Here is a 135286-nt window from a genome sequence, read left to right on the forward strand (position 1 = left end):
GCACACCCTTGCCCCCACACCCCACGTTGACTCCTCGCATCGGGCTTTGACTCCTGAGATGTGCTACGTGGAACTGCATCCCAGTGAGTAAGACCGGATAGCCATGTACTGCCCGCCCCCCCCAGGTCAGCCAGACTCCGTCTCCAGGGGCCCTGCGGCTGTGCCCCTAGTGCCTGGAGGGAGTCCCGTCCGCCCATCTGGGGGAGCCAAGCTGGCCGGGAGGCCTGCTGCCTCTTGCTCTGGTCACCCCCCTCTCTGGGCTCCATCTTCGTCACATCAGAGTGGAGTCCAGTCCTGTCTGGGGGCAGACAGACACGTGACCCAGGCTTCAGACCGTGTGGTGGGCTACATAAACCCCTCCCGGTGGGGCCGGAGGGGTCCCTGCCCTAAACCCTAGAACCTGTACGCACAGCACCTACCATGGCAGAAGGGGCTTTGCTGCCGGGATTCAGTTAAGGATCTGGAGATGGAGGGTTAACCAGGTTGCCCAGGTGGGCCCAGGGTCCTCGTTAGGGTCCTTCTATGGGGAGCAGTGAGGCGGGGGAGCCGGAGGAGGGGCGGACAGGCAGACTGGCTGGCTTTGAAGGTGAACAGGCTGACTTGCCAAGGACTGCAGTGGCCTCTCACAGCAGGAAGAGGCTGGGACGGTAATTCCTGGAGCCTTGAGAGCCAGCCCTGTCCACACCCACACTTAACCCAGGGGGAGCCATGTTGGACTAACGGCTTCTAGATCTGTGACATAATCAGTGTGTGCGGTTTCAAGCCCGTGAACCTGTGGACCTTTGTCACAGGACTACTATATCCTCCCAGGGCGGTGGTGGTCAGCTGGAATGACTGTCCCCAGAGGACAGACACCTGCCAACCCATGGAGACATCTGGAACTGTCCCGAGTAGGGGGACAGGGTGCTGCTGGTGTTCTGGGGGTTGGGCCTCAGCCTGTGTGTTGCTGAGGTGGGGGGCTCCTGCCTCGAAGGGACCACCCACGGGGCGGTCAGGAGGCCCAAAGGGAGACTTTTCGGAGGCCGCGGCTGAGCTGTGGCCAAGACGAGCAGGAGTCAGGACGGCCAAGTGAGGGTGCGGGAGTGCTGTGCCAAGGCCAGTGGTGGAAGCCAGCTGTGTTCTGGGAACAGAGCGCTCGCAGGAGTCTGGGCTCAAGCAGAGGGCAGCAGGGAGCCACAGGTTTCTGACTAGGGCAGTAACATGATCAGACTTGGACCTGGGGAAGCAGACGGAGGGGACAGGCAGAGGACCAGGGAGGTGGCCTCGGCACTGGTGACGGATTCAAGTCTGTCTGCACAAGGGAATGGAGGGGTCAAGAATGGCACCATAGGGGCGCCTGGGTGGCTCAGTGGGTTGAAGCCTCTGCCTTTGGCTCAGGTCGTGATCTCAGGGTCCTGGGATCAAGCCCCACCTCAAGCTCTCTGCCTGCCTCTCTGCCTACTTGTGATCTCTGTTAAATAAATAAAATCTTAAAAAAAAAAAAAAAAAAAAAAAGAATGGCACCATAGTCTCTGGGCTAGTGGCTGGGCCCATTTGGGCAGAGGCTACACCCCATCAACCAAGCCCCAAAACACCTGGGAGGCTGAGAGCCATCCAGAAAGCAGTGTGAGCTGGTGGGCACCAACGATACAATCAAACAGCGCTTGGGGACAGTGAGTGCTGCCCTGGGGCCAGGCAGGGTGGCACAGGGAGCCATGTGACCTCCAGGTGCCACAGCGGACATGGGAGATCCACCCAGAGCCTGTTCCTGGAGAGCACAGTGACACAGGTCACTCTGGGCTCTGCCTCCCCAAACACTGCCAGCCAGGCCACCTGTCCTCCCCCACACCCCTCCCCACACCTCCCTTGGACACACGCCAGGGGTTCTTCCCAGGGAGCGCCTTGGGCAATGTCTTGGTTTCTGGTCTCTGCTTTCCTAGTTCGTGGGCTTCAGTGAGCTCTGTCCCCCAAACCAAGAAACATAACCCCCAGAACTCTTAGGAACAGAGGATCCCATGCCAACTCAGGGCCCTGTCGCCCAGGCCTGCTCCAGGTCTCAGCCAAGCCCACTTTCTACTATCCGTCTGTCTGGGACACAGGTTTCCTCCCACTGCCATCATGGTGGGATGCCCTCCCGGCTGGGAGTATGCCCAGGACCCGCCCACCTGGCGCTTCAGCCCAGTGGGGAGGAACATTAGGTCACCAGGCAGCTGACCCAGTGTGGGGTGGGAAAGCCTTCCCAGGGGAGCAGGGGGAGCTGGGAGGGCAGGACATGTGAGGGTAGGGGAGCCCCCCCCCCCACTGTAATGACCACGAAGCCTGTGGTCCCAGGAATCCCCAGATGGTGGGGAGGGTGGACTGCGGGTAGAGCAGGCAAGGGAGGGTCAGGATGAGATGACACACGGGCATCAGTGAGCTGAGCCAGATGGAGACTCAGCGGCCACAGGAACTCCTGGCCATGTAGACATGGAAGAGATGAATTGTGCCCACCCCGAGTCCCCACCTCCAGAATAACCCCACTCTGGGCTCAGCCCTCCACGAGCTGAGACCCCCCCCCCCAACCTGGCCTGGCCATCAGTACTTCCCCAACCCATTCCTGGGTCCTGAGCACAGTCTATGGGGCACCAGGGCCAAGTGTCTGCTCCACACTCCCATACCAGATTGGGGACTCAGCAGGCAGGGCCCTGGACAGCGAAGAGTGAACCCATGAACCGAGGAGCTGCTGGGCACCAGAAGCCTGGGAACCCCGCGCTCTGAGCACCAGCCAGGCCACCCAAGTCCCCGGGGCCAGCACACGGGTCGGGGAGCACTTCCAAAGTCCTTTATTGGGCCGGCAAGGCCGGAGCTGCCCTTGGAGTGGGGTCCCAGTCCCAGTCTGGAGTCTCCGGGTCTGTGGCGTACCTGCCCCTGTTCCTGACCAGGGCAGGTGGCCTCTTCTGACAGGCTACTTGGTTCGCTCCTTCAGATATTCCCAGCCCTCCTTGGAGTACTCGCAGGCCTTGGAGGGGGCCACGGACAGAGCTGACATCACCGTAATGATGCCTGTGGAGAGGGAGGGCCCAGCGCCTTCAGCCCCCGGCTTTAGTCCACCGACACCGGCCCCCCGGAAACCCTAGCTCTGCAAGGCCTTTCGAGGCACCCATTCCAGCTCCATCGGTTCCACACAGGGAAACTGAGGCAGAGGTGGGGCAGGGCCTCCTCTTGTCTGAGGTCACACGATGACCCGTCCTGAAAAGAGGATCCCTGAGATCTCTGCCCCTTTTCCTCTTTTAGATCCACGGGAGCTGCGCGGAGCAGCAAGGGGAGCGGCGGGAAGGAATGACCAGGAAGGGGCGGTAGAGGGTCCTAGACTGGGATCGGGGGCCACCCCCCAAGCACCGGGACCAGGGCCTACCTGAATTCCAGGTGTCGCGGATGTGAAAGTTAAACTTTGGAGGGGCTGGGAGCTGGGAAGAGAGGCGAGAAGGGGCAGGTGAAAAGGGGAGGCCCCAGGCAGCAGCCCCAGCCCCTTCCCCAGGCAGGGAAGGGCAGCACAAAGCCCAAGGCGGAGGGCACCAAGCAGGGCTGGAGGGACCAGGGACCAAAAGCCACCCAGGAAATGACACCCTCCTCCCACCAAGCCTCAGCCTCGCTCCCAGCCTCAGGGTACCTGGGGCATCTTCAGACCGGTCTGCTCACACACGTACTGGCTGAACTGGTACATGGCTGGGGGCACTACCTCCTCAGCCTTCTGAAGGACAGCCTGGCTCTTTTCGCTCGGCCCCAGCAGCTCCTGGTCATACACCAGGTAGACGGCACCCCCGGCCACACTGCCCTTGATGAGGAACCTGTGGTCGGGGAAGGACAGCCGCTCAGCAGCCCCTCGGCCAGTCGCGGGGAGGAGTCAGCCTCGAGGGGGCCGCAGCCCTAGCAGTGACACACCTGAGGCCAGGCAGCTCATACGACAGAACGAGCCACCCCCCACCCCCCCCGAGCCCAGAGGCGTGCCTGGCACCTACTCTGCACAGCTCTCAACCCACCCTGCACAAAGAAAGCAGAGCTGCTCGGCCCCATTTAACTGGTAAACTGAGGCCCGGAGAGGAAAAGGGGTCACTCGTGATCCCGCACAGAGCAGGGAACCGTGAAGACCGGAGAGAGCCCTGGCTTTCTGCCTGCCAGCCCCAGCAGGCCCGACTTGCGCGCCACCCTCGAGGGGTTTCCGAGTGGCCCTGGTCGCTTCCTGTGTGTCATACGTCGCTTCCTGATAGGGCGCCTGTGACATGCCCACCTTACAGAGGAGGCAACTGGGGCTCCGAGGGCGCTCGGACACGATCAGGGGGCAAGCGCTCGCTGGGAGGCGGGAAGGACGCGCGACAAGCGATCTCGGGAAGGCCGTCCCCGCCTGAACCTCAGTTTCCCCATCTGCGCGACGCGCGGGACCTGACACCACGGAATTCGGAGATCCAGTTGGGAGCAAACCAGAGCGGGTGCCCACGGGAGGGGACCTGCTCGGGGGCTCGGGGCCCGCCCTGCAACCCGACGCACCTCATCAGCGACCACACTCGGGGAACCATGGTCGCTCGGCTCCGCGCGCAAGGACACTCGGCTCGCCCGCCGCTTCCGGTGACGGCGCCGCAGCGGCCTGTGGGAAGTGTAGTCGCCCCGGTGAGTCGCAAAGGCCTGCGGGAGTCGAAGTCGCCCTACGGCTCAGGGACGCCAGAAGCGGGACCGCAGTCCCACCGCGAGGGGATCGGAAGGATTCCGAGGGGCGTGATCTTCAGCGCCCGTCTGCCGCAAAGCTGCCTGGGAAATGGAGTCAGCACCGGACCGTGGGGCGCCGGACGCCTCGCCTCGCCTCGCCGCCGAGGCTCCTGGGAAATGCAGTCCGGCCTGGCACCGCCCGGGGCGCGTGGGGGAGAAAGAGGAGTCAGGCGTCTAGAGTGAGACCTGAAAGTGACCCAGGAAGATTTCGGAGCCCGGGAGATCCACCCGCGCCCGCGCGGGGCACTGAGGGCCCAGGCCCAGGAAGAAGGTACCGATAACATTGTTGTCATGGCAACGCGGGGTCGGAATTGTGCGAGGGAGGCGGGGACTGAGTCACGTGATCTGACCCGGGGTGGGGCTTTCGTCGAGGGGGCGGGACCGGGAGCAGGACCCATGCCGGGAGGGGGCTAGCCGGGTGGAAGGCCGTTGCCGGGCAACGCCGGGGCACGGAGTTCTCGTAGCTAGGCCCGCCCCCTGAGGAGGTGGGCTCGGTGTCACGTGACCTGGGCCCTACGGGAGGGGGCGCGGTCGGGGGCCCGGCGGAGCTCCGAGGGGTGCGCGCCGGGTTCCCAGGTCCGGATCCAGCCTCGCCGGACTGCGAGAGAACCTGAGGCCCGAGCGGGTGAGTGCGAGATTGGGAGCGCGCAGCACGTCGTACACCCTTTTTGTCCAGAGGGGAAACTAAGGCCTGGCGAGGCCAGGGGACCAGTACGTTATGCGAGGGTCTGGTTCTCCCACGTCCTCCCCGGTCGCCGGCGGCCGCTTCATCCCTCCCTCCATCCCTCCATCTCTCCACCCAGACGGCCAGCCCGCCGTTCATCCGCCCCGCCCCACCTTGTCCTGCGAGGCTGCTGTGGTCAAGGTGGGAAGAGGGTCAGGTTGCGGGGCTCCACGGGCTTCCCCTGCAACGTGGGGAGAGGTGGGATGGCTGCCAGGACTGGGGAAGAGCGAGCAGTTCACCTTTCTGAGAGCGGAGAAAGATTCATAGACGGTAATGGTGGAAGGTGAGATTGGACCGATGAGCCTGGGCCAGACCCGCGAGGCACTGAGGCGAGGAGCTGGGTCTCCGTGGGGGACAGTGGCGAACCCTAACACGGTTTGGAGCAGGAAGGAGAACATCAGATTTCTTTGGAAGATCGCTTTGGCTGCCCGAAAAGCATAGGGTGGAAGGAAGGAAGGAGGGTAGGGGAGGCAGGGGGGAGGCAGCTGGAACTTTGCAATAGGGGGCAAAGGACCGAGACCTAATCTGGAGACCTCAGGACAGCCCAACCCACCATCTCTCGGTTCTGGAAGTCTCCCTCCTCTTTGTCCCACTGAGTTCCGAGGACAGAAACCCCAAGATGTGATGGGCCTGTGCCTTTCTCAGGGAAGATTCATGAACGCCCCCAGCCCCCACCAATGTTAAGCACTTGGCCCATTTTTCTCTTTCACCTTCTCTCTGGAACAAGTAAATCCACTCCCACAGCTGAAGTCACATCTTAATCCCGCTGATACTGCTCCTGTGTCTCCTACCGAGCCCTAAGATTCCTTCTGGGTGTCTCCAGACAGAGCCGTCTTTCTGCACCTCCTGCCCCCTGCCCCTAGCTCTTCCTTCCAATGTTCCTCGTATCACTCCAGGTCTCAGGGTCAGTCTGGTATCTGCCGAGCACCTACAGCATGGCTGGCACCCTTTGGGGCCCCGAGGACCCGACAGTGAACCAAGCAGCTCCAGGTTTCCATTTCCTTCTCACGTCCTGGAGCTGACAGCCAGGGAGGAGAGAGGGATAGTGAACATGTAACAACCCATCAGGATAATTTCGGGTCATGTCAAGACGTTGTAGACCGAGGCCAGGGAGGGACAGGGACCAGGAGTCGCTTTAGAGAAGGAGGCCAGGGAATTTCCCTTGGAGAAGGTCCGTTTGGTGCTGACTTCAAGAAGTGAGAGAGCAACTCATTAGGTTCTATTTGGGAAGAGCATTCCTGGCAGAGGCAACAGCCAATGCAAAGGCCCTGAGGCTGGCTGGAGACTGGCTGGTTCTGAGAAACCGTGAGGAGGCGGAGCTTGGAAAACAGCGGAGTGAGCCGGAAGGGCTGGCCCCCCCCCTGCAAGGCCCTTTTGACTATCAAGGAGCCTGGCTTTTGTCCTCAATGAAACGGGGAGGCAAGATGTGATTTGGCTGCCTGGTGGAGGGAGAAAACCCTGAAGAGGCCCAGGGAAAGCTGTGTGGTGCCCTGGACCAGTTGGTGGCTGCCAGATGGAGGAGAGAGGGCAGGGCCTGGAGCATCTTCATCAAACAAGGGCCTCGCTGGGGGAATGGGGATGGCTGTGGGCCAGGTCCCTGCCCGCAGTCCTCTCTCCCGCTGCAGAACCTACACACCCAGGGTGGGCCATGAAGGTTCTGCTTTTCACCGGGCTGGGGGCCCTGTTCTTCTCCTACTACTGGGATGACAACTTCGACCCTGGTGAGTGCCTGGAGGTGGGGTGGGAGGAATCGGGCCAGCTGTCCGTTGCCGCCTGCCCCCTTCGGGTTGACCACCCCTGCGCCCTGCTAGCTAGCCTCCAGGGAGCCCGAGTGCTGCTGACCGGAGCCAGCGCCGGCGTTGGGGAGGAGCTGGCTTATCACTACGCCCGCCTGGGCTCCCACCTGGTGCTCACGGCCCACACGGAGGCCCTCCTGCAGAAGGTGAGACAGCCCATTTCCAGCTGAGTGGTGGTGGGGAGTGGCTGGAAAATAGGGCCCTTCCTTGCCAAGATCCAGGCCCCCTGGGTGGCCTTAAGGGCGTAGCTTAGTCCCTGAGCCTTAGTTTCCACTTTAGCAAGCCAGAGACCACAAAAGTACCTTCTCACTGGTTACAGCGTTGGGTTGATCCATTAAGACAGTGAGTGTAAAACGGAGTGTTCCTTAAAAATGGGATTATTGATGGTGTCCAAAGTCTGTGCCAACAGCCAGGGTTCTCAAAAGAGGGGTGAGTGGACACTTCTTAGCAGCAGCCCATCGTGGCTCCATGGAGATGTACAGTCCTTGGGGACAAACCTTGCAAAATTCCTAGAAAGCCCAGAACTGTCGAGATTTATATGAAGTTTCCTGAGTGTTAAATGTTGATATTGAGCAAATAAAATGTACCCGATTTGGGCCCCCAGGCTGCCAGTTTGTGACTCCAGTGGCAGCGCTTGGGAACAATGTCGAATGTCACTTGGAGCTCAAGTTCGGGGAGGGGGCTTGAGGGTGGGGCCCCAATGGTCTAGCAGGTGGAGGGGCCCAGCCCAGGTGGACGGCCCACGGGTAGCTCTGCACCCCGCCCCCAGGTGGTGGGGAACTGCCGGAAGCTGGGCGCTCCCAAGGTCTTCTTCATCGCTGCGGACATGGCCTCCCCCGAGGTGCCCGAGCGCGTGGTGCAGTTTGCGCTGGACAAGCTGGGTGAGGGGCGGGCCTGGACTCTGGGACCCGGGCCTAGGCCTTAAAGGCAGGACCCGAAAGCGGTGGGGCGGGGGCAGTCGGTGGGGGGAGGACTATGCAGTCTGGGGCGTGGCTAGGGGGTGGGACCTTATTGCCTCCAGGGAGCGGAACTCTGGACTGGGCCTTATTGCTCGGGATTGGGCCTTATTGGATCAGGGACGAAACCTGGCAAGATCCGGGGAGTAGGGCCTGGTCTCTTTGATAGTAGGCGGGGAGCTAGCCGGGGCGGAACTCACTGGCTCAGTGCTCTGGCCCCCGCTTCTCTAGTTCAAGGTAATTGGGCCAGGGGCGGGGTCTCTTCGGGGCCGGGGCGGGGCCTCAAGGACTAGCTCCTTGCTGATGGGCGTCTCCGGGCCAGGAGGGCTGGACTACCTCGTGCTGAACCACCTCGGCGCCACCCCGGCAGGCACGCGGTCCCGGAGCGTCCAGGCGACCCGCTGGCTCCTGCAGGTGCCCCGCCCCGCCGCGCCCGGCCCCTCACCCCTGCTATCCCCAGGCTGCACCCTCCGCCCCTCCCAATTCCCACCCCAGGTCCGGCCCCTCCTAGGCCCCGCCCACCACCGCCAGGCCCCGCCCCCCCGGGCAGCAGTTTGTCCGCGAGGCCGTGACTCGCAGTCGCCACCGCCTCCAGGTGAACTTCCTGAGTTACGTGCAGCTGACTTCGTTGGCGCTGCCCAGCCTGACGGACAGCAAAGGCTCTCTGGTGGTCGTGTCCTCGCTGCTCGGTGCGGGCCCGTGGGGCGGGGAGTCGGGAGGCCACAGGGCTCGAGGCGGGCGAGGCTGGAGAGGGCAGGAAGGCTGCCTGGAGGAGGGGGAGCTCAGGGGTGCCCTCCCGCGCTCCTAGGCCCTGTGCCCACATCCTTCTCCAGCCCGTACTCGGCGGCCAAGTTCGCGCTGGACGGCTTCTTCGGCTCTCTCCGGCGGGAGCTGGACGTGCAGGACGTGAACGTGGCCATCACCATGTGCGTCCTGGGCCTCCGGGATCGCGCCTCGACCGCCGAGGGAGTCAGGTGAGGCCCCAGGGCCATCCGGGGCGGGAGGGGAGCGGTGGGGGGCCGCCCGCCTGCAGTCTCCACCGCATCCTTCCGTCCGCAGGGGCGTCTCGAGGGCCAAGGCGGCCCCAGGGCCCAAGGCAGCCCTGGCGGTGATCCGCGGTGGCGCCACCCGCGCCCCGGGCGTCTTCTACCCCTGGCGCTTCCACCTGCTCTGTCTGCTGCGGGGATGGCTGCCGCACCCGAGGGCCTGGTTCATCCGCCAGGAGCTCAATGTCTCCGCTGCCGCTGCTGCCTGAGCTCCCGGGGGTGGCCCTCATCCTTCCAGAGGGGAACCCTCCATCCAGCCGCCCCGGAGCGGTGACACAAACCGAGACACCTCTGAGCTGGTGGCCGTGGCTCAAGGCAGAGTCATCAAGACAGAAAAGGACAATCGAGAAAAACTACCAGCCCCTGGAAACAGCCCCAGCTGCGGGTGTGCAAGTGCTAATGGTGGGCCAGGCAGCCAGTCAGCAACTTGGAAAGCGTTACCTCCGTCTTCTGGGCCACCCTCGGTGACACAGTGGCTGCTTCCATTTTGCAGATGAGAAAAATAAGGCTCAGAGAGGTGGCGTGACTTGCCTAGACCCCTGAGAGCTGGGAACCCTGGGAACCCTGGGAACCCTGTCCGCCTCCCACTCGGAACCGGGGCATCTCTGATCTCTTTGCACTCGCTCAGCCTTGGAGCGTCCGCCTACCCTTGCCCCAAGCAGGGGACAGCCTTCAAACGGACCACCTGCCCACGGGGTCTCAGGCAGGGAAGGCGGGAAAGAATGTGTTCTGGGCTGGACCCAGCCTTCTGTTTCATAATAAAACCCTTCTTCCCTTGCTCGGAGGTTGTTCACGGTGCTTTGTTTCTCCAGTTTGCTGGTGGGAGGTGGGTAAAGAGGGACCTCTCCACCCTATTTGCCAGTGGAGAAGTGGAAGCTGAAAGGGGTAGATCTACCCCAGGAGGTCAGGGGTCAAAAGAAAAGGTACAGAGTCAGTGGGCCAAAGGCCTTATTTGCAGTGTAAAGTACGTGGTTTTTGTGCCAATGATGAAAATGTGTATCAGGCACTGAGCCCTTGACATGAGTGGTCTCGTGGCATCTTCACAACCGGAAGTTGGTGCTACCATTGTTTCCATTTTATAGATAAATGTGTTGAGAGAGAAGGAGGAAGGGGCGTCTTGGGGCTCAGTTGGTTAAGTGTCTGCCTTCAGCTCAGGTCGTGATCCCAGGGTCTTTGGATGGAGCCCCACATTGGGCTTCGGCTCACTGGGAATTCTGCTTCTTCTTTTTTTTTTTTTTAAAGATTTTATTTATTTGACAGAGAGAAATCACAAGTAGATGGAGAGGCAGGCAGAGAGAGAGAGGGAAGCGGGCTCCCCGCTGAGCAGAGAGCCCGATGCGGGACTCGATCCCAGGACCCTGAGATCATGACCTGAGCCGAAGGCAGCGGCTTAACCCACTGAGCCACCCAGGTGCCCCGGGAAGTCTGCTTCTCCCTCTGCCTCTGATCCTCCTCGCTACCTGTGCTCTCTCTCTGTCTCAAATTAATAAATAAATAATATCTTTAAAAAAGAGAGGGAGGAAGTCGGTGGCAGGAGGTAGGATTCTGACAACGGGCTTTAAACAAAGTTTGGGCTACTTCTATTTGCACTTCACAGATATTTACATCAATTAGTGAAAAATGGACAGTTCTTCTAAGATGATAAGTTAGTGTGGTTTGCATAAAGAAAAAACAACTTTACAGACGACAACTGTAGGATGAATGCAACATTACAAAATGCTAGCTATTGTGGGCTGTGGAAGGCTCTAGAATTAACAAGAGTTAGAAGGGTTAACCCCAGACTAGCCCCAAATGGGGACCATCATTTGGGGGATGAGTAGGATTAAAAGATAAGGGTGCCTGGGTCAATCAGTGGGTTTAGCCTCTGCCTTAGGCTCCAGTCATGATCTTGGGGTCCTGGGATCAGCCCTAATCAGGCTCTCTGTTCAGCGGGGAGCCTGCTTCCACTCCACCTCCCGCCTGCCTCTCTGCCTACTTGTGATCTGTCTGTCAAATAAATAAACAAAATCATTTAAAAAAAAGGGGGGGGGGTTCTGTTTGTTTCTAGCACACTTCCTGTCCCTACACGACCTAAACTTGTATCAAATGCCATCAGGGGTTACTATACCAAATCACCCTCTTCAGTTCTAACACAGAGTTTGGTGTCATATAGAATGAAGCCAATACCTATTTATGGAAGTTTTATTTTGTGTCAAGTATCATTATATCTTACTCAAACAGTTCGGAATAAGTGCTATTATTGTCCTCATTCTAATAAAGACTTAAAAAAATGTTTATTTATTTAAGAGATAGCACGACCAGGGAGAGGGAGAAGCAGGGTCCCATGAGCAGGGAGCCCCATGCGGGCCTCCATCCCAGGACTCTGGGAGCAAGACCTGAGCCGAAGGCAGATGCTTAACCGACTGAGCCACCCAGGCGGCCCTTATTATTTTCATTCTATACATGAGGAAATCCAAGTACAGGAGCTGAAGTCCTTGGCGCCGGGTCCGCAAGCCCCCGCCGCAGAGGGGATTTCAGCCAGCAAGCGGCAGAAGTAGGACTCGAACACTCAAACCCTCCGCAAACAAAGCGATGGCAACTCCGGCAACTCCTTTGGTACTGAGCGCGCGTGCACAGGGAGACGGCTTGCGCATGCGCTTCGGTGGTGGTGGTGGTAGGGGGAACCGCAGGGCCTCCAGCCTCCAGGGGGCGCCCGCGGGGTCCCTGCCGCTCTGGCCCGCTCGACCCGCGGAAGCTAGAAATCCCAGAGTTCCGCGAGGCCAAAGCCCTTCCGCCGCGGGAGCCATTGGAGAGCTGCAGGTTAGTGGGGCGTCGGGCGACTGGGATCTGCTGCCATCCGGGCTCCGGGGCCCCTTCGCGGCTCCGGGCTACGGCTGGGCGCCGCGAGCGAACCCGGGGGAGTCGGGACGCAGGGTTCCGGGCGGCGGGGGCCGAGCCCGGACTCAGCCCCACGTCCCTCTCCACTTCCGTCCGCAGCCATGGCTCTGCGCTACCCTATGGCCGTGGGCCTCAACAAGGGCCACAAAGTGACCAAGAACGTGAGCAAGCCGAGGCACAGCCGCCGCCGCGGGGTGAGTGCGGGCGCGCGCCGTCGGCGGGCCGCGTTGGCGGGAGGAGGGCACGGCCCCGGCGACGGGGAGAGCGGCGGGGGACGCAGGGCTCGCCCCGGCCGAGGGCGGACACCCCTGGGAATCGCCCACGCGGGGAACGGTCGGCGGGGCGCGCCCGGACGCAGGGGCGAGGCCGGCCGCGGGAGGAGGCGCGGGAGGGCGGGCGCACGGGACCGAGGACCGCGGGCGGCCCCGGCTCTGAGCGCCGCCCGCCCCGCAGCGCCTCACCAAGCACACCAAGTTCGTGCGGGACATGATCCGAGAGGTGTGCGGCTTCGCCCCCTACGAGCGGCGGGCCATGGAGCTGCTCAAGGTGTCCAAGGACAAGCGCGCCCTCAAGTTCATCAAGAAAAGGGTAGGTGCGGGGTCGCGGCCCGGGCCGGGGCTCGGGGTCCCGGGGCCCCGACTCCCCGACTGAGCGCGCTCCCTGCCCCGCAGGTGGGGACGCACATCCGCGCCAAGAGGAAGCGAGAGGAGCTGAGCAACGTCCTCGCCGCCATGAGGAAAGCGGCGGCCAAGAAGGACTGAGCCCCCCGCCCGTCTGTAATAAAGCGTTTTTGGAACTCGGGGTGTCGTGCTGGTGTGCGGAAGGCGGGGGAGTCCTCGCGGCGCACTGGGGAGGGGCAGGCGCCGGAGGGCACAGAACAAGCAGGCGAGCAGTCCTGGGAAGGCGGTTTAATCATAATTAAATAGTTCGTCATCCGTGCGGGGCGCCGTGATTTAGCCGTTGCTGTGGCCCTTCCTCGGGCCTCTGCCGCCTCTCCGGAGGGCTCAGCGGCCCGGGCTCCTGGTCCAGTGCCTGCTTGGCCCAAACGGGCCTGTCCGTGTCAGTGAGCCCAGGCGCCGTCACCGCTCCACGGCCAGGGCCTCCGGCTGCTCCTCAGGGAAGGCGATGGTGAAGATCTCTCGGTAGTGCTCCACGAAGTGCACCTCCAGGCCCTCCGTGATGAAGGCAGCCAGGTCGTAGAAGTCCTTCTTGTTCTCCGCCGGCAGGACGATGCACGTCACACCAGCTCGCTTTGCCTGGGAGGGAGAGCCAGAGGGCGAATGGAAGGGCTGTGCCCCGTGGGCCTCCCCTTCACACAGGCCTCACAGCGGAGAACTCGGAAGCCCAGCACCATCCCTGGCCTCCGTTCCAGCAGCCTGCCCCCGCAGAACCCCCGGGTTTAATCGATGGCAGTAACCAGAGCCGGTTAAGCGTTTTGGCAGCTACAAGTACACAGGATCTGAACACGAAGTGCATTAAAGCGAGGTGCAGCCTGAGCGAGCACCTGTGAGCTCTGGATGCTGGTCTGTGTTCAGCCCACAGGCCACCAGCCCCAATTTCACCCTGCCTGACTACCCCCTGGGGGACAATGGTTCCCACTGGCCACCTGGCACCACCCAGGGACAGCGAATGCAGCCTTATTTCCTTTTCCACTTCGCAAATGGGTAAAGCACGATGTATACAGCCTCTGAAGTCCCCAGACGTGAACTCTGCCTAGTGGGTTGGTCAAGGGACAGATGGGGGCGTCCAGGTTTCAGGAGTTCGGGATCACGGGTTAGATGCAAGGACAGGAGTCCCAGCACAGGACTAACTGGCCAACACAAGGCCTCTCACACTCCCAGCCAGACTCTCCTGCTTTTTCTGCTTCTGCCATCCTTGGTGCTTGGCTGAGGAAGCAGGAAGCCCTGCTAGCTTGAGAGCAGCCAAGATGGGAAATCTTGGAGAGACAAAGGACCGCTGCAGAGCGGAACAGCTGGGCACTCCACTCAACACGGACCCAAACCCTAGTCTGTAAGGGGCTGGTACCCTCCCCACCTGCCTGAGGCCTACACCAACTCTGCAAGGACAGAGTGTCTCCTGGGGGCCCTCTAGTCTAGACCCATCCCGGGGCAGAGGGGGTGAGACTCACCGCAATCGTCTTCTCCTTGATGCCACCCACCGGCAGGATCTTCCCAGTGAGGGACACCTCGCCCGTCATGGCCAGGTTTGGCCGCACAGGCCGGTCCATGGCCAGGGAGAGCAGGGCCGTGACGATGGTGCAGCCGGCGCTCGGGCCATCCTTGGGGGTCGCACCCTGGTGGGGAGATGCGGGTGGGCAGGCTGGATGAGAGGTGGGCACAGCCCGGGGCAGGGGACCAGGGACCAGGCTGCCAGGCGTGTCCTCACCTCAGGCACGTGCAGGTGGATGTGGGAGGTCACCAGGTAATCGTTGCTGGGCTCGTGCTGCATCAGGAAGGCCCTGGCGAAGGTGTAGGCGATGCGAGCGCTCTCCTTCATCACGTCCCCCAGCTGGCCTGTCACCTCCAGGCTTCCATCCTTGTCCCCCTTACCATCCTTGTCGCGGGGCCGCCGAGGGGACGTCTCCACAAACAGCGTGGAGCCTCCTGGGAACCAGCAGGCAGAGGCTGGGAACCCTAGGACCCCTCCCCCAGCCTTCACAGTGGGGTGCCTAGGGAACACCCCAAGTGCTCCTCTGCGCCCTCTCCCTGGCTTGATGCCCGCCTGCCTCTCCACAGTGCAGCACTGCCCCTGGGGCGGCTGCTGCCCTCTGCTTTGTTTTCGTGGGCGCAGCGAGGGTGCAGCCTCCCAGCGCAGAACCCCAGTTCCTTTACGTTCATCCAGATGTGCAGGCAGTGTACCACTCAGAGCCGGCCTGTTCTGCAAACTCCTCCCACGGCATCACCCATCGGCCTGGGGTGGAGTGGGGAAGCCCCCACTGCTGGGTGGCAGCCCTGTCCCCAGGCCAGAGGGACTCCCAAGGCAAATAAGGCTTGTGGGGCACTCCTGCCACCTTGGGGGGCCCATCTTTCCCCTCCCTGATCAGCCCCCGGTCTCCTGGACTCCCTCTACAGAGGGGGCTCAGAGGACTCTGCCGCTCACCCATGGCGGTCCAGGCCAGCCCCATGACCACGCCAGGCGGTGTCACATCGTACATGCGCTCCACGGTGAACACGGGCTTCCCCACGAAGTCCTGCAGGTTCTCCGGTGTCACCTCTACCTGGTCAGCCTCGCCGCTGACGATCTTGTAGGCGGACTTCCGCAACACCTGGAGCAGGCGAGGCAGCAGTGTGAGCGTGCGCCCGTCACTCCGCTTTTTAATTCTTAACATCGGGATAAAGTACATAAAGTGACCAGTTCAACCACTTCCATGTTTACAGATTCACGCTATCAAGTACATTCACATCTGTCTCCAGATGTGAATCTCTATCTCCCCAAATGGAGGGTCCATCCCCATGAAGTACAGACGCCTCCACCCACTGCCCCAGCCCCGGCTCCCACCAGCTCCTCCCTGTCTCTGTGGACAGGCCTCCTCTGGGGATCTCCTGGGAGTGGGGTCCGGCAGGACAGGTCCCTGAGTCGGCCCCCATCCGCCCGCACAGCCTGCAGACCTCCCGCTCCCCCCAGCCGCCCGGCTCACCTTCTCCACCTGCTTCTGCAGGTTGCGCACACCACTCTCCCGGCAGTACTGCTTGATGAGCAGGGTCAGCACATCCGCCGACAACTTGGCCTTGCTCTCATCCAGGCCACACAGGGCACGTGCCTGAGGCACCAGGTACCGCTGGCAGGAGGAGCACGCTGCCATCAGGACCCTCGGGGCCTCACCCCCACTCACCCCCGAAACCTTCCCACAACTCTTGGCTGGCTAGAGGTGATGGAGGTGGCCCCAGCATCTGTCTGCACAAGCTCTCATCCCCAGGCTCGGGGGGCGGGGCACTCGGGGAAGGCTGCCCCAGGAGGGGGCACCAAAGTGGAGACCTGAGGGTAAGGAGCCAGCAGGGCGGGGAGGAAGGGAGGCAGGGAGTCTGGGTAGAGCGCATGGTGGGCGCCAGGCCCTCCTGGGAGCCCAGAGGCCCAGCCTGCCACCTCCAGAAGCTCCCAGGGCTCTGCTCCTGGGCCGTCCTCTGTCCAGGTTCCATTCCTGCCCTCCCTCCAAATGGCACTTAAGACATCACCCCTCCAGGAAGGTCTCCTGGATCCCTGGGCTCACCCTACTCACACTCAGGGTTGCCACCCCGAACAGACAGGAATGGGAAGGTCAAGAGGCTACAAGGTCACTCACAGCCCAGCCCGACTCCTGCCATACAGCAGTCATGGGACAGACAGGCCCGAGCACCAGCTCTGGGGTAGAAGGCAATGGAAACTTGGGAGACACAACCTTACGCGTCAGTACATTTGTCAACTGACATGGGCTGGCCCCGAAGCCTCTGTAAGTCCGTGTTCCTCTTGCCCCTTCAAAGTTTTAAAAGAAGTTCCCTGTCCAGGTCCCCAAGCCTGCCTCCCTCCTTGGCCGGCAGGGGAGGCCCCAGGACCCCTATAACTACCTCAGCCAAGAGCTCCTCTGGCTCCCCTCCCAGAGCAGGGGACAGGAGGCCACTAGCAGGCCCCGAGAGCTGGGGCCCAGCACCTGAGGGCTGAAATGGGCTCAGTAAAAAATGTGCTCGACCCCCTTCCAGCAAGAAAACCCCAAGTCAGAAACACCTTCCTTTGGCTCTAGAGAGAAACCTGGCTCTGCTCTAACATTCTTCTGGGTAGGAAGCCAGCCCCCGGCCAGGGAGACCAGTAAGGTCTAGGAAACGCAGAGACCTGAATTCTGGCTGAGCCTGGGCCTCGGACAAGCGTTCTGCGGCCACAGAACTCGAAGGCCCAGGGCCGGTGGGAAGATGGGCGGCAGGGGTGCCGGCCCTGGGACAGCTGTGCGGCGGGACAGAGAGCAGCACCAACGGGGGAGGGGACTAGGAGGGCCCAGCACACGGCCCCCCACAGTGCGCGGATAGCCCTGCTGTGTTCCTCCAACGTCACCTTCATGGCAGTCCCTCATTCCTGTTCTGGGGCCCAGAGAGTGGGTAGGAGAACTCTGTACAGCGTGGGTCTGCAGGAGAGCGGGGGAGCAGCACAGCTGCTGGTGCCTCCCAGGGCCCCTTGCCGCCTTACCGGGGCCTGCGCCAGTGAGGCGGCCCCTGGAGTGGGGGTCTGAGGGCCGGGGTGGGGTGCGGTAGGGGGGTACTGGTCAGCCTTGGCCCTGACCCCCAGGGAGAGGAGAGGCTAGAGGGCCAGTCTGGCACCAGATCATGATTTACTCAACAATGCACAGGGTCGGAAGCCTCCCTGAATAGCCTGGGCCGCAGAGCTGGAGAAGGTGGGCCCACTGGGCGGCACTGGAAGAGGGGTGCACCCAGGGACACAGAAGCCCACGGCCCTGCTGGGCTTGATGCATGGTCACGGCTGTTCCCTGGCTGTATCCTCTGTATCAAACTGGTGAGGAAGCAGACTGTGGCCCCGAGCTCCGGGAGCTGTTACAGCAAACCGCCAAACCCAAACACGAGGTGTGGGAACCCCCGAGATGCAGTCGGTTGGAGGACAGCCAGCCCTGCAATGCACAACCGGCCCCGAAGCAGGAACAGCCCGGGGGTCTGACGCCAGGCCCGGGCAGGGGCAAATGGGAGCCACCGGACACCCAGCGGGTCGGGGACCTGCCCACACAGGGGTCACACGTGCGCGGCTACACAGCTCACAGCTGGCTGCGCTGCTGCTCTTGGCCATGCTCACGCTACGCCAGTGGACAGACCCTGGCCATCCCAACTCCAAGCAGGACCATTATGGACTGTCCCCTGCAGCTCTGGTTAGGGGCCTTGGCCTCAAATATGCCCGGACCCCCAGCTGCAGTGGGCACCCCCGTCTGTCCAGAGCTGGGGCAAGGGTCCCACCCTCACCTCTGCGATAGCGAGCTTCTCCTGTGCCACATAGCCAGACACATTGATCATCTCCATCCGGTCCCTCAGCGGCTCGGGGATGGTCTCGGTGACGTTGGCTGTGCAGATGAACAGCACCTGGGGAGGCCAGCAGGAAGGTTCTGGAGAACCAGCCCCCCTGCCTCTCCCCACTGGGCCTGGCTCCCCGGCAGGACACACATACCTTGGACAGGTCCACGGGCACATCCAAGTAGTGATCCAGGAAGTTAGCATTCTGCTCGGGGTCCAGCAGCTCAAGCAGCGCTGACGACGGGTCCCCCTGGTAGCCCCGGCCTATCTTGTCCACCTGAAGGGGCAGCGCAAGGTGGGTGCTCTGGGCACTGGTCCCCGCTCCTGACGGGAGGGAGGAGGGTGGGACCCCATTTCACCAGCACCAGGGCCTGGCACTGGGTGAGCCTGCAGCAGGAGGGCTGCCATGGGGTCGTCTGAGGACAAGGACAGAAGCTTATTGTGAAGTGGCCCAGCAGCTGTGCGGCCCCCCCAGGGTCTAGGGGACAACCGAAATGGCGGGGAACATGGGTCCGATCTCGGAGAGACTCCGCCTGGTTGGGACTGCCTGGAGCCCTGGCCCAGGAAGGCCTCAGGGACATCTGACCTCGGGGAAGGGTGCTAGAACAGAAGCCGTGCTGCCGTGTCAGCCCTGAGCCCCACCGCACACCCAGCCCCCAGCCCATACACACCTCGTCTATCAGGATCAAGGGGTTCTCCGTCTTGGTCTTCTTCAGGCACTGGATGACCTTCCCTGGCATAGCACCCACATATGTCCGCCTGGGGGGGCAGAGCACAGCTGGAGCGGTCGGCTCCTCCCCTGCCGGCTCCCAGAGCGCACAGATTCTCGGTGTAGCACTCGGCCTCCATGGAGGGCCGCCCAGAGGTGGCCAATGGGGAGGTGATGCGTGTGGCACCGGCTGATGGCCTCCCTGACGGCCTGTGGCTCTCCAGCAACGGCAATGTTGCCATCTCACCCCAGCTCCGACTTGGGCCGGGTACAGATGCAAAACCAGGTCTCGCTCAAACCTGTCCCCGAAGCCAGCACCTCCTATCTGGACGGTGAAACCCAGCGCACATTGCCCAATGTAACAGAACAAGAGAGGTCAGAAGCAGCCAGATGCTGGCAGCAGAAATGCTCTCCCCACCCAGGTCCTCGCAGGCACAGCATGGCCTCCTAGGCCTTGGGGTCCCTGGGCCCACGGCCCGCACCTGCCTGGCACCTGCCGGGGTGCTTCTTGCCACCTCCTTGCTCTACGGTCCCAGCTCAGGTGCGGGGGTCTGGCACACACAGAGTAAGGCAGACACCAGTCTTGTGCCTGAGAGATAAGGCCCAGCAGGGCAGACAAATGGCACGGGAGATGAAGGAGGAACTCAGAGGTGTGATGAACTTTGTACGTGCTACAAAAGTAAGATGGGACAGGGGACCTGGACTGCCGTCTCAGGGGCATTAAAGCAGGAACAAGAAATGTCTTAGGGAGAGATTCTAAGCAAAACGTGAAGCAGCAAGGTGTGCGGGTACTTGAAAGAAGAGGGTTTTCTGAGTAGCAGGAATAGCCTGTGCAGAGGTCCTAGGGCAGAGCAGGACCGGGCCTGGTGTGCTGAAAGCCCACGTGGCTAGAGCCGAGGGAGTGCAGAGCGGAGAGAGGAAATGACGTGAGCCCCAGGAGAACACGCCATGCCCGCTGCAACGGGAGGGCGCACGCACACAGCCCTGCAGTCTTCAGACCCTGGACGCAGAGTACCAGCCCCTGCTAGACCCGGTGAGGGAGCAAAGAATCAGGAGAGGCGCTGAGCCTCACTGGTGTGCGGCCCCGTTCTCAGTGGGGAGAGCGCCTTGCCCCCGAACTCTGGCCGCAGGGCTGGGGGAGCTGAAACTGGCGGGGACCATCTGCCAAGAACCTGGTAAACAAACGCTCCTGGGGGTCCGCCCTCCTGCTGGTCAAGAGGCCAAGGTTTTGAGCCGACGTTTGCGTGGCCGGACTCCGCCGGGCCTGCAGGCAGCGGTGCCCGGGCTCGTCGGCACTTAGCCCAGCATGAGCGGAGGCCACCGCTGGCCGCTGACACCCCCCCGCACACACAGGAATGGAGCCAGGCCAGGCCTACCTATGCCCTTTGATCTCGGCCACGTCTGTCATGCCCCCGACGCTGAAGCGGAAGTACTCGCGGTTCAGAGCACGGGCGATGGAGCGGGCGATGCTGGTCTTGCCCACGCCAGGCGGACCGTAGAAGCAGAGGATCTTGCCCTGCGTGGAGCCTCGGAGCTGGCTGACGGCGATGAACTCCTGTGGGCAGAGGCCGGCTCCCATGAGACCCGCGCTGCCCTCGCTCAGGAGCCCTGCCTGCTGTGACTTTTGCCACTGTCACGTTGCCTTTCAGACCTCGGGGGGCTGTGGAAGGGACAAGGCATGTCCCAGAGGGGCCGAGGGGACTGCAGTGACCGATTGGGTGATCAGGGCGCCAGACTGAGCTGGTAGCAACCCCTTCCTCCCACATCCTGGACCGTATTGACCCTCTTGCTGCTCCAGCCACAAATTACTGGCCCTGGGCCGGGCCCATCACCTGTTGTCTCAGGCACGACTCTTGTCCCTCCCCTCAGGAATCCGAGGCCCCTAGAGCAGTGTGCTCGGCTCAGGGTGCCCTTGCTGCCTTCTGGTCTGCTCCAATGCCAGTCCTTCCCCCTGAAGCCCTCCACCTTCTCCTTCCTCAGCCTCTGCCAACCCCGCCAGCCCTGCCTCGGCCAAGGCCCTCCTGGACCCTAGACCAGAAATCCCCCAAACCACTCCTCTGGGACTCCACCCCACCATGGGGGAATCCTGGGTCTGGAATCCAGACGATGACACACCCTGCTGCTCAGTGCCCGCCCTGCGTGCTCAGAACAAGAGCCCGAGAGGTGGGACTGTGGCGCCCAGGGGAGGCTTCGAGTAGCCCGTGCCCAAGGACATGCAGGAGGGGTGCAGGCAGGGTGGGGTGGGGGAAGGCCTGGGACCTAGGAGAGGGGCGCGGGAGGCCTCACTGGGACCGGGTGGGATGGAGCTGGGGGCGGGCTGGGACCCAAGGGCGGGGCGCAGGGTCCTCACCAGGATGCGCTTCTTGACGTCCTCCATCCCGTAGTGGTCCTCCTCCAGCACCGCCTGGGCCCGGGCCAAGTCCAGATTCTCGTCACTGTACTTGCCCCACGGGATGGACGTCAGCCAGTCCAGGTAGTTACGAGTGACGCTGCCGGGGGACAGACCAGACCCAGTGAGCGGAGCCCAGCCCGCTGCCTGGTGCTGCTACTGCCAGTCCACGGTGCCGGCGCCCGCTGCCCCTGCCGCTCGGACTGCGCCCGGACACGTCAGCTGGAGGAGCCGGTAATCGGCAAAGGCCTCGCCGTGGGAACCACACGGCTCCCAGGACAGGGGCCTGGACACCGGCAGCACAGGGACTGCTCGGAATCCTGCTCCAGAGGCGGGAGAGGTAAAAATGGGAGATGACCCCTCCCAGGGCACGCGTGGCAGAAGCCCGGCTGGTGGCCAGTCAGCGCTGCCCCGAGAGCGACCCCGGGTTGGGAGCTGCACACCCACAGGGCAAGGCTGAGCACCCAGGAAGATGCAAGGATCCCAGGCTCTCAAGACCACGCAGAGGAGGGGACAGAGGCATAAGGAGGGCCCTGGCTGGAAGCACTGCTCAAAGCCAGACACCCCCGGGGTTCAAAGCCCCATCCCCACCCACCAGCACAGAGACCCTGCTCACTGACTCCACTTCTCTGAGCCGCCTCTGCCCAGCAGGGAAACGAGTGACACAGAGAAGTGTGTCTTTTCGGGGGCGCCGAGAGCGGACCGCCACATGCCAAGTGCTTCCTGGGCTTCTCCAGCGTGACCGGACAGTGGCCAAGGCACCCACCCTCCCTCCCGGCTTCCCGGCCCCTGGCGGTCACCAGCTTCTCTGAGCCTGAGGCGCAAGAGGGGGGCCGTCCTCGAGGGTGGACGGCCCGCGGCCGGGCCGCCCCGGGGGGCTCACTTGAACTCGGAGGAGTGGTTGTCCAGCAGGGCCAGCTTGCTCAGCTCCTCGTCCACCACGTCCATGACGTGCTTGGGGACCACGAGCTCCTTGAGCCGCTCGCGGAACTTCTCCTCGATGGCGTCCTTGTCCTCCTTCTCCAGCCCCAGCTCCTTCTTGATGATCTTCAGCTGCTCCTGCAGGAGGTACTTCCGGTGCGTCTGCTTGATCTTCTCCTCCACCTGCGGCGAGCACAGCCGTCAGCGCGGCCGGGGTGGGGGGACAACACACGGCCATGGACCAGGGGCGCAGCTTCCTCCAGACACAGGAAGCCCGTCTCCAGCTCCCTCCCCCGTGAACTCAGTCTCCCCAAGCTGGAAATAAAGATGCCAAGTTCCAGGTGAGGAGCGGATTCGACCCTCCATCAGGTGGGCCTGATGCTGGTGCAGCCGCCACGGGCGCAGAGCTCCTCCACGTGGACAGGGCGGTGGGTGACGGCTCGGAGGCCGCTGAGCACCAGGCCCACCTACAAGCCCCATTCCTGTCTCCTACCGGAGGTGCGTTAAGGACTGCCTTGTGCTGGGGCACCATGCGGGCTCAGCTGGTAGAGCCTGTGACTCTGACTTTGGGGTTATGAGTCTGAGCCTCACAAAGGGTGGCTGGCAGTTAAGCATCTGCCTTCGCTTTGGGTCATCCTCTCAGGGTCCTGGAATAGAGCCCCGAGCTGGGCCCGAGCAGGGGGCCTGCTTCTCCCTCTCCCTCTCCCTCTCTCCCTCCCCCGGCATGTGCTCTTGCTCTCAAATAAAAGTCTTTTAAAAAAACTAAAAATTAAAGAAGTTGCCTTGGGCTAATAACTCAGTGTTAAAAGTTTTCCACGTAAAGATGTGACTTGAAAGTTTTCTCGAAAATAAAGTGGAAAAAGCAAGTCAGTTCTGAGAAGCAACACGAACGGTAAGCAACCGACCATCCACAAGGACCCTGGACTGGGCCACAATCAGCAAAGCCTCGGGGAAACAGCTTCACCCCTTCCCAGACTGGTTCCCAGTGCCCAGTATCTTCCCAGGACGTGGATGTGAGAGCAGCTCCACCACGACGGAGGGCATCCTGGGGGCTGCAGACCCCGGGCTCAGCGCCGAGACCAGCCTTGGGTTCTCAGAGAGCTTCGCTGCCCTGGACAAGAGTGAGGGACACCTTCTGCCCTCCCCCGGGCTCACCTCGCGCCCCAGGCGCTGCTGCAGCTTGCTCAGCTCAAACTCCTTCTTGAGGAGGGAGAGGGCCTTGTACAGCCGCTTGGGAATCTGCCGAGAAAGGGAAGATGCGAGTGATGGTCAGAAATGGGCATCTCTGTGTGGGGGGAGTGGGCGGGGGAGCAGGCCCCTCCCGACGGACACACACAGGGCAGCTCGACCCAGCCACGTGTCCCCAGGTGCAGACAAGCCCCCTCTGACCCAGTTCTCCTACAGTTAAAGGCCAGCATGTCTGCAAGCTGTGGTCGACAACTTTCGTAGTGCTGTCGCTGGTAATCGCAGAAGACTGGTGGCGAGCCAAATATGCCACCCGATGAACAAAACCCCACCCGGAGCGAACGCCAGCTGTCGCCACAGAGACTGAGGAGCGGGGGTGGCCTGACGGCCTCAGGAGCGCGAGGTGGAATGGCCAAGCCGAGCCTGGACAAGCAGCCAGGCCCAGAGGCCGGCCCGCGCACTCACGTTGGTCTCCTCCAGGACGTCCTGCAGCTCGTGGGACTCGGCTCCGGTCAGTGCGGCGCCCATGTCGCTCAGGTAGATGGGGTTGTCCACCACACGCTGGCCCGCCTGCATCATCTGCAGCACAGACTCTCTGCAGGGACAGAGCGCGCTGCTGCAGCTGGGGCCAGCCCAGCAGCAGCGCTGGCCCGCGTGTCCCTTCCCCGGCAGCGACGGTCAAGGTCTGGGATGCTCACGGAGCACTGGGTGTGGGCCGGTGAGGCCTCCCGTCCTGTCCTAGAGCCATGAGACTCACAATCCCATACCAGACATAACCCCCTCTCCGGCCGTGGAGGGTCCCCCGTGTGAGACTCCCCACCTCCACCTCAGCTGATGACGAAAAGGCTTTCGGGCAAGTCCACACTCTCAAAAAACGTGCACTGCGTAAGGCCTCTCCCTCCACCCTCCCACCGCAGGGCCACCCCCAGTCTTCTCTCGGGACGACACTCTTGAGAAAGCCTCCCATCCACCCAGCTGCAGAAAGACGCAGGCAGACCCCCGCCTGGCCTCAGGGAGGACCGACCGTACACCAGGCCTGGGGAACGGCACCGGAGACCAACCTGTAGAGCGGATTCAAGGCAATGATGTCCCGGATGGTCTTCACAATCTCGGCGGTCAGGGCCTGGCAAACAGGGAGGCGGCCATCGGTGCCCGGGGCCAGCAGGGGCCGTGGCGCAAGGAGCCCCTCCCGCCTGGCCCAGGCCACGGATGGCCTCAGATGCCCAGGAGTGGACCCTGAATCCACCAGCCATGGGGGCTCGGGATCAAGATCATAAAAACGAACACCAGTGCCTAGCTCCCTACACCCTGTCGAACCTGGACCTTAGAACGAGCCACCTGGAGGAAAACGGGGGACACGGGTTTCTTTATTCCTTCATTTCAGCACAAGCCTCACAACCAACACCCGCGTCCTCCACGTCAGCACACCCTGGCTTGAAAATTCTCTGTCTGGGGAGGTCCTTGCAAGTCACCGGGGCTATCAGCCTGTCCCCTGCCAGAACCCTGGGCCCAGGCTCCCCGAGGAGGTGGAGGACCGCCACCCCCCCAACCACACTGTGGACACCAGGAGCATCACCGCCACAGCGAAGACCAGGATGCTCCTGGCAGGACCACGGACAATTGGTGGTGCGACCACCAGCCCCTGGCGATTTCCGGAAGGCGGCTCCCAGCACACCAAACCCCAGCGAGGGCACAAGAAGGATCGGGAAGCGGCTGCCGTGCATTCCTTTACTGCAAGCACCCAGCCTCTAGCTATGGGTTTGTCCCTCAAAGGATGGGACTTTCCAGAAGGAACCTGCAGAGGGCAGCTAGAGGCCCATTGCGCTTGCACGGACGAGAACGAGCATTAAGCCTCTTCAAGTCTCCCTGATTCTTTTCCCCGCGGCATCTATGAATTTCGCTGTCTTTCTCCCCCCGCTATGCGAGTTTCCTCAGAGGAAGGAAGCTCTGAGGCCCAGTCCAGCCGCCGGGGGAGCCACCCAGGTTTAAATAATCTAGAATCAAGACAAAAGCTGACATTTGTCCCTCGGTGATACCAGCCACAGATCGAGCGCCTGACAGCACCGGGGCAGATGGCGCAGAACCAGAGACCGTGTTGGCGAGTTCCGGACAGCATGGCTGCATGGGTGTGAGGCTGCCCCGGGCAGACGCAGCCAAGGCCCTCCCAGCGCCTGGGGCAGATGTCACCTGTGGACCACAGGACTCCTTCCCTCAGCTCAGAAGCCCCCAGAACTCTGTTTGACACGGTGCTGCAGGAGTCAACTGAGGCTGCTGGCCGGCTGTGCAGGGTGCACTCTCCCCCAGGCAGGACAACAATGCCGGGACTTGTGCGGGGGGCGGGGGGCTCTCCATAACCTCTGCCTTTCTTCACCCCGACCCCCTGGAGGCGGGCCCCCTGCTGCTCCCTGCCCCAGAACCGGTGGGAGGACAGCACCCACCACCGTGACAGCAGGCTCCCTAGGCTACGAAGGCGGCAAGCAAGCCTACATCCAGGGTCAAGGCGGCCAGAAGGCTGCTGCTTTCCTGCCAAGAAGCCACCGGTAACGGGCAGTGGGCCCTGCTCCCCTTCGCCAGCGCCCTGGGCTCGAGCGGAAGGAGCCAGTATGGAAGGAAGCCCGGGAGTTCCTGCGCAGCCGACACGGGCTGGGGCCGGACCCAGGTTCCAATCCTTCACTCCTGGCTGCCGGATTCTTCCTAGGACTTGTGGGGCTCGGGGGCACGTTCTGCATTCCACGAGAGCCTGACAGCTGAACGGCCTAGAGCCTCGGGGAGCATGTCCCCTGCTCAGGGGGCCCCGCGGGCGGCAGCAATGACTTACTTTCACTTCCTCGGTGACCTGGAAGTCCTCGTGGACAACGTTCTCCACCTCCACCATGAGCACCTCGCCGAGGGGGCCCGAGGCAGCTTCTGCCGTCACCTCCGCGAGGGGCCCGCCGCTCTGGGACCCCCCGCTCAGCTCCTCCTCCGTCTCCTTCTTGCCCCGCTTCGTCTTCCTGCGGACCTTCTGCTTGTTTTCAGCTTCGGCCTCCTCAGGCTCTACCTCCAGCTGTTTGTGGATGTGAATCCTAAAGATGGAAATGGGGCAGACGTGAAGCTGCTGGGGCTTCCAGTGCTGGCAACGGAGGGGCACGCTGGGCCCAGGGCTGGAGACCAAGCTGCTGTCTCAGAACCCCAAGACTGACAACCCCCCACCCCCGACCGGGCACACGGCTGGCCTCCCGCTGCCCCAGCCACTCTGCGTTCCACACCAACAACCTGCTGTCCCCCACGCACCTCTGAAGTCTGCCCGGCAAGCAGCTCTAGGACTCCACCTGCCCCGCCCTCGGCCTGGAGCTCACCAGACAGCGGCTCCTTCTGTTGTTCGGACCTCAGTTCGAGGGCACCTCCACAGAGAAGCCCTCCCTGTCTGCTCCATGTGAGGTCCAGCCCCCGTCTGCGCCTACTCCTCACCCTGCCCATCTTCACTTCCCCGAAACGCTCCCACCACCGTCAGAATTCAGCAGGCAGGGGCGCCTGGGTGGCTCAGTGGGTTAAAGCCTCTGCCTTCAGCTCAGGTCATGATCCCAGAGTCTGGGATCGAGCCCCACATCAGGCTCTCTGCTCAGCAGGGAGCCACCTCCCTGTACCCCTCTGCCTGCTTCTCTGCCTGCTTGTGATCTCTGTCAAATAAATAAAATCTTAAAAAAAAAAAAAAAAATTCAGCTGGCAGCCCATTTGATGCTCCTAGCCACCTCTCTTGGGGGTGCGGGGTGGGCCCCGGGCCTGTTTCTCCATCCACACCCAAGTACCCAGCAGACACCAGGGTTTAAGTGATGTGAATGCAAACCTGCCACCTCCCCTCTCAGCATTCTCCTGTCCCACAGGGTCACTAATGCCACCTTTTCCAGAGGGCTGGCCTGAGAGCTGGCGGGATGTGGACCCAGTGCCTGGCTGACGCCAGCAAACCACATAGGAACAGCAGGTCTGGCCCCCGGAGCCAGCGGGAACCCTTCCATGAGGCACCTTGCAGGTCAGGACAGCACTTAGCGGCAGACCAAGCTCTTAGTCATTTCGTGGCATCGTCTCCTCCCTCACAAATCCCCCCCAGGAGACAGAGCGGCAGCCTCTATCCTAAAAACATCCTCTAAAATGAGCAGATGAAGACCGGAGCAGGGGTTTCATGAAGTAAGACCACCACCAGAACCCGGGACAGAGCCAGTGCCTGCCACACCCTGTATCCCTGGGTGTGCTGCCTTGTTGACAAGGCGATGTGTCTGGCTGAGTCAAAATCCGCAGTGCTAAGCTGGACATCTAGCACGATCTGCGGCCAGACGCGGACAAGGGCACTTGGAGGAGAAGCACACCAAACTGTGAAGGCTGACACCTTACACGGGACATGAGGCAACCTGCTACTTTGTATTTGTGACGCTCCTGTGAATGACATGCATAAAAGATACAACCTGCCGCTGGCCACCCATACAGCCACTTTAAGAAGAGGGACCCAGAAGTGACCTGTCTCCGCCACCTCCAGCTTTGGTCTAGTCCTGGCAGTGACAAGGCAGGAGAGCTGAGCAAGAAGGATGGCCAGGACAGGAACCTGGGGACACTCAGGGCCTTTCCTCCTGCCTCATCCCAGACTCTCGGGGTCCCTCACCTTCTGTGTCCCATGACGATCATGCGCAGCTTGTCCCCAAGGTCTTGCATCTCGTGGATCTGGACAAACGTCCCCGTGTGGTAGACCTCATCCAGGCTCTCGACCACGTCAGACTCATTGCTAAGGGACAGGGACAGAAAGGTGCATGGTCACAGGCCCCAATTCTCAATGGGGTGTCTTGGGTGAAGAGGAGGAAGAGAAGAGAAACACCCCTGCCAGCCTCCACGGAAACCCGAGGGCAACCTCCTCGCTCCCACAGGTGCTGCAAAGCCCCGTGGGGCACCTACGGGCTAAGCGTGGCCCCTGGCATCCACCGCCACTGCACCCAGGTGAGCAGCTCATGGGCTAAGTTGGCTGTAAAGACAGGCCCGGATGGAAGAGATTTCATTCCACACTTCCCCCTACAGAATTTACCTCCTAACTCAGAAGTGGAACTAATTCCCACCTAGAGTCAAGGTGGGTGTTCCTGGAGCTGCCCTATCTGCTCCCCTAGCTCTGCTCTGAAGCGACCTCACAAGTGGGGTCACCACCAAAGATCCTGGAGGTTAACACCTGCACCCCTCCCCCCTCCCCAACAACTGACCACATGAAACCTAGAGGTGAGCCAAGTCTTCAGCCCAGACTAAAAAGATGGCTCGGCTCTTGGTCTTGTGCTCAGAAGGTTTTGCTTGATTTCTTCCCAGTCAGAGGTCCCGGCTACTCTATGGAGCAAGACCAGTAGTGTACTACACTCCAGGGCAACTTCAACGAAGCAGTGAAGGAAAAGTTACACTTACTTGTCATCCCTCTTTAGAAAGACGCCGGCATACGGCTGGGCAAGACGGACTTTCCTTCTTAGCAGCTCAACCAACTTCTTATTTTTAACCTAGCATGACAACGACCCCAAAGTGAAAAACGCAGGACAGGTTTCCTAGCTGACATTTTGACAAGAGCTCTAGCATTTTCAAGATGATTCTCAAGGCTAGGCTAACCTGACCCAGGACATTAACCAACACAGTCCAGGAAGCCCCAAACCAAACACACACACACACACACACACACACACACACACACGAAGGCGTAGAGAATGCGGTGGGACAGGCTGACAGGGCTGCAGGCCACGGTGGGCCCCACCGCCTTCTAAAGAAAACTCAAAGTAGACCAACAGCCAGAACCAAGAAACTGATTTAACTTCCGATTTTAAGAGCTATTTCAGAGGTGAAGTGTCTTGGCCTGAAAATCTAGACTATTCTGATTTTATCAACACCAGAAAGACAACACTAAATGTGTGTGGTTCAACCGCGGCCCATTCCACAGACTGGTAACTTCCCCCAATTCGTGTAGGAAGTATCTCTCAATCAGATCTACACCCTTTTCATCAAGGATCAAAAGCCCCAGGATGACAACCCATCATCTTGATGCCATTTCAACGGCAGGCAGAGGACTAACATCTTCCAGGCAACATCTGACGGGCAGGAGCACAGACGTCTGTAAGGCCAAGTGATTTCCTTCCAGCAGGCATCAATTCCCACCCCAGACTCTGATTACACTTTAGGGCCCAAAACTTCAGCACCGGAGCTACCTAGAGGACTTGGTAAGACAGGTAGCTGGGCCCCAGCCCTCGGTGTCTTGACAGATGAGGCCTGGGGTGGGCCTGAGAACCTATATTTCACACAAGCTCCCAAGTGATGCTGATGCTGTCGGCCTCCGCACCACGGCCTGAGAACCAGTGTTCTAAACTCATCCCTCAGCCAGGGCTCTTAACTTATGATTCAGGAATTCCTGACCCTACAGATGCATTTTTCCCTGGGGAAAAGGTCCATGACCCACCACAATTTTTTTTTTCAAGATTTTATTTATTTATTTGACAGAAAGAGACCCAGCGAAAGAGGGAACACAAGCAGTGGGGAGTGGGAGAGGGAGAAGCAGGCTTCCCGCTGAGCAGGGAGCCCAATGTGGGGCTCGATCCCAGGATCTTGGGATCATGACCTGAGCTGAAGGCAGACCTTTAACAACTGAGTCCCCCAGGCACCCCAACCCATCACAAATTAAGAGCCATTGATCTACACTGAGAGGCCACTAGTAAGGGGAGAAACTAGAGGGGCAATTTAGCCACAGGCCGTGTCAACCACAGAAGCAAGAGTGAACAGAGCTTTGCTAACAGGTTCAGAAACCTTCACCCAGTGCCATGGAAGTTTCCTTCATTCCTCTCTGATGATAACTGCTGCATCTTAGCATCTGTCTCCTCCCTCTGGCAGGATTTCTTGTTGTCTGACAAGGTAACAACACGCGCCAGTCTCCTGCTTTCCACAGCGATTCAGTCAACCCTCCTAGCTAACTCCAGGTGGGGAGAGAGAATCTCCTGGAGGAATCCTCTCTCTCTGGACAAAACGCAAAAAAGGCATCTGCCACTTTGCAGGACTGAGGGGACTGTAGCTGAACACTCCTGGCCCCAGAGGTCGGCTGGGGTTGAGGACAGAAAAAAGGCTTCAAGGGCAAGCTTCTGAAATGTCAGGAGGGTACCACACAGGAAAGAGCAGCAGCAGCTTCTGATTAAGGTATGGGGCCATACCCCCGACACTGGTGGACTTACCTCCCCAACCAGCTCTAAAAATTGAGGTTTGATTACAATACCCATTGCACCAATGAGAAAATGGAGGCCCAGAACCACAGCTTTCTGAAGGTGAAGGAGCTACTAGTGGTGGAGCCAGGATATGAACCCATAGGTTCTGGGGCCCACAAGTAACCACCACTCAAAACCAAGGAAGGCCCTTGGAAGAGTAGCTCGAACACACACCATCAGCAGGTGGGAGAGGAGGTGGAAGGGGCTCCTCCCGACCCGAGATTTGTTTAGCGGAGTCTAAAGTATGAGGGAGAGGCTGGAGAGTGAATGCGGAGGCTGACTCACTGTACGACCTTGCTCTGTTAACAGATAACTTTTCACCAAGGACTCTAATTTCCACATCGTTAAAAAAAAAAAAAAAAAAAAAAGTGGGGGTGGGGGAAGGGTCAGGGAAGAAAGAAGGCATTCGGGTCCTTCCTACTCTAAAAATTCAAGTTCCTAGCACTCATGTTGCTTTCTATTACATCATCCCAAGTCCATCTCCCCATCCCCTTGGCTCTTAGTCTGAAATGATGTTGCTTAATGTCTCTTCCACCAGAACACAAGTTCCGTAGGCACAGGGACTGCATGTGGCTTGTCTGCTTCCCCAGTGCCTGCTACATAACAAGTAAAAAACACTCTACTGAATGAACAAACCATGGCTGCTCCCCTCTGAGAACATCCTTCCCCCACCTACCTCTTAAGTCTCCCGTACTCTGTTCCTGGCTCTATTATCCCAACCATAGTCACTGCCTTCCAACATGAAATTTACCTACTAATCTGGTTTATTGCCTCTTGTATCCCGCTAGGACGGAAGCTCCAAAGGCAGGAATTATCACTCTTGTTCACTGCCGTAGCCCTAAGTACCGTGCCTGGCCCCTGGTAAGCCGGTAAGAAATGTTTAAGGAAGGAATGAATCCTAATCCCAAAGGGGCTCGAAACCAGACTGCAAACCGCCCCGAGTGAGAGTGTCATGAAACATTTACCAAAACCCGCAGAAAAGTTACTGGACGGCAAAGACTATTCTGGTCCGGTCCTTCCCAGCATCGGAGATTTCTGTGACTAGGGCTCTAACTGGGCAGTCCTAAGTTCACTGGGCTCATCAGGGACCTCAAAGGGAGAGGAATCTGGCTCAAATTCACGAAACTAGTGAGAAGACAAGGACTCGAACTTCAACTTTTAAGAACCTTCTTGCGTGGAAAAAGTTGTGTAACATGAGGGTGCCCAAGGATCCCTCGGTTCCACCTGCCGTCTGGAGAGTAGGGGAAACTGGAGGCCACGGCGGGGGCGCTCATTACCTCGATAATCTTGATGAAACGCGGAAACACCGGGTTGCGGGTGACGGCGATGAGCGGCAGGTGCGGGAATACGTCCGGAATCGTCATAGGAGTCAGTGCCGTTATGATCGGGCCTTCCCCACCCCCCGCACTGCCCCCCGCGCCCGCGGCTCCATCCTCAGCACCGCCCTCGGAGGCATCCTCGCCGCTGGAGAATGAGCCACCGCCGCCGCGGCTGTTCGCCTCCCAAAGTCCCCGCCACTGGCCCGCGGCCACAGGGCCTCGGCCCCACAGAACCCAGGGAGGCAAGGCGTCGCAGGCCCGCCGGCCTCTGGGCAACCACACTCCAGCGGCAGTCGGAACCCGCCCCCCGGCGGCGGCCAACAGTGGCCGCCGCAGCGCCCAACACCGCGCAGCGCCCCACAGCCGCACGTAGCCTGTGCCCGCCGCCATGCCCCGGCCATCCTAGCGACGCACAGGACTTGCGTCATTTCCCCCCGCCCCGTTAGCGCGCACGTGAAGTCCCGCGCGTGCCCAGGGACCCGGGGCGGGAACGGGGCGGGGAAACCCAAAGGGGGGCGTGACCCGGAACGGAAAGCGGCGGGGGTGGGGCTTGAAGGAGCGTGGAGGCGGGGCTCAGCCTCTTCACTGCCTCCGCCTCTTCCGGCCGCCCAGCGGGGAAGCTGCAAGCCGCTTCGGCTCACGTGGGGGGCTGTGGGCACGCCCCAACGCCTCTGAAAAGGGAGACCCTGGTGCTGCAAATGCAGTTGCGAGAACGCGTAGGCAGCCCTGTGCGTACACTTCGCTTAGGCGCGCGGGCGACACGCGCTCCGGCTCTGGAACGCGTCCTGCTTGGTGGACTCGGGTTTCCCGGGAGACACCGTGCGCATGCTCCAACGAGCCTGCCCACAGGCAGCTGTGCGCGCCAGCCTGAGCCCTCCCTGGTGGCGCGTTCGGGAGACGATGAACGCATGCTCAGACTGGGGAGAGCGTGAGCGGCGGTGTGCGCACAGCTCGGCGCTCAAGAAGGGGGGCGTGTTGTGTGTAGCTTAGGCGTTCCCCGGGAGACGAGGTGCGCATGCTCAGACGCCAGCAGGACGCCGCCGCCGGCGGGCCGCTGCGCGCTCAGGTTCAGGCTGCGCATGCGCAGACTGTGAGGCGACACCCAGCGGCGGTTGAGGCGCATTGGTGGCGGTGGTTCTTTGTGCAAGATGCTGGTGTTGATGCTGGTGGCTGCGGCGACCCTGCGACTCTGCTTGCTGGCCAGAGCTCAGCCGCTGTGCCGGTGGGGCTGCCCTCCCCGGGGAGGGGTGCTGCCCGGGGTCGCGGAGGGGGCCGGCGCGTCCCTGAGCGGAGGCTCCCCCACCTCGTTAAGGGTTCCCAGTTTCTTGTTCTAGAAGTTGAACTTGATGTTTCCCGTCCTTTCACCCCAACTCCCTCCAGCCCATCCCCACGCCCCCCCCCCCCATTGCCATTTCAAAGCTTGGGCCCGATTCCCACTCTGGGAGCCACGTCCGCTGCCGCCGCCCTGGCCGTGCGCTCCCCTCCGTCGCCCAGTCCCGCAGTCAGGGGGATCATCGGTAAAAGAATCTGACCCCGTCATTCGCCTGCCCCGATTCTCTGTGGCGCCCGGGAAGAAACCCAAGTTCCTGAATCCCCCGGCAGGATCTGGCCCGGGCGTTCTCAACAGCGGCGCTGCTGACGTTGAGGACGCTTTGGGGTGGGGCCGACCTGTGCGTGTAAGTTGTGGAGCAGGGTCCGTGGCCTCCACCTGCTGGGTGCCATAGTACTTCTATCAAGAATGTCTTTAGGCACTGCCTAGGGAATTTGAGAACCACCAATCTGGTGCCTGCCCTTCCCTAAATCAACGCCCCAGTCACAGCATCCCTTGAACAAGCCAAAGTCTGGCCAGCCTTGGGGACAGGGGAGAGGGTGCTTGGTATCCTCTCTGCCTGGCACACTTTGCTTCCAGATTTCTCCATGTCTGGTTCCTGATCCTGGTTTAGGTCAATCGGATCCTGACTTAAACAGCACATCTCCTTATTTAAAGCACCCCCCCCCGCCCCGCCCGCAATGGCTTTTTCCTAGCAATGGTTAATTTCTGTTATTGTTTTGACAAATTTTTGTCTGATGTTGTCACTAGAATGTGAACTCCATGAGGATGTGGAGTACTTATCTCACTCACTCGTTACCCAGAACATTTTTAGATTTCAGTGTATATTAGATTAGTGGATGCTGTGTGGAGGGTGCCACAGGGATTAGGGAAATGTGAAAGCCCAGTTCCTGCCCTCAGGGAACTCCTGCGTGGAGTAAGCTGTCCTATTCTGCAGGGCCCTGTTTGCCCATGAAATAGTAAACGCGCGCTCCTGGTGCATGACCTAACTTGAGCTTTACAACAGTTCACGGAGCAATGATTCCTTAACTTTACTTTATTGATGTGAAAACAGATCCAGTGAAATTAAAGACTCACCAACCTAAAGGCACATAGCTAGTAAGCAAAAAGCAGTTTTCCAGTACGATTTACCAATGGGATTTGTCCCAGAGTTTGGAAAGATGGGTGATACCCAATTCTCCCATTTCCTCGCACTGGTTCTCCCAAGTGTGGTCCTGGACCAGCAGCATTAGCATCACCTGGGAATTTGTTAGACTTGGACCTACTGAATCAGAGACTCGGAGGTGGGGCCCAGCAGTCTACCCTTTATCAAGCCTCCAGGTGCTTCTGGCACATGTCAAGCTGGACAAACTCGCCAAAAGCTATAAACCATACCAACCTCCTCCAGCTGCCAAGACCATCCATCTCCCCACCCCTGGCCTGGCCACAGCCTTAAAAAAAAAAAAAAAAAAAAAAAAAAAGGAGAGCGAGAAAGAAGACCTTGGGGTTGAAGTAGGAGTTCCTAATCTGAGATCTGCAAATGAGCCTTTATGAGCTCTCGGAAATTAAATCTCCATTGTTGCATGTACATGTGTGTGTACCCTGGTAGGAGTCATGCTGAATATTTGGTAAAAATGACAGATGGTCTCTCTTGTCACTTATCTCTAGTAATCACATAGTGAGGACAGGAAAGGTGTTTCATATCAGACAGCAAATTCAAGGGGTATGTGGCTCCGTACTGCTCGCTCGCTCTCGCTCTCCCTCTGTCCTCTACTTTCAGAACTAACACTCAGTATATCTCGGTGCCCGTGATGTGTTAGGTATAGAGCATTATCTAATTCCTACCATTACACTTGGAAGTAGGGTTTAATCTTTCCCATTTTACTAAAAAAACTTGCAAGTAATCAAATGACATGAAGAAAGCCAGGAGATGGAAGTGGATTTAGAACTCAGATACTCCTTTTCAGTGTTCGTTTGCTACACTGTAACTCTGGAATAATAAGAAACAAACCGTTACATGGCTTGCCTGAGGTCCTGCAAGAACAAACTTTTTTTTTTTTTTTTCACCCCGTGTGTGCCTACAATGCAGGAAGAAATATTTCACCTGTTAAAATATGTTTCCTGTCGACACAGCCTTATTTCAGAAGGTGATGTCTGCATTTCTAAATCATCTCCAAGCGCCTGGTCCCTAACATGTTACCTTTACAATTCCTCACCCTCTGGTATCTCTTCCAAATAACTCATGATCTGTAAATACATAGTAACATGGACAAGGAATGTGATATCAGTAATTATCCTGTTAATCTCTCTTAATTTTTTATTTTGACATAAATACACAGCAAGTGGCAAATAGAGCACAGAGATGTCTCAGATACTGCTCACCCAGCTTCTGTACCCTCCTCCCCGCCCTCCCCTTGACATCTGACGTCACCAGAGTGTACTAGGAAAACAGGAGAATTACATTGCATTCCTATTACGCACTTGCCTCAACTTCACATTTACAGTTTCAATGTTCTATATCAGGAAATTATTTTTCTCAACCGTTCATTATTACTGATATTATTGTGTGACACTCTCTCTCTAGGACCAACTGTATTTTTCATCTCCGAGAACACAGTTGATTAAACATCCTTGCAAGAAAAACGTAGCCCTGTATCTAGGGTAAGTGACCGTTTTAGGTACTGTTAACTTCCTTTTTATTAAAATGTTAGATTTGACCTCATCCATTCATTCATTCAACAAACATTAAGGCAGATGGGTGTTGCTGGTTGCTGGCCTGTAGGGAGTTCATAGTCAGGGTGAGGGTCAGAGGAAGAGAAATGAAGAAACCAGCAAATAAAAGAATTACAGTGTGGTATGGTATCACCTGTCGCATATCTTGGATATAATTAACCATCATGGGGGGGTGCATTCAAAGGAATGGGGATACTCTGCCCAGCGTGCACTTGGGGTCATCAGTGTGCAAGGTTAGGAAACCAGCTGTGTACAGCATACTGAAATGTTTACTCCTCATCCTAAGGGCAGTGGAGGGTTGGGAGCTATACAGTTTGTGTTCAGGAGGATTTCAAGAGCCCAGGCAAAAACAAACAAAAAACAAACAAACAAAAGAAACACAACAAAACAACAATGTGCTAAAGTCTAAACAGAAGGCAAGGCTATAAACAGGAGGAGACACGGCAGGATGTGTCAGTTCTCCTGGGGTGTGGAGATCGGAGGTAAGCAAGCCGTCTAAGATGGCCCTCAAGTTTCTGGTGTAAGGAACAGGGAGGGGGAGAGAGTTGGCCGTGTGGGGTGGCTTGCTGCTTGCGAGGCATTGAGGACACATGAGGCCAAAGCTGGGAACAAAAGGTCTTCTACCTGTCCGTGCTAGTTCTGGCTGTGGGCTGTCACCCAGTGATCTCCTGTTCATCAGCCGGAGGTTCTGGTGAATCTTGATTATACAGAGCATGTGGGAGAAGAGAAAGGGAAATGGGAACCCAGGAGACCCAAGAAGCTAGGGAAGCCAGGCACGAGGGAGGACAGAGGGATGTCACAGAGAAGTCAGGGCACGTGGTGGGGAAGCAGCTGGCAAAGCAGTGGGACAGACAGGAGAAAAAGCAAGAGCAGAGAGGTCCAAGGTTTATGTCACTCTCTCCAGAAGCCAAGACATCCCTGTACCTGGTGCAATGTGGATGAACCCGGAGGACGTTATGCTCAATGACATAAGCCAGACCCAGAAGGACCCGTCCCGCAGGACCCCACTCCCTGGAGGTCCCCAGAGGAGTCCCGTCCACAGAGACAGGAAATGGTGGGAGCCAGGGCTAGGGTAGGGGTGGGGAGTCTGAGTTTCACAGGGACAGAGTCTCCGTGTGGGGAGATGGAAAGTTCTAGAGTCAGAGGGTGGGCGTGGCTGCAGGACAGCGTGAGTGTGCTTCGCGCTGCTGAGCTGGACATTAGAAACAATTATAATGGCATATTTTATGTGTATTTTATCACAATTAAAATAAATTGTGAGACACACATTTTATGTTGTGTGTGCTGTACTGCAGTTCAAAAAATTAAAATTTTTAGTTGATTAAAATTAAAGGCAGTGTAGAAGCCACGCAAACGAAGCACATTTCAAGCACACAGCGGAGCTCGTGGCAAGCGTGTGGGACAGCCCAGGAGCAGAATGGTCCCCTCATCATCTCTGCTTTAGAGCAGGAGTCACAGACAGTGGCCTCCCCGGCCAGATTCAGCCCCGCCACCTGACTGTGTGTGGCTGGCAAGTTAAGAATAGTCTTTATATATTTATATGACTGAAAGGCAGTCAAGAGTAGAACCGTATTTTGTGGCAGTGAAATGACATGGAATTCAAATTTTGATGTCCATAATAAGGTTTTAATTGTCCACAGAAGCATTTGTGCTATAAGAGCAGAGTTCAGCAGTCCAGACAGAGGCTCTGGGGTCCCTAAACTATGGCCTTTCTGTCCCTTTACAGGAAAAGTTTGCCAGACACCCAGCTTAGAGCATAACATGCTTAAACGAAATCCTGATCCCCACAGCACACTGGAGACAGAGAGGGTCTGATTCCAACAGCTTCTGGCAATGAGACGTTCTAATGCTTAATACAGTGATGAAAATGTCACTTTTCTGCCAGGAGCGCTGGTGAGATTGAGGACAAACATGGATGAGGCTAAGTGGGTTTGGACAGTTTGGCAGGATCTGTCAAAATGTTCAACACACATTCTCAGACACAAGGACCCCACTTTTTGGCAGTTAACCTAAAATGTTGCTCGTGCATGTGCTTCCTGAGCCCTTTGTCCCATCTGGAACCTCTCCCTGGAGTATCCTTTCCTTTCCAGTCAGGGGGGAAGAGCATTCCAGGTGGGAGGGACAGCATGAGCAAAGGCCCTGAGGCAGGACCTCGCTTGATTTTTGGAGGAACAGCTCAAGGACAATGAGTGAGGGGAAGGAGTGAGATGTCGACATTAGATCACGTGGGGCTTTGTAAGGTGTGGTGACACCTTTGGATTTCAGTGAAAGCCACCAGAGATTAAGCAGAGGAATGAAACAATCTAACTTCTTTTTTAAATGACTGTTGATTGTTGGGTGACAAACAGGTGGCAGAGAGGTGAGAGGCAGAAGGACACAAGTGAGGGGCTGAGGCTATAGCACAGTGAGAGACCAGAGAGGCAGGATTGGAGGGAGATAGGGTTAGGAGAGTCAGACATGAAATCCAGTGGTTCAGAGGAGGAGTGGGCTTGGGGGAAATCAAGGAAGGCTGCATGGAGGAAGGGGCATCAGGGACTAGTTGAAGCCCAGGTAGGATTTCAGTCCATCAGGGTGACAGTGGGGAAGGTCAATAGTGCTGAGGGCAAGAAGCCCTAGGGTAGGGAGATGGGTAGAGTTCAGATAATGGACCGCCCTGCAGGCCAGTTTAGAAATCTTGGCCATGATCCTTTAGGATATAGGTAGCGAGTCAAGTTTTCTAAGTAGGAGTGTGGCCTGGCTAACGCCAGCAGCCACTGCCTTCGGAGCTAGCTGTTCTCTTTTGCTATAAAATCATGATATGCCTAATTTTTTAAAAGATTTAAAAACATATTTATTCAACAGAGAGAGGGAATACAAACAGGGTGATTGGGAGAGGGAGAAGCAGCCTTACTGCTGAGCAGGTAGGCCAACGCGGGGCTTGATCCCAGAACCCTGGGATCAAGACCTGAGCCCAAGGCAGACGCCCAATGACTGAGCCCCCCAGGTGCCCCAATATATCTAATTTAAACATGTTTCCTATTTCTTTCCCATGTTTACAGACATCCTATTTTGTTGACCACATGCCAGTCTTTTGCCAGACTGTCTTGAGAGTCTCCTACTTTCAAATTTACTGTTTCAAACCTTTTCTTTTTGTTTTTTAAGATTTTATTCATTTATTTGAGGGAGAGAAGCACAGAGCCTCACAACTCTGAGATCCTCACTTAAGTCGAAACCGAAAGTCAGATGTTTAACGGCCTGAGCCACCCAGGTGCACCTCTAATTTACTGTGTTCAAGTTGTGTCTAAAACCAGACCAAATAAAATTAGAAGGAAAGCATATTACTGAGATATTTGAACTTTAGCCTGTGAACAAAATTGTTGATTTTGCATGTGCTGAGTTTGCAGTCACTTCCTTCTAGGTTCTTTCTTTTATTTATTTATTTATTTATTTGACAGAGAGAAATTCTCACAAGTAGATGGAGAGGCAGGCAGAGAGAGAGAGAGAGGGAAGCAGGCTCCCTGCCGAGCAGAGAGCCCGATGCGGGACTCGATCCCAGGACCCTGAGATCATGACCTGAGCCGAAGGGAGCGGCTTAACCCACTGAGCCACCCGGGCGCCCCCCTTCTAGGTTCTTCACTAGGTTTCTAATAGCTAAGGTTCCTGAAAAAGTGAACCATTATATATTTATTTCAACCCCAAACTTGTTTCTTTATATTTTTTTCCCTAGTGACCTAAAGAAGGTCTTGTAGGTAAAAACAGTGTTTGGGCATCAGAGCCTAGTATCCAACAAAGGGGTACCAAATGCATGAATGAATTAGAGTTTGTTTTAAAAAACAAAAAGGTCAAAATAGGTGAAAACCTTATAGTAGTTCAGAAAACTTTTGTTTAGAATACTTAGGAGCACCTGGGTGGCTCAGTTGGTTAAGTATTTGACTCAGTTTTGCCTCAGGTCATATCTTGGGGTCCTGAGATGAAATCCTGTGCTAGGCGTGGAGCCTGCTGGGCATTCTCTCTCTTCCTCTCCCTCTGCCCCTCCTCCCCAACAACACCCCCTTCTCCCCCAGGCTCGCCCGCGCGCGCTCTCTCTCTCTCTCTTAAAAAGCAAAGGGAGGCCTAGGTGTCTCAGCCAGTTAAGTGTCTGCCTTTGGTTCAGGTCGTGATCCCAGGGTCCTGGGATCAAGTCCCACATCCGGCTCCCTACTCAGTGGGGAACCTGCTTCTCCCTCTGCCTGCTGCTCCCCCTGCTTGTACGGGCTCTCTCTACTCTGACAAATAAATAAATAAAATCTTAAAAAAATTTTAAATAAAGAAAAGAAGAGAAAACAAAACAAAACTCAAAACAAAACAAACCTCAGTGACAGATTCTAAAACAGAAACAAAACCCCAGGGCACCTGCCTGGCTCAGTCCATTAAGCATCTGATTCTTGACTTTAGATCAGGTCTCAGCCTCCGTGTCATGTGCTCAAGCCCCCACACTGGGCTCTGTACTGGGCATGGCCCCTACTCAAAAAACAGAGAGAGCAAGAGAAACAAAACCTGAAAGTAAATAAACAAATAAAATAATATTCCTCGGTTTGTGCTTCAGTGTTCCTTTCTCCTCCAATGTTTTATTGGTTTTGATGTCGACTGTGTATTTGCTGAACGTTTTCAGCCCTGTAAAAGAGACAACATAATGGTAAAAGTAACAGAATCGTATCACTCTTATTTACTTTGTATTGGAGTTCCCAGCCAATGCAGTGTGACTATTAAATACATGAAATGTAAAATCCCATTGGAAAGAAAGAGACAGCATTTGCCAAAACCAAGAGTGTCAGCTCCTTGGAGTAATATCTGAGTGCAGCAGGAGGGCCAAATACAACACAGACGTTGAAAACATCAACACCTCTCTTGTAAGCTAGCCATGACGACTCAGAAAATTAGTTACGAAAAACATCATTCCCATTAGCAACAAACACGTTAAAACCTAAGAAATAACTTGCAGTTCCTCTCTGTCTAAAACCATAAGACTCTCCTGGAGGAGGCAGAAGCAAAAGACCTGGATAAGGAGGCAGTATACCATGTTCAAGGATGGCTTTTCACTTCTTAAAACTTTCCTGTCCTGAGGGAACACATTTTTTCTTTCATGCATACACATTCCTGGTCTGAAACCTTTGACTTTAGTGGGGTCAGAGCCATATAAATGACAAAGCTGAAGTTCATCCTGAGTAAGGTAAGCTGTTGCTTAAAGTACTTTTTATATAATTTTATATTTGACATGGTCACACTTCTAAAATATTATTTCAAGAAGTCAAATACCCAGTATAGAAGTTTACTCATGCAGGGGCGCCTGGGTGGCTCAGTGGTTTAAAGCCTCTGCCTTCGGCTCAGATCATGATCCCAGGGTTCCGGGATTGAGCCCCGCATCAGGCTGTCTGCTCAGCAGGGAGCCAGCTTCCTCCTCTCTCTCTGCCTGCCTCTCTGCCTACTTGTGGTCTCTGTCTGTCAAATAAGTAAATAAAATAAAATAAAAGTTTACTCATGCAAAGATAGATAAAACCCAAACCTTGGGGACTCCTGGGTGGCTCAGTGGGTTAAGGGTTAAGTGGTTAAGGGTTAAGTGATCTCAGGGTCCTGGGATCGAGCCCCGTTTAGGGCTCTCTGCTCGGCAGGGAGCCTGCTTTCCTCTCTCTCTGCCTGCCTCTGCCTACTTGTGATTTCTGTCTGTCAAATAAATAAAATCTTAAAAAATAAAAAACCCAAACCTTGTCTTTAAAAAGCAGGGGCGGGAGGGGGTGCACCTGGATGGCTCAGTCAACTGGGCATCTGATTCTTGATTTCGGCTCGGGTTGTGATCTCAGGATTGTGAGGTCGAGGCCCATGTCTGGCTCTGTGCTCAGTGGGGAGTCAGCTTGGGATTCTCTCTCTCCCTCTGCCTCTCCCCATTGCTCACACACACACACTCTCTCTCTCTCTCTCAAATAAAATGTTTTGTTTAAAGATTTTATTTATTTATTTGACAGAGAGAGATCACAAGTAGGCAGAGACGCAGGCAGAGAGAGAGAGAGAGAGGAGGAAGCAAGCTCCCTGCTGAGCAGAGAGCCCGATGTGGATGCGGGGCTCGATCCCGGGACCCTGAGATCATGTCCTGAGCTGAAGGCAGCGGCTTAACCCACTGAGCCACCCACGCGCCCCAATGTGTTTTTTTTTTTAAAGGAATTTTGTTTGAGTAGAACATTTTTAGAGTGTCTGACATTATCCTTTTTCTTTTCTTTGTGAAATTGTCCTAATTTAACCCTTTTCTTGTCTTTCAGAAGACAAGTCTTTTTCACGACAGATAATTTCAGAAGCAGTCTCTTTCCACTTTGCATCCCTGCAGCCCTGAAGGTAGTTGTTTTACTGAACCGTCTGAAGGATTCTCAACATAAGTAACACTCCGGGAGAAGTTACAGTTTGGAAATAGCACACTAGTCTGTTTTTGTTAGTTTGGGGGCTTATATTAAAAAATACCTCTAAAAGATACTGAGAGCAATTTCTAAGCCAGAAGAAGGGTTGATTGTATTCTGCCCTCACGACTAAGATAGGCTTTTTCCTTTTTCTTTCACTGAAGCAGAATTGTTGGAAGTGCTCCTTATGACTGTTTGTGCATGATGAATAGATAGATTATATGCATTAATTTCAGGGCTTCCCTAAATTGTCCTAAACCAAAACAGAAAAAACCTTTACCCTCTCAGTAACTATCTTGAGAAATTCTACCGCTGGCCCCTACACTAAAGAAGGCTTTGCCATCTATTGAAAGACCAGTGTTTCTCTTATAAGCAACACATTTATCGTTTATGTTCATCGTTCATAATTTACACTTTAAGCTTTATCCTCAGAGAAAGTTTTGATAAGGAAGAAGGAGGTATCTGAGGGCACCAAATACCAAATCTGAGCTCTCAGTTTCGGTCCCAGGTGAGCCCAGAATATTCAGTTCCCAACACCGAGAAGCCAAACAACTTGTTGGCACACATATTTCTTAAATGTGCATCTAGACGTCTTAGTTTCCAAACCGTCAGAAAGGATGCACTTCCTGATACCCTGTGTCGTTATTTTCAGGTTGGCACACCAGAATTAACATCAGCACATATCGCTGACTCAGTATTGGTGTTAGTAGTGAATCAAAAAGTCTATATTTATGACTATGAAGCCAATTCCTGGAACACATCTCTAGGTATATGTGTTTTGTATTTTTTCTTATTTTGTTTGCAATCCGCCAACATCCAAGAACAGGTTTATTAATTTTGGAACTAGAAACAAAGCTGCTCCTTGGATGTTCAGCCCCTAGACACTACCTTGTCCTTTAAAATTCAGATGAAAATTGTTCATACGGTGGGAACCTCCTGTTTCTGCTAGGGATTGTAGTTACACACCACAAAAGCCTGCTCTGACGTGATTGGAGTAAATGAGGGACTTCGGCGGGAGTTGTGTTAGGGTGGGGGTCAGGGAGGACCGAGGAGGGCCAAGTGGCTCATACGTGCTCGGTGACAAGGCTGGGCGATGGGAACATTCAGTCCCACCTGCTGCCCATTAGGGACAGGGAACAGGACAGAAGGTAAGCTGTATGAGGACAGAGAAAGGAGAGAACCCTCATGCAGGAGGCCAGGGGAGGAGGTCAGGAAGGAAGAGAAGGGAGATGCCATTCTTTCGGGAGGAGGGATGGTTGGGTACCCGTTGTGATGAGGAAGGGGTCAGTCTGGGGTGCCTGGGTGGCTCGGATGGTTCAGCGTCTGACTTTTGATTTTGGCTCTGGTCACGATGTCAGGGTCAAGAGATCGGGCCCTATGTTGGGTTCCACACTCAAAACGGAGTCTACTTCTCCCTCTCCTTCTGTTCCTCTCCACTCTCCTGCTCTCTCTCTCTCTCTCAAATAAATCTTTAAAAAATTTTAACAAGGAGAGGACAGGCAAGAAGTTAGTTCATGCTTTCTCAACCCCAGCACTGCTGACATTTAAGGCCAGGTCGTTCTGTGGGGGGCCACCCTGGGCACCGTGGGGATGTGGGGCAGCATCTCTGGCCCCATCCATCCCCTGCCAGGAGTGCGCCTCCCCCTGCCATGTCCTGACAGCACAAACGTCCCCAGACATCACCCAGTGTCCCCCCGGGAGTCAAAATCTCCTCAGTTGAGAGCCACAAGGGTTGGTAGATCACCATCTTGCCATGTGTTATTCTTTTGCTTCACTTATATTAGTTTTGGTGAAAGACTGTGGCCCCCACGAGAGGGAACCTTGTCCAGCTAGTGCAGTGCCTGCCAGGTGCTTGCTGAGCCCTGGCTGGAGGGGGGCTGACAGCCCCTGGGAGGGACAGAGAGGCAGAACAGAAGAGCCACACACTGGTTTGGCCCCCGTCTGACTTCTCAATACTGCGCTGGGATTTGGCCCTCAGCAACAAGGTGACCTGGGGATTCTGAGTGAATGATGCGCGGCGGCTGGGCGGGTACAGAATGTATCTAACCCAGATGGAGCTGGGACCCCGGGCCTCCCTCAGGGACTGTAGAAACAAGCCCCAGAAACCTGCTCTGACCAGTCTGGGGGCCACGTGATCAACTGTCACATCCAAATCAAACACCCAGCTGCCTCTGAAACACTAGTCCATCCATTCCTTGCAGAACTTACTGCCTGGAGCCAAACAGCTGCACGGCCCTCCCTGCTTTCCCCACCACCTCCCTGCCTCCAAAATTCACCCCTGGGCTGGCTCTCGCCTTGCCGCCCTGCCAGCCCCCTCTATCCCCTCCTGCATCCCTTCTTTTCTCTCTCACATTTCATGCCTTTCTCATTTTGGAGGGGGGAAAGGAGCATAAAAGCCACATAAAACTGACCATTTCAACCATTTTAAAGTGCACAATTCAGTGGCATTTAGTACATTCCCAACGTTGTGCCACCATCACTGCTATCTAGTTTTGGAACATTCCATCACCCCAAGGAGAAAGACCTTCCCCATCAGCCGTTCCTTCCCAGCCCTCCCAGGCCCCTGGCAACCCCACAGCCACTTTCTGTCTCCATGGACGTGCCTTTTCGGCACGTTTTACACGCGTGGAATCGCAGACTTTGTGGCTTTTTTTGTTTCTGGCTTCTCCGAGTGTTGTGTTTTCGAGCTTCCTTCCCATTTTAGCATGTGTCAGCGGCTTGCTCCTTTTTAAGGCTGAATAATATTCCACTGTGTGGATGAACCACTTTTGTCCATTCATTAGCTGCTGGACACTTGGCTTGTTTCATCCTTTGAGCCATTGTGCGATAGAGCTTCTATGCCTATTCCTGTACAAGTCTGTATGTGGATACAAGTTTCCAGTTCTCTGGAGTAACCTAACCTAGGAGTAGAATTGCTGGGTCATCTGGAAACTCCATGTTTTAAGTATTGAGGGACCATAAGGGCTCCTCATAATGCCAGTCGGTCCAGCCTCTCTTCTCTTCTCTCCATCGCTTTCTTCAACAGCATCCAAAGGGCTGATTCCCCACCCCCTGACCCAGCCTAGTTCCCACATCTACCTTCTGTCTCTGTGGATGGGGCTCATACAAGTAGACTCATGCAGGGTGTGTCCTCGGGTCTGGCTCCTCTCACTGAGCACAATATCCTCAAGGTCCATCCATGCTGCAGGAGGTATCAGTATGTCCTTCCTTTTTAAGGCCAAATAATATTCCACTGTGTGTCTGCATGACATTTTTGCTCATCCATTCATTATCTGTCAACAGACACCTGGGTTGCTTCCATGTTTTAGTGATTGTGAATAATCCCGCCATGAACACAGGCATGCAAATATCTTCTTTAGCCTCTGCTTTAGAATCTTGTGAGTGGTAGGTCTACCCAGAAGTGGGATTGCCAGATTTCTATTTTCAATTTCTTGAGGAGCTGTCATCCTGTCTCCCACACCACATGCACCCATTTACATTCCCACCAACAGTGCACGAGGCTCCTAAGCTCCCCATCCTCACCAACACTTGATTTCTGATTCTTTGATAATAACCATCCCAATACATGGGCGTGCCATCTCACTGGGGTTTTGCGTTGCATTTCCCTGATGATCGGTGATGCCGAGAGCACCTTTCTCTGTCTTGTGGGCCACATGCATATTTTCTTTGGAGCTGAAACTTCTGCTTTTACAATAGAACCAAAGAATGCCTCCCTAAGAGAAGGAGAAAGGAGCTAAGAGAAAGGAGCCCTTCCCGCCATTTTGGCAGGGTCCTAAGAGTGTCTGCAAAACCAGTGGTTCTCACATGTGACAGGTATGTCCCCCTTGGCAATGTTTGGAGATAGTTTTAGTTGTTAAGACTGGGGGAGGGTGCCATTCTGGCATCGAGTCAGCAGAGACAAAGTTGCTGCAGGACAGAGTACCATACACACAGGACAGCCCCACAACCGAGAACCATCTGGCTCCAAATGTCAGTAGTGTCAAGGTTGAGAAACCCTGCTCTATCTACCCTTTTCTCTGAAATTTATGGAGGTCATGGTTTGTTTGTTTGTTTGTTTGTTTGTTTTTTAAAGAGTAGGCTCCACACCCTGAGATCAAGAGTTGGATGCTCCACCAACTGAGCCAGCCAGGCACCCCAGAAGCTCATGTTTTTAAAAATGATCTTGTCCTTTTAGGTATAGAACGCCCTGTTTCACATGTTTCTGGTGACAACTGTTGTTACAGCAGACATCCATTTTGTGTGGTGAGTATATGGTGTGGAGCCTGCCATGGAAATAACTGTGTGCGTCTAATTCTGTGCCATTTATCTATGTGTGAAGTCACAGAAAGATTACACCCTGCGAAATACTAGACTCTTCCACCAGCCCAAAGCTCTCCCTACATGCCTGCCTCACGGTCCCGAACCCCTGGCAAGAACTAACCTGTTCTCCATCTCTATAATCTCATCGTTTCAAGAATATTTTCTACTAGGGCTCCTACAACATTTAACTCTGGGGAATTAGCTTTTGTCCACACTGGAGACTCCACCCACTGCTTGGAGACTCCTCCCACTGCTTGGAGACTCCTCCCACTGCTTGGAGACTACCCCCACTCATTGCGTGTATCTATTCCATTCCCCTTTGTTGTCAAGTAATAGTCCATGGAGTGTATCTGGTTGTTTCCACTTTTTGGTTATTACGAGTAAAGCTGCAATGAACATTCATTTGTGTCTGCACGTAAGTTTTCATCTCTGGGATAAATGCCCAGGAGCATGATCATGGGCATCTATCTCCTTTTTTTAAAAACTGAGATATAATTGAAATACAGCAATGTATACATTTAAGGTGTACAATGGGCTCCGTAGCTCAGGGGTTAGAGCACTGGTCTCGTAAGGTGTACAATGTGTTTACTTGATACATTTATATGTTACAATATGATTGACCACCATAGCATTAACTAATACCGCCATCGCATGATGGTGGTTCTTCCTTTTTGTGGTGAGAACAATTAAGATCTAGTCTCGTAGCAACTTTGAAATGTATAATACAGTGTTGTTCTCTGTAATCACTATGCTGTATATTAGATCTCTCAAACTTATTTATCTACCAGTTGCAAGCTTGTACCCTTAAAGAATATTTCCGCAACAACCCTAACCCTCTATCTCCTTTTGAATGTGTGCTTTCTTCCAGGATATGAGTAATTCAGTTTTTGCTTATTTGTATGGAGATCAGATATCTCAGACCACTGTATATTTCTCAAACACCCGGGGATATAAATTTCAGAAGTTTGCCTATGAAAGACAGGTATGTTCAATGTGGTAAAAAAATGAACAGCAAAATAATAAATATATATTTATGTCCTGCATGGTAGGAGTCATTAGCAATCCCTGGGTGAGCAAGAGCTTTTCTTTTTTGAAGAGTCTGATGGGCTGAAGAGAGTAGGGAAAATTTTAGGTCAAAGGAGCTGCCTAGGGAGAGTAGGAAGTTAGGAAGGGTTTCAAAAGGTGTTAGGGCATTGGAGGGCTTCTGGAATACTCATGTGAACAAAGCTGTGGCCACAGTAAAGTCTGTACTTAACCCCAGGTCCACCCAAAACTCAGTACCATCGGGTACCATCAACATCCCAGTTATACAGAGGACAGAACAGTCCTGGCTCAGTTCCCACCCTCCCCAAAGTATATTCATCCAGAAGCACAGCACATAACCCAACTTGGAAATCGGGTCTTTGCAGATTTAATAATTTAAGCTGAGATCATTCTCGATCGGGGTGGGTCCTCAACCCAATGACTGGTGTCCTTCTAAGAAGAGAGGACGTGGAGAGATGCACACAGAGAAGTTCTTGTGATGCTGCAGGAGACATTGCAGGGCCACACCTGCAAGCCAGGAGTTGCCGAGGACTCTTGGCAACCACCAGAGGCTGGAAGAGAGGGATGGTGAGGTTTCTTCCTCAGAGGAACCAGCGCTGCCAACACCTTGATTTCAGACCTCCGGCTTCCACCAATGTGATGGTACATTTTTGTCGTTTGAAGCCATCAAGCACAGGGCAGCCCCAGGACACAGATACAGGGGTGAATGCATGGAGCAGTGCGGGGCCTTTACCACACAGCCTGGCAGAGCTGGGATCTGAACAGCTCAAGTGGACAGGATCCTTGGTAGCTAAGGGCATGAGGTTGCTTTGTTCTAATGCAGAGAGTGGCTTTGCCCCCAAACATTTGGAAAGTATGTGCAAAGCAAGGCAGGGAGCCTACTCTGCTCTCCAGCTCTGACCGTGTTCTGAATGCGGTTTCTCTGCCCTGCCCAGGAAGCCAAAGGGAGCCTAGAACCTAACTGACCCCATGTTTGCATTCAAAATTAGGCCTTGAAGGACTTAACATCTGTGCTCAGTTGGAATTGATCATCACTAAAAAACTGATGTAGGTAGGTAGATAGACAGATGGTAAGAATCAGCTCACATGCTTAAGGGGGCAGAGAAGCCCCACAGTCTGCCATCTGTGAGCTGGGGAACCAGGAAGCCTGGTAGCATAGCTCAAGTCTGAAGACAAAGGCCTGAGGACCTGGGAACCACTGGTAGAAGTCCCAGCATCCGAAGGCGCACGAACCAGAAACTCTGATGTTCGAGGGCAGAAGATGGACAGGACATGCCAGCTCGAGAAGAGAGATCAAATTCACCTTTCCTCTTTCTCTTTGTTCTATGAGGGCCCCCAACCGATTGGGTGATGCCCGACTACGTAGGTGAGAGTGATCTTTATTGGGTCTACTAAATTAAATGCAAATCTCTTCCAGGATCACCCTCCCAGACACACCCAGAGAGAATGTTTTACCACCTACCTGGGCATACCTTAGCTCAGTCCGGCTGACACATAAAATGAACCAACACAAGTCCACCTCTTGTCAGCCTTTTACGTTTGATGCCTCCTCACTCAAACACCAATTATTAATACAATAGTCCTGCTCTTTGCATGTGTGTGTGTGTGTGTGTGTGTGTGTGTGTGAGAGAGAGAGTGGTGGGGAGGGCGGTTACTGTTCTTTTCAAGGCCAGAAGGCTGACGTTCCTGATTCATCTCCTTGGAGTTCTGCCAGCAGGGAAGGAGTTGGGGCGTCTGGTAGGGAGGTGATGGGCTGGGAAGTCCAGCAACCTGTTCCACCATAATAGACACCACAGATTAGGTGACTTAGACAGCAGACATTTATTTTTCACAGTTCTGGAGGATGGGAAACCCAAGATCAAGATGATGGCTGATTGAGCTCCTGGTGAGGGCTCCCTTCCTGACTCACAGATGGCTATCTCCATACTATGTCCTCACATGAAGAAGAGAGAATGCTTGGTCTATCTCTCTCTCTCTTTTAAAGATTTTATTTATTTATTTATTTATTTGAGAGAGAGAGAGACAGAGAGCATGAGTGGGAGAGGGGCAAAGGGAGAGGGAGAAGCAGAGTCCTCGCTGAGTAGGATCCTGCGATCATGACCTGAACCCAAGGCAGATTCTTAACTGACTGAGCCACCCAGGCGCCCCTTCCAGTAGGGATTCTTGCCCAGGCGCTCTGGTGTCTCTTCTTATAAAGACACTAACCCCATCCTCGGGGCCCACTCTCATGGTCTCATCTAAACCCACTTAGCTCCCAAAGGCCCCACCTCTAAGGACCGTCCCATTGATGATACTAGTTTGAATGTTTGTGTGTCTCCCCCCACAACTGGAGGAGAAACAGTTCAGTTCATGGTGCTGTTTATAATAGAAAACTCCCCACGATAACCTAAGAGGCTTAAATAAAATAGTAGTCTTTCTGTCTCTTACCTGAAAGATTTCTGGAGGCAGTTAGCTGGGCTGTCCCACAGTCCAGAGGATAGGGCCCTTGGTCTTGTGCTCCCACTTGGCTTCTGGATGCTTTGCTGACCATTCAAAATCAGGTATGAGGAACCAAAGCAGGAGTGAAGGATTTAGACAACCATCTAACAGTCTGGGTCCACACCACTTCCTCTAACAACCCCCCCCCTAAAAAAAAAAGCTATCTTCATTCAAGGTTCTATCCTACATGCTACATTTCCATAGAGGGGAAATAGATCATAACAAAAAAAAACTTCACTTCATTTTAGCTTATGAGGTAATCTGGAGTGAAAATCAAATGCATTAATGATTTATTCATGTGTGATTTTTTGTGTGTTTGTTTTATAGGCAGAACTAGTTGGGTCTTTGGGTGGGACCTTCTACTTTCACTCCTTGTCACAAGTTGGGCTGCTTCTCATTGATCAAGGGAAGGTGAGTAACTTTGGACTAGGAAGAAAGACTTAAGGGACCGTTGCCCCCAGCCAGGTTTTTGTTAAGACTGACACACTTGGATTTTCATATCTGAAATACATCTAGCTTTTCATTTACCTGTCCATCCATGTATCCATCTACCTAACCAACCTACCATCCACCCATCCATCCATCCACCCATCCATCCATCCAACCAACCAACCATCCATCTATCCAGCCATCCAACCAACCATCCATCCATCCATCCATCCATCTATCCATCCATCCATCCATCCAACCATCCACCCATCCATCCAACCAACCATCCACCCACCCATCCATCCAACCAACCATTCACCTACCCATCCATCCAACCAACCATCCATCCATCCATCCAACCAACCATCCATCCATCCATCCAATCACCTATCCATGCATCCAACCAACCATCCATCCATCCATCCAACCAACCATCCATCCATCCATCCAACCATCTATCCATGCATCCAACCAACCATCCACCCATCCATTCCAACCATCCATCCACCCACCCATCCATCCATCCAACCAACCATCCACCCATCCATCCAACCAACCATCCATCCATCCATCCACCCAGCACCCACCCACCCTTCTATCGGACCTACTTATCCATCTGTCCATCCATCCCTCCCTCGACCTTCCCTCCATCCATTTACCTACTTATCCATCCATTCACCCACCTACCCGTGCACCTACCTACTCAGCCATTCACCCATCTAGTCACCTACCTATTCCTCCATGCACCTGTCTTCCCACCCTCCTCCCCGTGTCATCCGCTCATTCAGTCCTGCCCTTGGCAGTATTTAAGTAGTGTCTAGAGGGGCTAAGCACTGTGCTGAACACTAAGGATAAGATACAAAGTGTGGTGTACTTTCGCTGACCATGCACAAGACTGTGTTAAATGCTTCACACTGAACTCTTTGTTAATGATTATTTTCATGGGTATCTGGAAGTTCAGTACCTGACACCTGTGACCTCACGGGTATCATTATTTAGAATAAGACTAAGTTAAGTAGAGGAGTTAGTCCATGTAAACTGCATTTGAAGAAAAGCTATTAAGGCAGAAAAAAAAGTACGGTATTGCACCCTGCATAGGTGGGATGTGCTGCTCTGGGGGCTCAGGGGAGCCCGGCTGTCAGGAAGCAGGAAGCTTCGGGAGTTGTGCTGACCTTCCGGGGTGGAAGCCCCCACCCTCTGACCACATGCTGGGTCCCATCCCCCGTCCCAGAGTGTTTCATTAGCATAGTCCCCGCCCAGAGTGCTCTCATTAGCATAGTCTCCGCCCAGAGTGCTCTCATTAGCATCAAGTGCCCAGGCCCTGCTCTGCTCCCGAGTGACCACAGCGTCCAGGGTTACCACCTATGCACGATTTCTCAGGCTGCCCACCCACAATCCCACAGGCCTTGGCTGGCGAGTGTCCACACTGGGAGGGTGGGCAGACCCACTGTGGGCTTTGGCTGGCGTGTCCACACCTGGGACGGGGGCCGGAGCAAATACGCTGCAGGCTCCGGAGGCCCGCTCCCTGCACGTTTGCATTCCTAGCCTAAGGTCCATTGAGGTGCCCTCTAACTACACCCCCTAATTAACTACCCCTCTTTCCCCACCGCAGTGTCCGGGAGGTGGCCTCAATGGGGATCCAGGGCCATCCATCCTGCCCTGGGCGCTGTGTGTCTGGCAGCCCAGAAGGAGAGGACAGGGCTTCTCAGCCTCCCCCTGTGCGCATTGAACGAGGACGAGTTCTGTGTCTGGGGGCCATCCCACGCACTGTGGGGTGTGGAGAAGCCTCCCCCACGCCATCCTGGGAGCACCCCCAGTCCTGACATCCCCTCCTATCCCCCCGGGGACATCGTCCAGTGTCCTCCTGAGGGCAGGGCCGCCCCAAGCTGAGAACACCAGCCCAGATTATAAGGTCTGAAGGAAGTCTCTGCAGCAAAGCCTCAAACTCTTGGACCCCTGCTACCGCTGAGCCCGTGATGTCTTCTACCAAATTCCGCAATCTTTCCTCTCAGGCTCGGTTCAGTTACTCAGAACACCCCCTGAACAGCAGTTTTGGGCTGCCCTTCGACTACAACGGAACCCTGGGCATCCTCATCACCCCAGGCCAGAAAGGCATTCTCATCTTCTGGTTCGAGAAGAGCCTGTTGGTTTCCAGAAACTCAGGTGAGCCAGGCCCAGGCTCTGGGTGTCCTGCTGGCTTTTCTCTCTCCTACCTCCCATAGACGGGGACCCGCCCATTCTGGATGGCAGTCCTGGCTGTGTCCTATCTCTTCCCCCCACCACCCCCGCCCGGTTTCCTGCCCCCTGGAGTTCTTAGGGCCACATGGGCAGGGTCTGGAAGTCATCCACCAGTCACCTAGGGCAGAGCCCAAGTCTTCCCTCCAAGAACCACAAGCCTTGTTTTGGCACCAAGGTCAGTGTCTCTGGGACCTGGCTCAGGGCTGCCCACTTGGACTTGCCCTGGCCAGAGAGAACTTGGAAACAGCTGGCCTAGCAGAGGAATCCCAGCCATGTCCTCCAGCAAGCAGGAGACAGGAAGCAGAAGGCAGCCCCCCTCACCCAGGAGGAAAGGGGTACTGTCGGGGACCCCTGGGCACAGGTGTGTCTGCAAGACCACCCAGTCTGAGCACCAGCCAGGCTTCCTGAACACCATCGACCCCCCCCCTACTCCCCCGCCCTCTCCCACCCCCCTACCCCCGAGCAAGAGAAGGGCTCAGGGCTGGCCTGTCCGTTTGGAGAGTTCGACAAGCTCTCCTTCCTTACATATGTTACCCATACAGTGAAAGGCATTCCATGACATCCACGCCTCCCGCAGTGAGACAGCCTTTCTCGTGAGCTCTGCAGCCAATGTGCCGCGTTCCTGTCCCACGGGGGCACATGGGGTTGGTTTTCTGGAACCCAGGCACCTTCTGCCCCGCGCCCCGGTGCTGTGCTTTCCCCCACCAGGTATCATTTGAGTCCCTCACCAAGGACTGGGCAGGCGGCGGAATCGCTCTGCATTTCAGCAGTTGGGGGGGGGGGGTCCCTTTCCTCGTGACTCCGCTCTGTCGTCTCACAGGTCAGCTCGTCTACCCTGTCCATGTGCGAGAAGGACCGAACACCTTGTATTCATCCATTTCTGAAGCCAACGTCACCATCCACAGCGTTGCTGCCAGTGCGTGCCCTGCCTATGGGTAGTTTTCTAGAAGTGCCTTCTCCCGGGCTTGCTAACCACTGACCCACTAGACCCCGTCCAGACAAAACCAAACCAGACCAACCTAAACCCAAACCCAGACATGATTATCGCATATTCGAGAACGATTGCCGGCATAAACTTCTGTCCTCTTGCACTGTGAGGTAGAATGAGGATGGGGTGTTGGATTCCTGGGGCCGCTGCAGCCAATGCCCTTGCACTAAGGGCCGTAGAACGACAGACGGTCCTGAAATCAAGGGTCAGCAGGGCCACGCTCTGGGCCTAGGCTCCAGGGAAGGATCTGCCCCAGGTCTGTCTCCTTGGCTTATAGATAGCTGCACCCCGCCCCCCACCCCGTGTCTCCACACTGCGTTCCCTTTGTGTGCGGTGTGTCCAAATTCCTCCCCTTTTTACAAGGACACAAGTCCTCCTGGATTCGGACCTACCCCGATGGCCTCGTTTTAACTTAGCACCTCTTTAAAGACCCGATCTCCAAATACAGTCACATTCTGAGGTCCTGGGAGTTAGGACTGCTACACACCTTTTTTGGAAGGGCCCCATTTCAAGCCATCACAAATAGCATCTCAGGATTTCTTTGCTGCTCCATTGTTGTCCCGCTGCTATCCCCAAAGATGAGCTTCGCCTGACTAGTGTTTCTCCTCACACAGCTCCCGAATGCAAACTTAGAGGCAGAGAGTGGGACACGCTGGGGGGGGGGGGGTCACTTGGGGGCTAAGTCAGTGTCTCCCCTGTTTGCTGATCATCCCATAACATCCTACTGTCTGTGTCCCTGCAGCTGTTCACAGTTAACTTAGAGTTCCAGAAATCCGTGATATAAAATGCTCTTATAATTAAACCAGTAGTGCATGGTCCTTTAAAGGATTTTTTTAAAAAGTATATTCCAAGTACAGTTGAAGTCCCTTGGGGCACCTGGGTGGCTTAGTTGCTTAAGCGTCTGACTCTTGATTTCGGCTTGTGTCGTGATCTCAGGGTCATGAGATGGAGCCCTGCTTTGGGCTCCATGCTGAGCGTGGAGCCTGCTTGGGATTCTCTCTCTCCCTCTTTCTCCCTGCCCCCACGCCCGCTCACTCTCTGTCTCTTAAAAAAATTATAATAAACTTCTTCTATTTTTTGTATTTTTGTCCATTGAAACAACCTCATTTCAATTTCGCTCCATCTTGTTGGTCTTTCCTAGATGAAAATGAACTGGCAGTTTTAACCCAGGAGAACAGTTTGTATTACGGCAGCTTGGGAATCCTGTCAAGTTCTCTAATCAAAGTAGGTAAAATCAAAGTAGTGTTGTTACCCGTCAGTGAGGAAATAAATTGTTCTCAAACTTTTTTTTTTTTTTAGAGAGCAAGCAGGTGGTGGGGGCCGGGGGCAGAGAGAGGGGAAGAGAAAAATTTTTAAAAGATTTTATTTATTTATTTGACAGAGAGAGAGAGACAGAGAGGGAACACAAGCAGGGGGAGTGGGAGAGGGAGAAGCAGGCCTCCTGCTGAGCAGGGAGCCCGATGCGGGGCTCAATCCCAGGACCCTGGGATCATGACCTGAGCCGAAGGCAGGTGCCCAGTGACTGAGCCACCCTGGCACCCGGGAAGAGAGAATCTTAAGTAGGTTCCACACTCAAAGTAGAGCCCAAAGCAAGACTTGATCTCACAACCCTGAGATCATGACCTGAGCGGAAATCAAGAGTCAGATGGTTAACCCACTGAGCCAGCCACGCACCTGGCTAGTCTCAAACTTCTGTCCTTTTTCTGAAGGTTAGAAATCACTCTAGTTATTGAAACAATCGTAGTACTTCAATAAAAGTAATAATTTAATTAATATTGAATTAATATTAATATTGAAAAAATTTAACATTAATAGTGATTTTACTGGTTGTGAAAATCACGACAGCAGCTAAAACCTGTTGCGCCCTGGGAATGTGGCAGGTGCTGGTCTGAGCCTTTTCCACTTGCTCCCTCATTTGATCCCAATCATCATTTTTTTTTAAGATTTTATTTGTTTATTTGACAGAGAGCGAGCTCATAAGCAGGCAGAGAGGCAGGCAGAGAAAGAGGGGGAAGCAGGCTCCCCACTGAGCAGAGAGCCCCATGTGGGGCTTGATCCCAGGACCCCAAGATCATGACCTGAGCCGAAGGCAGAGGCTTAACCCACTGAGCCATCCAGGCAACCCCATCATCTTTTTTTTTTTTTTTTTTAAGATTTTATTTATTTATTTGTCAGAGAGAGAGCACAAGCATGGGGAAGGGCAGGCAGAGGAAGAGGCAGGTTTCCCACAGAGTAAGGATCCCGACTCGAGACCAGATCCCAGGATCCCAGGACCATGACCTGAGCCGAAGGCAGAGGCCCAACCAACTGAGACACCCAGGCAACCCAATCCCAACCAGCATCTTAAGAAGTGGAGCCTTAGGGGGACCTGACTGGCTCAGTCGGAGAGCATGTGACTCTTGATCTCAGGATCATTGAGCCCCCAGGGGGAGGGGCTAAAATAAATAAATAAATAAACTTAACAAAAAAAACAAGCCAGAGAGAAAAGAAGTAGAGCCTTATATGGTCTCCATTGGACAGACTGGAAAACAGAGGCACAGAGAGGTAGGAAGTGGTGGCAGGCAGAGGTCATTTCACACTGCCTTAGACGTCATGCCTATCTGTTTCTATTTCATTCTCACAAAACCCCAGGAAGGAGAGCATAGCATCCAACTTCTACAAGGGAGGAAAAACTGAAGTTTTCCTCTTTCCTCAGGCCCCTTAGCTCATCAGCAGCTGAGCCAGAAAAGTCCTTAAGTGTGATGATCCCTACTTTGGTCCTTTGCTGCTTGAGCTGCAAACACTATAGTTCTAGAAGGCTGCCTGACATCGGCATAGGATAGGACAAGGAATATAGGGCCGTCTCCTTGAAGCCTTCACCCTGACCCCAGGGCGTTTTCTGGGTGAGGGTCTGTAGCCTTCGTCCTGACTCTCTAGAGCCATCCAGGACCTGTGCAAAAGTCTAGACTTAGTTCCTGCCCACCCCCTCTGCTGAGGAAAGACAAAGTTCCCGTTATTTATCACCAAGGAATGAATAAAGCTGGAGAGCAGGTATTTCCACAAAGTGTGCCGATGATTTTCTTTCTGTTTGTTTGGTCTGCCTTCTTTAAACCTGAAACGTAAGATAAAATTGGCATCCTCAAAAACGACTTAGAATGACCTGATTCCTGAAATCGCTTTCCTCTTAGTTTGCAGGCCAAAACATCTGCACCCAGGACGCAGCCCTGATGTTCATTGATGTGGGGAGAGTAGAAATACTGACCCCAATCCCCGATTTGATGTTTCCAGCTTTCGATTTCCAGAAGTGTTCTGTGAACATCCAGGCGATTCTCATGGATCCCCAATTCGAAGTCGACGTTTGCAAAGTATGTGATCATTGCTGTTTGGATCAATGTTCTGGGCACTCTTTCTAAAAAAAAAAAAAAATAGCAAACCTCACAGAGCCAGAGCTGGGCATTTGTGGTTGGTAACCACACCGTATAGTTCCGATGGGTGTTGCTGGGGGAAAACAGGGGACGGGACAGGCACTTATTCCTGCATTTCACCTAAACCACTGAATCTGGCAGCCAGCCACCACTGCCCCCAAAGGCTCGTGCCCTCGCCTCATGTGGGTTTCATGCCCCTTGTTTCGGATAGAAACATACATCACGTTAGTAGACACTCTTTGTAACAAGGAAGCCGGCCAACCCTTAACAATGGTTTGGAAGAGGGTAAAGCAAATGATGTGCTTGTGGGGGCCGCTTCCTCCTCCAGCAAAGTTACAGTCAGTGTTCTCCGGAATCTGACCTGGAGAGCTCTGGAGAGGGAGATTCGATTGGGCTCAAGGCTTCCACCTAGCCCTGGGGTCAGCCTTGACCCTCGCTCAAAGCGGGGGGGGGGGGGGGGGGGGGGGATTCTACAACTATGGAAACATGGATGCATCAATTTTGACTCGTCGTTCTGCGAGTAACAGAAAGTCCCAATCGAATGGGAGTTACTCCAAAAGCAACTGTTGCCCGGTGCAGCCAGAAGGTCTGATGGGGGAAGACCTCGGGCGAGGCTTGATTTCGGCACCTCGGGTCAGGCCAGCAAGGAGGCGTCTCCTGTCCATCTGTCCACCTGCCTGCGGGGATGTTCCCTGCTTCACCCTGAAGAATCATCTAGATGCCGCTGGAAGCCCTGGGTTCTCACGCCGCGGCATCGAGCTGGCAGGTGCAGACAGGCAGCCTCGCAGTATCCCCCGGGCAAGAGACAGGGCCTCTCATCCGCGCTCTGCAGATGCCCTGAGAAATCCCCGCCCCCTCGAGTGTCTCCCGCATCTCATTGGCTTAGGGGAGATGACAGGCCCACTTCCGCGCCAATCGCAGGGCTGGAGGTGAGCCCATCAGAGTCCACACCTTCAGATAACAATGACGTCAGTCCACCAGGCCATCTGCCCAAGGATGAGCCAAGGACCGGTCTGCGGAAGGGGATGCGCATACCCTGGGGAGGAGACCAGCCGCGGGACAGAAGTAGCACGGTAGCATCTCGGGGCCCCTCCCGCAGACCCTGGCAATCCCGTGGGTCAGAAGTGCAGGAGAACACCATTTCTTTCACTTTGAATGTTTAAACAATCACACATTGCTTTTTTCCGGTGATGAGCACTTTCAGGGTCTCCTCTCTTGGCACTTCCCCCCGCGCAGTGCAGGGCTGTTACCTGCCGTCGCTGCGCTGGGTGTGACATCTCCCAACCGAACCCTTGTAGCTTTTTGAACAACTTCACCCATTTTGCCCATCTCTGTCCACCACCCCTGGCAACCGCCAATCTTTTCTCAGTATCTATGAGTTTAATTTTTTCGTTTCGTTTTTAAAAGATTTTATTTATTTATTTGACATGGAGAGAGAGATCACAAGAAGGTGGAGAGGCAGGCAGAGGGGGGGGGGAAGCAGGCTCCCCACCAAGTTGAGAGCCCGATGCGGGGCTCCATCCCAGGACCCTGAGATCATGACCTGAGCCAAAGGCAAATGCTTAATGGAAGGAGCCACCTAGGCATCCCCGTTTCACAAATTTTATTTATTTTTTTTAAAAAAGATTTTATTTATTTATTTGACAGAGATCACAAGTAGGCAGAGAGGCAGGCGAGGGGTGTGGGTGGAGCAGGCTCCCCGCCGAGCAGAGTCGAGCAGAGTCCGATATGGGGCTCAATCCGAGGACCAGGACCCTGGGATCGTGACCTGAGCTAAAAGCAGAGGTTTTAACCCACTGAACCACCCAAACGCTCCCATATCACAAATTTTAACCCATTCATCCATTCATGGACATTTAGGTTGATTTCATGTCTTGACACGGAGCTGCAGTAAATATGGGAGGAGATACCTCTTTAAAACAGTCATTTCAGGGGCGCCTGGGTGGCTTAGTGGGTTAAGCCACTCCCTTCGGCTCAGGTCATGATCTCAGGGTCCTGGGATCGAGCCCTGCATCGCATCGAGCCCTGCATCGCATCGGGCTCTCTGCTCCGCAGGGAGCCTGCTTCCCTCTCTCTCTCTCTCTCTCTCTGCCTGCCTCTCTGCCTACTTGTGATCTCTGTCTGTCAAATAAATAAAATCTTAAAACAAAAAACAAAAAACAAAAAAACCCAGTCATTTCATTTCCTATAGAAACACACCCAGAAGCGTGATTGCTGGGCTATAGGGTAGCTCCACTTTTAATTTTTTGAGGCAACCCTGGACTGTTTTCCAGCACCCATTTACATTCCCAAGGAAATGCCATCTCGGGGTCTGCCCTGTCCAGCAACCTCATCCTATCTCTCAATGCTCTGAAATCCACAGAATCAGAAATAAGGTCAGTGCTGTGCTCCCTGGCGCCCAGCTACCTAGGTGTCCTGTGTCTGCCGGGCTGCTCCCCTTCTAAAAGGCTGCAGAAGAGTCACAAAGAGGTTTCAGGCTGTCCATCTCCAAATGGCCTTTGAATCCATGACACTTAGCGATCTGAGAATAAAATGAAAGTATCTGTGCCACACACCGAGGATATCAATTTTTTTTTATATTTTTAAAAAGATTTTATTTATTTATTTGACAGACAGAGATCACACGTAGGCAGAGAGGCAGGCAGAGAGAGAGAGGAGGAAGCAGGTTCCCTGCCGAGCAGAGAGCCCGATGTGGGGCTCGATCCCAGGACCCCGAGATCATGACCCGAGCCGAAGGCAGAGGCTTTAACCCACCGAGCCACCCAGGTGCCCCAGGATATCGATTTATTAAGATACCCTTTTGTGAAACGATGGTGCTGATAGATGGGAGTGGGTTTTTTTTTTTCTTGTTTTCTTTACTTGCCACTGTAAAATATCCATCCCTAGCCGTGGGGATTTCCTTGTGGGCTCTTGAAATCCTGTGTCTGGAAATTGCTGGTCTTAGGCACACATGGAGGAGAAAATGAGAGATTGAGAGCGAGCAGTAGTAGGCTTTTGTGCAAATATTTGGCCCCTTGAACTCTTCTGAGGAAGGCGGCTGTGCTACTAGCAAGAAGTTTTCCCAAATCCCACCAAAAATGACAACAAAATACAAAACAAAAAAACAAAGCACCCAAACAGCAACTACATAGCATAACGAAAACCCATGGATGATGGGTGGCCTGGTGGGCTCAGTTGGAAGAGCGTGTGACTCCTGATCTTGGGGTTGTGAGTTCGAGCCCCACGTTGGGTGTGCAGCCTACTCCAAAACAAAAACCAAAAACAAAAAACAAACACCAAGACTAAAACAAACAGCAAAAAGCTCATGGATGAAAGCTGGGACAGGGGCACCTGGGTGGCTCAGTTGGTTAAGCATCTGCCTTCGGCTCAGGTCATGATCCCAGAGTCCAGGGATTGAGCCCCACATGGGGCTCCCTGCTCAGTGGGCAGCCTGCTTCTCCCTCTCCTTCTGCCTACTACTTTGCCTGCTTATGCTTTCTCTGCGTCAAATAAGTAAATTTAATTTAATTTAAAAAGAGAAAGCTGGGGCAATTAGTTGGATAATTTGAGTCCACAGGGCTATAAATAAGTGACTGAGTCAAGAAAGGAGCAGAGACACACGCCCGCGACAGAAGAACTCTGAGTGATGTGCTTGCATGCACTCCCTCCTAGAGGAGTTTAACCACCACCACCACCACCCCCCGCCTGAGGCTGGACTGGTCTCTGTCATGAGCCCACAGGCAACAGTCTGGAAAGGAGGAGTAGCCCCTTGGTAGTGGAGAAGCCTGGCAAGCACCGTATTAGCCGGGAGATAGGATCCACTTCAACAGTCCCGTAGCAAGGACAGGAAGTCCCAGGTTCTCTTGGCCTTTTCTCCACCCCAGACGGGGAATCAGCCGCTTCTCCAAGAAGCATCTCATTGGCTGGCTGCGTTGCTAGGACAGCAGGAAGCCAATCTTTTCCCTTGAACATGGGGGAAATAAAAGGCAAGATGCGAGCCTTCATCCCATTTTCCCTTCCAACGGTTCCAATGGGCCGGCGAAAAGTCGAAGTGGGAGAGAGTCTGTAAAACTCCCCCGGCAAATGTGTGCAGACGAAATGATAGCATGTGGTCTGGCGGCAACCCCAACATCATAAAGGGTGGCAGCCAGCCCCAGGCGCTGCTGATGGAGGATCAACCACCCACTGAGTCTTGCCAGCGCGATCCAACCCAAACCCAACGGATCCAGCCTCCGATCTGCCAGAAACTCTGAGCACAAAGCAACATGCCTACCTGTGCCAGGAAAATCCGGACCGTGGGAATCTACAGGTCCAGCTTCCTGGGCGCTTCAAAGCTGCATAGAAACAAAAAGAAAGGGACGAGGCGGGGGGCCTGGGGATTGAAGGAGCCTTCGAGAGAACAACGTTTGAAAATGGGCAGGACTAAGTCGCATCACCTAGGGATGCACACGTAGCAAGAAAGCGATGGTGGAAAAAGTCAGGTGTTGGCGGGGGGCACTTCTGCAGAGAGGAGGCCCTGCGGTGAGGTGATGGGGTGGACCTCGAGGGTCTTCAGGGGGCTGCAGGATCTAGCCGGGAAGACACTGGCATGAGTGACAGAGTGGAAAGTTCCATCCCTGGTGGAGACCACAGAGGGCCACCCACCTGCTTGTCCGTTCTGCTTTTGGGAACAGGAGTTTGGTTTAATTCATGGATTTGTTTGGCGTTTCTGCCCAGGTGGAACTTTTGGAAGGAGAATTTGACAGCAAAATGTACACCATTGACATGAACAGCAAATTGGAGCTGACCGCCCTGATGATCCCGCGGCCCGGCAAGTCCCTGATCCCGCTGGTAAGGCCACCTCCCGAGTTTGGTGGGCGCTTCTGAGATGGGGTGCTCCCCAGGGTCCCAGGCTTTCAGAGTCCCCTGGGATCCCAGGGGGAGACCTTGATCAGGATGCTTCTTAGACATGCCCTGTCCTGCTCCTCAATGACCCTCTGCCTGTCTGGCTTCCTCTCCCGGGACCTGTGCGCCTGGTTCTCCACCCTTCTCTGGGGCTGCCGTGAGCTTCCCAAAAGCTCCTCTTCCTCTTAGTCTGGCCGGAGCCTGACTCATGCCTTCCCTCAGGCAGCGGGAGGTGCTCCAGAGACAGTGGGTCTCCCCGGACCTGAAGCCCAAATGGCCAAGCCTAGAACCCCCGGTACAAGTAACAGAGCTGAAAACGGTGGGGGCGGGGTGATTAATGCAAGGTCACGGGACGACGTCCAGCCAGCCGGGAGCAGTGCCTAGCAGGGGACACCAGGCTGGCTCCGGCTCTTATCTCGGGCTCTCCTTCCCAGCTCCTCCTGTGCAGGTCAGGCCTCTGGGTCTCTCCAGGAACCCGGGATGGGTCAGGGATCTGCAGCTCTGAGCTGTCTGCAGAGACACAGCCGTGTCTCTGTGTGGCCACAGCTGGGGAGTAGTTGAAGTGCAGCACATTCGGGAATCAGAGGGGCACCCGCTTTGGCAGAGCAAGCTTGGTTTTTGGTGGGAAGGTGCACGAGGATACGTGTGGACGAGACCCGCTCCCCCCACCAGTGGCACCCCTTTGTGCCTCTAGCCCAGAACATCTGTGTGTGCTTCTCCTCTCCGGCCCCTGCCAGGCAATGGTGAGCAACCCCCACTCCCTGGGCCTGCAGGCCATCATCTATGAGGACGGCTACACTTACGACGGGAACACCAAACACAGGATGGTGAGCTGCGCCCCCGACCCCACCCCAGCCGCAGGTGCACGTGAGGAAGGGCACAGCCTTATGGGCACCCAGCCCACTCCGGCCACCTTAAGGCACTCCTCAGCCTGACCTTCCTCCCTCCTTTCCCTCCTCATACTCAGCACACAGCGGGGTAAGGGGCTGGGGAATTTGGAGAGGACACAGCCGGGCCCCTCCCCGCAGGCAGGCAGCAGTCTCCCAGGACAAGTGAGGTCTTTAAGGTTCACGGGGATAAGCTCAGAGGCCATGGCAGGGAGCCTAATACAGCCCTGGGGAAATGTGGGTGGTTGGGTAAACCAAGGCATCAGGATGGAGGTGACCTGGGGGACCAGGAGAGGCTTAGCCAAATAGGGGTCTGGAGGATCCACAGGGCAAGCCAGGCCTCCTGGTCGCACTACGGGCTTTGTGCTTGATGCCAGAAGCCTGGCGGGGGGCGGGGGGGGGGGGTTGGGAGGTTGCCAGGGGACAAGGGCAGGGCATCAGTCCACCACAACAGAGCCTTTGGACCAGTCCTTGCCACCTTCTAAAGAAGAGGGGAGACAGTCACCCCTCACTACAGGTCCTCCAGACAAAGGCAGCAAGGAAATGCAGGGGCTTGGGGTGTTCATTTCCATGAGCTTCTAGAAGTCTTTCACCAGTGGTACAATTAGAAACAGGGGAGGGCTGGGACGCCTTGGTGGCTCAGTGGGTTAAAGCCTCTGCCTCTGGCTCAGGGTCCTGGGATCGAGCCCCGCATCGGGCTCTCTGCTCAGCGGGGAGCCTGCTTCCCCCACTCTCTCTGCCTGCCGCTCTGCCTACTTGTGATCTCTCTCTGTCAAATAAATAAAATCTTAAAAAAAAAAAAAAAAAGAATCAGGAGAGGGCTGGACGCTCTCCAGGCTCCTCCTCCCAGGGCCCCGTCCTACCTCGACCTCCCCCGATCCCTGACTGTGCGCGGCTCCAGGCTGTCACTCACCCTTTTACCCTTGATTCCACAGAACATTTCCCTGAAGCAGCAGCACCACTGGGGCAGAGCCGACCCCAATTTCACCTCCAGGTATGTGGTCGATCACCTAGACCGGAGTGGGGAAGGGGTGGCCCAGGCTATCTAAGTGGTTCCCTTAACGGGAACTGGGAACCCCGGGGCCAAGATCCAGACTCCCTCCCTCCAAGGACAGTAAGACCAGAATAATTGAAAACAGTTTCTAAGTGGTGGGTTCCTCAAAAAATTAAACCTAAAATTACTATATGATTCAGCAATCCCATTTCTGGGTCTACACCAGGAAGAACGAAAAGCAGGGACTCAAACAGATGCTTGCACACCAGTGTTCACAGTAGCGTGATTTATAGTCCCCAAAACATGGAAGCCAGCCCTGTGTCCGCAGACAGAGGATTGCATCAGCACAATGGCACCATCCACACAACAGGACATCACTGAGCCTTAGAAAGGAGGGACATCCAGACACCTGCCACGATGTGGACAAACCTTGAGGACACTCAAGTTGCCCAGTAAAGCAATCCACTCCTGGAAGGACACGTCTTGCAGGATTCCATTCCCAGGAGGTCCCCAGAGTATGTAGTTGAAAAAGTTTTAATTCTAGATCTAGAATTTTGTACCACTGTATAGTATAATTTAAGTAGAACTTAAATATTCTCACCACTACCCCCAAACAAAGGTAAATATGTGAGGTGATGGGTATGTTGGGGGGGGATCCTTCCACAAAATGCACAGATACCAAATAATTACATTATATACCTTAACGGTCTTACAATTTATTTATCAGTTTTACCTGAGCGAAGTTGAAAAACGTAAATAGAAAGTTAAAAAGAAAAGTATGTGGGCACCTGGGTGGCTCAGTGGGTTAAGCCACTGCCTTTGGCTCAGGTCATGATCTCAGGGTCCTGGGATCGAGTCCCGCATCGGGCTCTCTGCTCAGCAGGGAGCCTGCTTCCTCCTCTCTCTCTCTCTGCCTGCCTCTCTGCCTACTTGTGATCTCTGTCTGTCAAATAAATAAAAAAAAACTTAAAAAAAAAAAGTATGTTGTATGTTATTCGTATAAAATGCATGTTCTTCTCTCCCACACTTATGGTGAATTTGTTTTAAAATCACTCATTTTTTATATGTACTTGGCCATTAGAAATATCCACCAGACCTCCCAGGAGAGATTTTTCAGACCACATGCTCAGACTTTAATCCAACAAAACTAGAACTGAACAGCCAGAGAAGTAAAACCAGTAATAACAACAACAACAAAAACCCTTTTCTTGGAAATTAAGAGACACTTTTCTAGATAATCCTTGAATCTTAGAATCCATGGAACATACCTAAAGTACTCAGAGGAAAATGAGTGCCCTGACACTTTTATTATTAAGGGAGAAGATGGACTAAGAATGCACGAACTAAATATTTAACTTAAAGAACTAGGGGAACCACAAAAAGAAGGGAATTAACAGTGATACAATCTGAAATGTATTCTTTTAAAAAAAAAAAGATTTTATTTATTTATTTGACAGAGAGAGAGATCACAAGTAGGCAGAGAGGCAGGCAGAGAGAGGAGGAAGCAGGCTCCCTGCTGAGCAGAGAGGCTGATGCAGGGCTCAATCCCAGGACCCTGAGACCATGACCTGAGCTGAAGGCAGAGGCTTAACCCACTGAGCCACCCAGGTGCCCCTGAAATGTATTAAATAGAGGCCAAAGAACAGTATCAAGTCACAATGAGACATAAGGCTGGTTCTTCAGAAGACCAGTACACTAGATGAGACCCCATGATCCTGACAAAGGAGGAGGAAGCGAAATGAACATTGGGAATAGAAAATGAAAAGTATGGACACAGAACCCATGAAAAAAATAGTTGGGGGTGGGGGGACTTCCTCAAACTAAAAAGCTCCTTCATAGCGAAGGAAACCATCAACAAAGTGAAAAGGCGACCTGCTGACTGGGAGAAGATACTGAGGCTGATCTCCACAATATGTAAAGAACACACACAACCCAATAGCAACAGCAACAGTCCGATTAAAAAACGGACAGAAGATTTGAATAGACACTTCCCCATCTATATGGCCAATAGTACATGAAAACATGCTCAACGTCACTGATCCTCAGGGAAATATAAATCAAAACTACGAGATACTGCCTTACACTGTTGGAATGGCTAAAATCAACAACACAGCAAACAACAGATATTGGCGAGGATGTGGAGAAAGGGGGAGCCTCTTGCTCCGTTGGTGGGAATGCAAACTGATGCAGCCAGTCCAGAAGACAATAGGGAGTTTTGCCCAAAAGTTAAACATAGACCCACCATACAATCCAGTAATTCCACTTCTGGATATTTATTTGAAGAAAACAAAAAACACTAATTTGAAAAGATCATGCACCCCTATGTTTATAGCAGCATTATTCACAGTAACCAAATTATGGAAGCGACATAAGTATCCATCTATAGAAGAATGGATAAAGAAGATGGAGTGTATGTGTACAATGGCATATCACGCGGCCATCAGAGGAGTGGACTCTTGCCATTTGTGACGACATGGATGGATCTTGAGGGCATTGTGCTGAGTGAAAAAAGGCAGAGAGAGACAAATACCATATGATTTCACTTACACGTGGAATCCCAAAAAACCCAAAACAAATGAACAAACAAACAAAACAAAACCAGACTCCTAGATGCAGAGAAAAGACTGATGGTTACCAGAGGAAAGGGGGATAGAGAGTAGGCAAAACAGGTGAACAGGGTCAAGAGGTACAAACTAGCAGTTATGAAATAAACAAGTCACGGCGCTATAATGTCCATCAGGGGAATATGGTCAATAAGAATGCGCTGACTTTGTATGGCGACAGATGGTAACGAGGATTATTACGGTGATTTTGCAATGTATATAAGCCTCAGATAACTATGTCATAGACCTGGAACAAATATGGTATTGTATTTCACTTACACCTCAGCGAAAAAACAGAACAAGAAAACATGGATGTAGCTCGGGGATAATGAAATTGGAATTCAGATGTTTTCAATAGGTTATCATATGTAAATGAACAAAACTGACTCAAGAAGAGGTAGAAACTCAAGGGAGGGTGGGGCCGCCATATAATAGCAAAGGTTCTCTGTCTCTATCCTGGAACAAATGGCTGAGCAGATGGATGAGTAGATGGATGGATGGACAGATGGACAAATGGAGGGATGGAAGGATGGATAGATGGATGATGGATGGATGATGGGTAGACGGATGGGTGGACAGATGGACAAATGGATGGATGGATGGATGGATGGATGATGGATGGATGATGGATGCATGCATGCATAAATAAATTGATGAGTCAGTGATTATTTTTAACACTGACCCTATGTGTGACATAGGTGTGCAATACCACACAATCCCATTGCCTTGCAGCATAAAGAGACCCACAGGATCTACCATCACTCTGGACATAGCCAACAAGGAAATTTCGTGTGTGGACCTCAAGCCGCTGGTAAAATTTTTGTTCCATATTCTTTGTTGGTAGTATTAAGAATGATGGCAGTGGTAAGGGGTGGGCACGGCACCTGGACCTCCTCTATCTTTCCCTTGAGGGGCTGGCTAAGCCCATGCTCAGATGGAATCTGAAAATGGAGGTAATCCTGTCCCAGTTGCCGGGGTCACTCCCTTTCCCCCTGACAGCATTCCCCAGGGCACCCCCTCATGATTCACCATCCTTGGAGCAGGTGCATGGATAGTCTCTTTCCTTGTTGGACATCCCCAGAACAAGAGTCACCAACTCTGATAACAGCACTCTTTGGTGCTCCAAGAGAACAGAAAACAACATACATCCACACAGAAACCCATGCACAAGTATTCATAGTGACATTTTCATAGTAGTCAAAAGGTGGAAGCAACCCAAATGTCTACCTGTGTGTGAATCAATAAACAGATGGGGGCCCATCCTCACACTGGAATTCAGCCTTAGAAAGGAAGGACATCCTGACACCTGCTACAACATAGACCTCAAGGACACTGGGCTCAGTGAGAGAAGCCAGACCCAGAAGGACACATCCTGCAGGACCCCACTCCCAGAAGGTCCCCAGAGGAGTCCCATCCACACAGAGAAGAGACCATGGGAGCCAGGGTTGGGGCAGGGGGTGGGGAGTCCATCCTTTGTGGGGAAAGAGTCTCCATGTGGGGAGATGGAAAGTTCTGGAGGAGGATGGGTGTACTTGATGCCACTGTGATTTGCCCTTCGAAATGGCTAAGATGGTGAATTTTAGGGGTGCCTAGGTGGCTCAGTTGGCTGAGTGTCTGCTTAAGTCACGGGTCCTGGAATTGAGCTCCTACATCGGGCTCCCTGGTCCGTGGGAAACCTGCTTCTCCCTCTCCCTCTGCCTGTTGTTTTCCCTGATTGTGCTCTCTCTCTCTGTCAAATGGATGGATAAAATCTTAAAAAAATTTAAAAAAGATGGCGAATTTTATGTTATATATATTCTATACCACAATTTTTGTAAAACTGATATAAACCTTGCATTCTGTTCCTTGATAAATCCATGTTTGTTTGTTTGTTTTTTAAAGATTTTATTTATTTATTTGACAGACAGAGATCACAAGTAGGCAGAGAGGCAGGTAGAGAAAGTGGGGGGAAGCAGGCTCCCCACTGAGCAGAGAGCCTGATGCGGGGCTCGATCCCAGGACCCTGAGATCATGGCCTGAGGTGAAGGCAGAGGCTTAACCCACTGAGCTACCCAGACGCCCCAATCCATGTTTGTTTTAATATAAAGGCAATAATATAAAAACTTAATATAAAGTTTGTCTTAATATGCTTTTAGACTCCCTTTTACATCTCTGAGGGTAACACCGTACCCCAGTTTGAGAAGCCCATCTTAGCTTTTTGAGAAGCACAAATACCTTTTTCCTCTTTTCTCCTGTTTGTTTATTGAAGCCCATCCACTCATTCATTAGTTGGTTCATTCATTCATTCATTCATTCTTCTCCCCAGCCTTCTATATGCCAAGTATTATCCTGCATTTATAAATTGGTTTCTGGTTGGAGCTAAGTGGTGGGGGGCACTTAGGCTCTGGGAGGGTCTTAGGGCTTGAAAGCTCCAACAGCCAAGCCTGGCTCCAGTGAGTCCCAGGAGCCTGGGTCACAGTGTCAGGATCTGTGCTCATCATGTCCATTCTCCCCTGGGTGTGAGTGTTTGCTGTGGCTGGGCCATCAGTGGCCCTCACCGATCCAGGTCAGCGTGTCCGCCTCTCTCCTCCACAGACGGCGTTCATTTCAGTGGGTTGTGACCAGGAAAAAAAGATCGTCATTCAGAAGTAAGTGTGTTGAAGTCGGGTGACATGGTCCTATCCACTTTTGTGTATATTTAACATTTCCATAGCAAATAGTCAAATAATGAATACTAATGGTTTAAGTTGGTCTTCTGGCACAGTGGCCTCCCCTCCTTTATCAATTTGGTGATATTTACATTTTTTCCCCTCTTCTCTAATCCTTTGCATGTTCTCTTTCTTTTACGAGTCCCTGAATTCCTCATTTTGATGAAAATTGCTTGGGGTTTTGGGTTTTAATTGGTTGCTGAAATTTTGCAGAACTTTGCCTTCAGTATCCATAGTTACCCCCCAGGGAATGCAGCCATGAGAATCCAATTTTAAAAATAAAAAAAGCCAGAAGATTGGCCAAATTGCCATACTTTTCCCCCCTCAGGCAGTGGTGTGCTGATAAATGTATAACAATTGGTTCTGGGTGGAGGGGGAGGCCCCAAGTCCAAGCACGTGCCAATTCCTGTGATGTGAATATGCCCACCCTGTCGATTTCCAGCTTCTCCTGGCCCACAAAATTCCAGAAGATTTAACACTTGGCTCTCAGGAGCTAGTCGAGGCTGGCTTCAGCTCTCCACTGCTCGAGGGCAATGATAAACTCAGGTGATGATTTTACCACGTTTCCCCCAAATGGAAACATTTTGTTGAATCAATAAATTGTGTAGTTAGGACATGTATACAGGGAATATTTTTTAAACAATATACAAATAGCTTCTGCCATAAACAGAGTAGGAAGATATTTGTCCCATGTGGAACCAACAAAGGCTTGTATCCAGGCTTTATAAAGAATTCCTACAAATTAATCATTTTAAAAAAGACAAAATTTTTAAAAAGGGGCGAAAGTCTTGAACAGGCACTTCTGAAAAAGAAAAAGTAGAAATCCATATGCTTGGTAAAAGCACTGAAAGGGTGGCCAACCTCACTTAATAGGGAAAAGAAAAAGAAAATTTTCTTAGAGGCCAAATTCACTCACCAGCGTGGTGAAATTTACAGAGCATGGCCAGTAGCAAGGGCTGGTCAGCACGGGGAGCCCCAGGTATCCTCCAGAACGCACCAACTTTGTGGGTGGGTAGGTACGTTTTTCAGGTGCTTTAGAAAGCACGTCATTTGACCCCGCAACTCCAGTCATGCACGTGAGCACTGGCCAGGGTTCCAGAATGTTCTGAGCAGTATTATTCCTAATAACTTCTAGCTGGAAGCAAGCCAGCTCGAATCCCTCAACAGGAGGATGGACAAACAGGTACAGTGGTTGGATGAACGGACTGTCCCAGCCACACAAACCGTCAAGGCAGAAGTGCCTGGACGGGGTTGTAGAAACATGGAACAGAAAGCACAACAAAACACACACAACGTGATTCTAGTCTTTAAAACCCCAAATCAGGCAGAAAGAAACCGTGTTGCCTACGGAGGCATGCCCGGATCAATGCTACAAAGAAAATCCAGGAAATGATTGTCTCAAGAGTCAGGACACCCAGCGCCTAGGTCTGGGGCTCGGATAATCATTCTCCCACATGAACTCGGGCTCCTTGGAGACTCTGGGCAGGGAAGATGCAGACTGAGCCTGGAAGTAAGAAAGGACTCAAAAATGAAACCAGCCGGGCTGTACGTGTCCCAGGGAAGAATTCACGATCCTTTCGGTGGTACGTGGGGGTAGGGAACTTCTCACTATCTTCTGTCGCTCACAGCGAAATCTCAGCCTGTCAGAACAACATCCTTGACCCCGTGGGCCTTCAGGACAATTACAGCTACGTCATTGAGCGGTGAGCCCGAGATTTCCGTTCACGCCCTCCTTCCCATGACTGCCCCCTAGCCCCAAAGGCTAATTGGAAATCATTTTTATTTTTTTATATATTTTTAAATTTTATTTATTTATTTGACAGACAGAGATCACAAGTAGGCAAAAAGGCAGGCAGAGAGAGGAAGGGAAGCAGGCTCCCCACTGAGCAGAGAGCCCGACGCGGGGCTCGATCCCAGGACTCTGGGATCACGACCTGAGCCGAAGACAGAGGCTTTAACCCACTGAACCACCCAGGCGCCCTGGAAATCATTTTTAGACTGATATCTGGACTATAGGGAATCTGAGGCGGGAAGCAGACTGGTAGGGGAGGTGCGGGTCTGCCGGAGCCGGCACGATGTGTCAGGACCCGCAGCCCAGGTCCCCCCAGCTATGGGGCCACCCCGCTGCCATCTTGGCAGCCTCCTACGTGCTCCTGGAGCCTGGGCACCGGCTCACCTGAGCAAGCGGGGTGGCCAGACCCCGTCAGCCGAGGCGGGAGGGGGTGAGGGCCAGGGTGACCCTCTGTATGGCATGGCTGGTCCTGAGTGCCATTGAGAGAGCATGGGGCCGACCTTGGCCCTGCCTGGCCCCCGGGCACAGAGAGCCCCCGACCCCCAGCACGGGAAGACACGCGTGTGCTTTACACACCACAGCCCCTCAGACACGAGCCAGGGGTCAGGCCCCTGTCCGCACTCACGGCCGAGGCCTGTCCTGGCGCTGCTGGGCTTGCTGACCAGGAAGCCCGCAGTCAGACCTCGTGGGGGCACTGAGGGGTGCGTGTGGCGGGACCTCAGGAAAGACAGGTAAACGGGACACACGTAGAAAGATAAGAGACCATGAGAGACAGAGAGAGGGACAGAAACAGAGACCGACAGAGAGAGGGAGAGTTTAAGGAGTCAGTTCCCATCAGTGCACAGGTTTGGCAGGTCCACAGTCTGATGGGGGAGGCTGTGGGCATAGGGAACTGTTGACGTTCCAGTCCAACCGCCGTCTGCCGGGCTTTGGGTTTGCCGCCCCGGCCAAGGGGGCCCGAGACGTTAACTGCCGCAGGGTTCCTGGGGTCGTTCGGTCCATGGCTCTGAATGGCCCTCTGCTGCCTCCCCACCTGTCTCTGCCTAGGGATGCCTACGACCCCAACTTCCAGGGGCAGAAGGCCCTTGAGGACCTGGTGGTACAGTACGAGTATGAGAAGCTGGGCTGCCCCAGCCTCGTCTACTGGAACAACCCCTGGAAGCCCGTGGTGGAACTGTAAGACCCCAGGGGGGCCCTCCAATCCGCCCGCTACGTCCCCCAGCGCTCCCTCCTCCCCCCCCCCCCCGGCCTCCCTACTCCTCTCTGTACAGCCTGGACCCCCAGTGCACCCCTAGGCCCCGCCCTTGCTATGCCCTCTCCCTGCAATGTCTTTTTTTTTTTTCTTTTAAGATTTATTTATTTATTAGAGAGAGTGAGAGCAAGCACACGAGTGGGGGGAGGGGCAGAGGAGCGAGAAGCTCCAGGGGACTCCATGCGGGCTTGGTCTCCTGATCTATCCTGACCTGAGTCGAAACCAGGAGTTGGACACCCAAGCGACTGAACCACCCAGGCGCCCCCTCTTCCTGCAATGTCTTACCACCCACTAGGACTTAAATGATGGGCGCTGGTTTTCTCACAGTCCAGGAGGCTGGAGGTCCAAGGTCACAGGGCGGCACGGCTGGGTTCGCCGAGGTTCCCTCCTTGGTGTACAGGCGGCCACCTCTGCCTGTGTCCTCAGGTGGTGGAGGGAGCAAAGACAGCCATGCTTCCCCTCTCCTCCCGAGATTGGGGCCCACCCTTATGACCTTGGTCATACTCAACCACCCCTTTAAACACCCCACATCCAAACACAGTCACATGGGGAGCTAGGGCTGCCACGTGGGAGTCTGGGGGGACACGACTTAGCCCATGGCTCTCACGTCACTCCCCCTTCTGAGGACTCTGCTGCCTTTCCTCATCACAGCCCCTGCACACCCCACCGCGCGTAGCTTCCACACTGTCGTGGGTGGTCGAGCAGCCCGTGGGGCCCCTGGAGCCCCAGCCCGGGGAGACCAGAACCACACTGCCCTGGGAAGGAGCTACCTCATTGCTGCTCCAGCCCAGCGCTGCCCAGTGGAAGTTCTCCATCCTTCCGTGCAGCCCTGTCTGCAGTCAGTACACATGTGGCTCCCGAGCACTCCCAAGTGTGGCCAGGGCACTCCAGGAACTGGCTATTCCATTTTACTTATTGGTAATTGACTTATACAAGGCATGTGCCGGCCTGGGCACAGCTCCGTGCCCCGCAGACCGTCAGACTCAATAGTCTGGTCTGCTGCTGACTTCGCGACAGCAGAAACCGGCTTACCCTTGAAAAGAGGCGGGGTCATTCGGACACCACGTCTCTGCTCCCCGTGGCCCTAATCCCACACACTGGCAAGACTGTGGGGCTGGGCATGCGGGATCGATCCCCAAACTCTGGGCCGCCACGTGGGGGGACACAAGCCCCCATACGGTAAAGATCAAGGAATGCGACCAGCCAGGGGAAGGGCCGGAGCTCCCACCTGCCAGGAGATCCCAGACGGTGTGCCCCAAATGAGTTTCAGAACAACCCCAATCAACAGCCCTAAAGATATCCCTTTGGAATGTTGGCAGATGGCCTCCGAAAAGTGTCAGAGGACAGGCCTGAAGGGGTGTGTGTGTGTGTGTGTGTGTGTTTACTTATGATCTAATCAATCTATTTCTTTACTAGTGGTGGTTTTTGGCTCTAGACTTCAGCTAAGAGGCAGAGAGGCGCAGCGGGAAACGGCCCGCCCTCCCCTGTCCCACCTGCCGCTGCTTCCCTCCGCAAAGTGGCAGCCTGGGGAGGCTTGGGGGGAGGGGAGCACCGCCTTCCCTGCCGCCCCCCCCCCCCCGCCGCCCCCAGCATGGGCTCATCACACCCGGGGGCCGCCGCATCCCCCCTCAGCCCGGCCCTGCGCCTGTGTCCCAGGTGGCGGGAAGGCAAGTTCCAGGAGGTCATCGAGACAGAGTTCGTCCTGCTGGAGGTGCACGGACTGTTCACGTACACCTACTCCCTGACAGCCCAGACGGCGCTCTGCAAGGCCCAGCCGCAGAACTGGACCACCATCATGGAGACCGCGGGCGACAGGCGGCCCTTCGCCTGGGACCGAGAGGTAGCGTCCACTCCTTTTCCAAGACAGGCCCCAGCAGCGGGCTGCGGGCCGGAGGTCAGACCGCGCGGACTGGTCGGCCAGGGGTGCGCGTCTGGCGGCTCGGGGCACGGCGGGGGCGTTGCACGACGGAGAAACGAGCGCACGGTGCTGCGGCAGGAAGAGCTGCCGCGCGGGCCGCCGCGAGCCCGCTGACCCGCGGGTGTGCGCTCCCCAGTCACGGCCAAGGGCGCGGACGCAGGGCGGCGACGCGGCCAACAGGTGGCGCTCGCTCCCCGCGCCCGCAGCCCCGCCCCGCGGGCCGACCTTGGCTCCTTTTTTTTGCGCTTCCTTTCTTAGCCCCGAGCCTCCGAAGCTTTCTGTCCACACTCCTTCTGAGTTGACCACATGTTTTCTTACGGACGATGGGTTTGCTCCCCCGCACACCCCCAGTCTGAAGGGAAATTCACCTCACCTACAACCCCCGTGAAAGCGCGCAGCTCACTGCCACGATCGGTTCCGTGCGCTCGCCAGGCTGTACAGGCCCCACGTCCCTGGTCTTTTTTTTAATAGAGAAAGCCACCCATATGTGGTTCGCGCTTATTGTAATTTTCCGACTGTGCCCATACGGAGTATTGCATTCTTCTCGCGAGTGCCGTCATTCAGAGTAGCGTGCATTTGGGAGATGGTCCCCTTACTTTTTTCCCCATCAGTCCCAGTGATTGACAATTTTGAATGCCTGCATTTTCAGCACGTCTGGATGGACTGCTTGTTATAAGCCACTCAGCAACCGAAACCAGGTGCAGCTAGCTCTGTCAGTATAAATGGAGCTTTAGAGGCTAAGAAACAGTTTCCTTTTTCCATTTCATGTGGTCTTTATATGACCCAGGGTTTTTTTTTTAACTCCTAAAGACCTTTTTTTTTTTTTTTTTTAAAGTAGACTCCATGCTCAGCTTGAAGCCCAATGTGGGGCTTGAACTCACAACCCTGAGATTAAGACCTGAGTTGAAACCAAGAGTTGGATGCTTAACTGACTGAGCCACTTAGGTGCCCCCTGAAGGATTTTTTTAACCCATTGAACCACCCAGGTGCCCCCCCTTTTTTTTAATAAAGTAGGCTCTACACCGCACGTGGGGCTCAAACTCACGACCCTGAGATCAAGAGTTGCATACTGTACTGACTGACCCAGTCAGGTGCCCCAAACCCCTTTTAAAAATTAAGGATTTAAAAATTTTTTCAATTGTGGTAAAATATGCACAACCTAAAATGTACCATTGTTTTGTTTTTTTTTTTTTAAAGATTTTGTTTATTTATTTATTTGACAGACAGAGATCACAAGTAGGCAGAGAGGCAGGCAGAGAGAGAGGAGGAAGCAGGCTCCCTGCTGAGCAGAGAGCCCGATGTGGGGCTTGATCCCAGGACTCTGGGATCATGACCCGAGCCGAAGGCAGAGAGGCTTTAACCCACTGAGCCACCCAGGCGCCCCTAAAATGTACCATTGTAATAATTTTAAGGGGCATGAAGCACACTCCCACTGTCCTGCGACCAACTTTCCATCTCCCCAAAGTGAACTCTGTTCCCACAAAGCATAGACTCCCTACCCCCTGCCCCAGCCCTGGCTCCCCCAGTCTCCTCTCTTTGTGGACAGGACTCCTCTGGGGACCTCCTGGGAGTGGGGTCCTGTGGATGTGACCTGGGTCTGGCTCCTCTCACCGAGCCCATTGTCCTCGGGGTCCCTCTGCATCATGGCAGGTGTCAGAGTCCCTTCCTTTCTAAGGCTGAATAACACTCCACTGGCTGGATGGACACCATTCATTCACCTGTCAGTGGACGTTGGGCATTTTGGTTAATTAATGTTGCTATGAACACAGATATACAAATCTCTCCTTTGAGACCCTGTTTTCAGTTCTCACCCTCAGGACCTCATCTAAACCTAATTACCTCCTAGAGGACCCACCTCCAAATTCCACTGTGGACTAGGGTCTCAACATATGAATCTGGGGAGGCAGGGGACACATTTGGTGCCTAAAAGGGACATCACCAGTAGGGCCTGGGGAGGGACAGGATGATGTAGGAGGAGAGGTGCAGAGTCAAGCGTTGCCTTGTTTCCAGCTTGAAGCTCCTGGGCAGACCCTGGGGCCAGTGACATCGTAGGGATGAAGCGGGAGCAGCAGAGGCAAATACAGAGCTTGGTTGTATTGGGGGAGCTCAGAGGTGACCCAGAGGAGGCCAGAGGCAAAACATACGGACAAGTGAGGTCTGGCATGGGTATGAGAACCGGCCCTGTTGGGGTGCTAACTTAGGGATGTGTCTGCCAAGGAAACCAAGGGAGACCCGGAGGAGGGGTGCCTCGTGGGGCACTGTGTGGTTCCACCACACAGGGAGCTGCTGACAGATGGGAGGGCCTGTTGCTGTTAACAGCCATGAGGCTGAGATCCAAGGGTTGCTAGGTGCTGGGGCACAGGTGAAATCAGGGGTCCACCCTCACCCCATCCCTCGACCTGTGGGGGGAGGTAGGCAAGGCCTGGGTTTGGGGAACATACACCCCAGTGGCCATCCACACCATGGACATTGCTTCTGCATTTGTGTTCTGGTTTTTAATCAGAACTTCCGAACCCGCAGAAAGGCTAGAAGAGCAGTAAGATGGAGAACTGGCCATTACAACCCACGCCCGACTCAGCAGGGTGCTTTCCTGTGGCATGGGTGGGGTGGCCCCCCGCAGGGGGCTTCAGCTGGCAGGTCTGAGAAGGTTCTCTCCTGTGTGGGGCTTCTGTTAGGCAGGAGATAGGCTGTCTGTCTGTGTGCGTTTTCTCTCCCCAGCAGGGTACCCTGGGCTCCCTTACAGCATGGCTTGGGGTTCCAAGAGTGGAAGCTTCCAGACCCCCAAAGTCTGGTGCTTCCAAGCTGTTAAGCCGCTGCCACACCCATGATCTTGGGCTATATCCAGTCTCTCACTTCCATCCACCCGCATGGGTCCCTTGTCCTGGGGAGCTGTCTACAGGCAGGGAAGGGCTGGCTGGGTTATAAGGTACACGCATGCGCAGTCTGGGCCGGCGCCACATGCCTCCCACCACGCATCTCTCTCCACAGCACACCAGCTAGGTGTACCACCCCAGGATGGACTTGTCCATTTCCATGTACCTGACTTCTGCTGCAGGCCAGGCTTCGGGCTTCATGCCTTTTCCTGATTGAGAGCCACTTTCACTTCTTTTCTTTGCTCATTTGTCAAGAGCTCTTTCTAGAGCTGAGAGATTAACCCTCTGTTGCAATGCAACTAACCCTCTGTGCAACTGTCCCATGGTGTATCCGTGATGTCTTCTGGGTTTTTGCTGATGCCATATGAGAGGAGCCCTTCAGTTTTGTTTTGTTTTGTTTTTTAAGATTTTATTTATTTGACAGAGAGAGAGAGAGATCACAAGTAGGCAGAGAGGCAGGCAGAGAGAGAAGGGGAAGCAGGCTCCCTGCCAAACAGAGAGCCTGATGCAGGGCTCGATCCCAGGACCCTGAGATCATGACTTGAGCCGAAGGCAGAGGCTTAACCCACTGAGCCACCCAGGCACCCCAACCCTTCGCTGGGCTCCCCATCACTTTGACTTTTTTGCTTTTTCATTTTCTGTCTTTGCTTTTTATAAGCCCAGCCCCCCCCCCCATCTGGGTCCACCAAAATAGCGCAGAAGGGCAAAGTTACTCTGCTCAGGGAGGCAGCACGATGTACTGGTTAAGGGCAAGCAGCTGGGTTCAAGGGTGTTTCCCCTTCGTACAATATCCTGGGCCCTGGAGACTGGGCTGAGAAGCTGCTGGTACCCCCTGACCACTTCTTGACGCCATGGCTATGCTTGGCAGTAGCGCCAATGAGAAGCCCCAGGACGGTGGCTCTGTGCCCTCTCTACCTTCAGACTTCCCAGGTGCACCAGGGAGTTAGGGCTTCTGTGACAAAAACACCACACACCAGGTAGTTTTGATGCCAGAGATGGATCCTTTCCCAGTTCTGGACGCCAAAGTCTGAGATCAAGGTGTTGCCAGGGTCGGTACCTTCTAAGGGTGAATGAGAATCTGTTCCAGGCTCCCAGCCTCTGGTGTTTTCCCGGTCATGTCCGGCGTTCTTGGGCTTGTAGACACACACCCTGATTTCTGCCTCTGATGTTCTCCGCAGGCATGTCTGGGTCCAAATTTCCCTTTTTTATAAGGACACGAAACTTGTTGGATCAAGGGCCACTTTTTTCTTTTCTTTTTTTTAGATTTTTATTTATTTATTTGACAGACAGAAATCACAAGTAGACAGAAAGGCAGACAGAGACGGAGGAGGAAGCAGGCTCCCTGCTGCGCAGAGAACCTGATGCGGGGCTCGATCCCAGGACCCTGAGATCATGACCGGAGCTGAAGGCAGAGACTTTAACCCACTGAGCCACCCAGGCCCCCCAACAGCCTCATTTTAACTGGATCACCTGAAAAAGACCCCATCTCTGAATTAGGTCACATTCTGAGGCCCTAAGAGTTAGGATTCCAGCATTTCATTGGCGGTGGGCTCGTTGTTGTGTGTGTGTATGTGGAGAACATGTCAGGCCATAACACCAAGAGTACGTGAAATAGAGGCATCTGATTCACACCAGACTCGGGGGTTCAAGGCCTGGATACAGGAGGACAGCCACCCACAGTGTCCCTCCAAGGTCATGCACCACCCGCCCATCAGGCATTTGGCCCTGGACTCGCTCCCATGGGTGCTGGGTGAGCAGTGCTGCAGGTGGGGTGCAGCCTGCAGTGGGGGTACCTCTGTGGGCACGGGCCCGGCCCTCCCCAGCCCCCGGAGCTAGTGGGCATGCCTCTGTCCTTCTCCCCAGAACTATGTGAGCTGCCATGACCCCGACAATGAAGCCCCCTTGAGATGGCCAAACGTCCCGTATCAGATCCTGGGAGGCCCGACGGCAAACAAGGTTATCTTTGACCAGAGGAATGGGATCTACGTCTTCTACATTTCTATCGTGGATCCGTACTACAGGTGAACAGGGGCGAATCACTCCATGCCAGGGACCTTTGGAGGGGATGACTGGCTCTCCTGGGGAGGGTCGCACACTTTTCTCCCTCCCCTGGGCGGGTCCTGGATAAACATCAATGTTCCCAGCACCCAGACTGTCCCTGGGAAGAGTGGCATCCGAAGTTCTAGATGACATTTGTTCACTCCCTAAGTAAGTTCTTACTCAGAGCCCACACTGGGTTCCCGGGGGCGGGGGCAGCCGTGGCGGGCGGCCACGCCCCTCTCAAGCCCCACCTCATGGGTGGAGTGCACGTGCAGACCCTTACATCTCCTCCAGGGATCTCGCAAGCCAATTGCCTTTCCCTTGGTTGCCTGGAATCAGCCACCGTGGGAGAATTTACACCATGGGATTCGGCACACCCTACAAATTCAGCCTTTCCCCTTAGAGCTGGTTGTTGAATATTTACTACCCACGTGTGCGAAGAGGTTTCTAGGTGTGCTGGCCTGGGTTGCCAACATCTCCCACTGTGGGGGTGCGTGCGGGACATCTGTCCTCTCTAGACGGATATGAACTCCACTCCCCAAAGTACCTGGAGAACTTGCCTTGAGACCCCGCGCCTTGATCTAGGGGGGCCAGCTCTGGGATGGCCAACGGGCAGGGGGACGGGGTGGCCTATCGAGAGAGACAGGACGGCCTTTGGTCCCATCCGCTCCTCTGTCCGCACCATGGGTCCAGCGAGTTCTCCTTTACCCCGGGTCCCGTCTCCCGGGGTGCCCTTCCCTCCCGGCCTGCTACGCCCTGGTGCTCACAGCCCACCTCGTGGACACCTGTGGCCCCACCACGCCCGCCCTCTGCTTCCACTCGGGAGCCGGATGGTTAGTTCGCCTCTCTAGACTGAGTGTGGGCATGGAGTCAGGGAGACAGCCGGTCCCCGGAGGAGGAGGGGGCTGCCGGAAACCCCGGGGAGGACAGGACAGTTGCCAGCAGAGGGAGGACAGCAGACTCGGACTGGAGAAGAGCTGAAACGGATGGAAGTGGAACCAGGCGTCCCAGCTCAGCACCCTGGGCCCAGCACTCCTTTCTGTGGGTTTTATTTATTTTTTTTTTTTTAAAGATTTTATTTATTTATCAGAGAGAGAGGGGGGAGAGAGCAAGCACAGGCAGACAGAATGGCAGGCAGAGGCAGAGGGAGAAGCAGGCTCCCTGCCGAGCAAGGAGCCCGATATGGGACTCGATCCCAGGACGCCGGGATCATGACCTGAGCCGAAGGCAGCTGCTTAACCAACTGAGCCACTCAGGCGTCCCCTTTCTGTGGGTTTTAGCACACTCAGTGGGGCGAAGGGCAGGGCCCCACGGGACAGCGCCCCATGGCCTCTCTCCACCCACCCCTTGCAGCTACTGTCACTTGGAGACCACCTTCAGCATCTACGTGCACGGCGCCTTCCCCCTGTCCGTCATCCTGGCGGCGGCCACGATCATCCCGCTCGTGGCCGTCATGCTGCTGTCCGTGTGGCTGGCCTACGCCATCCCCAAACTGCTGCACACGGAGAAGGGCCTCAAGTTCAAGGGCTTCTGGATTTATCTGTGCAGGAGGTGCCGAAAGGCCTGTGCGTGTTTCCGAGGCAGGTGCTAAGTGCACCGGGGGAGCCCCGCGTGGCCTTAAAGCGTTCTATAAAGCGGCTGGTGGCGGTGTTCGTGCCGCGTGTTAGGAGCGTGCTGTGTCCTCCCCACGGCACCTTCCATCGTCCTGTCGCAGCTCCCCTGCCCTGCGGCACCTGTGCTGGGAGCGGGGCAGCCCAGACCCTCGACAGGACGCGGGCGAGGTGAGGGAGCGGAGCATCCCACGGAGAGAGGGGCGGTTCCCTGAAAGGCCTAAGCCGCAGCCCCGTGGCCCGTGGCCCGTTCGAGGAGGCGCGGGCGTGTCTGGAGGAGGCAGCCACTGCCGGGAGTCCGTCTCTGGGGCATAAACCCTCCGTGTATACAAACACGCACGTGTGTGCTCTGCTGTGTCCCCGGAGGAATGTTTGGAAGCGTGATTTCATGTGCACGCACACGTATGGACGCATGCCTATGGCATGGACGCAGGCATGCCCGCATACACGTGTACACGGGTGTGCCTGGGCAAGGCGCACAGGCATAGTGTGCAGGGACGCACATACGGGTGTTTGGTAGCGTGGATACATGTGTGTGCGTGCATCCCTAACGTGTGTACAGTCACACGTGTTTACCCAGGACATGAACACGTGTGTACGCATCTACACATCTACAGATACACAGACCTGCACACACAGCACGTATACACCAACGCGCACGTGTTTATGCACGTGTGTGCACGTATACACAACGTACGCAGCCGTGTGCACTCTCCCTAGCCGTCCGGGGGGGTTCCCTCCCCTCCCGCCACCTCACTCTGACTCCCAGGTGGCACGGACGGCCAGCTCATCCCAAGGGAGAACTCGGGTGGTCCCGTGAGTTTCCTGATTCTTCTGAGGTTCAGTGAGTCTAGTCCACGGTCCGCCTCGTGGCCCAGTCCCGTCTCAGTCCGGTCGTGGGAGCGTGACCTTGACGGGGCAGGGAGCCCACCCTGGCCGGTGAGCAGGACGGCAGCCACTCTCCACGTTAGGCCGACCGCTAACGTTCGCATGGACCTTCGAGGAAACCAAGCCCATTTGCCAACGTCTTTCGCCAGGGCCTTCCCTTCGTCAAGCGCGTTTGGCTTTAATCTCAAAAGTACCCCGATCGTGGCCGCGGGGGTTGGGGAGCTGGGCAGGAAGGGAAGGGCAGCGGGCTCCAGGCTCCCCTAGCCGGGCACAGAACAGGGCCGGGCGGGGCAGGCTGTGCCGAGCGGACGAGGTGAGAGCCCAGCAGGCTCCCGGCGCCGAGCTCCGCAGACAGGAAGTCCCGGGTTCGCTACCGACTGCCACCCCGGGGGCTCTACCCCAGCAGAGTCCGACCACGAAGGCCCCAGGGACCCAGCCCAGGGCCTGGGGCGGGAGGGCCCCTTGGTCCTCTGCAGGGGGGAGAGCAGCAGCTTGGGGTAGGCGTGTGGGGGAGGGTAGGCCTCAACCCCATGCCACTTCCTGGCCCTCCCCGGCAACCCTTTCCCCACCAAACACCTGGGCGAAAGGTCCTTAGCGTGCAGTGCGGACAGTGTCTCCCCACCCTGCAGAAGCCCCCCTTCCCCGTCTCTGCTGGCGGACTCCCAACTGTCTGGGGCGTGGAAAGGAGGGATTCAGGACTCCTCGGGACGGTAGGGCTGCCCGGCTCACCCGGGAGGTGCTGTGGGCCTGCTGGGCCCTCCCGTGTGACCCCGGGCCCGCTGCGCTGCAGGAGGGGACCGTCCTCCACGTCCAGCGTCAGCCTGCTGTCCCCGGGCCCCGATGCCACCAAGCCGACAGTGAGCTGAGCGGTCAAATCCATTTTAATGGGGGGCGGCTCCCAGGTCCTGCCTGGGCCCCGACGGGGCGACGCTGGCCGGGCCCGCAGCCTGCTTGCCCTTGCCCCCCTGCCTGCCCTTTCTGGCGGACGAGGCGCCGGCCTTCCTCTTGCCAGGCAGCTCGGGTCGTGCCGCGGGGGCCGCGGTGTTGGCGACGGGGGGCCCCGGGCGGGGTGGTGGCTCCTCATCCAAGGCCTTGAAGTTGAAGAAGTAGTCCACATTAGACACGGTGTCCAGGATCTCGGGCACACTGTAGTCAAAGGACAGCAGTTCGTCCGGCAGGTGCAGCGAGCGGATGTCGCTGGATGAGTCGTCCCCGCCGCCCCCGCTGTCCGGCAGGGCTGGCCCGGGGGCCTTGCGTGGGGACCCATCAGGCTCAGCGTTGCCCGGCAAGCAGTCGAAGAGCTTCATGGCGTCTTCCAGAAGCACCTTCTCGGGCAGCACGAAGGCCCTGGCTGCCTCGGGGGTCCTGGCCTCGCCTGCCCCCAGGGGGGCGGCCTCCGCCTCCGCCACCTTGGGCTCCCCGGGGCCAGGCGGGTACAGTAGGGCCGGCCCAGTGCCACCACCCGGCTGCTCCTTGGAGGGGGAGGCCAGCGGCTCGCTGGGCCCGTGGAACTGACTGAGGCGGCCCTTGAGGTGGCCATAGGCGCCAGGGGGCAACACGGCCTCGGTGGGGAACGTGATGAGCAGGGGAGGCAGCTTGTTCTCCTTGGGCACAGGGGGTGGGGGCGGGGCCGGGGGTGGCGGCGCGGCTGGCCCCAGGCCTTCCTTGAGCAGGGGCGGGGGCAGTTCCATGTAGGCGGGGGGCCCCCCGTCACCCACAAAGCCCAGAGCCTCTGGCCCAGGCCCCTCGGGGGGGAAGTAGGGCATGAGGTACTGGGGGCCCCCAGGCAGCGGCTGGTAGTGTGGGTATGGCGGGGGCGGTGGGGCCGGCACGGGGGCCTTGAGGTAGTGCTGGGGCTCTAGGAGGTAGGTGCCTGGAGAGGCGGGACCCCCAGCCGGACCCCCAGGGGTTCCCCCACCACCCACTGCCGTCAGCTTGTACAGGGACGACTGGCCGAAGTCGGTGGTGGCCCACTCGATTCGGTAGATGCGGGGGTCAAAGAAGCACCCGCAGGGTGCCATCTGGAAACCTGCAGGCCAGGGAGGGGCACCCTGAGAGGAGCTCTGAGCCCCAGCTGGGGCCAGGAGTACAGGCTAGAGGAGGGGAGGGGCAGAGCCCAAACCCTGGGGGCCCATCTGTGGGACAGGGGATAGGCACCTGGCCTGGGGGGCCATCTGAGGAATGGGGACAGAGATCCCGCTTTGGGGGACCCATCTGGGAGTCAGGGACCTGGGTATTGTTTTGGGGACCTGTCCGGGGAACGGTGGGCATAGGCTTTGCCCCTGAAGGCCTACTTGAGGGACCAGAGACATAGGCCTTACCTTTTGGGGGCCGCCTAGGGCCAGGGGCATGGGCAGGACAGGCCCCGACCCCTCCTGCCCACCCCCAAATCCCCATCAAGGGTTGGGGGGAGGCTGGTACCTGCCGGAGGGCCTGGAAACACCTCTTTCTCCGGGTTTGGGGGCTGATAGAGGTTGGAGGAGCCTGTGGACAAAAGCAGGTGGCTGGGCAGGGTCCTGAGCCCTGGGCCCCATCCCCTTGGGGACCCCGACACCCACCACACCCGACACCCTCCGACTCGTACCCACAGCAGGAAGCGGCTCCGTGCAGGCGGGAGCAGGCTGGCTGCCTGACCCCTCGGTGCCATCCAGGCCCCGGGGGCTGAAGCCTTCTTGGGGAGCTGAAGGCGCATAGAAGGGTTTGGGGTGCTGCATGGGGAGGCAGGGGCGCCAGCCTGGGCAGGCCGGGGGGGCAGCAGGTGGGAGCACAGGCAGCCCACCCGGAGAGCAGGCTCAGTCCTGCCGAGTTCTGTTTGCCTGGTTACTGTGGGCAGCGGGTTCCAGGCTGTGGCCCGCCCACTGGTCGGGATTCCGGGTATCAGGGGGTGGGGGGGGGGCAGGGGGCAGAGGGAGAAACCAAGGCAGTCAGAGACAGGCCTCACAGAAAGCGGGGCAGACCCTGAACTCAGTCTGCCGCCTTCTGCCTTTGCCTCCATGCTCTGGGCAGCTCTAGGGCTCCTTCCTCTAGGCAGCCTGCCCTGATCCACACCTGCGTAGGCCAAGGCCCCTGCCTCGTGAGCGCCTAGCACTTTCTTGGTGGGTAAAGCCGCTCTGGGGAGCCGTGGTGGCCAGCACAGGGCTGGGCCCATGGGGGCGACTGGGAGACTCTTGTCAATGAGAAAGGACAATTACGTGCTGGAGAGAGGGTCGGCCCTGCATGGGGACAAAACCCCAGAGTGGGACAGGGAAGCCTTGGGGTCACAGAAAGGCCTGGGTTTTAAAAGAATAAGATTTATTGTGTTTTCATGCAGCAGGAGGCCCCGCTGGGGCCCCCCTCAGACGCCCCCTCCCCAGCCCGCGGCTACTTGTACGCGTTGGCCTTATGCTTTGGCAGAAAGACGAAGTTGGGCGGCACGGGTCCCAGCAGCATCTCACTGTGGAGAGGGCACAGGGCGGGGTTAGGCCCGCGGCCCAGGGGCCCCCCGGCCTCCCGCAGCCCAGCGCCTCGCTTTCCTGGCACCTGATCCGGATCCAGTCGGCCGCCTTCTGGCTGGCCATGAGCGTCTCCAGGTAGTCGCGGCCCAGGTAGTAGGGTGGCCGCTCGTTGATCCTCTGTGGGAGCCGCTCCAGGAGGCCCACGGGCACGTACCTACAGGTGGGGCGCAGGGGTGAGGCCAGGCCGCCCCCCCCACGGGACCCCCCCAGCCCACGCATGGCCCTGCACCCACCGGCACAGGAAGGACAGCCACTCGAGGAGGAAACGGCGCGTCTTCTCCACGCCCTGCGTGTCCGAGCCCCAGTGCTCCAGGCCGTATCGCGTGAAGTCCTGCAGGATGGTCAGGCGCTCGGACGACGAGATATCCCAGTGCCGCTGTTCCTTGATCTCCGTGAACAGCCACGGCTTCAGCAGGGCACCCCTGGGAGTGGGGTAGGGAGCGCTGGGCTGGAGGGCTCCGGGGCCCTGCCGCTCCGCCAGGCTCAGCCAACCTTCAAAGCCCAAGAGTTCCAACCCCTGAGAGCACAGAGGTCCGCTGCCCACCCCCCGCCCCCCAGCAGAGCCACGCCAGTGACACCGAGCAGGGAAGAGAACCGGCGCTGGCCGGTTCTTCGCAGCGCCCCAGGCACAGAGCGCCCTTACCGAGCGATCATCACCCCTGCGACGCCAGTCTGCATGGCGCGGTTGGCATCCTCGTACGACAAAATGTCCCCGTTTCCTGAGGGACAGAGGCGGGGTCTCAGGGAGCCGGGGGCAGGCGGGAGCTCTGGGGGAGCTTCTGGCAGCCCAGTAATGCCCACGGGGGCAGGGCAGGGTCCCAGGTGGGGGCGGGGGACCCACCGAACAGCGGCATGGGGCTGGCTGCCGTCACACACTGCGCGATGTACCCCCAGTCGGCCAGCTTGGTGTAGCGCTGCTCCCGGGAGCGGCCGTGGAGCTGAAGGAGAAGCCACGCGCGGGGAGGGAGAGCCGGTCCGGGGGGTGGAGGATCAGACACAGAGAGAGAGACCCAGAGACACCAAGAGGGACGGGCTGAGAGAGAGACAGAGAGATGAAGAGACAGACGGAGACAGAGACGGAGGGAGAGCCAGAGAGCAGGAGGAAGGAGCGGGGAGAGAGAGACCGTTAGGAAGGGCCGCCCACCGCGCGCTCCAGTGGGGGCCCCCACGCCCTCCGTGCCCCGAGACCCACCGTGACCAGGGCCGCGCCCCAGTCCCGCAGCTCAGGGAGCAAGCGGTGGGCCAGGTTCACGCGCTCCTGGACGCCGGTGCGGATCTTCACGGTCAGCGGCACGTCCAGCACCTGCGGGGGGCGGCAGCGGTCAGCGGGACCTGGGCCGGCCGGGGCAGGGGAGGGCGGTGGGGCAGAGGGCGTACCTGGTTCATGCCGCGGACGATCTGCTGGAACTTGGCCGTGCGGTTCATGAGGGCACAGCCCCCGCCCTGGGAGAAAGTGGGGGCTGGAGCAAGGGACGGCGGAATGCGAGCCGGGCCTGCCACCCTTCTCTGCCGGCGCCAGCCAAATGGGGGAAACCAGGGCGCAGCAGCGCCCACGGGTCCCCCAGACACTCAGGCAAGAGCCTGGGATGGGGTCCCAGGCTACCATCCCCGCCCACACCATGGAGGTCCAGGGCTGCAGAGCTCCTACCTTCTTGTACACGAGGTCGATGGGGCACCCAACGTTGATGTCCACGAAGTCCACGTCCACGGTGCGGTTGAGCAGCTCGGCGCACTTGGTCATGGTGTCAGGGAAGGCGCCCTCAAGCTGCGGCCGGGGGCGGAGCAGGGAGTGAGGGGCCGGCCCAGGCTGGCCCTGCCCACTGTGGGGATCCGGTCAGGGGCCCTCCCTGTCTCACCGACCCGCAAAGGGGCATCGGGTCAGCCCCTGAGCCCACGGCTGAGGCAAGACGGGTCTGGGAGTGACTGAGTCAGGCCTGCGGTCAGGGAGCTCCAACCCCGAACCCGCCCCAGGACGAGCAGCCAGCCGAGAGCCCTTCTGTCCCTCCCGCCTCCCTCCCCTTGGGGCGGCACCGACCTGCACGCCGAAGACATCCTCACAGGGGTGGCGTCTGAGCAGGGCCCACTCAGACGTCTGGCCCTGCAGCAGGTTGGTGCACACGGCCATCTCCCCGCACGTCACGTCAGCCCCGAAGCGTTTGCAGATCCGCCGGAAGGGCAGGTTCCCGCACTGGGGGCCATGGGCACATGTGAGGGGCAGCAGGCAAGAACCCCGGACGCCGATCGCAGCCCCAAAACCCACCAGATGGGCACACACAGGGCCCTGCCGGGCTGACCTACCGTGGTGAGGGGGGCCAGGTACAGCTTGCCGCTGAGGTCCAGCTGCAGCAAAACAAAACCCAGGGGGGCTCGCCAGGCCTCTGGAGCTCCCTGCTCCCCACCCCGCCCGCAGTCGTCCTCTGGGCCTCCGCACGAGCCAACGGATCCCTGTGCGAAGACCACTCCGTCTTCACCTCTGCTGCCGTCTCTGCCCAACCGTCAAAACCGCAGGCCCGATGCCCCTTCCTCCAGGAACACTTCCCCTCCCTCCCCCTTTCCCTCCCGCCCAGCCCCAACTCTCTGGGGCTGGGGGGGTGCGTCTGGCTCTTTCTGCCCCCACGCTGCCAGCACCCTCAGCCCCCACGCTCCCAGCACCCTCTGCCCCCACGCTCCCAGCACCCTCAGCCCCCACGCTCCCAGCACCCTCTGCCCCCACCCTCCCAGCACCCTCTGCCCCCACGCTCCCAGCACCCTCAGCAGGAAGCCCCGAACACGTACCTTCCTCTTCTCACAAGGCCGCAGCCGGACTATATCCTCATCTGTCAGGGGTCCACAGGTCCGCCCCGAGCCACTGACTGGGGCATCAGCAGCTGGCTCCAGGAGGGCCTTCTGGGTGTCACCGCTGTCCTGTCCAGGGGCACCTTCGGCCCCCGAGACGTTGGGGACCGCGGCCTCTGGGGAGGGGCCTGGCAGGTGGCCCTTGCTCAGCTGGCGGAGGGCCTGCTCCGCGCGCTCAAAGCGGACCTTGCGCTTCCGCAGCTGCTGCTGCAGGGCCTTGTCCAGGCCATTGCGGACCGGCGGGGCCTGGACCCGCTCTTCCCGCACGAGGTTCTGGCCTTCGGGTCCCAGATGGGCCCCGGCAAAGCGGCAGGTCACGCCATAGGGACACCTGCCGAAGGTCTCAAAAAGCACACAGCGGGGGCCCAGGTCTGAAGGCTTGGTCTCCAGGTAGCGGCCCACGTCATGCAGGAAGCGGCAGCGGTCGCCAAAGAAACACTTTGCTGCTGATTCCTGCGTGGGAACCAAGAGGCCACGAGGAAGGATCGGGGCACGCCGGGCCAGCCAGGCAGCCTGGGTGAGAGGCCTTCCCCTGCTGGTGGGTGTCCCAGGGCAAGTCAGGAACCCATCAAGTCTGAGTTTACTCAGGGACGAGATGGGGACAGCAACACTTAACGTCCCAGCTTCCGGAGGATTGAATGGGGAGCCGAGAGGCTCAGACGGAAGGTCGCGAGGACTTTCAAGCAACAACTACACTCACCTGGACCAGGGAGGGGCAGAGCCTATTCTTGTCGTAGTGGGTGGGCTTCATGTGGGGCCGGCCCTTGTTCTGGCCCCGGACTCTCTTCTGAACCTTCGGCTTGTCCCCGCGTTCGGCCGCCTCCCCCGCCTCCCCATCCTCCAGTCGGATGCGCTTGGCCTCAGGTTCGGCCGGGTCGTTGCCACCGGGGTCTCCTGCCTCGACTCCCCGGCTGGGCTTCTCCTGCCCGTTGGCTTCCAGGAATTCGTGGAACTGCTCCTTGGTGGTGAGATACCTGCCAGCAGAGAGGCAGCGGGAAGAGCGCTTGTGGAAGGAACCCCTTCTCCAGCTCAGACGCAAGGGACACTGGGGAAAGGGACCGAGAACACCTGTCTCTGCTTAGGTGCGTCTGCTGACGGGGAGTACACCACCTAGAAGCGGCCAGCTGCCAGTCGGGGCGCGTCTCAAGGCCACAGACAGAGCCTAAATTTTGTCCCTGGGTCTCACTGCCCAGAGAACCCAGCCACACTCAAACAGCAAGAATATCCCCGACCACATTCGGCTTGAGAAAACTACATGTCCCCGCATGCCTTGCAACAGGGCCACATTCCCCAGCATGCCCCACGGCCCTCGCTTCAGACCCAAGTCCCTGCCCGTAGCTGAGACTAGCGGCAGGTGCACGAGCGCCACTCCCGCCACACGCCCGGACTACAGTCCCCAGCATGCACTGGGGGCCCCAGCCTCCAACCCTGCGCGCCCCTACAAGCACCGTGGTGTCCTTCGCACACGTGACAGCCCCCAACGTGCGCTGTCAGCTCCGACCCTGCGGGTGCAGAACCAGCCCAAGCTGAAGAGCCTGCGAGCTTCCCACCTGGGCCGCTGCCTCGCCACCCGGCGTGCACCGCCTGTAGATGCCGGGAAGGCCTCGTGAGGGCCTACCCCGGCCCCGGCGACTCACTGAGATTTAATGGGTGCCACCCCCGGTTCCGGTGTGCCGGCTCCCGAACCGCTGCCGCCGCCACCACTGTCTGCTGGGGTCTCCGCCGCTCCCTCCGCCATCAGCCCCCCTCACGCCGGCTTTGGAAAGCCGCGGGAAGGCCTTCCGGGTCGCGAGAGCGTCTTCCCGTCGGGCTGGGGAAACGCGCATGCCCGGGGCGCTCCGAGTGACGCCATTGTTCGCGAGCCTACGTAAGGGGGCGGAGCCTGGGTGGGGTGGAGCCTCGGTGCCGTTAAGGTTGGTACAGCGAAACGGTCCGTGCCTCTTCTGACCCGCTGCCACCCACAAGAGTATTCGAAGAACCTTAAACTTCACTTTTTGCGGGGCATTATCGACAGTTGAAAGCCTGCGTGCCGGAAGCGGTCCTAGACGCCGGGCAAGCCCCCGCGACGACAGCAGGCGGCACCCTGCCCTTGAGAGCTCGCGGGGGAGCGGACTGGCTCCCAGCGCTGGCCTCGGCTGCCCTCTGTAGGACAGTCCGGGGATAAACGGAGGACCTGTGGCGTCCAGTCTCGGGAGACGTCGTGCCCGGCTGTGCGTGCCCACCTCCAGGGGCCCGAGCTCCCTCCTTCCTCCTAGACTGCCGGTCCCATTGCCCTCTGAGGTTCCACCTGGAGTCTCCCCCACCGTCCCACGGCACCCAGGCCCCTCCGGGAAGGCAGCTGGATAGAAAGGGAAACTGAGGCCCGCAGAGGGCTGTCTGAACATAGCCTCCCCTCTCTGGGCCTCTAAGGGCTCCCTGGGTCTGCCTTGCGATGGCCTGTATTTTCTGTGTGAGGCAATCAAGGAGGGCCTCCTGTAAGCGGGGGAAAGGGGTATGACTGGATTGGCCACTGACAACATTAATACCAATGATGCAATATGAATTGCTTATTATTATAATGGTGTAGTATTAATTGTTTACCAGTAGCTAAACAATTGTTGAGCACCAATTTTGTCTAAGCCCTTTCCATTAACTCACTTATTCTACTCTGAGTTTGTGCAGAGGGAGCAGGCATTCATCCCCAATCCACCTGAATCCATGGATCTCAGAGGTCCCTGGCCCAGGGACTGCCGACCCGCCCTGAGCCAGAGACCAGGGCATCAGCCTCCCCACCTTGCCCCTCTCCCCACAGCCTGTGGGTTCCTGTGTCCTGACCACCTGCCCTTCAGAGTCTCTCTCTAGTCCATCCCTTCTCCCATCACACCCCCTAGCAACTTCTGGGCCTCAATCTTCCATCCTCCCCCCAAAGCCCAGACTCCCAGGCACAAATCTGACCATGGTGTTTCCCCTGCTCCCAATGCTTCCATGTCACCCTACTGCCCCAGCCCTGTACCACGGCCCCCAAGTTCCTACAGTTCCTAGCCCCTGCTGCCTTCCGTTTCATTCCTCATCACCCCCCACACCCTAAACTCAAATACCAAGTTCATTCCAGACATTCCATGAGGCAGTTGTACCTCTCCGCCTTTGCATGTGCTGTTCCCTCTTGCAAGAAGTCTGTTCCCTGCTCCCAATCTCCACTCACCCTCTAGTTCTCTCCTTTTCCTCCTCCTCCTCCTCCTCCTCCTCCTCCTCCTCCTCTTCCTCCCCCACCATCCTTCTCCAGAAACCTCTCTAACTGCCCCGTACTGGGGATACGGTCCTCTTTAGCCTTGGCAGCCATCCAGACATCCCCTGGGAATCCTGGCCCTCACCATGCTGGTGCTACCTGGCCACATGCCATCTTCCCCACTGTACTGAGTTCAGAGAGGGGGGGAATTGGTCCACCTCAGTCACTCTGTGTCCCCAGCACCCAGGACCAGGCCCAGCCCACAGGAGGTGCCCAAGGAATGCTGAGTGCATCTTACCACGGCTGGGAAACTGAGGCCCAGAGGGGCCAGGACCTGCTCTAGGGAGCCCTGCCTTCACTGAGGCTGTGGCAGGGGGATGAGAACGTCCCAGGTGTCACCCTGGAGAACGTGGGGACACTCAGGAAGATGCCCCCCCCCCACCCTGAACCAGGCCTGAGTCGTCCTCTGAATGCCCTATCTTGACTGATTCGGAGAAACAGAAAGGAGGCAGGTGTCCCAGGGAACCCTGTGCCAGTGGGGACACTGAGGCACTCAGATGGGGGGAGGCAGGGCCTGGGGAAGGCGCTGCCTGTACTCACTCTCTCTCTCTCTCTCTCTCTCTCTCTCCCCCTCTGCCTCTGCTTCTTTTGGTCTCTGCCTTCCTCTCTCCCTCTGAGTCTCCCTTCTCTGTCTCCCTGCTCCCTCCCTGTGTCTCTGTCTCCCCTGCCCTCACTGGCCCTCTCAGCCAGGCAGCCAGGCCGGATGGGGAGGCAGCAGCAGGACAGGTGCAGCCCGGGCTCAGTGCCCGTTTCTGCCGGGGCCACCCCGGATTTGTGGCTGCGCCTCCTTTATCTGGGGCTGCAGCTGCCCCTTATCTCCTGGCTTCAGGACACGAGACAGGGATTAGGGCAGCCCAGGCCAAGGACGTGAGACAGCAGGGTTGGGCGGAGGGTGGTAAGAGCCAGGGTGCTGTGGGGGGGGGCGTGCCGCAGCTGGGGCTGCTGCGTGTGTGAGTGTGTGTGTGTTGTAAGTGTCTATGGTTTTTGCACGTGTGATGGTGTATACGCATCTATTGTGCTATGTGACTGGGGAGTGTGTCTGATTCGGGGGGGGGCTGTGAATATAATTGTGTTTCTGAGTGCACGTGTTTATGTGTGTCTGTGTTTGGGGTGTGTGTGTGTGTGTGTGTGTGTGTGGCAGTGTGCACACATCTGTGGCTTTTGTGTGTGGGGGTGTGGCTGGCTGTGCCTGTGTGAGCCCCTGCCCTGCCCCACATGTGCCCACAACCCCCCCCCCCCCCCCCCGCCCAGGCCCTGCCCGGCCGCTTGCCCTGCTGCCCTGACTCCCTTGGGCTGGCCTGATGGCTTTCCCACCTTGCTGACCCAGGGCCCCCAGGGAGAGGGCCCCCGACCTGTGGCCTGTGGCTGCAAATGGCCCTATGGGGACGGCCGCCGGCCCTGCTTTTCCCATCCTCCCTCGCCTGGAACTGGCCAGCTCCTTCCCGCCGCCCACAGGCCTCAAGGGCCCTATGCTGGCCGAGGCCACCAGCTCCTCTTGGCCCCCCGGGCCCTCTCTCTGACCTGGGCTGGGTCTCCCATCGGGGCTGAGGCTTCTTTCTGCTCAGCATCCTCCAGCTTGGGGCCAGGTTGTTAAATTGAGAACTGAAGCCCACTTTAGGGGAGACTCTTGGCTGGCAGTTGGCGTTCCTGAGCTGTCCCAGTGACCCCTGGCAAGCCCTTTCCCTTCTCCACAGGAGAGCGACACTGCTAGTCCCTGAGGGTCTGCACTGGGCACAGAACGGCTGTGGGAGCAATTTCCCCGAGGAGCCAAGAGGCCCAGCCATCTCCGCGACCAGCTCACTGTGGAGTGGAGCAATGTTGAATATGGAGATGCTGGGGGCGGGTGCAGGAGAGGCAGAAGACACAGAGGGCTCCCGGCCACCTCCCCTGCTGCGGTGCTGGTTCCTGGGGGTCCTGAGGTACAGCCCGGGGCCTGCAGAGCCTGGACCAGCTCCTGGTGCTAAGATGGAAACTTCTCCACCGGCCAAGTCCATGTCTTGGCCGCCGGCCGCTGGCCTCCCAGAAGCTCTGCCTGGGCCTCCACTAGTGAACAGAGCACTCCCCTTGGGAGCCATGACTGTGCAGCAAGGGCAGGGGAGCCAGCCTGGGGGGTCAGGGCTGAAGGAGGAGCTATGGCCATGGCTGAATGTTCTGGAATCATCCAGCCCCGGTTTGAGCCTCTTCCCCTACTCCGTGACCTTGGGCCATCCTCTTGACCTCTCTGATCCCCAGGTTTCACAGCTGCCAAGTGAGCACAGAGCACTGCAGGGGCGGGGGCGTTGCCTGGAGCTACCTGGCAGGGGAGCGGGGGGACATCCGAGGAGGCAGCGAGGGAGCGGAACTAATTTCCAGGCAAACACCATGGAGGGCTGACAGGTGACAGGGCCTGGGCTCTGGGTGCACCTGCGCTGTCCCACCCCTACCTTGGCCTTGACCCCAGGGCCAGCAGGCTCAAATCGGCCACAGTGGCCATGTGGCCCACAGACGCCCCCTACTCCACACTGGGCCTCAGTTTCTCTGCGCCTATTTGCACGCTGGGGAGACACAGCCCCGCACAACCCTCGGGCTGCTCTAGAAGCAGGGGAGGCTCAAGGCTCTGTTCCACCCACCCCCGCCCCACAGCAGCCACAGTCTGGGAGAAGGAGGGTTTAAAAATAAAGCATTGTAAATACCCGTGTTTCCTGCAAATAGAACCAGCCCCCGAATCCCCGTGGCCTCCCAGACAGCCGGGCCCAGACAGCTCCTTTGAGGGGGGCGGGGGCCAGAGGGTGGGCGTGTCTGCGTGCGCCCCAGTCCCCAGCTGCTGTGTGAGTCAACCGGTGCGACAGGGTGTCTGTCACCGCCTGTCCAGGGGGTGACAAAGTCTGTGGGTTGGTGACAGCGTCCAGAGGTGACGCAGCAGCATGTGGTGGTGTCGGGACGCCATGGACATGTGTCTCCTGTGACCACGTGGGGCTGTCCCCGAGCGCAACAGGGTTCCCCGGGGGCCTGAGCGTGATGGGGTCTCTGGCCGCGGTGGAGGGTGGTGGTGTCCCACCTCCAGCCTCCCGTGTCGCCTGGCCGCAGCCTCACCCTGGTGCCCTCCCCACCCCAGAGGAAGCCCTGAGGGTTTTTGAGTCGTTGTTGCCCGGGCAACCATTTTACGAGCATCCACATGGTGGGCACATGTGTGTGTCCTGCACCCCACGTGTCTGCACGCCCCCACCCCCACAGCCCCAGCCACGGTGGGGAGGGGGCTACTGGCAGTGTGGGGTGAGTGGGAGGTGGCCAGGGGCCGCTGGTGACAGCTTAATGGTGGCTGGGTGCATGGGGATGGGCTCCTGGCCGGGCCGCCTGTGTGCAGAGGGCTGTACCCCCCAGACTGGCCTCACACGTGTGTGCGTGCTTGTGTGCACGCGTGATCGTGTCTCCGAGGCCCCTGCGCTTGGGTGGCTGTGGGGTGTGTACTGCACCCTTGGGGGCGTGTGCGCCACGAGTGACTGTGTGGAACGTTTGCGTGGGGGTTGTGTGTGTGCACACGGCAGGGGCGGGAGCTGTCTCCGCGTGGCCGTGTGTCCCAGCAGTGGGTGTGGAGCGGGCCGCACGGTGTGTGTATTAACGGCGCAGATTGGCACCAGGAGGCATGGGAGTGCAGGGCAAGCCACCGAGAGTGCGTGAGCGGACATGAGCAACCAAGGGGCTGCTTGGAGGGCCGGTGGGCTCCTGTGTGAATGTGCTCTGTGTGTGTGTGTGTGTGTGTGTGCATCCATGCCTGTCCTTGGCAAGGACGTGGGTCGTTGTGACCGCTCTGTGTGTGTTAGAGATGCTGCTGGACATCCGTGTGCCCCAGTGTGTGTGAGAATAAGGATGGCGCTGGCTGGAGCCTGCCTGGGCCAAAGATTTGGGCATCTGTGTGTGAAAGGCCGCAGGGACCGTACCCTTCTCTTCCGGCCAGGATGTCACTGGGACCATGTGGTGACACCAATGACGGCAGACACTGGTGGCGTGGGCCTCGCTCACCACAAGCCAGGGATGGTCACTCCTATTTACTTACTCAGTCTCTACCACAACCCTATTAGAATCTACGCATAATACCCGTTTACAGATGGGGAAACTGAGGCACATTCAAGAAGGATGGGCCCAAGGCTGCATAGAGCAGACACCTGTCCTTCCCATCCTGGACCAGGACCAGGCAGCTCTGACGCCGCCACTTCTCTGACACCTGCTCATCCTTATGCCCCCAGCCTACCCACAAGCTCACGTCCTGGCGGACTCCTTCCTGGGGGCTGTGCGCAGACCCCGACGTCCCCCCAGCCGCATGAGCCGGAGTACAGGAAGTGAGACTGCCTGAGTGTCTCCTGTCACCGCCTACACTGCGTTGTAGTGCAAGTTGTACAGGCCCCTTGGGGGGGTGTGTGTGTGTGTGTGTGTGTGTACGCGCGTTGAGGGCGTGGAGACGGGACGCTGGTCCTAGGAAGGTCTAATAGCCAGACGTATCCCAGGGCGTCTGGGACCAGAGGAAGGCAGGCGGCCTGTGCGGGAGCGAGGAGGCCCCAGGAAATCAGGCGGCAGTAGAGAGAAACCAGAGCACGGGGCCCCAGGAACGCAGGCGGCGCGCGGGAAAAAGCCGGTCGCGGAGGCCGAGGGCGGGGTTGTAGGGAGGGTGTTTTTCGGTAACTAGGCCGCGGTGGGGCGGGGCCACGGCGGTTCCAGCCCCGCCCACTCCACCCACCCCGCAGTTGGCTGGGGCCGCCAGGGGGCGCTTTAGGAACGCGGAGCCGTCGGGGAGGGGGCCCGGTGGGTTTAGGCGCGCTGGCGGGAGGGGCAACGCGGGGTCTTGGTACCCACAGAGCGCGGTGGAGAGCCGGGGATGGGATCCCCCGCAGGGCTCTGAGGCCAGACTGGGGAGAACTGGCCCTTGGTGATGGGCTCTGTGGGCAGCGGGTATCATCAGTCTCAGGGTATCACTTACGGTCTTAGGAAAAAACTTCGAGTCTCAGTTCTCTAGAATGGCTTTGTCACCGGGGGCTTCTTTAGCTTTCTAAAAAGAGGACCTGGGGCAGGACTAGGAAGACCCCACAATCTTCAGCGGGGTAAGAGGAGACTGTAGCCGTTGTAACCGCCGTCTGGGGTAGTGCTGGAGCTCTTAATTCCCCCGAGGAGAATCTGGGGAGGGGCTTCTCGGGGCCCCAGACTTTTGGAAGATGCGCTGACCGGGTCTCTGGAATAGGAGTGGGAAACAGCTAGTTAGCGGGGCGCTGCTCGGGGCTCCCTTGAGGGGCTTCCTTGGTGAGGGTACTTCTTGGGACTCTGCTTTCCGAAAGGGGACCAGGCAGGACCCAGGAGTCTGGCAGTAAAATCAGATCCTCACCAGAGCGTAGGGCGCTCAAGGCCGCGGATACTGGCGTCGGGGGCGCTGTGCGTCTTATCCCAGAAGGGGGCCCTTGGGGAGGCGGCGTCATGGGGAGCTGGCTTTCCTAAAGGGGCACCGCCGTGGTCTCCGGGGGCCCGGGGAGATTACCTTCTAGAGGGGGCGCTGTGGCCCCTGCACCCCAGCCACCTGCGCTCCTCCGGCCCCCGCCTTGGGCGGGGGCGGCTCCCGTCCCGGGAAACCCGAGCCACCGCCCCTGGCCCCGCCCCCAGCCCCGCCCCCCGCCCGGAGACGGCCAAGCCGTCCGCGGCGGGAGCGGCGGAGGCGGCGGGAGAGCGCGCCGTGGAGCCGCTCCGAAAGCCCGGGCCCCTCGCGCAGCAGCCCCGGAGCCCAGCGCCGCGCGCTCAGGCCGCCCGCGCCGTCCGTGCGCCCCCGCGCTCTGCGCCCTCCGAGCCGCGGGCCGTCCAGGGCGCCCCCAGCCCCAGCCCCAGCCCGGCCGGGTTGGCCGCAGCCCGCGGCTGATCGAGCCCGGGGGGGGCCATGGGCCGGCCCGCGCCGCGTCCCCCCCGCGGCCGCCCCCTCCGGCCCGGGCCCCCCCGAGCGCCGCGGGCCCAGGCGGCCCGGATGGCGGTCGCGGCGGCAGGGGCAGGGGCTGGGGTCGGCGCGGGCGGCAGGCGCGGCCACCACTGACGGGTAGTCGGGCACCCCGAGCAGGTAAGCAAGGGCAGGCTGGGGACCCGTAGGGGATCGGCGCTGGGGGAGGACCAGCTCAGTGGACGGGGATCTGGGGGCTACCAGGGGCTCCGGATAGACCGGTAGCTTCCCTCCCCTAGCCAAGAACCGGCATGTGTATGAAGGTGTGGTCTAGGGGGCGACAGGTCCGCGCATGGCAGGGGGGGGCAGAGGTGGGCAGGGCGATCTTCGGCGCCTCTCCAAGCCAGGATCTGGCCAGGGTCCTTGTCCGACGGGGCGGGCGCGCCTCTGCCTCCTTGGACCCCCCCAAGTGTGCGTCTGAACAGGGTGGAAGCGGGGGCAGCCTGAATCCCCTCCCCAGCCTCCAGGAGGGCGAGACCCAGACACACGCGCTGCCTTGTGGTGTACAAGGGGCTGTGGGGGACATTCGGATCCGCAGACCCCAGCCGGGGGAGCTGCCGTCGCGGCCCAGCTGCGCGCAGAAGTAAACATCTGTCAGTGGCGCGTTCCAGCCGCCGCCGCCTCCGGGGACACGGTGTCCTCCGGTAAGGGCCCGGCTCTCTCGGCTCTGGGAGCCGCCTGTTCAGCCACAAGAGGGCGCGAAACCCTTTTTGGGGGGAGGGTAGTCCCTTAAGGGCGAAGAGTGTATTTGAAGGAGAGGGGGCTGTGCCTCCTGCTTTTTAAAAAAGGCATCTCTTGCTCAGGATAGTCTCGGAATTCTCCCAGAAGGTGCAGCGTGTGGGTTAGGAGTCATTAGGCAGCGGTGGATACAGACGGGGGCAGATTTGGGGTGGGACTGGAGAGAGAAACGGCCACTCCCAGGACTTGGTGGCACCACTACTCCTTCCCCCAAGAAGTAACTGTATATATCATGGTGTCACTGGCTGGGCTCTGGGCTTGTGGTTATCTGCAAGTCTGGGACCCCAACCCAGATCTGGGGAGCATGGCCATGGTCCTGGGAGGGAGGCGTTTGCTGGAGGCCAGACTCCTGACTTTCTTCACTCCTGCCTTCCTGCCCTGCCCTCTCTCTGCTCAATCCTTCTCTGTGTGTTCCATGTCACTCTTTGTCTGTCTTCAAGTGCCCCAGGCTGAGGAAACCCCAGTGGGGCGTGACTGGTCTAGGCGGATGTCAGTGGAGGGAAGACTTCTAGCTTTGCCAGTCCCCCCTACCCATCCCCCCCTCCGCCACCAGCCCCCTTGCCTTGGGGCCCTTTGGACACCCCTCCTCATTCCCTTCATCCAAGGACTCCTGAAGTTCAGGGTTCCAAAGCCACCCCTGGGCCTTGTAGACTACTCCTAGTGGCGAGCTACAAAGAGCTAGTTCTAGCCGTGCAGGAAAGAGCAGCAGCCCCCCAGCGGCAGGGCACCTGGCTGAAATTCCACCATCGGGACTATCCCTCAGATTTCAGACCTCAGTCTTCTGGGAAACAAGCAGAGGATACAGCTTTCAAGAATCTGGGCAGGAGAAGGAACGAGTTTGCAGCCTGGCACAAGGACACAATCGAGAGATTGTTCCCATGAATGTTTGCTGGATGGTGATGGTGTGGCTGACTGTTGGTATCCAGGCTCAAGGGCCTTGTCCTTCAGGGAAGACAGACCCAGGGTGGAGCCCAGAGTGGAGCCCAGAGTGAGGAGCAAAGGGTCTACCTCACGGTAAGATGATCAAGGGAGACTTTCTGGAGGAGGGGCATTGGGGCTGGGGCTGTGAAGGATGAATAGGAGTTTTCTAAGTGGGAAAAGAAAGGGCATTCCAGGTAGCAGGAACTGCACATTCAGAGATCTGGAGGCAGGTAAAAACACAACTGGTTTTGGAGAATCCAGTGTCTGGATGAATATGGGAGGGAGAGACCATTCCGAGAGGTTGGCCCAGGAAAAACCGGGCTGGGGCATTCAGGGCCAGATTTCTAGAAGTTAGGGCTGGAAACACAGAGCAGAGAGGAATGGGTCTTTAATGCATCTGGTATCACTGGGCCCAGAGTTCTTTGCTGAGACTGTAAATTCCAATGCAGCTACATCTTTCCTGGTCCCCAAGGTAGGACAGAGGAGTCTGGACCTCTGGGGCGAGGCCCACATGGGGAGATAGAGGAGGGGCGGGCAGATGGGGTTTTCCCTCTGCTTAGTGAGCACCAGGTAAGCATCGGGCAGGCCCGGCAGGAGGCTGGTTCTCCCCAGTTTGCAGCTGAGAAAACTGAGACTGTGTGAGCCGGAGGGATCTTTCCTTCTTGTCCCATATATTTTCTAAGCATCAAGCTATTGTGTGCCAAGCTCTGTGCTAGGACAAAGTACAGGATAAGATGGGCCTGGTGCCTGACACACCTGGGGGTGGGTGAGGGAGTGGAAGAGAGGTTTCCAAGCCAGCCAGCCAGATCTTTGCATGTGCAGTTCCTGCTACCCGGAATGACTTCTCATTTCCTACTTAGAAACTCCTACTCATCCTTCACGGCCCCATCCTCTCAATCCCCTTTCCCAGGAAATCTCCTCCGACCCTACTACCCTCATGTAGACACTTTGTTCCCCACACGGGGCCCCACCCTGGGTCCAAGTCTGTCTTCCTTGGAGGACAAAGCCCAGGAGCCCTGACCCCAACGGCCACACCATTCACTGACCAACAAATATTTGTGGGAAGTTATTTTCAGGCGAGGTTACTTTCAGGGGAGGTAACAGCTACAAAGGAAGCCTGAGGGGAGAATGGGGCGCTTCAGCAAAGGTGTTCAGGAGAGGAAAGAGCTTCTCCAAATCGAAGGGGAACCAGGCTTCAGGTCGGTCCTGGAAGAAATCAGACAAGGGGCTCGCGTTTGCAGTAGGTAGTCTCACTTCCCAGCTTTGGGGACCGACACCCGAGAGAGCGTGCCTAAAAAGCTCAATGTGTTGAGGACCAAGTGCAGAATTTGTACTTGGGGAGGTAGAAGAGATGACTCGGGTCCCCAGGTTCCCAGGAAACCAATGGTAGGGTTTGAGTCAGGCCCAGGTTCTGTGCCTCTGTTCCCCCTCTGTCCGATGGCCAGCTTTGCGCGGTGTCCTGCTGGCTACTCCCAGAGGACCCAAGTCTCTTGTGCCACCCGCCGGCCCCACACCAGCTGCTTACCCATGCCAGGCTTAATTAGGCTGATCCTGTTATCCACCCCCCCCCCCCAGGGAGCCCCCTCCTGCTCGCCCCAGATGCCTGCGAGGCCCGCCCCAGGCCAGCCTGGCTAGGCAGACCAGCCTGCTACGTACGGTCAAGGTGAGAACTTTACAGGCCAGCCCATGAGGGCTGGGCCAGAAAAGCTGGTGGCCCTGCCCGTCCCCCACACTCCCCAGCCCAGTCTCCCTGAGAACATGCCCCGCGTGGCAGCAGGTTCAGGATGAGAATTCCAGGCACTGGTGGTGGTTGGGGGGGGGGTGGATTGGAGAGCTGACCATGCAGGTCCCATGGCCCTCTGTCTCCCCTACCTCGTCTCCCCGCACTGACCCCAAAATCCATTTGCTCCTGCAACTCCTCCACCTAGAACACTCTCTCCAAATCTTCACTTGGTCTCAGCTGCAAGGCGGCCTCCTCTAAGAAGCCCCCCTGGCTGCTCACCCCCAAAGTCTCCCCCAGTCACTATGACTTCCCTGTGTTCTGTTTTGTTACCCTACTGCCAACATCTAAGCTACCTTATTCATTTCTTCTTCCTTCTCCACCTCCCTGACTGGACGGGAGGCTTGGCGGGGGTGGGGCGCAGGTTAGCCTCGGTTCCCTGCCTGGCCCAGCGCACAGTAGGCGCTCAGTAAGTGTTGATCTGGTGTGTTGGGGGCAGAACTCAGCCTGGCACACGGGGCTTGCTGCCATGTGGACACTTTATTTACTTGCTGGCTCTGCTCTGCTACGGGTTGTCGAGAAAACCTCTTATTTCCATGGATATCAGCCCCCCTTTCTCCCAGATAGCAGGACCTATGGTGCCCACCCGCTACTCGCCACCCCCTCCCCATGGCCCTGGCCACCAGGACCCAGGGACTGTGGAGGCATTTGAGAGAACACGTTTGGAGTGAGACCCAGGTTCAACCTCAGTTTGGCACTTTTTTTCTTTTCTTTTCCTTGCCTTTTCTTTTCTTTATTTTTTTTTTTAAGATTTTATTTGTCTATATTTAGAGAGAGAGAGAGCGAGCGCGCGCGTTCATGGGGACGAGTGGGGAAGGAGGGACAGGAGGAGAGGCAGAGACTCTCGCAGAGTCCCCACTGAGTGCAGAGCCTGAGCCGAAATCAGGAGTCAGATGCTCAACTAGCTGTGTGCGAGGAAACGACATCTTTTCCAGGGACTGTGGGGACCATTAAACCTGTGGAAAGCACTTAGCACAGTACTTGACACTAAGTAAACATAATAGCCTGCGTGGTGGGGGCGTTAATGTTATTATTGTTGCTATTAGAGAGGCCATGCGGTACCATGATTAAGAATGTGGAGGGGGTATTGGGGCTGGGACTCTGAGGGATGAGTAGGAGTTCACCTGACTATCTGTTCCAGTCCCAGCTTGGCCACTTACACTCTATTCTGTTTGATTTTGAGCAAATAATGTCACTTTTTGGACCTGTTTTCCCACCCCCAGAATGGAGATAAAATAGTCCATACTTTGCTGTGAATTATTCTGTGTAAAGTGCTTAGAACAGCACCAGTACGGTGTGCGCTGGTGCTAGTGTGAGCTATTAGTTTTAGTTTTATTTATTTTTTGCTGCTATTATTGTCACAGGGCGATCAGCACAGTCCCACCCCCCCACCCCAGACGTCACTCTGTCTGTGCCTCTCTCGGCTTCCCTCTGGTGAAGACACACCTGGAGCCCCTTCATGGAAGCTCAGGAGCTCAGATTGATTCTCAAATCCATCAAATCAAAAAATCAATCTCAAATCAATCAATCCAAAAAAAAAAAAAAGGCAGGGAGCCAGTGATGGTTCTAGCAAGTGGGCAACAGAGAGCTTCTGGGTGGGGAAAAGGCGAGAGGCTGGGCCCCCACCTCCAGCTAGGCAGGGAAGGTTGGCTGGGGGTGTTTGTAACTGCTTCCCCCCACCCCCATGAGGCCCCTGCAGACGCGGCATCGGAACCAGCTGCGCTAGCCAGATGTTCCTGGTTTACCCCCAGATGTGTGTCGCCGGCTCGAGGCTGCCCTGGCCTCCCCATCTCCACCATGGGGCGGGGCTGGGCCCTGGGGCCTCCCAGGGAGGGGGCACATTTTTGTGAGCTGTGGAATTTGGTTCTTCTTTTGCAGGGACCATTGAGTCTTGCCTCGACGGAGGCCAAGTCCTGCCCCTCCTGCGACCTCAGTTTCCCCACCACGGGAACTTGCAGGGGCCTTTTAGGGGGAAGGAGAGGAGCAGGGAGCCCCCTTGCTGTCAGCCCCGGGGGCGGAGGCCGGGGCCGGCCCGCTGCTGCCACCGGCCAGGCCCGCAGGTCTGCCCTGAATGCAGGAGCTGGCCCTCCCGATGAGAGCAGAGGTGTCCCAGGCAGCTCGCTGTGCGGAGGGGGAAACTGAGGCTCCAGAGAGAGGGAGGGGCTTGCCCTGAGTCATCCAGCAAGGAAGAGGCAGAGCAGGGATCCTAAGGCAGCCATCTAGAGCCGGGTGCCGTGGGGCTCAGACACAAGCCCTTCCTCACGCGCACACCCGCTCACCCGCAGGGGCCCACGCGGCCGACCCTGCAGCGCTTCGGGGCCTGGCTCACTCTGCCCGCGGGCGGTGACAGCGGCCCCACCAGCCGCCGGTCCAGCTCCTCCGTGTCCTCCCTCGAGTTCCCACGGGGCTGGGCAGCACCCTTCAGGGAGATCCCCTCTAGGAAGGCCCAGGAGGTGTCCAGGAGTGTGGTGGCGAAGGAGAAGGTGTATGCGGAAGGAGACCCCACAGGGGCTCAAGTACGGAAGCCAAGGAGCCGCAGCACACCCCTTTTTTTTTTTTTTTTTAAGATTTTATTTATTTATCTGACACAGAGAGAAAGAGAGAGCGAGTGCAGAAGCGGGAGGAGTGGCAGGCAGAGGCAGAGGGAGAAGCAGGCTTCCTGCTGAGCACGGAGCCCGATGTGGGCTCAGTCCCAGGACCCTGGGATCATGCCCTGAGCTGAAGGCAGACGCCTGACCGACTGAGCCCCCCAGGCGCTCAAGCTCATACCTTTGTGAACAGAATTCTTGACGCCTGCCCGTGCCTTAAAAGGACCCAGGCCAGGCTAGCCCTCAAAAGTCCCCCAGTCCAGAAAAGACAGATGTGGGTCCAAACACTATGCCAGTGGGGCTAGGTAAGAGGGAGGGACCCACAGCTGGGGATCCAAGATGGGAAGCCAGGAAGGCTTCCTGGAGGAGGTTCCATAGGAGCTAGGGCTCTGAAGGATGAGTAGGAGTTTACCAGATGGGGAGAGGCCCGGATTCAAGACCTCCCTCAGACTAGAGAGACGAGTGGATGGAAAGAAGTGCCTTCGCCCATCCTTCTTCTCCCTGGGAATGAGCAAGAAACCAGTGCCTCCCTGAGGCCAGGAGCTCTGCAGGAAGGAGGCTGTTGACCTCGAGAACAGGAATGCCTGGCCTGTGTCTCCTGGGAGGCTCCGTGGAAAGGTGGAGCCTTAGGGCGTTGCCTGGGCACCAGGATAATGAGCAGAGTTTCTTGGCACTACCAAGGAAAGGTTCCAGAAACACCCACACACACACACCCTCACCCTGACTGTCTGTTCCTTGGAAGATAGGAAGGGCTCGCCTGGCTGTGTGACTCTGGGTTACTCATCACCCCTCTCTGGGCCGCGTCCCAGCCCTGGGCGCTCTGTGGCCTCCAGCTGGAAGTAAGGTCTTCCCGGATCCGACTTTCTGGAGTTCAGACTGTCAGGGACCCCAAGAAATGGGTGGGCTCCCTTCCCTGGGCAGTGAGGATTCTCCAGGGTCCAGACATTTTCTGAGAGTTGAGAGGACACCAGGGCCAGGCCCTGTCTGAGCAGCGAGGGAGGCCCTGGACCAGTGTGTCCCCATGTCCCCATGCGTATGAGCTTGTGGGCATGAAGTGAGAATGGCAGAGGCAAGCAGGTGGCGGGCCCAGTTCGGTCCTAGGCCAAGCGTGCAAACAATGTGGGACACCCCACGCCTGTAGGTGTGTGTCCCTGAGTGTGCACAGGTTGAGTGCTCAGGGGAGGGCTCGGGGGGCGACATGCCTGCATGGCCAGACCTGCTGTTCTCTGGGCCAATGTGCCAGAGACCATGTGTGTTGTTCTTGAGAGTGTGAAAACGCTTGTGTAGGGGCTCCCAGGTGTGCAAGAGGCCCCTCCCGAGGGGCCGGGAGGGTGAGAGCTCCGGAGGACAAGAGCAGCCGGTCTGTGCTGTGTCCGAGTGCCCAAGTGTGCGCACATGCTAGTGTGTGAACAGGGCTGTGTTCAAGCTGTGTCCGAGTGCCCAAGTGTGCGCACATGCTCGTGTGTGAGCAGGGCTGTATTCAAACACGATAACCTACGAGTGTGGTGGAAACTGCCCAAGTGTGACCATGTGTGAGCGTGAATTACACTAGCAGGTAAAAAAGGCTGCCATAACGCGTGAGTGTGAGCGTTAACATGCCTCAGTGTGAACGCCCAAGCTTCTGAGTGCAGGACACTAGGATGTGAGTGAGGTAGTGATATGGCGTGTGAGAATGGTTGAATGCGCGATCGTGTTCCAATAAGTGAGTGTGATCGTGTTGGAAGATATGAGTATGCATGCCCTCGTTCGTGACTGTGTCTCTGTCTGTCAGTGTAACCTTCCTTGAGGGGGTGAGTGTGAAAACTTCCGGGAGTGGAATAATGTCGGGAGTGTGTGTGACAATGCCCTTGGGCGTGAGTGTGCTCCCGTTCGGATGGACGTGTGAGACACCGGCCATGTGAGTGTGAGGGCACGGCCATGTGTTTCCAACATGAGTGAAAATGCCCGTGTGCACGTGAAAACACCTGCGTGTGTGAGCCCCACCCTGCTGGAAGGAGTTGGTGAGCACAAACGCAGGGAGTGTAAGTGGGCCGGTGTCGGAGTGTGCAAGCAACAGCGTGTCCCAGGGTCTGCGTGCAGGAGCGTCTGGGAGTGCACGGGAGTGAGAGCACCCAGGTGCGTGACCGAGGACAAGAAGGCCGAGTGTGAGTGATTGTGAGCCCCCATGTGTGCTGTGAGCCCACCTACCCGGGACCAGGAGCCTCAGGACCTAGACACACGGATGGTGCACAGCGGGCCCCCTCCCTGAGTCCTCGGCCACACGCGCAGCACCTCCGTGTGTCAGGGCCGCGCCAGACACAAACCAGTTGGGTGACCCCCTTCCTGAAAGGCCCATTGTTAACAGACGCTTATCAGCCGCACCCACCGGGCCCCCTCCACCCTTGGCCCTCTGCTTTCCTGCCCCCCAGCAGAGCTCCGGGGGGTCCGCAGCTCCAAGGACACCGGGGGCTCTGGGGGCCAGGCTGTCTCCGGGCCCATCCAGCCTCTCAGCAACCCCCCCAGGAAGGCCTCCGCAGAAACAGGACCAGAGCCTGGAACCGGGCGGGGCTGTCGTGCCAGCCTAACAGGGAAACGGAGGCACACCACGGCAGGACGTGCGTGAGAGCACGCGGGGTGCTGGGCGTGCAGAGAGGGCTTTATGGCCCCAAAGCATAAAGCAGATGCTCCTTCAGGCCAGGGGGTGGGTTGGGGCACCTGACAACTTCCAGGCTGCCGTCTGCTTGCTGCACCAGCCTGACAATGAGATGTGTCCCCCGTGGCCACCAAGGCCCTGCGAGACCAGCCGCGGGCCCCTCCCCGGCCTCCCCTCCTCCCCCCTCCACCCCCCTCACTCTGTTCCAGCCACAGGGGCCACCACTGTTCCTCCCCCACACCCGATCCACACACCACCGAGCAGGGCAGCCGAGTCCTCAGGGGACTCCACAGGCATCGGGCATCCAGGACCAAGCCCAGCCCCGCAAAGCCCCCAAGTGTGTGTCCCACCCAAGAAGGCAGATTCCAATCCCAGATGCTTTTCTAGCTGTGCCCTTGCCTAAGCCCTACCTGCTGTGTGCCACCTTTCCCCAGCTGTAAGTGGAGCTCACCATGCCTCCTAGGTGGGCTCAGCACCGGCTCTGGTACACAGCAGGTGCTTAATACATGTGCCCTGCTACTGTCTAGCAGCTGTAGGTCCCGCGCCAGCGATTCCGTGGGGGCGGAGGTGCTGGGTTGGGAGGAGGCATGGAGAGGCGGTTCCAGACCCCCTGAGCCCAGCCTGCCCTTTCGGGGTCCAGGCCAGACTGAAATGCAAATCGCACGCAAATGCGGGCTCCGCGCAGGGGCCAGCAGCCTGAGCCGCCCGAGGTGCGCGCGTGGGGGCGCCCGGCACCCCACAGCCCAGCCCAGGCGCTGACCGGCCTCCAGCGCGGCTTTCAGCGCTCCGTGTAAATGTTTACACCGGGCGGGCCGCCAGGCCCCGCGCGGGCCGCCACCAGGCTGCCAGGCCTGGGAATGTAAACGCGGGTTGGGGGCCGCCCAGCGGCGGGGAGAAGCTCTGGCCCGGGTGGGCGGGAATGCGCAGGCCTCCGGAAACACCTACTGTGTGCACTCAGGGCGCCGGGGCTGGACCGGCCCAGCACTGAGTCATCCGTGAAACACGGCGGGAAGGCTGGAGCCACTGGGGGTGCACACCTGCTCCGACCCGGGGCAGGGGGTGGGGGGGCGGGCGCGGGTGAGAGCAGCCAGAGAGGGCTTCCTGGGGGAGTCGCTGTCCAAGCTGAGACTCAGAGGGGGTTGGGAGTGGGGAGGAGGAGAAGAGACTGTGCTGGGTGGGAGGAGGGGCTTGTGCAAAGGCCGCGGGTGGGTGGGTCGAGTGCAGCTTAGGTCCATGGACACCTGTTCCTGGGCAGTAGTTTCATCTGTCTGGAGGGGAAACTCAGGCTCGGAGAGGGGAGGGAGGTACTCTGGAGGACCCCAATGTCAGGAACACATTAGAGCACATTCTGTTCTCCACACCCCCCCAGTCCCACAGTGCCCCCTGCTGGGAGCACCCTCACCTCCTTCCAGTCTCCCCTCCAGGCTCCCTGGGCTCCAGCCTCCTGGCTGCACTGGCCAACTTTGGTTCAGCCTCAGGACCTTTGTACTGGCTCTTCCCGCCTGCATGAGATGCCATTCTCTTGTGCCTGGCGGACTCCTACCTTGGTTGTTCAAGCCTCAGCTTTCGTCAATGCTAAGGAAAACACCGTGGCAGCCCCGAATGGGGGGTGGTTGCCCTGCTACTCCTGGCACAGTGCCCACCGCTTTCCTGGGGAGCATTTTTCACAAGCTGGTTCAGTGGTTCCTTGATGAGTCGTGTCTATGTTATTACTGATCATTAAGCAGAAGTGGCTGGATTTCAGGGGCCCCACCGTGTTCCCGGCGCCCGGCCCAGCTCTCTGTTTCCGTTTGTTGCCTGACTGACAGACAGACAGACGGAGGCCGTGGGGCTGACCATCACGTGCCCGCAGGCCGAGGATGCAGCGCTGGAAGGCGGCAGCCTTGGCCTCGGTGCTCTGCAGCTCGGTGCTCTCCATCTGGATGTGTCGGGACGGCCTGCTCCTCAGCCACCGCCTGGGACCCGCACTGACGCCACTACGCCGCCCACCTCGCACCCTGGACGCCCGGATCGCCCGCCTGGCCCAGTGTAAGGGGGTCCCCGACTTAGGTCAGCTGCCCTGATAGGGAGGCGGCCATAGTGGTGGAACTCTATTTAGGGGCCAAAGAGGCTTAATTTAGATGGGGTGGGGAGGGTGCAAATTGCCCCAAGGTGCTGGCAGGGGTGGTGGTGGAGGGGTTGCTGGGAGGTGGGGGTCTCTGGGCTCAGCTGTCACAAGGAATTAGGTTCTAGTCTTGAGGGGCCAGGGGTCCGGATGGAGATTAGACCGGGGCATCCAACCTCTGATATGGGGGAGCTCCCATGCGCTGCACGGGATGCAGGTACCGGAAGGCCGGACCCGAGACCCCAAGGAACTGCCCAGTGGACAAGGACCAAGGGGAGGGGGAAACCCCGAGAGACGTAGAAATGGGCGGAGAAACAGAAACAGAGATGCTCAGACACAGAGAGACACAGGTTGGGAGAAATGGGCAGGGGAAATGCCTTGGGGTGGCGATACAAAACCACCGCCTTCGAGGGGCGTGGCCTTGGCGCCCGTGATCCCCGCTCCTCCCTGGGGCCCGCCCCCTGCCCCGCCCACCTGACGGAGTTGGGGTGGAAGGGCCTGGGTCCCGACCTCCTGTGAGTGCGCGCGTGTCCACGCGGGCGCCACGCCGGCGGCCGAGGTGTGGGCGCGGTCGCGGCGCGTGCATGGCGCCCGCGGGGTTGCACCGCGTGCGGTTCGTGGGCAAGTCCGTGCCCGCCCTGCCGGCCCACACAATCCTCCTTTCTTGTCCTTACAATGGACAAGGGCGGCCTGAGGCACGGGCTCCACTTCCGCCCTCCGCTTATTCCCGCGGGCAGCAAAGCCCTTCCCAAGACCCTGAGTTCAAGAGACGCGGGTGGGGTCCCCAAACCTAGCGCTTAGAGCCTGAGCCTGCGACACCGACGGTGGGATCTCGGGCACCCACTGGGAAGGCTCTCGGCCCCTAGGCGGGGGTTGCTCACCCGGCAGCCTGTTCCTGGGCGCAGTCCTACTAAGGAAAGAGAGTGGCTGCTGACCCCCCGGTCCGAGTCCCCCTGAGCCCAATGCGCGGGTGTTGGAATTGCAGGCGGGGGGCGGTGGGAGCTCGGGGTGGGGTTTAGGTGGGGCTCGGATGGGGGGGAGCTGTTGCTCGTCTCATCTGGGTGTGTTCAGACCCTGTGCAGGTGGCCAGGCCTGCTGGATGGAGGCAGGGACACATAGGCTAAGAAGCTCTCATTGTTTACATTGTTTATCTGAGATGCAAATTTAACCGGGCATCTGTACTGTATCTGGCAACCTCCTCCTTCCCGCCCCCCACCGCGCCACAATAACTGTGTGGATGTATACCTGAGAGACAGGCACACTACAGGGTGGAAATGTAGGCACCCTAAGTGAGGTAGGCTCCAACCAAACCCCAGAGCAGACGCCACCGGCCACCCCAGTCCTCGCCCAGGGCTTCAAGAACTGGAAACATGCTCAGTTGACCCCCACTTTCCAGAGCCACAGCCTCAGCCAGATCGGAATACTCCGAGCTCCTTGAGCAGACAGGGAAAGTGAGGCACAGAGCAGGGCCATCACCTGCCTGAAGTTTTACAGGGCTGGAACTGGCAGAGCAAGACTCTCAATTAGGGTCTGTCTGCTTCCTGAGATGTCCTGCGGAAACAGACACACCCTCTCCCTAGGGTCTCCCTGAGCCATTTCCTAGGCGATCCAGGGTGCGGCCAGGCAGGGGATAAATTCAGGGTCTCCTCTCCCAACCACAAGCATGCCTGCCACCGGCTCAGAGGCTGGGAGCCCCCGCCTGCCTTTCCACTATCAGTGCCACCTGCCATTGGCATGCCTGCCAGGCTCTCCAGAGGACTGGGGCAGCCCAGCCGCCTGGGAAATAAATTTAGGCTCCGGGGCCCTGGGAATCTGTGACTCTGGGCACCTCCCTGCACCGTGGGAGCGCAGAGAATTGGACCTGGGCCAAACTTGGCCACACGAGGGAGGCCGGAAGAAGCCCGTGCTCGTGTCTCTCTCTCTCTCTGTCACCTGCGAGTGCTGTGGCCTAGGGCCAGTCTCTGCCCTATTGGATGGCCAGTTGTCTCACCTGTAACACGGGGGAAGCCGGGCTATCCCCTTGCTGCCTCCCCACGCGGTCCCCACACCAGGCCTCGGTGTCTGCTGCTGTTGTCGTCTGCACGTCTGAACAGCCCACCCAGCCCGATGTGGTGCTGTTCACGGAGACACTGAGTGCCAGCACGCGACGGAGCGGAGGGGGGTGGGTGCGGGTGTTGGGTGGGGCCCCCACAGAGTGAGCTAGGGACTCATTAACAGCCCAGCGGAAGGGCCGGTGCCCAACACAGGGGCTGGGTCCAGAGAAGACCGTTGGGAGCCATGGGGCCCTGCCTGGGCTTCTGCTCAGGCATCCCGCAGGGCCCCCAGACAGGTACCGTTTTGGTGCCATGTTGAGAAGTGGCCGTGAGCTGAGACTTGGCCTTGGGAGGGTGCGCGAAGGCCCCCGGGGCCCAGAAAGGGGCTGTTTAAGGAGGGGAAGGGCGATGGTCGGAGCTCTCCCCCAGCTCCCCACCGACCCACCCCGCTCTGTGTCTCTCCCCGCAGATCGAGCGCTGCTGCAGGGCGCCCCGGATGCGGTGGAGCTGCGCCAGCTGACGCCCTGGGCCGGCAGATCCCCGCGTCCGCACCGTCGGGCGGGGGCCCGGCGGAGACGCGCGCGCGCGCGATCGGGGGCGCGGCCGTGCGGGCTGCGAGAACTCGAAGTGCGCGTGAGCGAGCTGGGCTTGGGCTACGCGTCGGACGAGACAGTGCTGTTCCGCTACTGCGCAGGCGCCTGCGAGGCGGCCGCGCGCGTGTACGACCTGGGGCTGCGGCGGCTCCGCCAGAGGAGGCGCGTCCGGCGGGAGCGGGTGCGCGCGCAGCCCTGCTGTCGCCCGACGGCCTACGAGGACGAGGTGTCCTTCCTGGACGCGCACAGCCGCTACCACACGGTCCACGAGCTGTCGGCGCGCGAGTGTGCCTGCGTCTGAGCCTACCTCACCGGGCCGGCGGGACGGCGGCCTCCCCCTCTACGCCCGCGCGGCGGCGCCCCCACCCGCCCCGCCTGGCCAGGCCCGCGGCGACGGACTGCGCGTGCGCAGCAGGTGCCTTCCAGGCCTCCGGACTGTCCAGTTACTGCACCGAGATAAAGTGTGGAAATTGGAGCTTGGGTGTGATTCCGCGTTCCGGGCGAGCCCACCTGTCGGAGGGACACCAGCCTACGTGGGGTGGGGCGGGGCACCAGATCCACTGGGCAAAGGGGGACGGGCCGGGTACCACCGTGCCCTTGGCCTACAGAGGGTTCTTTCCCTGCGGTGACACCTGGGAAGGGGTGTGCGTGGGAACAACGTCGACGGGAGCCGTCCATCCCACTTGCCTTTAGGTCCCTGTGTCCCTTCTGACGTGTCCCGCTTCTACCGCCCCCAAAGGTGGGCTTCTGAACGGGAGGAGGGAGCCAAATGGCAGACGAGGAGCCTGAGGTCTAGGTGGACCCAGGCCTCCCTCCCCCCCGAGGGCCTCCTCAGGCCCCGTCTACCCGCACGGAGCCACTATCTCCTTTCACCAGCTAAAAATATATGTGCGCTGCCCATCTCCCTGTGGGGATAGGTCTGGGGCAGGCGCCAGCCCCGTCCAGCCCAAAAGCGGCGCCTGCTAGGGCAGAGCCCCGTCCCCAAGGACCTAGGTCTTGGGCCTATTAAAGCCCTGGCCCGAACTCCTGAGGGGATTTACGATGTGTCCTCGCAGAGGACAGAAAAAGCGGTGTCACCTCGGTGCTTGGCAGGCCCGGGACAGCGTGGAGGATTGGGTTCTCAGACTTTGGGGAGGGGTCTGCAAATCCCAGGGTTGGAGGTAGGGCCCTCTGGGAACCCCACACCCTGGAGACCAGTGGGTATGGACCCTCCGGTCCTGCACCTGGAGTGGGCTTCCAGAGGGCACAAGCCCCTCACACCCGACAGCTTCCTGAGCACATGGGCCCCTCTCTTCCTCCCTCACCCCAACTCCAGGGAGGCTCCCGGGAGCAGAGCCCTGCGCTCCTTCTCTGTTCTCCTAGACTGCCCTCTCCTCTCTTTCCCACACATGTGATATGAGGGCCGCCATCTAAACACCATGACCCAGCCCGGGCCCCCTCCTGAAGCTGGAGGGCCCCGTCAGAAGCTGTCTCGGGAAGGGTCACCCAGCCGAATGGGAATATGCCCTGTTCCCTGCTACTCAGTCCCTGGCTGCCGCTGGAGACACTAGAGGCAGCTACCATGCAGGACTTCCAGGCAGTCCTGAGAGCAGGGCTTGGCCGAGGGGTGGTCTGCTTGGTAGGAAGTTTCAGGGCTGAGACTGTCTGGGGTCTCCACACACCCCCCCACCGAATACCCCCACCCTCCCTTCACCTCCGTCCCCCGTCTTCTGAGGTTTGGGGTGGTGGACCCCTCCTCTGTTTGGGCTGACTCCGCCCAGCTGTCGCAGAGAGGCTGGGGTCCACTGCTTGGGTCAGAAGCCAAGCCTCAGTTTCCCCATCCCAGATGGCCCTGAGCCACAGAGGCGGAAGTTCCTCAGCCCAGTGCACACAGTGGGAAACTGACCTTGGAGCCCAGGTCTGTGGCCCCTGAAGCCTGTCTGCCTGTGTGCTTGTGTGTGTTTGTGTGTGTGTGTGTGTGTGTGTGTTGGGTTCGTGTGTGTGTGCACCCTCTCATGGTCTCTGGTACCTCCTTGTCTTCTGCTCAGTTCCAACATCCCAACGGTGGGGCGCTGGCCCAGCCCCCCAGAGCATTGGAGAGCGACTCAGCTGCCCCCATAGCTGCCTGGGGTTGGGATTGTCTGCAGTCCGCACACACACGCACACACACAAACACACACACATACACACTCAGTGCAGGGTGTGGCTAAGAGATCTGATCACATGTGGAAACATAGCCCAGATGCTTCCAGTCGAAATCGCACAGGAGGAGGGACACCCTCAGTGTCCCCTCTCATGTGCAAGACCATGGGGGGCTCTGGTGTTCAGCCACACCCAGTGGGATCTCTCCCCTGTGGCCTCACTCCAAGCACAGCCCCCTCCCCCGCCCCGCCATGGTCAGCCCTCGTCACAACACTCTCTGGTCTACACGTGCTCAGCACCGCAGTCTTTCCCCTCCCCGTCCTTCACGGGCCAGTCCCTGCCCTTCCTCCTCTTGTCTCACCCCTGCCCTCCATGGGTCCCCAGACAGCCTGGTCCTCACTCCCGCCCACTGTGGGGCTTGACCCTCAGGGTTTTACCACCTCTTGGCATTGGCACCCAGGCCGCTCTTGGTTTGGGGGGCCTTCCTGGGCCTGTGGGCTGTGAACAGCATCCCTGGCCTCTTCCAACTGGATGCTCTCAGCCCACCTCCTGCTGGGCCAAGCACAAGCCTCCTGAGCCTTTGCCGAGTGTGCACCGGGCAGGTGGAGGCGCCCGGGGTGCGAGCCGCTGCTCTCAAATGAGGGAGGAGACAGCGGTTTTCCCGGGAGCAGTCCCATGTGGAGAACGGAGCCAGTGTTCCCCATCTGCGTACCCCGCGGGTGGCTGGCGACAGCAACGATAACCAGTCACCAGTGAGCGGGACCCCAAGGCCTGTTCTCCCTGGGGAGTCTTAGTGGGTGAGGGGTGCAGCAGGTGAGGCCCCCGTTCAGAGGGGCTCCTCGCAATGAGTCCCAGGGAGGCTAGGCTGGTTTCAGATCCCCAGCAGGCGAGGTCCCCAAGAGCTGACGTCCCTGGCAGGTAAGACCCCCCCTGGAGGTGAGGCCCCTGGAGGCAAGGTCCCTTGGAGCGGCTCTTCTGGAGCTGAGGTGCCCGGTAGGTGATGTCCCCGGTCAGGGAGGCCCTAGCAGTCATGCGCCTAGCAGTGAGGTCCCCGGCAGGTGCTTCTGGAGCAGTCCACAGCCCAGGCTGGCCAGCCCACGTGAGCCAGGAGGCTCTGCTGGGCGCCGTCTGGTGGGGGCGTCCAGTTGCTGCCGCCAGCAGTCTTTGCAGAACATCAGGGCCGAGCTGCGGGATACAGGCCACAGGGTCTCCAGCCCGCCGAGGTAGCTGAGGCGGTGCATATGGTCCTTGTCCGGCGCCAGCGGAAACTGAGCCAGTTCCTTGGAGCTCTGGGATGGATGAAAGCGTCAGGAGACAGGAACCGCTTGTGGTCCCTTCTGCTGGGACCCAGCACTACGGGCACGGCCCGGGCCTCCAGGACATTCCTGCACAGCTTCTCTGTGATGCAGGCAGGATGCAGGGGTTTCTCGAAAGCTAGGTAAAACATGTGGAGAGAGTGGGGAGACAGGGGCGGGGCGTGGAGACAACATCACTGGTGAGAAATGTGACAGCCCATGCCTGCGGCCACAGGTGGCTTTCCAAAATGACACTCGTGAGTCCTGGGGTCGGCGCTGTTGTTTGTGGCAGCGGACAGAGGAGCTCACGGAGGCCACGTAACTCAGTGGGAGACAGGGCCGAGCGGGAATCCCAGCCCCAGAGCCAGGCTCACCAGCCAATAGGCAGCGCAGCCTTTGTATCTGGGGAGGGGCCCCAGGGAGCTGGAGTGGGTCCCAAGGACTCTTGGGTTCTGCCTTGACCCCGCCCCTCCCCCTCAGGCTTTCTCAGACTTCCCCAACGCCCTGGAGTTGAGTCTTGAACCCCGGGCTCCATCTGGGAGGGGTACCACGGGCTTGGGTCTGGAAGGCTATGCCAGAGCTCACCGGGACCATACAGCCTGGGAGACAGGGCGTTCCCGTCAAAGCAATAGCCAGTGCAGAGGTGCGGAGGAGAAGGACAGCCTGGCCAGTTTGTGGGGGAGCACAGGAAGCGCCTGGAGATGCCAGTATGAGCTGGACGTATTTACTCAGTGTCCATCCCTTAGTGTTCGAAGAGCAGCCCCTCTGGTCTTGTGCTGGGTGGTCCTCGGTGTCTCGTGGGCTGGCCCATGTCCCTCCATTCCCGGATCCTACCTTTCCCCGCAGACAGTTGCATGGTCCTCCCAGACCCCAGACCCCAAATCCTGGAGCAGAAATCTAGAAATCTCTGCCCACTCTACTCCCTGCCACCCTGATCACTCACTTTAGAGATAAGAATACTGAGGTTCAGGTATACATACATGTCTCTTGCTCAAGTACACCCCCCTCAAGCCTTTATGGTCCAGAACATAAAGTCTCTGTTCTTGACCTAACCCCGAACTCTTCTCCTGCTTTGCAGGTGGAGCTCCCTGTAGAGCAGACACTGTTCTTTCTGCAGTCAGGGAAAGACTCTGTCCCTACACCATCGCAATTCAGTGGCCACTGGCCCCATGAGGCCACGGAGCCCTTGCAGTGTGGCTGTTGGGTCTGAGAAACGGGGTTTTTAATGCTAATTTAAATTTAAAAAACGAATACTCACTTCTGTGAATCAAAACCAACTTCAAAATAGAAAATAGGGTGCCTGGTGGCTCAGTCGGTCGAGCAGGCGTCTCTTGATGTTGGGGTCGTGAGTTCGAGGCCCATGTTCGGTGCAGAGATGACTTAAAAATAAAGCCTTTAAATAAAAAGAAAGATCAAACAAAACCAAAAGCAACCTCAGTCAATTCAATGATTGGAAACCTTCGATGTATATATGGAACGTCCCAGATGTGCAAATCTGCCTCTTCGACTGTCTACCTTATGAAGTCTAAATACAGATCAAGGATCACAGATGAAACCCGGGCGTCCAGACTAGAGGCGCACCCAGTGCAAAAGACTCACCAGATTTCCAGGGTGCACAAAGACACAATGTCAATAACTCAATCATCTTTATATCAATTACTCACGGAGATAATACTAGTTAGAACCTATTGGGTTGAAGACAGCCTTACTAAAAATGATTTCACCTTTTTTTGCATTTCTGAAAATGTGGCTACTGAAAAAAATTAAGGATTTGTGTGACCCTTACATTTCTATCAAAATGTTATGCTACTCTACAATTTCTAAGAAAGGAAAACTGGTGGGAATCTTAATTTAAAATGTACCCACCCTCTCTAGATGCATTGGTCCGAGTATCACTGATGTGCCTACCAGGCTGTTCTGTACAAGATATACATCCGTCAATGTGGGACTAGTCAAAGTAGGGTCTCTCGCTAAAATAAAATACTAGGCAGCTGTGAAGAGTGAATAAAGCCACTTATTCAAGTCCAGAAATACACCACGATTTTATGGTCAGTTAATAATCCACAAAGGAGGCCAGAATCCGTGATGGGGAGAAAGCGGGTCTCTTCTGCATTTGGTGTTGGGGGAAACTAAACAGCTACATGCAAAAGAATGAAACTGGACCACTTTCTTACAGTATGCCCCAAAATAAACTCAAAATGGATGAAAGACCTAAATGTGAGACCTGAAACTATAAAAATCCTAGAAGAAAAGACAAGCAGTAACGTCTCTGACATCAGCCATAGCAACGTATTTCTAGATAGGTCTCCCGAGGCAAGGGAAATAAAAGTAAAAATAAACTATTGGGACTACCTCAAAATAAAAAGCTTCTGGACCACAAAGGAAATGACCAACATAACAAGAAGACGAACTACAGAGTGGGAGAAGATATTTGCTAGAGACACCGCTGATTAGAGGTTCTTATCCAAAATATATAAGGAACAAGCACAAAACAACACCAAAAAATACAAACAAACAAAGACCAACCCATTTGAGGATGGACAGAAGGCATGAACAGACATTTCTTCAAAGAAGAAATCCAGATGTCCAATAGACACATGGAAGGATGCTCGGCGTCCCTCATCGTCATGGAAATGCCAATGAAAACCACAACGAGATGTCACCTGACACCTGTCAGAATGGCTAAAATCAACAACACAAGAAACAAGTGTTGGCGAGGATGCGGAGAAAGGGGAGCCCTCCACGCTGTGGGTGGGAATACAGGCTGGTGCAGCAGCTCAGAAAACATTATGGAGGTGCCTCAAAAAATTAAAAATGGAAGTACCGTATGATTCTTTGATATTTCCCCAAAGAATCCTGAAACACTGATTCAGAAAGATATGTGTACCAGTATGTTTATTGCAGTATTATTTGCAATAGCCAAATGATGGAAGCAGCCCAAGAGTCTATTGATTGATTAATGGGTAAAGAAGATGTGGACTATTATTCAGCCATAAAAAAGAATGAAATCAGGTCATTCCCTACAAGGCGGGTAGATCTAGAGGGTATTAGGCTAAGTAAAATCAGTCAGGCAAAGAGAGACAGATAGCCTATGATTTCACTCACAGGTGGAATTTAGGACACAAAACAAGTAAAAAAAGACAAACAAAGAAACAGACTTTTAACTATAGAGAACACACGTGTTTACCAAAGGGAAGGTGGGTGGGGGGGAAGGGAGATAGGAGATGGGAACCCCGATGCCTGGTGAGAAATGCGGAAACAGAATTATTGAATCACCATATTGTATACCTGAAATTAATATAATGCTGTAGGCTCATGACCTTGGAATTTTTTTAAAAAAATCCATTTATTCAAGTGTAGAACAATGTTAAGGAAAAATGCCCACATCTGAGAGTGTGAGTGTGTGAAATACAGCAATGTGTGAACTCCTCATCTTCGAGGGTCATAAATTGAGTGTGAAGATAAAATGCCCAGGGGTCAGTGTTCCTGTAGGTGAATGCAAGACATCGGTGCGTGTGTGTGCTACGGGGGAGGTATGTGGGTGTGATGTGTCCCCGTGTGTCTGGTGAATCATGTTTCGTTACATGAATGAGATAATGTTGGGAGTGTGTGTGACAATGCCCTCGGGCGTGATTGTGCTCCCGTTCGGATGGACGTGTGAGACACCGGCCATGTGAGTGTGAGGGCACGGCCATGTGTTTCCAACATGAGTGAAAATGCCCGTGTGCACGTGAAAACACCTGCATGTGTGAGCCCCACCCTGCTGGAAAGAGTTGGTGAGCACGAGCGCAGGGAGTGTAAGTGGGCCGGTGTCAGAGTGTGCAAGCGACGGCGTGTCCCAGGGTCTGCGTGCAGGAGCGTCTGGGAGTGCACGGGAGTGAGAGCACCCAGGTGTGTGACCGAGGACAAGAAGGCCGAGTGTGCTGTGAGCCCACCTACCGGGGACCAGGAGCCTCAGGGACCCAGACACACGGATGGTGCACAGCGGGCCCCCTCCCTGAGTCCTCGGCCACACGCGCAGCACCTCCGTGTGTCAGGGCCGCGCCAGACACAAACCAGTTGGGTGACCCCCTTCCTGAAAGGCCCATTGTTAACAGACGCTTATCAGCCGCACCCACCGGGCCCCCTCCACCCTTGGCCCTCTGCTTTCCTGCCCCCCAGCAGAGCTCCGGGGGGTCCGCAGCTCCAAGGACACCGGGGGTTCTGGGGGTCAGGCCGTCTCCCGGCCCATCCAGCCTCTCAGCCCCCCCCCCCCCCCAGGAAGGCCTCCGCAGAAACACAGGACCAGAGCCTGGCACCGGGCGGGGCTGTCGTGCCAGCCTAACAGGGAAACGGAGGCACACCACGGCAGGACGTGCGTGAGAGCACGCGGGGTGCTGGGCGTGCAGAGAGGGCTTTATGGCCCCAAAGCATAAAGCAGATGCTCCTTCAGGCCAAGGGGCGGGTTGGGGCACCTGACAACTTCCAGGCTGCCCTCTGCTTGCTGCACCAGCCTGACAATGAGATGTGCCCCCCGTGGCCACCAAGGCCGTGCGAGACCAGCCGCGGGCCCCTCCCCGGCCTCCCCTCCTCCCCCCTCCACCCCCCTCACTCTGTTCCAGCCACAGGGGCCACCACTGTTCCTCCCACACACCTCCTATGGGGCAGCCTAGTTCTCAGGGGGACTCCACAGGCATCGGGCATCCAGGACCAAGCCCAGCCCCGCAAAGCCCCCATGTGTGTGTCCCACCCAAGAAGGCAGATTCCAATCCCAGATGCTTTTCTAGCTGTGCCCTTGCCTAAGCCCTACCTGCTGTGTGCCACCTTTCCCCAGCTGTAAGTGGAGCTCACCATGCCTCCTAGGTGGGCTCAGCACCGGCTCTGGTACACAGCAGGTGCTTAATACATGTGCCCTGCTACTGTCTAGCAGCTGTAGGTCCCGCGCCAGCGATTCCGTGGGGGCGGAGGTGCTGGGTTGGGAGGAGGCATGGAGAGGCGGTTCCAGCTTGCGGGGTCCAGGCCAGACTGAATTGCAAATCGCACGCAAATGCCGGCTCCGCGCAGGGGCCAGCAGCCTGAGCCGCCCGAGGTGCGCGCGTGGGGGCGCCCGGCACCCCACAGCCCAGCCCAGGCGCTGACCGGCCTCCAGCGCGGCTTTCAGCGCTCCGTGTAAATGTTTACACCGGGCGGGTCGCCAGGCCCCGCGCGGGCCGCCACCAGGCTGCCAGGCCTGGGAATGTAAACGCGGGTTGGGGGCCGCCCAGCGGCGGGGAGAAGCTCTGGCCCGGGTGGGCGGGAATGCGCAGGCCTCCGGAAACACCTACTGTGTGCACTCAGGGCGCCGGGGCTGGACCGGCCCAGCACTGAGTCATCCGTGAAACACGGCGGGAAGGCTGGAGCCACTGGGGGTGCACACCTGCTCCGACCCGGGGCAGGGGGTGGGGGGGCGGGCGCGGGTGAGAGCAGCCAGAGAGGGCTTCCTGGGGGAGTCGCTGTCCAAGCTGAGACTCAGAGGGGGTTGGGAGTGGGGAGGAGGAGAAGAGACTGTGCTGGGTGGGAGGAGGGGCTTGTGCAAAGGCCGCGGGTGGGTGGGTCGAGTGCAGCTTAGGTCCATGGACACCTGTTCCTGGGCAGTAGTTTCATCTGTCTGGAGGGGAAACTCAGGCTCGGAGAGGGGAGGGAGGTACTCTGGAGGACCCCAATGTCAGGAACACATTAGAGCACATTCTGTTCTCCACACCCCCCCAGTCCCACAGTGCCCCCTGCTGGGAGCACCCTCACCTCCTTCCAGTCTCCCCTCCAGGCTCCCTGGGCTCCAGCCTCCTGGCTGCACTGGCCAACTTTGGTTCAGCCTCAGGACCTTTGTACTGGCTCTTCCCGCCTGCATGAGATGCCATTCTCTTGTGCCTGGCGGACTCCTACCTTGGTTGTTCAAGCCTCAGCTTTCGTCAATGCTAAGGAAAACACCGTGGCAGCCCCGAATGGGGGGTGGTTGCCCTGCTACTCCTGGCACAGTGCCCACCGCTTTCCTGGGGAGCATTTTTCACAAGCTGGTTCAGTGGTTCCTTGATGAGTCGTGTCTATGTTATTACTGATCATTAAGCAGAAGTGGCTGGAAATCAGGGGCCCGGATCGCCCGCCTGGCCCAGTGTAAGGGGGTCCCCGACTTAGGTCAGCTGCCCTGATAGGGAGGCGGCCATAGTGGTGGAACTCTATTTAGGGGCTAAAGAGGCTTAATTTAGATGGGGTGAGGAGGGTGCAAATTGCCCCAGGGTCCTGGCAGGGGTGGTGGTGGAGGGGTTGCTGGGAGCTGGGTGTTTCTGGGCTCAGCTGTCACAAGGAATTAGGTTCTGGTCTTGAGGGGCCAGGGGTCCGGATGGAGATTATACCGGGGCATCCAACCTCTTATATGGGGGAGCTCCCATGCGCTGCACGGGATGCAGGTACCGGAAGGCCGGACCCGAGACCCCAAGGAACTGCCCAGTGGACAAGGACCAAGGGTAGGGGGAAATCCCGAGAGACGTAGAAATGGGCGGAGAAACAGAAACAGAGATGCTCAGACACAGAGAGACACAGGTTGGGAGAAATGGGCAGGGGAAATGCCTTGGGGTGGCGATACAAAACCGCCGCCTTCGAGGGGCGTGGCCTTGGCGCCCGTGATCCCCGCTCCTCCCTGGGGCCCGCCCCCTGCCCCGCCCACCTGACGGAGTTGGGGTGGAAGGGCCTGGGTCCCGACCTCCTGTGAGTGCGCGCGTGTCCACGCGGGCGCCACGCCGGCGGCTGAGGTGTGGGCGCGGTCGCGGCGCGTGCATGGCGCCCGCGGGGTTGCACCGCGTGCGGTTCGTGGGCAAGTCCGCGCCCGCCCTGCCGGCCCACACAATCCTCCTTTCTTGTCCTTACAATGGACAAGGGCGGCCTGAGGCACGGGCTCCACTTCCGCCCTCCGCTTATTCCCGCGGGCAGCAAAGCCCTTCCCAAGACCCTGAGTTCCAGAGACGCGGGTGGGGTCCCCAAAACCTAGTGTTTGGAGTCTGAGGCTGCGACACCGACGGTGGGATCTCATGCACCCACCGGGAAGGATCTCGGCCCCTGGGCGGGGGTTGCCCACCAGGCAGCCTGTTCCTGGGCGAAGTCCTACTAAGAGAAGAGAGTGGCCGCTGACACCACTCCCCCGCCCAGTCCCCTGAGCCCAATGCGTGGGTGGTGGAATTGCAGGCTTGGGGCGGTGGGAGCTCGGGGTGGGGCTCGGGTGGGGGGGGGGGCTGTTGCTCATCTCATCTGGGTGTGTTCAGACCCTGTGCAGGTGGCCAGGCCTGCTGGAGGGAGGCAGGGACACATAGGCTAAGAAGCTCTCATTGTTTATCTGAGATGCAAATTTAACCGGGCATCTGTACTGTATCTGGCAACCGCCTCCTTCCCGCCTCCCACCGCGGCCACAATAACTGTGTGGATGTATACCTGAAGGGCGGGCACACTACAGGGTGGAAATGTAGGCACCCTAAGTGAGGTAGGCTCCAACCAAACCCCAGAGCAGATGCCGCCGGCCACCCCAGTCCTCGCCCAGGGCTTCAAGAACTGGAAACATGCTCAGTTGACCCCCACTTTCCAGTGCCCCAGCCTCAGCCAGATCGGAATACTCCGAGCTCCTTGAGCAGACAGGGAAAGTGAGGCACAGAGCAGGGCCATCACCTGCCTGAAGTTTTACAGGGCTGGAACTGGCAGAGCAAGGCTCACAATTAGGGTCTGTCTTCTTCCCGAGATGTCCTGCGGAAACAGACACACCCTCTCCCTAGGGTCTCCCTGAGCCAGGGTGCTGCCAGGCAGGGGATAAACTCAGGGTCTCCTCTCCCAACCACAAGCATGCCTGTTACCTGCTCAGAGGCAGGGAGCCCCCCCTGCCTTTCCACTATCAGTGCCACCTGCCATTGGCATGCCTGCCAGGCTCTCCAGAGGACTGGGGCAGCCCAGCCGCCTGGGAAATAAATTTAGGCTCCGGGGCCCTGGGAATCTGTGACTCTGGGCACCTCCCGGCACCGTGGGAGCGCAGAGAATTGGACCTGGGCCAAACTTGGCCACACGAGGGAGGCCGGAAGAAGCCCGTGCTCGTGTCTCTCTCTCTCTCTGTCACCTGCGAGTGCTGTGGCCTTGGGCCAGTCTCTGCCCTATTGGATGGCCAGTTGTCTCACCTGTAACACGGGGGAAGCCGGGCTATCCCCTTGCTGCCTCCCCACGCGGTCCCCACACCAGGCCTCGGTGTCTGCTGCTGTTGTCGTCTGCACGTCTGAACAGCCCACCCAGCCCGATGTGGTGCTGTTCACGGAGACACTGAGTGCCAGCACGCGACGGAGCGGAGGGGGGTGGGTGCGGGTGTTGGGTGGGGCCCCCACAGAGTGAGCTAGGGACTCATTAACAGCCCAGCGGAAGGGCCGGTGCCCAACACAGGGGCTGGGTCCAGAGAAGACCGTTGGGAGCCATGGGGCCCTGCCTGGGCTTCTGCTCAGGCATCCCGCAGGGCCCCCAGACAGGTACCGTTTTGGTGCCATGTTGAGAAGTGGCCGTGAGCTGAGACTTGGCCTTGGAGGGTGCGCGAAGGCCCCCGGGGCCCAGAAAGGGGCTGTTTAAGGAGGGGAAGGGCGATGGTCGGAGCTCTCCCCCAGCTCCCCACCGACCCACCCCGCTCTGTGTCTCTCCCCGCAGATCGAGCGCTGCTGCAGGGCGCCCCGGATGCGGTGGAGCTGCGCCAGCTGACGCCCTGGGCCGGCAGATCCCCGCGTCCGCACCGTCGGGCGGGGGCCCGGCGGAGACGCGTGCGCGCGCGATCGGGGGCGCGGCCGTGCGGGCTGCGCGAGCTCGAAGTGCGCGTGAGCGAGCTGGGCTTGGGCTACGCGTCGGACGAGACGGTGCTGTTCCGCTACTGCGCAGGCGCCTGCGAGGCGGCCGCGCGCGTGTACGACCTGGGGCTGCGGCGGCTCCGCCAGAGGAGGCGCGTCCGGCGGGAGCGGGTGCGCGCGCAGTCCTGCTGTCGCCCGACGAGGTGTCCTTCCTGGACGCGCACAGCCGCTACCACACGGTCCACGAGCTGTCGGCGCGCGAGTGTGCCTGCGTCTGAGCCTACCTCACCGGGCCGGCGGGACGGCGGCCTCCCCCTCTACGCCCGCGCGGCGGCGCCCCCACCCGCCCCGCCTGGCCAGGCCCGCGGCGACGGACTGCGCGTGCGCAGCAGGTGCCTTCCAGGCCTCCGGACTGTCCAGTTACTGCACCGAGATAAAGTGTGGAAATTGGAGCTTGGGTGTGATTCCGCGTTCCGGGCGAGCCCACCTGTCGGAGGGACACCAGCCTACGTGGGGTGGGGCGGGGCACCAGATCCACTGGGCAAAGGGGGACGGGCCGGGTACCACCGTGCCCTTGGCCTACAGAGGGTTCTTTCCCTGCGGTGACACCTGGGAAGGGGTGTGCGTGGGAACAACGTCGACGGGAGCCGTCCATCCCACTTGCCTTTAGGTCCCTGTGTCCCTTCTGACGTGTCCCGCTTCTACCGCCCCCAAAGGTGGGCTTCTGAACGGGAGGAGGGAGCCAAATGGCAGACGAGGAGCCTGAGGTCTAGGTGGACCCAGGCCTCCCTCCCCCCCGAGGGCCTCCTCAGGCCCCGTCTACCCGCACGGAGCCACTATCTCCTTTCACCAGCTAAAAATATATGTGCGCTGCCCATCTCCCTGTGGGGATAGGTCTGGGGCAGGCGCCAGCCCCGTCCAGCCCAAAAGCGGCGCCTGCTAGGGCAGAGCCCCGTCCCCAAGGACCTAGGTCTTGGGCCTATTAAAGCCCTGGCCCGAACTCCTGAGGGGATTTACGATGTGTCCTCGCAGAGGACAGAAAAAGCGGTGTCACCTCGGTGCTTGGCAGGCCCGGGACAGCGTGGAGGATTGGGTTCTCAGACTTTGGGGAGGGGTCTGCAAATCCCAGGGTTGGAGGTAGGGCCCTCTGGGAACCCCACACCCTGGAGACCAGTGGGTATGGACCCTCCGGTCCTGCACCTGGAGTGGGCTTCCAGAGGGCACAAGCCCCTCACACCCGACAGCTTCCTGAGCACATGGGCCCCTCTCTTCCTCCCTCACCCCAACTCCAGGGAGGCTCCCGGGAGCAGAGCCCTGCGCTCCTTCTCTGTTCTCCTAGACTGCCCTCTCCTCTCTTTCCCACACATGTGATATGAGGGCCGCCATCTAAACACCATGACCCAGCCCGGGCCCCCTCCTGAAGCTGGAGGGCCCCGTCAGAAGCTGTCTCGGGAAGGGTCACCCAGCCGAATGGGAATATGCCCTGTTCCCTGCTACTCAGTCCCTGGCTGCCGCTGGAGACACTAGAGGCAGCTACCATGCAGGACTTCCAGGCAGTCCTGAGAGCAGGGCTTGGCCGAGGGGTGGTCTGCTTGGTAGGAAGTTTCAGGGCTGAGACTGTCTGGGGTCTCCACACACCCCCCCCACCGAATACCCCCACCCTCCCTTCACCTCCGTCCCCCGTCTTCTGAGGTTTGGGGTGGTGGACCCCTCCTCTGTTTGGGCTGACTCCGCCCAGCTGTCGCAGAGAGGCTGGGGTCCACTGCTTGGGTCAGAAGCCAAGCCTCAGTTTCCCCATCCCAGATGGCCCTGAGCCACAGAGGCGGAAGTTCCTCAGCCCAGTGCACACAGTGGGAAACTGACCTTGGAGCCCAGGTCTGTGGCCCCTGAAGCCTGTCTGCCTGTGTGCTTGTGTGTGTTTGTGTGTGTGTGTGTGTGTGTGTGTTGGGTTCGTGTGTGTGTGCACCCTCTCATGGTCTCTGGTACCTCCTTGTCTTCTGCTCAGTTCCAACATCCCAACGGTGGGGCGCTGGCCCAGCCCCCCAGAGCATTGGAGAGCGACTCAGCTGCCCCCATAGCTGCCTGGGGTTGGGATTGTCTGCAGTCCGCACACACACGCACACACACAAACACACACACATACACACTCAGTGCAGGGTGTGGCTAAGAGATCTGATCACATGTGGAAACATAGCCCAGATGCTTCCAGTCGAAATCGCACAGGAGGAGGGACACCCTCAGTGTCCCCTCTCATGTGCAAGACCATGGGGGGCTCTGGTGTTCAGCCACACCCAGTGGGATCTCTCCCCTGTGGCCTCACTCCAAGCACAGCCCCCTCCCCCGCCCCGCCATGGTCAGCCCTCGTCACAACACTCTCTGGTCTACACGTGCTCAGCACCGCAGTCTTTCCCCTCCCCGTCCTTCACGGGCCAGTCCCTGCCCTTCCTCCTCTTGTCTCACCCCTGCCCTCCATGGGTCCCCAGACAGCCTGGTCCTCACTCCCGCCCACTGTGGGGCTTGACCCTCAGGGTTTTACCACCTCTTGGCATTGGCACCCAGGCCGCTCTTGGTTTGGGGGGCCTTCCTGGGCCTGTGGGCTGTGAACAGCATCCCTGGCCTCTTCCAACTGGATGCTCTCAGCCCACCTCCTGCTGGGCCAAGCACAAGCCTCCTGAGCCTTTGCCGAGTGTGCACCGGGCAGGTGGAGGCGCCCGGGGTGCGAGCCGCTGCTCTCAAATGAGGGAGGAGACAGCGGTTTTCCCGGGAGCAGTCCCATGTGGAGAACGGAGCCAGTGTTCCCCATCTGCGTACCCCGCGGGTGGCTGGCGACAGCAACGATAACCAGTCACCAGTGAGCGGGACCCCAAGGCCTGTTCTCCCTGGGGAGTCTTAGTGGGTGAGGGGTGCAGCAGGTGAGGCCCCCGTTCAGAGGGGCTCCTCGCAATGAGTCCCAGGGAGGCTAGGCTGGTTTCAGATCCCCAGCAGGCGAGGTCCCCAAGAGCTGACGTCCCTGGCAGGTAAGACCCCCCCTGGAGGTGAGGCCCCTGGAGGCAAGGTCCCTTGGAGCGGCTCTTCTGGAGCTGAGGTGCCCGGTAGGTGATGTCCCCGCTCAGGGAGGCCCCAGCAGTCATGCGTCCGGGAGTGAGGTCCCCGGCAGGTGCCTCTGGAGCCGTCCTTGGCCAGGCAGGTAGCCCACGTGAGCCAGGAGGCTCTGCTGGGCGCCGTCTGTGGGGGCGTCCCGCTGCTGCCGCCAGCAGGCTTTGCAGAACGTCAGGGCTGAGCTGAAGGTTTGAGGCCTCAAGGTCTCTGGATGGCTCAGTCGGTTGAGCATCTGCCTTCCGCTCAGGTCGGGATCCCAGGACCCTGGGATGCTGTGTTAGGTTCCTGCCTCAGTGGGGAACCTGCTTTTCCCCTCTGCCTGCTGCTCCCCTGCTTGTGCTCTCTCTCTCCCTCTCCCTGACAAATAAAAAATAAATAAATAAAAAGAAAGATCAAACAAAACCGAAAGCAACCTCCGATAGTCAATTCAATTATTGGAAACCTGAAAGTATATGTGGAACGTCCCAGATGTGCAAATCTGCCTCTTCAACTGTCCATCTTCTGGAATTAAATACTGATCAAGAATCGCGGATGAAAACCGAGTGTCCAGACTCTCGGCGCACCCAGTGTAAAAGACTCACCGGATTTCCAAGGCACAGGATCAGAGAGAGAATGTAAATATCTCAGTAATTTTCATATTGATTATACATGGAAATCATACTAGTTAGGATCCATTGGGTTGAGGACAAGACAGCCTTTTTTTTTAATTATTTTTTTTATTTTATTTATTTATTTGTCATAGAGAGAGAAGCGAGAGCAAGCACAGGCAGACAGAGTGGCAGGCAGAGGCAGAGGGAGAAGCAGGCTCCCGGCCAAGCAAGGAGCCCGATGTGGGACTCGATCCCAGGACGCTGGGATCATGACCTGAGCCAAAGGCAGTGGCTTAACCCACTGAGCCACCCAGGCGTCCCACAAGACAGCCTTTTTAAAAGTAATTCCACCAGGGGCACCTGGGTGGCTCAGTAGGTTAAGCCGCTGCCTTGGGCTCAGGTCATGATCTCAGGGTCCTGGAATCGAGTCCTGCATCAGGCTCTCTGCTCAGCAGAGAACCTGCTTCCCTCTCTTTCTCTGCCTGCCTCTCTGTCTACCTGTGCTCTCTCTCTGTCAAATAAATAAATAAAATCTTTAAAAAAAATAAAAGTAATTCCACCATATTATTTTTACATTTTTGAAAATGTGGCTACTAGAAAAGTATTACATACATGTGTGGCTCTGTCGAAAGCCTGCTGTGCTGATAGGCGGAGCCTGTGAGACTTGATTTCAGGATTGTGGGTTTGAGCCCCATGCTGGGTATAGAGATTACTTTTCTAAAAAATTTATTTATTTATTTGACAGAGAGGGAAAGAGATCACAAGCAGGCAGAGAGGAGGCAGAGGGGGAGGGGGAAGCAGGGCTCCCGCTGAGCAGAGAGCCCGATGCGGGGCTCCATCCCAGGACCCTGGGATCACGACCTTAGCTGAAGGCAGAGGCTTAACCTACTGAGCCACCCAGGCACCCAGATTACTTTATTATTATTTTTTTTAAATATTTTGTTTACTTATTTGAGAGAGAGAGAGAGCATGAGTGAAGGGAGGGACAGGGGGAGAGGGAACAGGAGACTGTTAGCTGATCAGGGAGCCTGAGGGGGGGTCGATCCCAGACCCCTGGGATCATGACCTGAGCTGAAGACAGAGGCTTACCTGACGGAGCCTCCCATGTGCCCCTAGAGATTACTTTAATAAATAAAATCTTAGGGCACCTGGAAGGCTCAGTCAGTTAGGTATTCATCTCTCTTTTTGTTTTTAAAGATTTTATTTATTTATTTGACACAGAGAATGGGATCACAAGTAGGAAGAGAAACAGGCAGAGAGAGAGAGAGAGGAGGAAGCAGGGTCCCTACCAAGCAGAGAGCCCGATGCAGGGCTCGATCCCAGGACCCTGAGACCATGACCTGAGCCAAAGGCAGAGGCTTAACCCTCTGAGCCACCCAGGTGCCCCAGTATCCATGTCTTGATTTCAGTTCAGGTCATGATCTCAGCATTATGAGTTCAAGTCCCATTTTGGGCTTCCTGCTGGGCGTAGTCTGCTTGGGATTCTCTCTCTCCCTCTTCCTCTGCCTGATCTCCACCCCACCCCCCGCCCCAGTCCCCGCTCGCACTCACTTGCTCCCTCTCAAAAAAATAAGTAAAAAATAAATAAATAAATAAATAAAAACATTTTGTTTTCTTTTTCTTTTAAAAAAGATTTTCTTTATTATTTAGAGATAGAGAGAAAGAGCAGAAGCAGAGGGAGAAGCAGGCAGAGGGAGAAGCAGAAGCAGGCTCCCGCAGAGCAGGAGGAGCCCTATGTGGGGCTCGATCCCAGGACCCCAGCGCCATGACCTGAGCTGAAGGCAGTTGCTTAACCAACTGAGCCACTCAGGCACTCCCTCCCCAAAAGCATGTGCTGCTCTAGAATTTCTAAGAAAGGAAAACTGGTGAGCATCATAATTTAAAATGCCCGTACCCCCTGGCCACAGGGATTGGCCCAAATGCCACAGATGTGCCTAGCAGGGCATTTGGGATAAGTTACACGTGCCTGCCATGGTGGGACTGGTTAAACTGGGGTGTCTCGTTACAGTAAGATACTGGGCAGCTCGCAGAATGAACAAAACCCTGCATCAGCACAGATCCTCAGCGGAGATCTGGGTTTCCCAGGAGCCTGTGAGTTTTGTATCAAAACAGAGATGGGTGTGCCATGTAAAGTGGACCTGGGGTCCTACGGAATTCACAGCAAAGAATATAAAATATCCCAGACTGACCTTTCTCTATCGGTTACTTATTGAGACGATGTTTTGGGTGTATTGGGTAAAATAAAATATATTACTAGAATGAACTTTTCTGGTATCTTTCTGTGTTTTTTTTTTTTTCCAAAGATTTTATTTATTTACTTGAGAGAGAGAGAGAGCATGAGAGGAGAGAGGTCAGCGGGAGAAGCAGACTCCCCGCCTAGCAGGGAGCCTGAATCAGGACTCGATCCCAGGACTCCAGGATCATGACCTGAGCCGAATGCAGTTGCTTAACCAACTGAGCCACCCAGGCGCCCCCATCTTTCCACTTTTAATACAGTTGCTAGAAGAGTGAAAATCACATATGGGGGAAAACAGTCTGGCTGCTTCTCAGAAACGTGGACCTCGAGTTAACGTTGTACGCAGACTCCCCGATGTCTGTCGAAAGGAACTGAAAGTAGCGACTCAATTACTTGGGCACCTGTACTCCGAACAGCACAATCCCAACCACTATAATTCGCAAGCAGCCCGGACCCTCACTGAGGCACGAATGCATGGACAGAATGCTGTCCACCCACACGCTGGGATATTATTATCATTATTAGAAGGAAGGACACTCTGACACAGGCGACAGTAAGATGAACCTGGAGGGCACTGGCTCAGCGAGAGAAGCCAGACACACGTTCTGGGATTCCACGTCCAAGAAACATCGAGAAAAGGTACATTTGAAGGGATGGAAAGTAGATTAAAGATTACCAGGGGCCTGGGAGGTGGAAAGGGAGCTGGGAGTTTCTGCTCCTGGGAACAGAGCTTCTAGCTGGGTGACGAAGACATCTTGGAAATAGTGATGGTCACACGCCATTGCAGATGCTCTCAATACCGCCGAGTGGCACCCTTGACTATGGGTAAAATGGCAAATTGCCCGTCATATGTATTTTGCTACAGGTTCTGAAATGATGCAACATTTTTACTTAATTATTTTATTTTATTATTTTATATTATTTTATTTTATTTATTTCAGTAGGTCTCAGAAAGGTCATCAGTGGCTGGCAGGCTTGTGCCCCTGGGCGGAGCTGGGCAAAGCTGCCCGGGCGGAGGGCGGCAACGGGCAGGTGGCCTTGAATGACGGAGAGGAGCGGAATGCAGAATCCCGTGTTGGTGCCAACACTTCTGGAAGGAGACCCAACAGATAGACCTTCCAGGAGAGATCCCCTGGCAGGAGTGGGAAGGGGCTGAGAGTTGACCATTTGCTACTTTTGCCTCAGGGCTTGGTGACCGGGCACAAAAGGTTAATACATAGAAATGTAATAAAGTGAATATAGTCTGTGCTTTTCCGTACGGGCTCTGGGTTTACAGCAGCCCCTCCTAGGGGCCGGGAGATCCTTGGCAGTGACCTTGAAGAGCACAGATTTAGGGGGTAGGGGGATCCTATCCAAGTTGAACCCAAGATTTTTTTTTTCCCTAAAAACAGAATGAAAATTGTTGCTGCGCTGGGATGCTGCAAAGATTGGAATAACAATAATTTTTTAAAAAGACAGATACTGGGGCTCCTGGGTGGCTCAGTGGGTTAAGGGTCTGCCTTTAGCTCGGGTCACGATCGCAGGGTCCTGCTCAGTGGAATCTGCTTCTCCCTCTTCCTCTGCCCCTCCCCCTGCTCACAAGGGTGCACACGCTCTCTCTCTTTAAAAAAATAAAGTAAATAAGATGTGACATTTAAGGGGCACCTGGGTGGCTCAGTGTGTTGGGCATCTGCCTTCCGCTCAGTTCATGATCTTAGGGTCCTGGGATCAAGCCCCACATCGGGCTCCCTGCTCAGCGGGGAGTCTGCTTTTTCTTCTCCTCCCCCAACCCCAGGCATGCTCGACACCTTTCTCTCTCTCTCTCACTCACTCTCTCTCGCAAGTAAATAAGTAAAATCTTTTTAAAGATTTTTTTAAAAATTTTATTTATTTATCAGAGAAAGAGCACCCAGGCAGGCAGAGTGGCAGGCGAAGGCAGAGGGAGAAGCAGGCTCCCTGCTCAGCGGGGAGTCTGCTTTTTCTTCTCCTCCCCCAACCCCAGGCATGCTCGACACCTTTCTCTCTCTCTCTCACTCACTCTCTCTCGCAAGTAAATAAGTAAAATCTTTTTAAAGATTTTTTTAAAATTTTATTTATTTATCAGAGAAAGAGCACCCATGCAGGCAGAGTGGCAGGCGAAGGCAGAGGGAGAAGCAGGCTCCCTGCTGAGCAGGGAGCCCGATGTGGGAGTCGATTCCAGGACACTGGATCACGACCCGAGCCGAAGGCAGCCGCCTAACCAACTGAGCCACTCAGGCGTCCCTGTAAAATCTGAAAGAAAGAAAGTAAGAAAGACACTAGGAGCACCTGGGTGGCTCAGTGGGTTAAAGCCTCTGTCTTTGGCTCAGGTCATGATCTCAGGGTCCTGGGATCGAGCCCCACATCGGGCTCTCTGCTCAGCAGGGAGCCTGCTTCTCTGCCTGCCTCTCTGCCTACTTGTGATCTCTGTCTGTCAAATAAATAAATAAAATCTTTAGAAAGGAAGAAGAAAGAAAGGAAAGAAGAAAGGAAGAAAGGCAGACAGACACTAAACCCTAACCCAACACAAAATCTCCCCGTATTGCAAGTCTTTTTCCCATCGGATGGGCTGGAGAGAGTCCAAGGTCAAGAATTCTGAAGGGCTCTGGGCTGCTGATGGAGGCCAGGGCCCTGGGGGCTCACACCCCACTCCACCTGGGCTCCGCCTGGACCCAGAAAGACCCAGAAAGACGGCAGTCACAAGGCATTGTCTAGGGGGCATCCACTGCATGCCGAGGGTAAACTTGCCTGGGAGGCCTTGCCTGGGGAGGGGAGGCATGCGGGGCAGCCGGCAGTCGGCCGGCAGGTTTAGGATGGAGGCACGGGCTTCTCAGGGTATGGATTAGACCACGCCAGGGAGGAGAAGGAAATGGCCCGATCGAGGGTGCGCGGCTCAGTCCAGCCCCCACACCTGCCATCAGGTGACCCAGGTGTCCGCTCCCAGCAGCCAGACCATCACCAAAAAGCCACCGTGGGAGCCCCTGCCCCGTCTCTGCTGTGATATAATGATTTATAAGGAGTACGCATGTATTTGATCATTTGAATCCCCCAAATCTATTTCTCGGATGTGTTCAATCTTCATCCATCGTTCCCAGAAAGCTTTCAGAGCCCTAAACGTGAAACAGGTGCCTTGTTCACCAAGGTTACTTTGGGACCCACCCAAGGCTGGGGGTAGGTTGCGGGGAAGTTGAACCCGCCCATGACCAGTGTGTAAGTCAGTCACGCCTACGCGGGAACCCCAGATGGACCAGGCGCTCCGGGCTTCCGGGCTGGTGAGCAGGTGGCCAGAGTTGACAGCGGGAAAAGGCGAGGAAGCCCATCCTGTGCCTCGTGCCTCTCTCCGTCTGCCTTTTGATTCGCATCCTTTATTATGTCCTTTAAAAATCCGGTAAAGGTAAGTGTTTGCCTGAGTTCTGTGACCCACTCCAGGCAAGTCGTGAAACCCAAGGAGCGGGACCTTGGAACCTCTTCTCTCTAGCTGGGCGTCAGGTGACGGGGACCTCTGGGGGGCTCAGTCGGTGAAGCGTCGGCCTTCGGCTCAGGTCATGATCTCAGGGTCCTGGGATCGAGTCCTGCATCGGGCTCTCTGCTCAGTGGGGAGCCTGCTTCTCCCTCTGCCTGCCCCTCCTCCTGCTCGTGTGCTCTCACTCTCGCTCTCAAATAAATACGTGAAACCTTTAAAAAGAAAAAAGCGCAGGCGATGGCCTGGGCTTGTGGCCGGCTTCTGAAGTGGGGGTGGGGGGCAGGCTTGTGCGCGAGAGCCCCTAGCCCGGCGGGCCCGATGCTGTCCCTGCGGAGATGTGTTGGCCTCGCCCTGAATTCTCTTAGAACTGCTTGGTGTTGTGGGCGTGGGAACCCCAACCCCATCTCGGGCAGTACCAGTGCTCTGAGGCTTGTGTGGTTTTGGGCATACAGCCGGCCCATCCGTAAATGGTTCTCAAAGTGGGTTCTGTCCAGGGATGGGCGGGGGTTCCTTGGATGGTGGAAAGGGGCAGGTGGGCAGAAACTCCAGCGCCCACCTTCACGTCCACTAGATCCCTCTCCCGTGTTGAGTGAGTCAACAAACATTTCTTGACTACCGGCTAAGAGCGAGGCCCCCGGGATCCTGCAGGAAGCAAGTGGCAAACCAAACCAAACCAAACCAAACCAAACCAAACACACACATAAGGAACTCAGAGTGAATGTAAAATTATAACTGGTACCAAGTGAGGTGGATAGGACCTGGTCTGGCCTTCCTGGGTGTGTGAACTGTGAGCTAAAGCCCCATAGGACTTCTCTTCATAAAAAGGAGGGAAGAGCTTTCTGGGCAGAAGAATGACCTGTGCAAAGGCCCTGAGACAGGCTGCAAGGAAAGGAGGGAGGGAGGAATTCAGTAAGGCCGCGTCTTCCTGAGCAGGAGATGAGATCAGAGCTGGCACGGAGGCCAGGCCACATGGAGCCGTGTCTGCCGACGGTCAGCAATGGGGTTCTCAATGCTCGGGGGTCTGGGGGAGGGATAGGGAGCCATGTGAGGCTTCCAACAGAGCCGTCACCACACCCACTCCTGTCTTGGGACTCTCTCAGGCCGCCGCGTGGAGGACAGGCTCCTGGAGACAGAGCAGAGACAGGGAGACCAGGAAACAAGAGGCTGCTCTAGGCTGGCCAAAGTCTGAAGTTGGCTCCTGGAGTCACCCTGTCCCCAGCCGGGATACCATTTCTGTGAGATGCTCTTCTCGGCTGGTGGAGGTTCTGGGAGGCGGGTGGTCTCATGGGGCCAGACATTGACCCAGGAGGCTGACCCAAATCTACTCATGGCTCACTCTCCCACAGGGGGAATTATCTGGTGGCTCATTAAATTATAAGTCACAGGGCTGTCGGTGCTAATGTCGCTGTGTACACGCCCACAGCCGGGGCGAGATGCCAGCCTTCCCACGGCGACCCTACTGGCGATGGAGGTCCCCAGGGGAACTCTGTGCTGCAGGTCACCTGGAGCTCCAGTGCACCAAGGAGCCACCAGAGACTCAAGCTGCTCTTCCAGAAACACTGCTCGCCCCTTGTCCCCTTGTTATGCCCTGGCTCAGGCCAGGTCTGTCCTCATGGGAGCTTTGGCCACACCGTGCCGCTTTTTCTGCTCAACTGACAGCCCCACGGGGACAGAAAAGCCAAAGAACCAAAGAGGCTTGAAGAGAGTGTAAGAAGTGAGGTTGTATCTCAAGGATTGAAAACCTGGGAGTGCCTGGCTCGCTCAGTCGGTAGAGCGTGCGACTCTTGATCTTGGGGTTGTGAGTTTGAGTTCCACCTTGGGTGCAGAGAGGACTTAAAAATAAAATCTTAAAAAACCCAAACCCAGAGCAGGTGTTTAGTTGAGGGCCTGGGTTCTGTCTCTTCCACTCGTGTGATCAGAGTTTGGCTGGCTATGACAGCAAGCGTGTTGGGTTGGGGCCCTGGTCCTGCCTTTCACTCCCTGAGGGACCCGGGACCAGGTGGCTGTGCTCAGGGCCCCACGTCCCTCCTCTGCGGCACGACCATCTCTGGCTCTGCTCACGGCTCCTCCAGAAGGAGTGAGTGCCCTGTCTAGGGGAGGATCCAAGCAGGCTGGCTCGGTGGTGGAGGTCAGGGCTCCCCAGCACTTTTCAGATGCCCCAGAGGAGCGAGGAGATGCTTATCCCCGCTGAGGCCAGGCCAGGAAGGTTCCAAGAGGCTGGGCTGGGAGAGCAGCCAGATGGAGACCCCCCCCCCCCCCCGTTGCCCCTGTCCCACCTGCTCCTGGGCCCTCTGGGTCAGATCCACTTGTCACCGTGGCCAGAGAGGGGATGGAGGTGGTGCTGTCCCCCGAAGGTCCCCATGCACAACTGTACCTCGAGCCACACCGGTGCTCTAGCCATCTGTCACTGAGTCACAGGAGGGTGTGGACTGGAGCAGGGCCGGCGAGGCTGGGGGGCTGATGGGTATGTTGCATGCACCAGCTCGCTGAAGCTGACTGTCCGAGCACCCCACGGGGCACCAGGAGGCTGGAGGTGCTCCTGGGCTCAGCGACTGCTGCCAGGCTGAGCCCCCGACTCCAGGCTTCCCCAACATCAGAGAAGGGGGAGGTGGTGGCCGGGGTCCGTGGGAGGCCTGCAGGCACCCGGTCACTCTACTTCTGCCCACTCGCCCCCTCCCTCCGAGTTCTGCCCCTCGACAGGGACTGGGAATGAAGCCCGTGGGTATAACAGGGGTCAGGCAGGGGCAGATCACATCGCAACCACCCCAGCTGGCACAGTGATCGCCCTTGGCAGCCCCGGCGCCTATCCCGACTCCTTCCTCCAGCCCTTCCCACCGGCTCCCGGCACCTGGCCCGCCCTGCCCTGCCTCTCCTCCTTCTCAGTGCGGCACCTGCCCCTGGGAACTCTGGCCATGGCCCCCGCTTCATTTCCTTTTACGGCCTCAAACCACCTGTTCTGCTTAAAATTTTATTTCAGACTCTTGCTATTTTTGATGGTCTGCTCCAAACAGCTGGGAAGTGGGATGTGGGGGGTTGTTGGGATTTGAACCCACTGGCCTTAGGATGTGCAGCTGGGCCAAAAGTCAACCCCCTGGGGTCCAGGTTTTGCGGGTCACAGTACCCCTCCTGCCAAAAGCCAGAGGGAGCTGGTGCTTATCTTGGAT

General features: G+C 57.1%; 8 protein-coding genes and 1 pseudogene across 29 annotated transcripts; 5 read left to right on the plus strand and 4 right to left on the minus strand.

Moving 5' to 3' along the window:
* Positions 1–2785: 2785 nt before the first annotated feature.
* On the minus strand, positions 2786–4819 carry MICOS13 (mitochondrial contact site and cristae organizing system subunit 13). The gene is made up of 4 exons (XM_059159616.1): positions 4504–4819; positions 3629–3806; positions 3374–3425; positions 2786–3021 (listed from the first exon to the last, which is right to left on the minus strand). The coding sequence occupies exons 1-4, from the start codon at positions 4530–4532 to the stop codon at positions 2924–2926; spliced, it is 357 nt and encodes a 118-aa protein (XP_059015599.1). The 5' UTR covers positions 4533–4819; the 3' UTR covers positions 2786–2923.
* Positions 4820–4886: 67 nt separating this feature from the next.
* On the plus strand, positions 4887–10020 carry HSD11B1L (hydroxysteroid 11-beta dehydrogenase 1 like). 16 transcript variants are annotated; one of them, XM_059159613.1, is made up of 9 exons: positions 5092–5344; positions 5523–5726; positions 7069–7164; positions 7259–7385; positions 8009–8080; positions 8518–8609; positions 8691–8884; positions 9004–9169; positions 9255–10020. In XM_059159613.1, the coding sequence occupies exons 3-9, from the start codon at positions 7147–7149 to the stop codon at positions 9513–9515; spliced, it is 930 nt and encodes a 309-aa protein (XP_059015596.1). In that variant the 5' UTR covers positions 5092–5344; positions 5523–5726; positions 7069–7146; the 3' UTR covers positions 9516–10020. The 16 variants fall into 16 exon arrangements, with proteins under 16 accessions (XP_059015590.1, XP_059015597.1, XP_059015584.1 ...); XM_059159603.1 differs by having other exon boundaries at positions 5097–5344; positions 7255–7385; positions 8009–8120; XM_059159607.1 differs by lacking the exons at positions 5092–5344; positions 5523–5726 and adding an exon at positions 4887–4990 and having other exon boundaries at positions 7255–7385; positions 8009–8120.
* Positions 10021–11903: 1883 nt separating this feature from the next.
* Positions 11904–12919, plus strand: RPL36 (ribosomal protein L36). Its single transcript, XM_059159617.1, has 4 exons — positions 11904–12040; positions 12218–12312; positions 12572–12706; positions 12790–12919. The coding sequence occupies exons 2-4, from the start codon at positions 12220–12222 to the stop codon at positions 12877–12879; spliced, it is 318 nt and encodes a 105-aa protein (XP_059015600.1). The 5' UTR covers positions 11904–12040; positions 12218–12219; the 3' UTR covers positions 12880–12919.
* Positions 12920–13011: 92 nt separating this feature from the next.
* On the minus strand, positions 13012–32270 carry LONP1 (lon peptidase 1, mitochondrial). Its single transcript, XM_059159599.1, has 18 exons — positions 31813–32270; positions 28710–28798; positions 27934–28053; positions 26119–26365; positions 24362–24423; positions 23766–23895; positions 23271–23354; positions 22078–22298; positions 21156–21294; positions 20182–20360; positions 18768–18855; positions 18251–18373; positions 18049–18165; positions 15756–15896; positions 15218–15383; positions 14504–14721; positions 14247–14411; positions 13012–13374 (listed from the first exon to the last, which is right to left on the minus strand). Exons 1-18 carry the CDS (start codon positions 32242–32244, stop codon positions 13198–13200), a joined length of 2898 nt encoding a protein of 965 aa, XP_059015582.1. The 5' UTR covers positions 32245–32270; the 3' UTR covers positions 13012–13197.
* A 353-nt stretch (positions 32271–32623) lies between these two features.
* Positions 32624–81055, plus strand: CATSPERD (cation channel sperm associated auxiliary subunit delta). Of its 4 annotated transcripts, XM_059159619.1 has the most exons (22): positions 32923–33076; positions 34832–34886; positions 35748–35824; positions 42166–42238; positions 42950–43064; positions 46472–46539; positions 47465–47578; positions 50446–50529; positions 52560–52710; positions 53606–53701; positions 54915–54997; positions 56941–57117; positions 61873–61986; positions 62778–62867; positions 63863–63921; positions 67257–67335; positions 69099–69151; positions 70840–70914; positions 72051–72179; positions 73912–74095; positions 78910–79067; positions 80440–81055. In XM_059159619.1, exons 1-22 carry the CDS (start codon positions 33003–33005, stop codon positions 80675–80677), a joined length of 2346 nt encoding a protein of 781 aa, XP_059015602.1. In that variant the 5' UTR covers positions 32923–33002; the 3' UTR covers positions 80678–81055. The 4 variants fall into 4 exon arrangements, with proteins under 4 accessions (XP_059015601.1, XP_059015602.1, XP_059015603.1 ...); XM_059159618.1 differs by lacking the exon at positions 34832–34886 and having other exon boundaries at positions 32624–33076; XM_059159620.1 differs by lacking the exons at positions 32923–33076; positions 34832–34886 and adding an exon at positions 35056–35310.
* A 1390-nt stretch (positions 81056–82445) lies between these two features.
* On the minus strand, positions 82446–84711 carry PRR22 (proline rich 22). Its single transcript, XM_059159625.1, has 3 exons — positions 84169–84711; positions 84006–84068; positions 82446–83613 (listed from the first exon to the last, which is right to left on the minus strand). The coding sequence occupies exons 1-3, from the start codon at positions 84296–84298 to the stop codon at positions 82466–82468; spliced, it is 1341 nt and encodes a 446-aa protein (XP_059015608.1). The 5' UTR covers positions 84299–84711; the 3' UTR covers positions 82446–82465.
* A 143-nt stretch (positions 84712–84854) lies between these two features.
* DUS3L (dihydrouridine synthase 3 like) lies at positions 84855–89852 on the minus strand. Of its 3 annotated transcripts, none has more exons than XM_059159622.1 (13): positions 89551–89747; positions 88614–88887; positions 87854–88366; positions 87377–87523; positions 87114–87266; positions 86727–86843; positions 86456–86521; positions 86271–86381; positions 85920–86016; positions 85722–85797; positions 85312–85500; positions 85104–85232; positions 84855–85017 (listed from the first exon to the last, which is right to left on the minus strand). In XM_059159622.1, exons 1-13 carry the CDS (start codon positions 89649–89651, stop codon positions 84945–84947), a joined length of 2046 nt encoding a protein of 681 aa, XP_059015605.1. In that variant the 5' UTR covers positions 89652–89747; the 3' UTR covers positions 84855–84944. The 3 variants fall into 3 exon arrangements, 2 of the variants coding, with proteins under 2 accessions (XP_059015605.1, XP_059015607.1); XM_059159624.1 differs by having other exon boundaries at positions 87377–87418; positions 89551–89743; XR_009350559.1 differs by lacking the exons at positions 84855–85017; positions 85104–85232 and having other exon boundaries at positions 85438–85500; positions 85920–86111; positions 89551–89852.
* A 6977-nt stretch (positions 89853–96829) lies between these two features.
* NRTN (neurturin) lies at positions 96830–110986 on the plus strand. Of its 2 annotated transcripts, none has more exons than XM_059159627.1 (3): positions 96830–97242; positions 107634–107809; positions 110388–110986. In XM_059159627.1, the coding sequence occupies exons 2-3, from the start codon at positions 107641–107643 to the stop codon at positions 110810–110812; spliced, it is 594 nt and encodes a 197-aa protein (XP_059015610.1). In that variant the 5' UTR covers positions 96830–97242; positions 107634–107640; the 3' UTR covers positions 110813–110986. The 2 variants fall into 2 exon arrangements, with proteins under 2 accessions (XP_059015610.1, XP_059015609.1); XM_059159626.1 differs by having other exon boundaries at positions 97105–97242; positions 107590–107809.
* Positions 110987–117633: 6647 nt separating this feature from the next.
* LOC131823071 (neurturin-like) lies at positions 117634–123189 on the plus strand (annotated as a pseudogene).
* Positions 123190–135286: the final 12097 nt, after the last annotated feature.

The sequence above is a fragment of the Mustela lutreola genome, chromosome 2 (assembly GCF_030435805.1).
Source record: "Mustela lutreola isolate mMusLut2 chromosome 2, mMusLut2.pri, whole genome shotgun sequence".
Classification (NCBI taxonomy): Eukaryota; Metazoa; Chordata; class Mammalia; order Carnivora; family Mustelidae; genus Mustela; species Mustela lutreola.

Coding starts and splice junctions, on each gene's coding strand:
- MICOS13 (XM_059159616.1), bottom strand. CDS start 4,532: ATGGTTCCCCGAGTGTGGTCGCTGATGAG. Junction 3,807..4,503: donor CGAGTGTGGTCGCTGATGAG/GTGCGTCGGGTT, acceptor CCCCGACCACAG/GTTCCTCATCAAGGGCAGTG. Junction 3,022..3,373: donor CCGCGACACCTGGAATTCAG/GTAGGCCCTGGT, acceptor CCCTCTCCACAG/GCATCATTACGGTGATGTCA.
- HSD11B1L (XM_059159600.1), top strand. CDS start 6,957: ATGGAGGAGAGAGGGCAGGGCCTGGAGCATCTTCATCAAACAAGGGCC. Junction 7,386..8,008: donor CGGAGGCCCTCCTGCAGAAG/GTGAGACAGCCC, acceptor CCCCGCCCCCAG/GTGGTGGGGAACTGCCGGAA. Junction 9,170..9,254: donor TCGACCGCCGAGGGAGTCAG/GTGAGGCCCCAG, acceptor TTCCGTCCGCAG/GGGCGTCTCGAGGGCCAAGG.
- RPL36 (XM_059159617.1), top strand. CDS start 12,220: ATGGCTCTGCGCTACCCTATGGCCGTGGGCCTCAACAAGGGCCACAAA. Junction 12,313..12,571: donor GGCACAGCCGCCGCCGCGGG/GTGAGTGCGGGC, acceptor CCCGCCCCGCAG/CGCCTCACCAAGCACACCAA. Junction 12,707..12,789: donor TCAAGTTCATCAAGAAAAGG/GTAGGTGCGGGG, acceptor CCTGCCCCGCAG/GTGGGGACGCACATCCGCGC.
- LONP1 (XM_059159599.1), bottom strand. CDS start 32,244: ATGGCGGCGGGCACAGGCTACGTGCGGCTGTGGGGCGCTGCGCGGTGT. Junction 23,896..24,361: donor GCCTTGAATCCGCTCTACAG/GTTGGTCTCCGG, acceptor CTGTCCCTGCAG/AGAGTCTGTGCTGCAGATGA. Junction 15,384..15,755: donor TGCAGAAGCAGGTGGAGAAG/GTGAGCCGGGCG, acceptor CGCCTGCTCCAG/GTGTTGCGGAAGTCCGCCTA.
- CATSPERD (XM_059159618.1), top strand. CDS start 32,870: ATGCTCAGACGCCAGCAGGACGCCGCCGCCGGCGGGCCGCTGCGCGCT. Junction 46,540..47,464: donor GCAGACATCCATTTTGTGTG/GTGAGTATATGG, acceptor GCTTTCTTCCAG/GATATGAGTAATTCAGTTTT. Junction 72,180..73,911: donor TGGAAGCCCGTGGTGGAACT/GTAAGACCCCAG, acceptor CCTGTGTCCCAG/GTGGCGGGAAGGCAAGTTCC.
- PRR22 (XM_059159625.1), bottom strand. CDS start 84,298: ATGCAGCACCCCAAACCCTTCTATGCGCCTTCAGCTCCCCAAGAAGGC. Junction 84,069..84,168: donor GGAGCCGCTTCCTGCTGTGG/GTACGAGTCGGA, acceptor TTTTGTCCACAG/GCTCCTCCAACCTCTATCAG. Junction 83,614..84,005: donor GTTTCCAGGCCCTCCGGCAG/GTACCAGCCTCC, acceptor CCTGGCCTGCAG/GTTTCCAGATGGCACCCTGC.
- DUS3L (XM_059159622.1), bottom strand. CDS start 89,651: ATGGCGGAGGGAGCGGCGGAGACCCCAGCAGACAGTGGTGGCGGCGGC. Junction 87,524..87,853: donor GGCCTTGTGAGAAGAGGAAG/GTACGTGTTCGG, acceptor GTCTTCGCACAG/GGATCCGTTGGCTCGTGCGG. Junction 85,501..85,721: donor GCAGGGGTGATGATCGCTCG/GTAAGGGCGCTC, acceptor CCCCACTCCCAG/GGGTGCCCTGCTGAAGCCGT.
- NRTN (XM_059159627.1), top strand. CDS start 107,641: ATGCAGCGCTGGAAGGCGGCAGCCTTGGCCTCGGTGCTCTGCAGCTCG. Junction 107,810..110,387: donor GATCGCCCGCCTGGCCCAGT/GTAAGGGGGTCC, acceptor CTCTCCCCGCAG/ATCGAGCGCTGCTGCAGGGC.